Source organism: Gouania willdenowi, chromosome 14 (assembly GCF_900634775.1).
Source record: "Gouania willdenowi chromosome 14, fGouWil2.1, whole genome shotgun sequence".
In the NCBI taxonomy this organism is placed as follows: domain Eukaryota; kingdom Metazoa; phylum Chordata; class Actinopteri; order Blenniiformes; family Gobiesocidae; genus Gouania; species Gouania willdenowi.
Genome location: NC_041057.1, coordinates 25,701,279 through 25,845,457, shown reverse-complemented (window position 1 = coordinate 25,845,457; position 144,179 = coordinate 25,701,279). Strand labels below are relative to the sequence as shown.

The following is a 144,179-nucleotide window of genomic DNA, read 5'->3' as shown; positions in this document are numbered from 1 at the left end:
CTCAGCAGGGGAGGGAAAGCTGTTGTTGACTTACTTGAGTTGGTTGTGGTTTTGATTTGTGGCTGTTGTTCATCAAAGAACCAGATTAACTTTTAGTAACAATGACCTCATTATGATTACCGTAGGGCAGGGACGTTTAGAAAAAAAGGTACATTGTGCAACCAAACCATTTTAGCTTATAGCTAACCTTGCTCTCACGATTTATTGAAATATTGATTGACTTTATCTAACTCTTCTCTATTTTGCTGTGCACAAATAATGCCTAAGCTTCACTTCTCCCTGAAGAATGACAAGAATGGACTTGTAGGGACATTCCCAACACAGTGAAGGACTTCTGTCATCTCACACTCAGAATGGTAGAGCCTACCAACCTTAGGCTATAATCAAAGAAAAGCACACACGCGCCCGCACACACACACACACACACACACACACACACACACACACACACACACACACACACACACACACACACACACAGCATGGCTTGCATTTAAAACAGTTTTATGAGGTTATAGGCACACGGTGTTTGTGATGAAATGATACACAACGTGGATCAATAAAAGGTATTGTTTAATTTTCAAGTTTAGAATCAAAGGGGATGCATTACATCTGTCAAACTCTGAAAATGTGATGCCAAGAATAAATACATAATCTAAAACAATCTGGAACACAAACAATGGGTTTTTTGTGGTTCCAGGAATGGTTGAGCAATGCTTTTTTACAGCACTGTATGACTTATATAACTGCATTCCACTGATGTACAACATCAAATATCTGTTAATTAGTTCATTCTTTCCTTTTGTAATTGTATGATGCAGAACAGTTTGTCATCAGTCAGGTTATTTAGAATCTGATTTTGTTGATTATTTACACGACACATCATTCAAATACAGGTCAGGAAAACATTTATGGGATATAAAAATAACAATAACAATAATAATAAACCTTGTATAATAAATATATAAGAAATATCATTGTTTTATTTATATTTGACAACATTTTGCATCAATTTTGCTTTTTACTGACTGCATTTTGAAATGCACTGTTTCAACATGTTTGTGTACATACAACATTTTGTTCTCTAAAATGCAATTGAAGCTTCAAAGTAAAACAATGGTGGTAATACTGTTTAATGGGTAACATAGCAAAGCATTCACATCAGGAATGGGTCAGCTGTCTGCTCTTTTATATTTTCAGACCGTTAAAGGACATCAGAGCACCGAGGAAGGCTGTGTTCTTGCTCTTGCAGGTAGCTCACCTGCCATGAAAGTCCCAGTGTGGGAGACGGCTCCACAAATGTGTCCATGTATCCCTGAGAGCAGGTGGTCCACAGCCCTGGCTGGAAGCCAAGCCCCTCACTCATCTGCTGGTACCGCATAGGGCTGGGTGGGTGATCATGAGTGCTGCTGCAATGTCCATGTCCATAGAGCTGCCCCTCAACAGGGTAACAAGGGTAGTGGGGTGAAGGGGGGCACGAGGACACTGTGTTGTCCATGTAGACGTGTGATTCTGTTGGCAGCCTTGGCACGTGCGACCCTTGTTGTGTTTGCAGTTGGTGTGAGATGGAGGCGTGCCAGGGGACGTAGCTTGGATGCTCCAGGCGAGGAGCTGTCACTTTGGTGTGCTCCAGTCGAGAGTCACCCACTGCTGCTGGAGCCACAGAGGATTTGTTGCACTCTCTGTGGCTACATTGCTTGCCAGGGTTGGTTGAACTAAGGAATACTGACAGAGCAGAGATGCGGTTGATTGCTCTCTGCAGCGTGGCAATCTTGGAAAGCCGTTTTCCACTGAGGTCATGATTCAGAGCGACTCGCAGGGCATTGAAGGCCTGATTGTAGTCCATAATGCGTTTTCGCTCTCGGACATTTGCAGCCATTCTTCGAGCCTTGGAGCGAATGGGTCGATTGCGCTTCTTGGTCAGGCCTTCCTCTGGATCACCGCTGCTCGAACCTTCGCTGTCTTGGAAAGCTTTGGGGCTTTGCTCTTCTTCACCTTGACCCAGGATGCCCAGCTCCAGCTCTTCTTCTGAGAACTCTGAACCTGCAACACTGCTGCAGCTCATTCTGTCAAAAATATAGATACTCTTCAACTGTCTGTTTTAAAGTTGTATTGAAGAGTCTTTGCTTGTTTGCAAAAAAGCTGCACATTAGGTTCTTCCACTCCTGGTCTTAGTTTGTGGGGCTGTCGGTGTTTGCTGCTGTGCCGACAGCCCAAGTACTCTCTTCCTCTGACTCCTCTGCTGCTTTGTAAATACTTGTACCTCGTGAAGACAAGTTGGCCTGTTTTTAAAACAACTCAGAGTCACATGGTACAGTCACCTGTGAGGAATTGTACACTCCTTCTCCAGGTTTATGGGCGCCCTCCAGGCAAATGGCACTGTCACCTCCTCCTCCTCAGACTCTCCCTGCAATCCCTCGCAGCTTTGTTCAAAAACAGCTTTAACATTTCATGTAAATGGAAAACATAACCAAATCAAATTTGGTATTTGGGAATAATGCAACTCAAGACCTCTTAAAAGAATAGGCTTCATTTGCCAGTTTTCACTGAATTATTTGAAACCATGATTTCTGATAATTTTAGATACTGAATATTCCTCACTCAGGTTTTGTTACTATTGATATTACCACTTTTAATTTCAAATAATTATTGATATTCAAAATAAGTGTTAATCATAGGAAGAAAAAAAAAAACAGAAAAACAATCAGATGGTGCTTTATATGTAAAGTTCTTTCCCATTCACAATGTAACAGATATGAGCTTGGACTTTATGTTGTGACACACTTTGGGACCATAATTATAAGTGAAGTAACATCAGAGATTTAAAAAAAAAACAATAAGCTGACCATAGTAACAAAAGAGCGCAAGAAATAGTTTCAAGCTCGGAAAAATATCTCATTCAAGTAAATGGCTTTTGAATACCTTATCATTTGGGACTTCATTACCTTAAAAATAATGAAGTACCAAATTATTCGGTTCATCTTTGCAAAAGACCTGATCCTAGTCCAGGTGACTCACTGTCTCTAAGTTAAATACATCTGATCCATATCCAAATGCAAAAGGTGGATCAATTATCATGCAACAATATATTGTGATATCAGTACGTACCCAGGCACAACACAATAGACACATCAACAAATAAGAATGATCATCCAAAGCCATATAAACTAAAGCAAAAGTGTTTTCACAGACTAAAAGAGCCTAGCCGAGCTTTTAACAGGGTTGTTCTGAAAGCAAATTATGCTATTTACAGTCTGTTAGCTGACACATACATCTATACATTCGGTTACGAAGCACAGAAGCACAAGTTGGTGTGTGTGTGTGTGCGTGTGCGTGTGTCCGTGCGTGTGTGTGTGTGAATCATTCCTTTCCATCCTTGCTGTGCTACATCTGTCCCAAGCATGTCTTTTCAACTGCAGGAGACATAGTCAATGTTATGCAAAGTTCTTGCACAAATATATATATATATATATATATATATTTTTTTTTTTTTCAAGAATGTCATTGTGATTTATTTCAGTCTGGCAAAATTGTTAGTCTGTTTTTGCATACTTACTTTGCAAACATACTTTTTTGTCATTTTTTATTTATTTATTTAATATTTCCATTGAGTTGAAAGCATCATTCCAAGAGTAAAAAGGTAAGAGTTAAAGTCAAATAAAAGCAAAGTTATTTTTCAAACCACTTTTTTCCTTTCCAAAACAATTGTATGTTTTGATGGGCCCATTATCATCTATTGTATTGTAAAGTGAACACTGAATGCCTAAGAAGATTGGATCTGATTAGAAAGTAGAAAGTGGTGAAACAGGTGTATCTGATGTAGCCAGTGTTTTTGTTGAAGAAAATATATTAGTGTAGTAACAAATCGTTTTCTACAAGGTCTAATTCTGTCCTCCGTTCCCACAAAAAACCCTTAGACTGTGTGTAAACCATGACTGTGATAAGTGCCTGCTGCCTTAGGACAGTCAGTAATTAGTAAAGAAGGGATATTCATCTAAGTAGATGTTCCCTGAATGTGAGTTTCAGGGAGGTTCATGACAAATTGCACATTTTTCCAAGTGATCCAATCTGCTTCCTATTTTGTCAGGTCTGGGAAGATAGGGGCTTCTTATCTACATGGGTTAAATCCATCCTTGCAATCTCCCTCTCTGTCTCTCTGTGCTCAGGTTGAGGGGCCATGTAATTTAGAGTTGTTTCCCTGGAACCTATCCCCATAAATCAGGCCTGGCCAGCACCCGAGGACAAGAGCAGAACAAGCCTTCGACTTCAAAGAGAAGGACAAAACAAGGGCAAATATTTTACAATTAGAACCTACAATTGCTGCTGGCTTGGGTTATCGATCTTTCATGGCCTTTAGCTTGTGAACATTGGCTTCAGTTTGATGACACTGTGGCAAATCTGAAAAGCATTGGTGTCAAGTGATTGTTTTGCTCTTTAGATACAGAATAGGAAAAAAGCTCATTGATTTTTTTTTCAATTTGATGTGACATTGTTTTACAGCTTTAGCCTGGGTTAAAATGGAAACAAGACTTTAAACCAACATATGTTACTGTGGAAGTTGACAAAATATTTTCCACTTCTGGTATTTGCTTATTGTAAGCGTTTTTGTAATATATATTTATATATATATTACATTTACATATTTACATATATATATATATATATATATATATATATATATATATATATTTGTAAATGAAAAAGGCCAATATAGAAAAGAAGTTAATATCTTTGATGCATGAAGTTAAACTATAATAAATGCTTAAAGGTTTTTTTTTACAAGAAAGCAAAATTCTGACTATGATTTGACTTTGTAACGTTATGTCGACTAAAGTAATAAATGAGATGTCTGATAAAGGGCTTTGACTACGATTGAAAACTCTGTGTGGCCAAAAAGAGCAAGGTGTAAGCAGTGAAAGGTGATTACACTGACACTAAGTGCAATAGGTCAGATAAGAGAGTCTGAACTGGGGCGTCGTTGAGACGCATTGCTTCCTTCCTGACCATTAGTGTGTACGGATTAGCTTTGAGACGCCAAAGAGTCAGTTTTAGGAGCTCAATTTAGTAAAAAGAAAGAGAAATCATTCATGATTTTACTTTTTTCGTTTGTTTTTTTTACTGTTACTTAAGTACGTAGACCTCTGTCAATAATGTGTTAAGCAGAACCATACTTAACTATAGTCTATAAAAAAAATTAAATAATTAAAATAATAATAATAATAATAATAATAATAATAATAATAATAATAATAATAATAATAATAATAATAATAATAATGAAAACTACTACTAACTCAAAACTATATGCCACACCTGAACTGTACATTTTGTCGTGAGATTGCAAACATGTTCTCGGCTCTCTTCCACTGAGACATATGAAGCATGTCTCAGGATCACAGCAAGGCAACTCGCTGTGTAAATCATTTAATAGACTGTCTAGACTGGACACACTCGCAAATCCGAATATTTTATTGTGATCCAATCACCACATCTATGCAGAAACAAATGAACCACATTTATCTTTTGGCATTTCACTTTCTTGTCTCTTGTGTTTGGTGACCATTTCTGTGAAGATGTAAAGAATGACCTATAACATTGTATTTACCACACCTTCCAAATAACCCTGCCAATCCACTGCGTGCCTTTATAGCTGCAAGTCTTTTAAATGTGCAGATTGAGCAATGCAACTCCAAGAAGTTATCACAAGCAGTGATTTATGGCTTCACAAACATGTCAGATTTACTGCCGTGGTGTAAAGAGCAGCCCCAAACTCTCCCCGTCCATTCATTTTTGACAGGTGACAAGACACCAGTAATTATCAGCCGCCGTGAATAAATCACAAGATTTTATCATGTAGTTTGCCATGCCCCTGATGGAATAACTATTTTCAAGCAAAGGGGAACTGGCCCGACACTGCTGAACCTACGATTTGCGAATCTCCAGCTCAAACCTTATAATGACTGGTTGTTTCGCTGTTTGTTATTAGAGGTCTGTGTGCCAAATGTTATAGATGTATATTTCCAAAGGGGTAGTTAGGGGTAATAAGTGAGTAAGGTCCAGGTTCGCTAACCTTGGCTTTGCAGCGGTATGTTAATGCATGTTTTTGGTGTCTGCAATGGAATTTTCTCACCTCAATAAAAAAGCCCTCACAAGAAAAAAAGTTTGCTACTATTATCCTCACCTCAATTCTTTAGGGAGAGTTAATGTTTATAATGTGGTTATGTTATCTACTGGATACTGCCAATCCATAGTCACATTGCAGTACTTATTACATCCACTCATTGTCTCATACCCATACTCAGTGTTCACCCATAAATCATGCATATAGATAATAAATGAAGCTACATTTAGTTTAGTTATTTTACTCGTTTCTGCCTTTAGTGGAACATTACTCATTTGAATTACATTGTGTACAACCATTGGTTTATTTTTATGGAAAAAGAATGAAGGATGAAAAGTAAAATCAAATACTAAAAACATATATTTGGTAAACTTTAATGTAATTTAAAACTATGTAAAGTTGGCATTTTTTAGCTGATTAAGGTTTAGTATGTGGCAATTCTAACAAATATGTATTAGCTCAAGCAATATTATCAAAATAAGGATAAATCCTAGATTCATGCTGACTTTAGTTTAGACATAACTACAACATTTTACTTAAAATCTTATTAATCAGAATCAGAAGTACTTTATTTATCCCAGTGGGAAATTACTTGCGTTACAGGCACTCAAGATATATTACAAATAAAAATAATAAACACTAAACAAAGATAGAAAGAGAAAGAAAAATTGCATAATTAAGTAAAAGACTGTTAGTTAAATAAGGATTAAAGTGCACACATTACGGTAGTAAAAAATAAAATAAGATAAATAATAAGAAGAAGAAATAATATACAAATATAATAAAGATATATACAACAATAAAAGCTGTGAGGTTACACTGATGAATTGTAAAGTTTGATCGCCACAGGCAGGAATGATTTCTTGTGGCGTTCTGTGGAGCACCAGTGGGATCAGCCTGGTGCTGAAGGTGGTCCTGTGGCGGATGTGGAGTCGGTGGGACTAATTGACCAAAATGGCCTTCACCTTGGACAGGGTCCTCCTTTCTGTCACCACTGTCAGAGAATCCAGTTTTACCCCCACAACATCACCGGCCTTGCAGATGAGTCTGTTGGCGACCTGCGACCCTCAGTCTGCTCCCCCAGCAAACAGCATAGAGGATTGCGCTTATGGAGTGCCAAAATTAAAAGGAAATGCATGTGGAAATAAAAAGACAATCAATAATACAAATGTGGAAATATATAGAGAATCAATAATAAAAAAAAAATATACAAATGTAGTCATTATATTTTTCCATTTTTGCTTTTTCTGTTTTGTCTTTGTCTTTTCCATTCATGTTTTGACATTGCTTTTACTTCATGACTCAAACTGTCGCTAAAAGCAAAGTCAAAGCAATGACAAGGGTCATTCCGTCCAGGCTCACTAGTCGATACCCGATCACGTTTCCTCGCTATGTATTAGCAGGCTTGGTGAGTAACGGATTACAAGTAACAGTGTTACGTAATCAGTATACAAAAAACATGTAACTGCAATCTGTGACAGTATATTAAAAAATGTGTTTGTTTTTTTTTTTTTTTCATAAAAATGGGGATTACTTCGGTGATTACATTTCAAAAGCAAGCAGAATATGCATCAGTGCATCAAACACACAGTGCACGCACACACGCATTGAGACACTTCACGGCAGTTCACCACAACAAATGAATACATAAAACAAGCTGTAACAATGTTGTGATGACGCGAACAGCGCGATCACTGCTTGTATGTGGAGACGGGCCAGAGTGACTCAGAGTGGTTGGATTTAATACATCTGAGCACTGAAGAGATTTCTAAGCAGAGTTGATGGAGCAGTAAGTGTGTTTTATGTTTCTGTCAGGTCAACAATGTAGTACCGTGGGACTCCTACACAACAATCTGAAGCACGGCATGTATGACGTTATATTTGTGCCACAACTCTGCTGTAGGTGCACGTCTGAACTTTATCGCGACTGTAAATGGTCCGCGTTATAAAGATTATCTCTTGATTGGATTAAAATTAAACCAGCGCGCAAAAGACAAGTAGCAAGAGCTGTGTGTGCGTCTCAAGAATATGCTTGGGTAATAAATAAAACAAAGAAGCTGATTTTCATCAAGAACTTCAATGCACTTTGTGTTTTAATTAGACATACATATTTAATGTTACTCTCTTCCAACAGCTCAGTCAGTTATAGGCATTTCCAACATTATTTAATGTATGAGTTGAGTCAGGTTAAACATTTATTTTGTTTTATATTGTGCATTGTGGGAATGTCCATGCTAAATAACATTTTCATATTTTTAATTGATTTATTCTTTTAAGCATTAATATTAATTTATACAATTGCAATGTTTGAATTTTAGTGATTAGTACACAATCAGAGCCAGAAATGCTATGGGGGACTAATAATTTGCATATTAATTTCTTTCGGTGTTTCAGTTTCAGCCAAAAAATTCATTTGGGTGCATCCCTAATGGAAACTCCTTCATCATGTTTCATTTAAATCCTAAAAAAGAAACAATGTAATATGATCCCTGTTTTTATAAAAAAACAACATGTAATCTGATTACACATTTTTTAATATACTCTCACGGATTACAGTTACATGTTTTTTGTATAATGATTATGTAACACTGTTACTTGTAATCCGTACTCCCCAAGCCTGCTAATACATAGCAAATGCAAGCAGGAATCATGTGATCAGCCATCGACTCGTTAGCCCAGACAGAAAGACCTGTATCTTTGATTTGACATTTCTTTTATCGACAGCTTGAGTCATGATGTAAAAGCAATGTCAAAACGCAAATGGAAAATTCAACTTTATTTGTATAGCGCGATTTACAACAAAGTCATCTCAATGCACTAATAATAAAATAAAATATAAAATTCAGAATAAGAAAGAGAAAACTCAAGCCACTTCAAACTGAAGAAATCTCCAGCAGAACCAGGTATCAGAGGTGGCAGCCATCTGCGTCGACTGGTTTGGGTTAGTGGACAGAAGGACCAACAGAACAGGATAGAGAGATAGAACATCAGAGTGTCCCAGATTAGTTGAGCCGTGAACCACAGATCAGGAACTGCCTTATCCAGCTTCACAACACCTGAAATAGAGAAAAGAGAGAGAAGGGCGAGGAGAAAGCACCGACTGCAGAAAAACATGATATAATATGTAAATGTGACCGTTCACAGATGTCCGCTCTAGTGGTTAGGTTATGTTCTGATTCAGTCCTGTTTATGCTGACTGTAAATCATAACCAGCTACATCAGAATTTGAATCTCTTCTTGTTTATTGAACCAGAAAATGCAACCGTTTACGGACGAGCCCATGTTTGCTCTAGTATTCAGATTGTTATGATTCAGCCCTGTTAATGCGGACTTTAAATAATAACCAGCGTCATCAGAATTTTAATCTCTTCCCATTTATATGAAATCTAATAGCGACTTCAAGGACTCTAAAATGCGACCGTTTATGGACGAGACCATGTCCGCTCTAGCCGTTAAGTTAATGCTATTATACGGTACAAAGCTTGATCATGCAGAGCTTTGTATGTTAACAGGAAGATTTTAAACTCTTTTCTAGATTTTACAGGAAGCCAATATGGAGAAATATGCTCTCTCCTGTTAGTACCTGTTAGTATTCTAACTGCAGCATTATGAATTAACTGGAGACTTTTTAGTAAGTTATTGGGACATCCTGAAAGTAGAGAGTTACAGTGATCTAGTCTAGATGTAACAAATGCAAGGATTAATTTTTCAGCATCACACTGGGTCAAGATATTCCTGATTTTAGAGATATTACGGAGGTGGAAGAAGGCTGTCCTTGAAATTTGTTTATAATGAGAATTAAAGGATAAGTCAGTATCAACGATAACGCCCAAGTTTTTTACTGTGGTATTGGGTGACAGAGTAATGCCATCCAGAGACACTATTTGCTCTGATAATTTCTCTTTGAGGTGTTTTGGACCAAATAAAATCACTTCGGTTTTATCCTGGTTAAGAAGGAGAAAGTTACGGTTCATCCAGGATGTGATGTCTTTAAGACAAGCCTGGAGTTTTAATATCATCTGATTTCATTGAGAGATAAAGCTGTGTGTCATCCAATGGCAATTCATATAACTGGTACAGTGCCCGTCGGAAGTATGCATTCATATAGTGGGCGCTTAAGGTGAGTTGTCAATTACGGGATAATAATAACATATTCTGTAGCATTATTAAGGGGTATATTTGCAGGTGCAAAATAAAATAACGTGTTTCCCTGGTTTAATTCTATGAGACATGCGTAGGATGAATGTGTTGGGTTTTTTTACTCATTTTTATATTTTTTGTTTTAATTATTGTTTGTTGTTGCCATTGTAGTGTTATTCTGGAGTCATTTTGTGTATTTTTTGCATAAATATTTAGTTTTGTGTATATTGAGTCATTTTCATATTTTTGTTGTTGTTTGGTGTATTCCTGTAATATTTCTGTAATATATGTTTTTTGGAGTCATTTTGTGTGTTTTTGGAGCCTTTTGTATATTTTTGTGCATTTCTGTTTGTCCTGTTCTCCTTGTGTGTGTCTAACACAATTCAACAGTGTGCCTAACTCCACTTGAATAGATACGCGGGTCAGGATGTAGCTTCCTTAGCTCCACTTTATTTAGACGAACCACGCAAATGTATCAACATGGAGTAAAACTGCAATACAGAAACAAATAGCTACTATCAGCATAAGCATAACATTACAAGAGAGGGCTAATACACAAAAAATTTAAATGAAAAATTAGCATGTCACATGATGGCATGCCTTTAACATCACTCCCAATCAAATCCACATTTTCAATAATCATTCACCAAAAATAAGGTTTGAATCAAATAACACTTCCAAATATCAATCAAAACTTACAGACGGTGGTTTCGATGGCTTGAACAGGGATGCAGATTGCAGCAGATGATATTTCCCACATGGAACTTACAAAACAACTAAACAAAATGGAAGACTTCCTGTCTAATGCCCAAAACTGACCTTCAAAATAAAAGCATGATCTTCAAAATAAGACCTCCAGAATAAACTAAGAAAAACACAACAGAAAGCACTTATATTACAGGAAAACTAAGGGCAGAACACTCCCCGCCTGGCATCTGAGAAGATGGCACATATCTTAAACAACAATAACTTTTCAGTCCTTGTTCTTTAGAAGCATGACAACTTCCGTTACAGGCCTAAGAAACTTCTTGGCCGCTCTGTCCTTGACAACCTTGATCTCGATTTTCCAGACTTTCCCATCGCTGCTCGGAAAAGTGTTTGATACGAGAGCCATGGGCCACTCATTCCGGCATGTGCGGTCATCCTTCAGCAAGACGACGTCACCCTTTTCGACGTTGGGACTGGAACCTTGCCATTTGTGACGAAGTTGCAGTGTCTGAAGATAATCGCATTTCCAACGATTCCAGAACTGGTCTGCCAATCTTTGCACCTGGCGCCACTGTTGCTTATACAGGTCCTTCTCAGTGAATGTCCCTGGAGGAGGTGGAACACCCTGCTTCTGAGTGAGAAGCATGGTTGGGGTAAGTATCTGAGGGACATCTGGATCAGACGAGACAGAAACTAGAGGCCTGGAGTTGATAATGGCCGTTACTTCTGCCATCAGAGTGCACAGGACTTCATGGGACAACCTGGATGATGGAGTGCGCATCAGCATCGAGTCCAAGATCCTCCGTGCAACTCCTATCATGCGTTCCCAGGTACCGCCCATGTGTGAAGAGTGAGGTGGGTTGAAAGACCACGTACATCCTTGATTGTTGGTGTACCTCTGCACTTCTGATTCTGTCACCACTTTGTAGAACTCCAGCTCTTTGCAATCACCAATAAAATTGGTCCCACAGTCCGAGTGTAGCTGTTCAGAAGGGCCACGGATTGCAAAGAACCTTCTCAAGGAGTTGATGAATGAAGAAGTGTCCAGGGACTCAATGACTTCGATGTGGATTGCTCGTGTGCTCATGCAAGTGAAGAGGACAGCCCAACGCTTACTCTGAGCCATGCCTCCTCTTGTGCGCCTGGCGGTCACGACCCAAGGACCGAAAACATCCACACCAGTGTAGGTGAAGGGTGGTGAAGTGCTCAGTCGTTCTTGTGGAAGGTCTGACATCTTTTGGTTCTCTCTTTTGCCACGAAGCTTCCGACAGATGACACATGTGTGAAGTACGGAACTGATGCATCGCTTGCCACCAATTAGCCATATACCAGCTGCTCGAACGGCACCCTCGGTGAAGGTACGACCTTGATGCTCAACCTGCTCATGGTAGTGTCTAATGAGCAATGTGGACACATGGTGTTTGCCTGGCAGAATGACTGGATGCCTTTCTCTGTCGCTGAGATCAGCTAGCTTCAGCCTACCTCCGATCTTCAGCAGGCTGTCAGAATCTACAGTCGGATTTAGCTTGGTCAGTGAGCTCCTCTTGGAGATCTCAGCTCCCTTGGAGAGGACATTTAACTCTTCTGGAAAGGAGTCTTGTTGTACAGCAAGAAGGATTACTTTAGTCGCCCTGGACAACTCATCAACGGTGTGAGGCTTTGAACACCAGTGCCAACCACTACATCCATTTGCACTTTTGTCTGTTGATTTAAAAGACAGAACGACATGGATCAGTGTTGCAACAGCTCTTTGTAAGGACTTCCAGGAAGAGAATTTTGTGAACCTCTCTGGATTCAGCAGCTTGTCCTTTTGTGTCATAACACAAGTTGTCACTTGAGCTCGGATTTCCTCATCAGAATCTGGACTGATAAGCTCAAAGGTCTCTTGTTGCTCACTGGCTTTCTGTGTCTTGTACAAGAATGCTGGTCCTGTGAGCCAGTTGGTTCTGGTGAGCTGTGAAGCTTGGACTGACCTGAAGCATGGTCCGCTGGGTTATGTTCTGTAGGCACATACTTCCATTGGTTTGGTTCTGTGGACTGGCGGATTCTTTGTACCCTGTTGTGAACGTACACATGGAAACGCTTGGACTGATTATGAATGTAGCCCAGCACCACCTTACTGTCACAGTAGAATGTAGTTGCATCAAGTTGGATGTCAATCTCTTGAACAATAAGCTCAGCCATTTCTACTGCGAGCACTGCGGCACAAAGTTCCAGTCTGGGTATAGTAGGTTCACTTACAGGTGCAAGTCTAGCTTTCCCAAGGATGAAACCTACATGGATCTGGCCATTGTCGTCTGTTGTCTTGAGGTATGCAACAGCACCGATTGCCTTGGTTGAGGCATCTGAGAAGATGCACATCTCTTTCCGACTGGCATTGGAGCAGGAGGTGATAGAATAAACTCGAGGGATGTGAAGATGTTGTAGTTCTTGTAGTGAATCTCTCCATGTCTCCCACACACTTCTTTTGTCTTGAGGGAGTAGGCTGTCCCATTCAGTTCCATCACGGATTAACTCTCTTAGCAATAACTTGCCTTGAATCGTCACAGGAACGACGAAGCCAACTGGGTCGTAAAGACTGTTTATGGTGGAAAGGACACCACGTCGCGTGAACGGCTTGTCATCGGCAGACACTTGGAAGGTGAATGTGTCGTTCTTAACATTCCAGCTTACGCCAAGACTTCGCTGTGTGGGTACCATGTCTCCATCCAAGTCGAGATCTTTCATGTTCTTAGCATGATCCTCTGCTGGAAATGCTTTCAAGACCTCTCTGCTGCTGGACGTGATCTTGTGTAGTCTCAAGTTCGACTCTGAGAGAGATGCTTGGGTCTTCTGAAGCAGAGAAATTGCCTCTTCCTCTGTTGATGTGGAAACAAGACCATCGTCTACATAGAACTCGCGTTCTACAAAGTGTCTGGTGTCCGATCCATACTGTTTTTCCCCTTTCTTTGCAGCTCTCCTGAGACAGTATGTTGCTACAGCTGGAGAAGGGCTGTTGCCGAATACATGAACTCTCATCCTGTACTCAACAATGTCCTTGCTGGGGTTGTTGTCTCGATACCAGAGGAAGCGTAAGTAATCTCGTTGGTCTTCTCTCACGACAAAACAGTAAAACATCTGTTCGATGTCAGCCATAACTGCTACTCGCTCTCTCCTAAAACGAATGAGGACACCCAAAAGACTGTTGTTCAAGTCCGGTCCTGAGAGTAGCACATTGTTCAGTGAGATGCCATTGTACTGCGCACTTGAATCGAAGACAACTCTGAGTTGATCGGGTTTTTTGGGATGATAGACCCCAAACATCGGCAAGTACCAACACTCTTTTCCTTTTGGGAGTGGGGGTGCTAGCTCTGCGTGGTTGTTATCGAATACTTTGCGCATGAAGGCAATGAACTGATCTTTCATCTTAGGCTTACGCTCTAGCGTGCGCTGTAGCGAAGAGAGGCGTGTCATGGCTTGCTCACGATTGTTGGGCAGAGGGGTCCTGGGGGACTTGAAGGGAAGAGGAGCTACCCAGCTATTGGACTCATCCTGAAAAACCTCTTTGTCCATTATTTGCAGAAACTGTTCGTCCTCCATGGAGATGGAGCGCTTGTCATCATCCACAGTTCTTGCAAAGACTGTGAGGCCAAGTAAGTCACTGTCCACTATAGCGTGACTGAGTCTCTTGATGTGGCTGGAGTCGACTGTTTGTTTGAGATGGATGTGGCTTGTACAGGGTCTGAAGAGTGAGGGTCTTCCATCTCCTAGCACGTTTGTTTTATAGCTGTGAACAATGGGCTTATGAACTTTTCCCAGACACACATCACCCACTAACACCCATCCAAGATCAACCTTTTGTGCGAAGGGAGTGTTGCCAGGACCGTTGATCTGCTTCCTCACCTTGTGGACCCGGAGAATGTCTCTGCCGAGCAGAAGAAGGATCTGGGCATTGTTGTCCAAAGGTGGGATTTCACTGGCAAGACTCTTGAGGTGCGGGTGATGGAGAGCAGCTTCAGGTGTCGGTATTTCATCACGATTGTCTGGTAAATCATCACATTCAATCAACGTTGGAAGTGGAAGGCTAACTCCACCACTGACTGCTTCGATTTGGTAGCCATTTGCTCTCCTGCCTGTAGTTACGGTTAAGCCACCACAAGTTTTCAGGGTGTAAGGGTATGAGCTCGCTTTGATTCTGAATAGGTCAAAGAACTCTGACCTGGCTAAAGATTTGTTGCTCTGGTCATCTAGCATTGCATACATTTTTATAACTTGTTGTGGGTGCTCTTTTGGATAGACGTTAACAAGACAAATCTTTGAACAGGATTTTGACTTGAAGCGATCACCACAAACTTCCGTGCACAGAGGATTTACGACTGGTTCTGGGGTAGCATCCTCCTTTTCAGACTCCCCGCCGTCATCTTTTGGGGGATTTGAGGCCTTGGTGGACCATGGTGGTGGACCAGGATGAAGAACCGTGACGTGCTTGTCACTGTCGCACTCATCACATTTCAGGGTCACCTTGCAGTCACGTGCAAGATGAGAGGTAGACGAGCAGCATTTAAAACAGATGCCTTGATCTTTCAAATAAGTTTTGCGTTCCTCAATAGTCTTTAGCCTAAAGCCACGGCACTTCTTTAAGGGGTGGGGTTTGTTATGAATGGGGCAATGCTTAGCTATATCATCTTTAGGTGCGGCTTCATTTTGCCTAACAACAGAAGTGACCTTGGTCTGATGCACTGAGACTGGAGTTCTGAAACTTGTGTGGCGCGCTGTCGGCTTTTCTGTGAAAGAGCTGTTTCCAGAAAAAGCAAAGCTAGGATCGTTTCTTGTTTTTGCTTGGTTGCAGATGAAGGATGTGAAAAATGCGAAAGGGGGATAACCAACCCTGTAGTCCTCTTTGTACTTCGATCCTTGAGTGATCCATTTTTCTTGCAGGTTGTGTGGCAACTTTTCCACGATTGGTTTGATGCCACGGGCAGTATCCAAGTATGCCAAGCCAGGCAAATAGCCGTCATCCTTTGCTGAAAGAAGTTCCATCAAAAGATCTCCTAGTTCTCTTAACTTGTGATTGTCCTTGTTTGTGATTTTTGGAAAGCTGTCCAACTTCTTGAAGAGAGCATTTTCTATGACCTCTGGGGCACCATAGCATTCATCAAGCCTGTCCCACGTCATTCTGAGTGCAGCATTTGGGTTGTCAATATGAACTGCTCTTAAGCGCCTGACATATCCAGATGATTCTTTACCAAGCCATTTTGAGAGCAAGTCCAACTGTTCACTGGCCGTAAGATCCAAATCCCTGATGGTGTTGAAGAAGGCGGACTTCCATGCCCTGTAGGACTCTGGACGATCATCAAAGTGTGATAAGCCAGTGTGCACAAGTTCTTTGCGTGCCAAGTACTTTGCCATGTTCATCATTGCTGAAGACTCTGGATGGTTTGCATGAGAAGTGTCGGGGTACGGAGGAAAAGATAACTTGGGCTTTGAGTGAAGACCCCTGATCTTCGGTTCTTGTAGACGTACCTCATTTTGACCTTGGAGGCGGTCTGTGCTATATGGCTGTGCTGATGGATGAAAGTTATTCTCAATAGGATGCTCTGATATCTGTGACAAATTGCCTGATTGTGTCTGTTGGTTAAGGTGCACAGTTTGGTCTCTGACATAGTCACTTACACGTTCATTCGTGCTCTGCACCGTAATTGGGAGGCTTTTCCAACTACGGTGTTGTTCATCCTCTAGTTCTGCTGCTGCTTCCAAAACTTCGGCTTGGGCAAGAGCAGCTGCTGCTTCTTTTTCCAGATTTAAAGCTTCAAGATTAGCTTCTAGTCTTGCCTTGTCGACTTTAATGCTGATCTCTTTCTGTGCAAATGCAATGCGTGCACGAGCAGCTTCTGCCTTGGCCCTCGTTTAGTTTTTTTGTTTACGTCATTTGTGCATTTTTTTGTATGATTATTGTTTTTTGTTGCATTTGTAGTGTGATTCTGGAGTCATTTTGTATCTTTTTTTAGTGTAGTTTTTTGCATTTCTGTTGTCTTTTGTGTATTTTTTGTTTAAATATTTAGTCATTTTCATATTTTTGTTGTTTGGTGTGTGTTTTGGGGGCGGAGGGAGGGAATCCATTTTAAATTAATGGGCACGTAGACGGTGATTGATAGTGAAGCCCACCTGATTGATGTGTGTGTGTGTGTGTGTGTGTGAGAGAGACTCTCTACCTGAGACTCTAATCTCCTCCGTTGGTTCTCACACACACGCGCCGCGAAAAAATGTGCAGCTTTCAACACAGCAACCATTGCCGTCAATAACTTCCGGGTGAGGTCTGTCCGGTCTAATTAGCGAACGGTCAAACTAACATGAAAATAAACGTTTTGAAACATTATCACCAAATAAGAAACAGTAAAAAGTATGTTTCCTCAAAAGAGAAGTCCACGGGAGCTCACTACCACGCTACGAACGTGTGTCGTGACAAAGACTGTAATCGGACTAAGTGGTGGTCCGTTATACAACTTCTGGGTAAGGTCCGTCCGGTCTAAATAGCGAACGGTCAAACTAACATGAAAATAAACGTTTCAAAATGTCATCACCAAATAAAGAACAGTAAGAAAGTATTTTTCCTCAAAAGAGAAAAGAGAAGTCCACGGGAGCTCGTGCACGCACCGGAAGTGAGCTGTGCAGTGAAATAGATATAGATGGTGCGCTAGCGCCCCCTCACACCCTGAGGTCAAAAGCTGAATAGGTTTCATTTTGGGCCGTCCAGAAGTGAAATAAAATTAAAATAAATGAAATGACCAAATTACTCCAAAATAACAGATACACACACTCGGGGTATTTGGAAACCTTTCGACCGAGTTTCAGGTCAAACTGGAACCACGTCGGGGAGATATTTGCTCCACGCACACACATCCACACATCCCCACAGACGTCCCTTGCTTTTTAGTTAGATGTTCTCTGATAATGTTACCTAATGGAAGCATATATAAGGAGTATTGGTCCCAAAACTGAACCTTGTGGAACTCCATGATTAACTCTGGTGTGAGCTGAGGATAGATTATCAACATGAACAAAGTGGGTTCTGTCTGATATGTAGGATTTAAACCAACCCAGCGCCGTTTTTTTTACACCCAATAACACTTTTCAGTCTCTGCAGCAGTAGATGATGATCCACTGTATCGAAATCTGCACTGAGATCTAAGAGCACCAGAAATGAGATCAACCCTCTGTCTGAGGCTATGAGGCGATCATTGGTTACTTTTACTAAGGCAGTCTCTGTGCTGTGATGGGCTCTAAATCCAGACTGAAAGCCCTCATATAAATTGTTCCTATGTAGGTGGTCACATAGTTGACCTGCTATGACTTTGTAAAGAATTTTGGAAATAAAAGGGAGGTTGGATATTGGACCCCCTCGAAAACGAGATGTTCCATCTCAAGGGGCTTATCCTCCAATAAATAAATAAATCTTAAATCTTAAGTCTATAACTGGACAAGTCACTTGGATGGAGGGTAGGTTTTTATGGAGAGGTTTGATTACAGCGGTTTTAAAGGCCTGTGGTACATAACCTGTTGCTAGAGCTGTTGATCCAGTTCACCATTATAGTGCTAATTAGTGGAAGAACATCTTTAAATAGTGGAGTTGGAATTGTATCTAAAGGACAGGGTTGTTGGTTTAGAAGCACTAACTATTGAGGTCAGTTCAGATAGACCAAGTGGAGTGAAATATGTAAAAAAGTTGCATGTTGGGGATATTTCAGGAGCTGCTTTTTTTAATAAATTATTGAGCACTCCTGCAGGGGGGACATTACCTTTGTTTCTAATTGTTAAAATTTTATCAGTAAAGAAGTTGATGAAGTCATCACTGCTCAGGTTGACAGGAATAGAGGGTTCGACAGAGTTGTGGCTTTTGGTGAGCATGGCTACAGTGTACTGTGTTGAATAGAAACCAATGATTATTTTTGTTTTCTGAGTTGAGTAATAGGAAGTTCTAGCTTTGCGAAGAGCTTTTTTATGAGTTAACAAACTCTTTCTCCAGGCTATGTGAACTTCTACTATGTTTGAAGAGAGCCACTTCCTTTCCAATTTCCATGATGCCTTATTTAAAAGACAAAGACAAAATGGAAAAAGCAAAAACAAAATGGAAAAGGAATATACTACATTTGTATATTTTTTCATTATTGATTCTCTTTATATTTCCACATTTTTATTATTGATTCTCTTTGTATTTACAAATTTGTATTACTGATTCTTTTTATATATCCACATCCTTTTAATTATGGCACTCCTGTGATTCCATATGCACTTGCCACCACAGACCCGTAGAACATCCTCAGCATTTTTTTTGCAGATGTTGAAGGACCTGAGCCGTCTTGGCCATTCCCAGTCCAGTTTATTGTCAATCACTACTTCTAGGTATTTGTTCTCCTCCACAATGTCCACACTGACCACCTGATGGAAACAGGGCTGACAGGCCTCTTGGTCCTCCTCAGGACCACAATCAGCTCCTCAGTCTTTGTCACGTTGAGCTGTAGATGGTTCAGCTCACTCCACAGGGCTGCCAAGTTTCAGAAAATGACAAGAGTGAGACTTTGACATGATGCGTTCCGGTGAAAAAAAATTTGGCCTGTTTTAATGTTGATTTATACCTTAAGACTGATGTCCTCACCTCCATGCCAGTGGCTCTCCTAATGCTAGTTTTAATTACAGACAAGCAAACCCCAACGGCATTAAAAAGGTGACAACAAAACTCATTGTAGGGGGGTCTGGGGGATTCTCCCCCAGATATTTATTTTATATTTTATTTTAAAACAAATTAAGCAATCTGGAACACTCTACACCACTTAAGTTGTGGTTTGTGAAAAATTACAATATAAAAAAACAATTTTGTTGCCATTTTGTGAATTTAAAGTTGGTTGATTCTGTTGTGACATATTCTCCAACTGCACTACATCACTTAATACATTTGACATTAACATTAGTAAACGGTTTAAAACCATTAGATAATTGTAGGGGAGTTTCCTAATTAATACAACATGTACTAGAGCAGACTTAAGCAACTGGCAGCTCGGGGGCAAAATACGGCCTTTGGTCTAAAGTTATGCGGCCCCCATAATAAATGTACAAAATTACAGAAAAATACACAAAGCAAGAGCAAGATAACACAAAAAATTACAAAGAATTACAACATTGCAGGAAAATACAGTAAAAGACGAAAAAAACAGAAGATACTCCAAAAACACTCAAAACTACTACAAAAATTAGCAAAAACTAACAGTAATACACACAATTACTCAGAAAAATATACAACATTACAGAAAATGACAGCAAAAGTACACAAAAAGATAAAAATACACAAAAATTACTCAGAAAATGCGAAATGGCAGCACACATAAACAATATGACTGCAAATAAACATATTTTACAGGAAAAATACACAAAAACACTACAGCAATGCACAAAATGTCTGACAGCGAGTAAGACAACAACAAACATACACAGAATGACAGAAAGACACAAAATTACTATAAAAACTCTTTGTTCTTTCCTGTATTAATGCTCAGATTGCTCATTATTCTAAATGCCGACATGAATGTTGATCATGTGACTCTCCATGCAAACAAACCCATTTTTGTGGCCCCACTATGATAGAAGTTGCCAATATATTTGTACAAGTTATAAATACGTATTCATTACTTATAGTGTTGTTTGGTGCATAAGAGTACATGTACAAAAGCATATAAGCAATAACAAAACAAATTAAAGTTAGAATTTTTATGGTTGATAACTATATAATAATCAACTTAGGATAACAAATCCACTGTCTTTTTAAAAAATCTATTTGACAAAATACAATAAACAGAAACTGATTCCCTGTGAAAACTATAGTTTTATGCATTTTGTAGGTGATTTATACTTTGATATCTTTTAACTAATATTAGCCAATGAGAACATTAACAGGGCATACTAACCTGGTATTAGATATAAATGTGTGTGACGACACGGCAGATGTTTTATGAGGTTAGATGTGTTCCCTCCTTTGGCTCCTATAGCTTGATGGAAGCTCCTCTTTACCATCTCTACCTTGTTTAAAGCCAAAATAGTTCCAAATGTGACTTTTTTTTTACCAAAATGAGTGATTCCACTGACGACAAACTGACGGTAAACTTGCCGCTCGGGTCTGGTGCTTCAGTCATGGTGAGTGTGTTGTCGAGTGTTTGTGATGATGTACGTTTCTGGGTGAGACAGAACTTTAGCTTGTTTGTTTGTTTTGAACCGTAATTCTATCGAATTGGAGCTGTCTTCATTCAGCACGTATTAATGTCTGTGGTTCAGCTGACAGAAACACACTAACAGACGGATGGAACAAGTGTGCAAAATCAGCCTATAATATCCACGGACGTCACCAGTGACGGCAAACAGCCAATCATTCAGCAGCTGAATGGGGAAATATAAACGTGAGAAATGTCAAGTGTGGCGTGTGATGTGAGAGTGGGTCAAATTGCATGACTGTCACACTCAAAGGATGATGCTTGGTAGCTCTGCTTCATGTGACAAAACTGTCCACAGCAGCCCTGTAATCCACCACGTCCCCCTCCCTGATACATGATACATCCAACCACTGCAAAGTCATCCGAGAACTTCTGGAGATGACAGGTGTCAGTGCAGTAACTGAAGTCTGTGGACAGTCCCTTGAAGGGCCCCGGTGTTGCTGACCACTTTGTCAGACACACAGTGTCTCAGGCGTACATAATGTGGTCTGCCAGTTAAGTAATCCACAATCCAGGACACAATATAGGAGTCCACCTGCATCTTTGTCAGCTTCTCACTCAGTTCGGGTGGCCATTTCCATAACACCAAAAAGGAGGACACTTTTCAAAACTCAACAAAGCTCGGATAAAAACTAAAAAATAATATCAAAATGATCACATAGTATAACTTTGTTGTACTCACCAAAGATGTGACGGTCTACTTTTTATATTTCTGGCCTTTCCTGGCTGCTTCCAAGAGTTTTTTGTTTGAGAGAAATTTTCTGTACATGTCTGTGCACTCCAACGTCAAGTTGACACAAATTTGCAGTTCTGCCTTGACACTTTCCACATCGAGACGACTTCTCTCATTTCTCCATGCTGTGGTCATCATTGAAAAGGCACGTTCTGTATGTGCATTGCTGCATGGAATGGAGAAGATGTAGGCGCTGACTTTCCTCAGGTTCACCAGTGGGACATCTGCTTTGGAAAACAGCTTCAGATACCGCTCCTCACTGTGGCAACCTTCCATGTCGATCGAGGGCACCTTTACCTTTGCTGCTTACGTCCACATCACAACGACACAGCGTACAATATGCATGGCAGTCATCCTTCCTACTTTTGGAGATGAATCCATATTCCTTTGTCCATTCAGGATTAAATGTAGTTTTTCTTTTAGGCATTTTTGCAGACTGCAGGTGGACAGGGTGGCTTCACGTTGTCTGGCTGACCTGACGTCAACGACGTCCACATGGCTAATTTGATTACATTCAGCACTGTTAACCAATCAAATGTCCTATATTTATTTTACGCCAATTTCATCCAATGAACTGCCACAAATACCTCTTAAGGGGAAGCATAATTGCATGTAGTGTTTTTTATTATTTATTGTTTGAGTTATTTTTGTTCAGGCACATTTACTTTTTCATTAGAGACCATATGAGATGAGAGAAAAAAAAGATTATGTCAAAAGGAGGACAAATGGGCGTCCGGCTAAAGGCTGCGCCGGAAGACGGACAGACCATTTAAAAACCGGACGGCCCGTCTTAAAGCCGGACATATGGCCACCCTACACTCAGTAGAGCTGGAAAGATGGTGTTAAAAGCACTGTAAAAGTAAAAAAAAACACAGGTGAGAGTAGACGCGGTTGAGCAGGTAGGTGCTGCATCCTCAACTCCAACCTTGGGCTGGTAGGATGAGGACTGGCGGTAGCGCTCTGTCCTGCAGGGTGAAAGTCTCAGTCTGCTGTTGAAGGAGCTGCTCAGAGCCCCACAATCTGGTGTTGTGGGTGAAAGATTGTCATGACAGCACCAAGTTTAGCTAACATCCTCCTCCCACCCACATCCTCCGCTAGTCCAGACGACAGCTCAGAACAGAACACCTGCCACGTGCCGAGATGGGAAAAGCAAACTTTGTGGCCGTGTTAGCGCCAATATATCATTAGAGTAAATTTCTCTGAGGTCATATGTAATAATGTCTCTACAGGCTTAACTTCAAACCAAAGAAAACAAAGCTATCTGTAAAAACTGGTTTTTGGTTTTTTTCTTTTTTTGCACAAGAAAAGATGAATTATAAGGGCGGGGAAAACATATTGATTCATGATATATCATGGTTTTTGGTGACAAATATAAATATTGATATTTCTCCCCTTTTTTTACCATGTCTTCATATGTGGTTTTATTTTATTTTATTTTTTGTGGTTTTAGGTTAACACTACATGTAGTATACTGCTCTTTCATGTGCAGTTCAAATAAATGTCAGAGCAACTGACTGACTTGTGATGTGCATTGTATTTTTTTGTTTTTGTTTTTTGTAACAATGACTCGTATAGTTTTTAGGTTGAGGTATAATTCAACTTTTGCTTTTGGATGAGAAAAATAATCCTATTAAAATTGCAAAATTTCAATTCAATAGTGGAATCACAATAAATCAGAATCATAATATGTATCAACATCTGTTTCTTTTAGAATGTGGTTGATTTATTATTAGTTATATATTATTGTCTTCATTGTCACAGGTTGTAGCAAATGTAAACTACTGAGTGGTTAAATAAATTGTGTATGTATACCCCTTCAAATAAAGTGTTACCAATAAATTCATATTTTTTTAATTAATATATTTTAATATGGTTTGAATATTAACTTGAATACCCTAAATGTCTTTTTTCATATCAGTGGAGCGCATGATTTTTTTCTTCTTGCCACAATCAAAATCATGAATGAGAAATGGATGGATGGATGTAACTGAAATACAGTATTAGCACTTTATTGCATCACGCAAATGTAACAGGTTTTCTGTTGCAGTTTCAGAGGTCAGCGTACATTTGAATATTTCCAGATTAGTGGTTTTAGTTTTTTGCCTGTCTAAGCTGATTGAGACTCACAACCAAGAAGTTGAGCAGACTTTCTTGAGTCACAATTAAATGAAAACTTTAGGAATCATCGACCCTGTGGGTGTAGGAGAAAACAAGCAGTCATGGTGATGTGAGGTGTAGTCGGTGTTCTGCATGAGTTGTTTGTATCATCTGTCAACATGTCCTTCACAGACATAGTTTAGTGAAACCAACCTCTTTTAGTGACACAGTGAGAAAGTCTGCATCATAAAAGCGGGTGAGAATAACCAAACACCAAGGTTTTCAGACCCGCTGACACAGCAATAATGAATCATTGTCTGAACATTACCAGCAGTTACATATAGTTGGCTGCTGTTATCTTTCAGCGGGTCTCCTATAAAATGCCTGTCGTCATGTTGAAACAATGTCTCATATCTGTATTAATCATAGAGGTACGCTTGACATACGGCAGGTTTAAAAAAGATCTCTCTAAAGATCTAATTGCAAATAATAATAATAATAATAATAATGCAAATTTATATAGCGCTTTATCATAGACACTCAAAGAGTTTTAGATTGATGTGATTATTCTTCAGTACACGATGGTGGTGAGCTACTATTGTGGCCACAGCTGCCCTGGGGCACACTGACAGAGGTTGGGCTGCCACAGTGCGTGGTTGGTCCCTCCGACCACCACCAGCACTCAATCACACACCCCATTCATACAATGCAATGTGCGTAAAGTGCCTTGACCAGGGACCCAACGACAATGATTTGGATAGAGAAGGATTCGAACCCCCAACCTTTTGGTTATTGGACAACCCACTCGACCACTGATCCATGGCCGCCCCAAATGGCTGCCTTCTTTGGCATCATATTTTATTCATACGTCTAAGACTAAGTAGCTTTTGTGTGCAAATCTTGCCAAAGTCAAACTGACTCCAAAAAGTCACTGATTGATTTGTTTGTCTCAGGTCATAAAGGCTGGCCAGTTGCTATGTAGAGAAAAACAGCCTGCAATGTGTTTGGGCCCCAGTGAGGCCCGCACTCTCTAATTTAGTCATAAGAAGAGCAATACTATAACCTTTCCTCTTAGTGATTTATACCTTGTAACAAAACCATGCAAATCTGTCAGTACTGATGTCATGACATGTCTAACAGTTTCCTCCACCAAGGAATGTAACTTCCTCTCCAGCCCTAAATACTTGGATAATGTGAATCCTCCGTGGCTAGTGTATACAGTGGGGTCACTGGAGTTGCAAACTATAGCATGCAACAGCATGGGTGTCTGCAATTGTGAAAAAGTTGTGCAGCTTTTTGCATCAAAAAGGCAAATACAGTAAATAAACTATTAAAAATAAACAGCCTGTGGTGTGTGTTCATAGTGAATTCCTTCCAGAAAGAAGTCAGTCATTACTTAAGGTTATCATTACAGGGTCCATTGGGAGTGTTGGAACATGTGGTCAAGGTTAACTATCTCTAGGCTAGTTCCCAGACAACCCACAACAGTTAAAGTGGTTTCTTTTGACCACAGAGGTGCTAACATGAACACCCATTACTGCTAGCTTTCCACATTCTTAAGTAAATGTGAAAGCTCTACTTACAATTGGGATTGATATGTTATTAATATACTTTTCAGATCTTGATGAAATGGTTGGATGGTTTACAGTGAGAAAAAATAAGAAAATTGTAATCAGACTAAGCTCTTTCATTACCTGATAACTGATTATTGTAACATTATTTTTGGGTCACAAGTTTAGCTTCAAGGCGCAAGTTTGGCTTTGACCTCATTCTCTCTAAATGAAGCCAGAAGGGCATTATATAAAACAGAACACCCCTATTATGTCCCAGTGAGAAGGTATAGTTAAAATTTTAGCCTTTGGCTAAAGGGATTTTTTTTTTTTTGTTTTTTCACCACAGCTTGAAGACATGTACATCTGATTGTGCAAGTCAGTGTGATAGCATATTAAATAGTCTAAGTTTGTTCCATAGTAACAATCTATGCTAAACATTTATAGGAAAAAAAAAATTCACATCAACCCTATAAGTAATAATTTAGCAACCAAAGGTCAAGGTCAGGGTTAATAAAAGTTTGGATTTTTTCCAACATCCTATTGTTTTCACCCAGTCCAAGGTGTGAGTTCTGATCAGGAGCTGTGTTTTCTATATTTGTCAGATTCTCCAGTTCCTCTTCACATTAGAAGTACTAGTACAGTGCCCGTGAGAAGTATGTATTCATATAGGGGTCTATTCTCCCGTCTGGACTTAAGCGCTTTTTTGCACGCCTGCAGTTATGCGCTTCTCTCCTACACGTATTCTCCAGTCCAGGATGCTGACACGCCCACCACGCTCAGGAGCCAAAAAGCGCGTATGTGTGAATGAAGGCGGGCTGAAGGATGATGTATTTTTTTGGGCTGTCTAGAAATCACGGCACCTGGAGTTTTCCCAACGCTTCTAAATGTCATTGAAATCTGTGAAAATGATAAAGTTCACATTTAGCTTTAGGATGATTTGTGAATATGGGCACAATAATCTAGGAAAGCTCACCTGCACTGTCCAGTATTCAGATATTTATTTCACAGTCATATTGGTTGAATTCTTATTTTGGTAAAGTTACTGAATCAATTAACTGAATTGTTTCAGATCGAACAAATTGTATCAGCAACAACAAATTGTGATTCCAATCGAATCGTGGTCAAAACTAATCAATACACCCCTAGTGTACACTCGTACACATGAGTCATGACGGGTAACTATTCGTTTTGCTTTGGGGGAGATTTGTTACTTTGAGGGGGGGTGCATTGGTCGGAGCTCAGATAGCAAGTAGGTCTTGCTATCTGAAGTCATGCTAGCTTTATAAACTGCACCTTTATCCTGGCAATTTTTTTTTCCTTGTTCATTGATTTTCAATGAGCATTAAAATGTATATAGCAAGAATTAGTATGTTTACAACACTTTTTGGAGTCAAATATTTTGATGCAATGTAGGCTAAATCTGTGTAGATTGTTTGTGTAAGACAGATGCAGTGTAGCAAGTTTGGAGTCAATTGAGCATAAATTGTGGGAAGAGATAGGTTTAATACATTTTGTCAAAAAAAACTAAGTGATGGACTTAATTTGCATAAGGTTTAAGTGAACTAAAGATCTTTCGGTTTTGGGGGCACATTTTGTTGAAAGTTGCAGATATGGTTGATTTGTTGTGAATTTTCAAAATTTGAACTTTAGAAGCTTTCTCTCGCGCCACTTTTAGGATTATCGGCCTTTAGACCCTTTGATTGTTTGTAAACATTGTGACATACTTTGTTGGGCGGGGCTTAGCCTGGTGGCAAACCACCATAGATATATATAGACACTAGATGACTTACCCGCGCTGTTAGACAACGGGGAGCGAGGTAGCAACATGGCGGCCATCTTACCTCATTACATCAATGTCAATAGTGCATGTACTATTTAATTAACCCTAACTTGCTCAATTTTCAACCAATTTTCAAATGGCAAGTGGCAATTTCAACATGTACAAGCATCCTACGTCATACCTACGTATAATAAGGTTTGTAATAAGGCAAACCGTTTGTAAATCCTTCAATATTTCATCGAGTTAATGTATTTTTGTTTAAGCTGATCACTCACCTTCCAACAGCTACCGTGTAGCGCATCAGAATATATAGATAATGTTGTCTGAGGTAAGATGGCCGCCATTGAGCTCCGCTGGTGAATCCCGCTTGCTTCATCTAGTGTTTTTAAGTATCTATGCTTTATCCAGCGGCGTTTCCTGTTTTTGCTTCCAGTCACGTCGTGGGCCATTAAGGGGTCTATTTTGCAGCTGAGGCAATCTGGCATGGAACTGGAAAGAGAGAAAGTAAGAAAGAAAGTTTTCTTTAAGTTTTCATTACACATTGTGATATCAGCAAGGGTTGGTAATGGTTGCACTGATACATAGAGACACAACTGCATGATATATTCCCCAAAAGTTGACCACAAACTATTTCAAACTAATAGAAAAATGCAGTTGAAAAAGGGGAAAAATCATAGTAAATGCCAAATAAGCCTTTCTACACTCTCAGATATTTCGCTCTTGTTCAGTTCTCGTGCGTGCGGTCAAAGGTCAAGAGATGTAAACTGATGGTGCAGGCAACAGCCTGTCCATCTTGTGCACTTCCTTCAAATTTGTAAACTGAAATCTATTAATAGTTTAATAAAAAATAATCATGGACCTGGATAGTGAATGTACCTCGTAAATTTACCTTTCCAAAAGTCAGAACTCATACTGTAAGAAGCTTTTTTACACTCGGAAATCAATAATAATAATAATAATAATAATAATAATAAACTTTATTTGTAAGCGCTTTTCAAAATCTCAAAGACACTTTACAGTTTTTAAAACAATTACACACAAGTCAAAAGAAGAAACTAACAACAATAAAGGTAAATACAGAAAATACATAACAATCATAAGCTTGAGAGAATGATTGTTGAAGCAAGAGTAGGGGGTACATGGATTCAGATTAAATGTATGAAGGGGTACGGGAGAGTAAAAAGTTTGGGAACCACAGTCGAGCAGAACAAACTATTGCTGATTTTGTTGTGAAAACACAAAAGGACCAACAAACATCAGTGACAATATATCAAACTGTTAAGAAACATTAGGTCTAAAGCTGCACCACAGCATTGCTTTAATTAAAGTCAATACTCACTCTTACCAGTAGATGGTGTGAGTTAGCTTTGTAAGTTTTTGAAACCTCAAATGGACGTTCTAAAAAAACATTCAAATTTCAAAAAGTGAACATTTAGATTGACACGAGCTGCAGACTCAATTTGTAAAAATATTATGTGAAAACAATAATGAATGCACTAACGCTTTATTTGGATTTATATAAACTATATGTAATTAAAAGAACTACTTTAAAGAACTCTAAATAAATACTTTTAATGATTTTGACTTATATGTAGTGCCCTTTGTAAAAGCAAGCATATCCGTCCATGTTCAAAGATATTTGAAGGTAAACTAATTCACAGTTTATCTCTCTGTTGATCTTCAATTGTAGAGCCAAGTTAATTTTATTGGTTGAACACTCCTGCATGTAACTTTTCCCTGTAGCCATTGCATTTGGTATTGTTATGTAAGTTGACCAGAAAATAACAAGATGTGGCAATTGTCTTGCTGCCTATTAATTTTCCCATAATACGGGTCACATCAGTCATCATCAGAACAGTTGCCCCTCCTGAAATATTCAGGAGCCGCCACTGGGTTTTCAGCTCACCTACATGCAGGGCTTTAAATGAACTTTTTAGATCACCAACCAGCATGGCTATTAGATTCTCAAAGTTACTAGCCAACCAGATTTTACACCAGCCAAATTTTTTTCCAGCAAAATTAAACTACATTATGTGTTCCACAGGTAGATGTAAGCGTTCATGTTTCTTTAAATAGCTTTTATTTTAGTTGATTGCAGAAATACATTAAAATGGTAAAAATATAAACATTTAATTTAAAAACAATGTATCGATGCCTAAAAGTTGCAATATGGAACTTTGGGTGTGTTGGAGAAGTGAACCTTTTATAAAGTATATTCTCATAACTTAATAAACAAACTCAACTCAGATGAAAATTGGATCCCTGGAACACTGTTTGAAGTTAGAAAAAAATAGAAGTACTAATAATTACATGGACTGTAGAGAAAAAATGTTTTACTAACATGCATTCTCTTCAAATGTAAACTATAGTATAGTGCACATTTTAAAGGTGAACAAATGGTCGAATACCAGCCACTCACGACCCGACTTCCATTTAATATTAAAACTCCTCAATTTCTTGTCTATGGTCAGAAGTAGGTCGTCAGTTAAAGCAGAACTAAGTAACTTTTTTCACCTTAATAAATCTTTCTCGTAGTCCCTGTTTTCAGTGATAGGTTGCTACCGTCTTGGGAGAGCAAAGTTGCGCATGTAGCTCTCGGGTGGGGCAGGCGGCGGGTGGTGCGGAGTTTGAACGACAGTGACATTACCAAAAGGGACCTTTAGGGGGAGCGCTTAGCACAAGTTACTTAGTTCTGCTTTAATCTGAAACAAAACAAAATCATAGTTCACAAATCAGGCTCCACAGATTGTTTGAAAAATGTTCTTAGAGTAATTTGTGAACCAAAAAAGAATCATGCATGTCGATAGCTTCTCCATGTGTATATTCAGGTAAACATGGTCACAAGTTAACATGGAAAAAGTGCAATTCCCCTGTGATCTCCAGTGAAAACGGTATGTAAAGATTAGAATCGTGATCTGACAGCTGATCAGTAGCCGAGCAGTTAATGCAGTGGACGTAAGGATTTACTTTTTCTCTTTCCCAGTGGAAGCGAATTAAGTGTTTGTTTATTTATTTGTATGACACAGATCATATACGTGTTCATTGTTTTATCATATTATACAGACTGTAGATTTTATAAAAACACAATAAAAAGAAGAAGTGCAAGACACGTTATTTCCTGTTTACAACAGCGTGGTGAGTCCACTTTGCACCGAGAAGTCCGATGTTATACATGTGATGCTTCCGCACACAGAACTGTAAACACAATCACATATTAACACTTGTAGTTGTACAACGTAAATGAAGGCTACCCAGCCTTGACGAGGGCAGCTTTGCACCCTGAGGGGTATTCCATAAAGGAGGATTAACAAACTCTGAGTCAACATACCCCGCGATGGGAAACTCTGGGTATCGGATTCCATTACAACTGGTATGAAGTGGGTCAATCAACCCTGAGTATGTAAACCTTGGGTTACTTACATACACGCGCGCGTGGGATATGGAATACCCCTCTGGTTACCGTGTGGGACTCTCTCCATCTCCTCCGTGGATTCTCTCTCACACACGGACCAGCCGTGTGCATGCACATAGTAAAGAAAAAAAACGGACCCGCGGGAACTATTTGAAACTTCCGGGAACTTCTCTGTTGTTGCAACTCTCTTTCTAGACGGCTCTGTGTGTTCAGCATGTACATCCAAGGTGAGCATTTGGTTATATAGCACGTGCTGAAACTATCAGCGTTTATAATGCCGTATCGGCGGAGAAAGACATTTTTCGCTTTCAACACAACGTTGCCCGCCAATAACGTCCGGGTTGTCACGTGAGTCACGTGACTCTGCTCGACCAAGTAGAAAGTCTATCTTGCGCTACCCGGAAGCGACGGACACACGTTGTTACTTCAGTTAATAATAAAACTGTTGCAACAAATCATGAAAGTGATCTAATTAAGCAATAACTCATAGGAGCTGACTGCCAAACGCCGACCACCACGATCAAGCTGCTCAATATGTGAGACGAAGCAAAGTGGTAAGTCAATGCTTAGAGGGGTATTCCATAAAGCGGGTTATGTTCAAACTCTGAGTATGTTCGGGCTCAAATGAGGGAAACTCTGAGTATCCCATTCCTAAACGTAATGTATGTTCTTCACTGAGTATGTTACCATGGCAACATTGTCCGTGAACTAAACATGGCAGGTTTTATTGAAGAAACCCTGGGTTTCTACCTGGCTCCGCCCACATGAAAACTTAAATGAACCTGGACCTTGACACTTTTCTCTGAAACACATTAGTAACATCACACACCACAGATGTGCTCACATCATTACTAATGTTGTGTTGCTTTACTTTTTTTTTTTGTTTTTTTGTGCAAATGGTAGTTTTCTTTATAACATTGTGGATGCAGAGCATTAAGTGAAAGTCACTGAGAGGCTGATCTGCATTAAAACGCCTACTGACGTCTGTGGTAAAGTTCCCTGAATACAAACCTGTAGATAATATGAAGGAGGAGGTGACAATTTAAATGAATCAGCGTTTGAGGCTCAATTGTTGTTTTATATTGTAATACAGTTTATAGATCACATACCTTCGAAGTTATGATGGCGCAGTGAATATGACACTGCTTTTCAGAATCAGAATCAGAATCAGAAATGTTTTATTTGCCATGTACAGTTTTGAGGACAGTACAAGGAATTTGACTTGGTGGTTGGTGCACAAAACAAGCAACAAAAAGAAATAAAAGAAATAAAAAACAACACAAACAAAGAACAACCCAGCAACAATAGTAATAATAATAATGATAAATATAAAGGATGAGGGATAAATAAAGGATAGATAGAGAATAAAGGATAAATAGGATAAATATAAATATATATATACAGTGCAGCAGGTATCAAGCTGGTGGAGGTGGTGACTGGGTGGGGGGGTTCAGTGGGTGACTTGGGGTGTGTTCATGTGGATGGTGGCAGAGGGAAAGAAGCTGTTTTTGTGTCTGGAGGTTCTGGTCCGAAAGTGATGGCTCGTGGGTTCGCGTCCTGCTTCAGTTTTTTTTTATGACATTTTTTGGACGTTGAGATGACTCTGGTGACAATATTACATTAAAAATCAATATAAATTATGTGATATCAAGCAGCAGTCACTGTCTTTATATCCAGTGTAACGGGAGGGCTCTCTATGCAGCCATCCTATGCTGCTGCCATGTCTCCTCAAACACATTTTATTCATATTATTCCCCACTCGTCACGTCACTGAAACAATAAAGTGATGAAGTGACAAAAAAGCGCGACTAATCACAGGTGATTTAAGCCACTATAGTCACTGAAGTGGAGTTCAGAGTGGACGCACATTGAGAACAGGTTCATATTCCTCAAATGCCGACTTATTTCACCTATCACGGTGAACAAATGACTCTCTTCTGGGTGGTTGCCATGGCAGCTCGAGTAATCTCTGATCCATTGTTACAAAAGTAACCCAAGGTTTACATACTCAGGGTTGATTGACCCACTTCATACCAGCTGTAATGGAATCAGATACCCAGAGTTTCCCATCGCTGGGTATATTGACCCAGAGTTTAAGGATAGACTCAGAGTTTGTTAACCCTCCTTTATGGAATACCCCTCAGGACGACAGGCGCACACGCACACACACACACGCACACGGTATTTATAATAAAAATATACTAAATGAGTAAAATAAAACAAAAAACTAAACACTATTTATACAAAAAGTACACAAAACAACTGCTCCTGCAGCACTTAACTACATCAAATTGGTACATCTCCCCCTGCTCAGCTTTGTCCCTAACAACTAACCAGGTAAGGGCTCAACTGAGGAGGACAAAGACGATCCTACGTGGATCAGCTGTGTGGAATAGTCCAGCACAGATTCAACCTGATCCTGAAGCTGGGTAGAGTCTCTCAGCAGTAGAAAACATCCTGCCTGGTCCCGGTGCCAAAGACCCCCCACCCCAAAGAGCTCAACAGCTACAGGCCAATGGCGCTGACCTCTCATCTGATGAAAACCCTGGAGAGGTTGGTTCTCATCTATCTGCGCCCCCTAGTGAGCTCCTCAATGGACCCACTCCAGTTTGCCTATCAGCGTGGAATTGGAAGATGCTATCATCCACCTCTTCCACACATCACTCCAACACCTGGAGGAGGCAGGGAGCACTGTGAGGATCACTTTCTTTGGTTTCTCCAGTGCTTTCAATGCGATCCAGTCTATAGCCTTCTCCAGAACAAACTGGAGCATGCTGAGGTGGCCCATCACCTCACATCTTGGATTGCAGACTATCTCACCAATCGTCCACCATTTGTGAGCACAGGGCTGTGTGTCTGACATGCTTCTCTGCAGCACCGGGGCACTACAGTAGTGTTGTGTCACTATCCGAGACCAAGAAAAGGACCAAGACTTCCGGGAGCCGAGACCGAGTCAAGACCAAGACCGTTTGACGGGCAAAAAAGGTGCCTGCAAAAAATTAACTAAAATGTTAAAACTACTACTGCTACTGATAAATTCACAATTATTCTACATATTTGAAAACAAGATTTTTATGTCAGCTGAACGTACAGCAAGTGTTTAAAAGCATTTCTGCCAAGAAATACCATAGTGAAAATAAATAAAACAAACTCAAACCCTGGAACAGTCATGTGACAAATCAATCAACAGTTCTTGTTGAGAAAGATTATTATTATTCTGATACAGTGGAAACAAAAACTATAAAAAATAGTTATATTGTGAACCTATTTATATTGTAGGGAAGATATTATATACAAATATGTAATTGGAGTATAAAGCCACAAAAAACACCACTTTTTTTTTTTTTTTTACTTGTCTGCACATGCTGTCAAAGGTCAACACTACAAGAAGTGCAATCTTTTTTTAGACAGCAATGCATTTTATTTTTTTGTTATTGCAATTAAATAAATTGCATTATTTTATTGCATAATTGTGACCATCACCAGCCCTCCCTAAGGAAGGGTAAGAAACACTTTATTAAAGGAAGAATATAAAAAGAGAGGGCAGTGAGGGGGTGGGGGGGAGGTGGTGGGGGAAGAGAGCAGGGAGGAGCGATTCAAGGAAGAAAAATGGAAGGGTGGATAAGAGTTGATTACTGTAAAGTGAGATGTGAAGTTGTAGGCGTGAGGCTTAACTATAATGGTGGTGGCTGTGGGCAGACGGAAGGAGTAAGTGGTAATACCTGAAACAGGTATTTGGGATCAACGTGTCTAAAGTTAAGCCCACTACAAGTTTTATCCCACAGTCCAAGGCATGGCTGTGCATCGTAGACTGATGTATGTGCAAAAACTGCCACTGTAAACCCAAGCGCTGCCCCGGACTCGAGGACGCAGCCAGAATAGCAGAAAGACCGGGGGCCAGTGAGCCCAGGCAACCCCCCCCCGGCCGAGCAGCCCCCTAGACGCCCCCAAGACACCAAGCCGAGAGGCAGCCACCGCACCCCACATACACACCCGAGAAAGCACCTAGAAGCCGAGGAGCCAGCGCACTCTACCACCTCCCCCAACCCCAAGGCTACCCACCGACATCCACCCCACCACCCCCACCCCCGCACCCAATCCCCCGAGGGGAGGGCCCAGAGAGCCCCCCGCCCGAGATCCCAGCAGAGGGGCCAAGGCCCACGCCCAGCAGACGACCAGAGCCGCGACAAACGAGCAGCCAGTGGGCACCCGCCAGTGGGCCCAGAGCCAGCAGGGACTGGACCCCAGGCCAGAAGGACCCGGAATATAAGCAGCACCGGGAGCAGCACGCCCGAGGACAACAACCACACCCCCGGCCGCCCTGGGCAACGAGCTGACGCTGCACGCCGCACCGCCAGCCCCCAAGGCGCACCGACCCAGCCCCCCAGAGCGCCCCAGGTCACCCTTTTTTGACACCGCCAGCACGATGCGCCTCAGTTATTGCTAAAGTCCCCCTGCCGCTCCACCCACCCCCCAGGGGCCCAGCCAGACCGCCACACCGGCATGTGGCGCGCGTAAACCAGAGGCGGTACTTTGGGGACCGCCCAAGCAGGGGCCGCACCCACCCTGGAAGACCCCCGCCAGGACCGGCCAAGCCAGCTGGCCAAGCTCGCCGGCCCCCAAGAGCACCCCCCCGGGACCGGGAACTCCCAAGGGCGAGACCCCGGGTGAAAAAACACCACTTTAAAAAAAAATAGACTAATATAAGACCTCTTTACAGTCATTTGAGTCAGTCTGCGCTTGCGCGACTTGCGGCGATGACGCGCTGGTGACGACATAATCCAAGATGGTGGCGGCCTGGACTACAGCCGACACTATTTAATAAATGCTTTAAAAGACATGGATATATAGAAAAGAGTGGATGGACAGAGGCATAAACATGCAGACTTTCACACGGACTTATTAAACACACACGGACCTCGGTAAATGGAACAGGCTTCACTGGATGGCTGGCACTAGGACCCAGAGGTGGAGTAAGTGCCTCCCCGTCCTGCATGTGCAGACTGTAACATCACCAATTTATCATTTTACCTGTTGTTAGAGCTACTATCTTTACCAGGGAGCTAATATTTATTCATGGTGATTGTTTTCCGGAGTTTTACCGGTGATTAGTTTTTATTTCCCTTCCACTCCGCGGTCCAAACTGAAACCGTAGCCACACACACACACACACACACACACACAGGAAGGTTGTGGTCATTATACGGGGTGGATTAAAGAATGAATAAGTGATTGTTTCATCCCGTAAAAAATAGCAGGAATTAGTGCTGGTCTCGAACGGTCTTGAGGGAAAATCCCGAGTCCGGACATTCCGAGTCCGAGACAAGACCAAGTCAAAATGCTTCCGAGTCCGAGACGAGACTTTTAAAATTTGGTCTCGAGACCAAGACCTGTCTCTACTACTACAACACTACACCACAGGGAACTGTTCTGGGACCTTTCCTGTTCACTCTCTACACAGCGGACTTTGGCTACAGCACCCCTACCCTACCTGTAGAAGTTCTTAAATGACTCAACGATCGTCGGCCTCATCACTGACTGAGGATCAGGTGTACAGAGAACTGACGCAGAAGTTTATGATTTTGTACCAGCAAAACCACCTCCTGATCAAGAGGTTAGAGAAGATTGGATTGATTTCATAGACTATGAATAAAACTAAGGTTTTAAAGTCAAATGAAAAATCATTTATTTATTATTACAGTAGTATTAGGCATATTATTTATGGCCTTTTAACAAAAATCATACTGATAGGTTAACATTAAATAAATAAATACATGAACATTTTATCTAATATTACATATGTTCCCAAGGTTAAAAAATGTTTGTAGAGATTTCTGTATATTCTAGTGGTTCCCAAACAGGCGTACGTGTACCCCTAGGACAGGGGTCTGCAACCTGTGGCTCTGAAGCCTCATGTGGCTCTTTGACTCTTTTGCAATGGCTCCCTATAGCTAAAGGAACATATCACAATAATTAATTGTTATTTCTTACAGATGGTATTATTATTAAAAATTACATTGACATCAAATAAAATCATGATATGACAATTTGTCAACCTACAAATAAATCATCAACCATTAACTTTCTTTGCACCTGTGGTTAACCTTATGTTTTAAATCCCTGGTAAGATAACTAAACCAACAAAAAGACTATTCTGGAAGAAAATACAGATTTTGTTTGTGTGGAGAATTATTTAATTAATTGCCACCTTGCCGGAGATTTTTCTCGATTGTTTACACACATTTTCTGAAAGCATGCGTCATATTCTCAGAACTCTACACACAAATCCAAAAACACACACACAATGGGCAAAACCTCTCAATTCTCCTGCAAAATTAAACTTCACATTCAAAACAATGTTATTTCTTCTCAAAATGGTATATGGTTTTCAAATGACACACACAAACCATCATATCAATAGACATTTATAAGAATCAGTTGAATACTGAATACTCTGGAACGCGCAGACTTAGTTAAAAACCCGATAAACAAAATACTGTGATGTTACAAATAAAATATAAAGGAGAACATCGCAATGGGGTTGTTTAGCGTCCTGCATCAACAAAATCCAATGATTTTGAGTTTGGTGGTCAGTTTTATAATGATGATGTCATACAATATCTGGTTTAAGCAATTCTATTGGTTGACATTTTACGGGAGCAAATCAACTTGTTTGGATGGTTCATATGGGCTGTGGATTATCATGTAAGTGTGAATGAAAAAACTTTATGGAGAAGAAATTAGAGAATAACTCTCATGTTATAACATTCAAAACGAGATGAAAGCAGAGATAATATTTTCCCGGTTATTCTGACACCAAACATGATATCCTCTATTATGATATCCTGTTAATGAAATATATTCATTAAAACGCTTAATGAGCAAATTGCTGTATTCTAAGGATTTTTTTAGTTTCCTGTGCATAATACATATTGACAGTGTAGGAAAATACATTTCAAAGCTGTATTAAACTTTTGTGTCCATTTTTATTCATTGTTTTTGTTAATTTCTTGGAAAGAGACAGAACAAAGAAAAGGGATCTTTGACCATGTGATTATCCACAGGGAGTCTGCTGAGCTTGTGCCAGCTCAAAAAAAATGTTGTACAACTCTTTAAAATACACCAAAAGGTGAAGTTCAAATTCTAAAATGAGCAAAACATCATAAATAAATGAATAATAAAAAAGTATGAGACGAAGGAAAGAGTTTAGACGAGCCTGCAGACAGAAATAAATAATGGAGCCATAACATTTGGGGTACACTCTTCTATGTCAAAATGTTTCTATTTTTGAGGATTGTGTTCACGGTCCTATAGGTGTCCCTTATTTTCTTTTCTGAAAGGTGGCAAAACTATCCATGCTGGACAACCCTGACCACCGCCTCCTCTGACAGCACTGCACAACTCCTTCCACCGCTCCTCCCTGCTTGCAGCTGTCAGAATGTAGAATCAAAACATTGGCAGCCAATCCACAGACAACAGTCTGGAATTCTAGTGTGTATATGTATATATTCTGTTTTTTATATTATTGTTGTTTTTGTACATGTATAAATTCTGTTTTATTGTTTTATTGCGCAATTTCCTTTCTTGCAACATGTCTTCCCTCTTTCTATCTGTACTGTGCACTTTTCACAACTAGGAACAAACTAAATTTGATTATTTCAAATCTTCAATATGTCCATATTTTGTAAACTAGGTCTTAAATTATGTATGTTGATTTACCACTTCTTTTTTCACCTCCATTTTTATTAATTACTTGTTAAACTAACTAAAACTGAAAAACAAATAGGTAAAATCTGAAAAAACCATAATTAAAAAACAAGACAAATGAAATTTCAAGAAGTATAATAATCCTGACACACACTCACTCACTCTATTGTAGTTTCTCAAATTGGGGTACGTGCAATTAATTTATTCTTTGTCTCAAATTTCACGACAGAATCAACATCAAAACAATAAAAAAAAAAAACATGGAATACATATGTTTATTTTTGGGTGCAAATACTATGAACAGCTAATCTGCTTCATTTTTTTGATGTGAAAGAATAGACAGAAAAGGCAGAAGTTTCTGCGCACTCTTACGAGCTCGCTTTGACCCAGAGATGAGAGCTTCTTCGGGTTTCTGTTTCTCTGCCTTGAGTCGTCTCTACTCCAGTAATGGCTCCTCAAGCGGTTAGCAACTGCACCAGAGGCTGTTTGGTGAGGATCAGAAGTTATGCCCTGAACGCAATCAAGGTGATAACATGTTCAGCTGTCCTCCACCCATTCAGACCAAGTCCAGGACTAAACCGATGTGAAAGCACTCATGTTCTTGCCATTAACAACAAAACCCAAAAACGTTAAATAAATTGCTGCTCTTTATGATTGGATTTAAGCGTCTTAACAATTGGTTGCAGTTGTGTGAGTCCCTACTCCTATAGTCAGTCTCACTTCCAATTCTGTGTTTTTTGACAATCACAGCAGGAACCAATTCAAAGCTAGTATAGAGCATCCCGTGAAATACTGGCATCGTTCTCTGGGGTTGAAACAGCTAAATAGCTACTACTGAAATAGATTGCAGGATTACAGTTTCATTTAACAGACACTTTCATCCAAAGTGACATTCAACACAAGCATTTAGGGTTTAGGGACTTGCTTAACATCCTATAGTGATGGCCCAGATTTGATTCAAACAGGTGACCCTCTGATTACAAGCCTGCTTCCTTAAAGGGCTTGTGCACAAAGAGGAGTGAGATGTGATCCACTTCTTGACCCCTTAATTCTGAAAGATAAAATTAAGTGCGCTAACAATGTATCACAAAAAAAAAAGTTAAGGACTAAAAGCTTAAGCCCGATCTGCAAACAGGAACCTTTTGCTTCCAGGAGCCAATGACTGAGGTTACCGGGGCCACGAAACAGAGACAGATAAGAACCAAAAAAGGGGTTCAACTTAACCACATAAATGACTCATTGCACTGCACACCAAATTCGTGAAAGAAACTGCTACCAGGGAGTTGGAAACTGGCTTGTAAGGCAGCCCTCAGTTATAGCCTTTTGACAAAAAGAAAATATTATTAATGGCGGTAATGTATAATAAACTGAAACAAAGAAACAAGAAGATGACAAGAACAGTGATATCAAAATGAATGTCCAGATAAATTAGTTCACGGCAGACACTAAATAAACCCACATAAACATGTACCTAATTAATAATAGTACTTCACATGCAAACACCCTCACACACACAAATAATTACAAAACCACAAATTAGCAGTGAGACAAGACAGAAGCACTGTCCAATATGACATGCAGCCCTAACTGAAGTGCTGTGGCATCCTCAAGCAGGAGGCAGGACGACTCAGAAGGTGAGGCAGGAGCTCTACATAAAAACCTGCAGCGACCCACAGAGGCAAAAACAAAGCAAAAATTGGTCTGCGCTAATATTAAGAACACACTTACCCCCTATGTAATGGCAAACAACAAGAAAGCCTACCCTGTTGGGAGACAGCAACCGCATCAAACCAATTCACACGGAAATGGAGGGAAACTGGGGGTAATGCTTCCACACCTAGCACAAACGCCCAGCTGGAAGCAAACAGCAAGACTAAATGGCCTGTGCAAGCACTTGCCCATGTGTAAAGGCATACAACAGCAAGCCTACCCTGTTTGGAGAGCTACAAGCTAATTCCAAGTAGGTGAAAATTACAAACCACGTGCAGTTGGGAGCATATAAATAGGCCTGCAGCACCTTCAATTATGCTCAGCGCCATCTTGCCTGGGTGTGACATACCATCGTACAGGCTGAATGACGATTGGCTGAGCTGCAGTGTGACGCAGTGCCGACACTAAGCGATCATCGTCCAGCACTGGGTGATATGAACAATGGCGGAGTGTAAAGCTAATCGTTGCTATAACAACAAGAGAAAAACTCTACAGAAACATTTATCTAGCATCCCTAAGCCAACTAACAACATTAAGTCACAGTTAGCCAAACATTGGCTCCATAATATTGGTATTAGATACACACTTAAAACGCTTCCGTTCGGAAGAAATTTTGTGGTATACAAGAACCACTTTAAACCGATCTGCGATGAGAGGGATCTGCGGACTCGGCTAATGGGCACAAAGTCAAAGTTACATCTGAAACCAGATACGGCCCCGACAGAATTGCTTCACAGAACGTTCTTTAATGCAGCTTATAAATGTACTTGTTCAGAGCACTACTATGTTTCTGCTTACAGGGGAAACTATGGGTGGCTGGCATTAACCTTATCCCCACCACATTTTTCCCTCCTGTTTAAATGATGAATTCTATCAGGAAAATGTACCTGTTTGTTAGGGCACCGTCAGGTGCTAGTCCTCTGAGCTAGTGGCGCATCATCCCATCAATTAACAGATATCTGCTTGTAACAACAGCTCTGTCTGTTAGGCAAATTCTCAACTCAACTTTATTTATACTAGTACAGTGCCCGTCAGAAGTATGTATTCATGTGGGAGCATAAGGGGTATATTTGAGGGTGCAAAATGTGGGTGCAATTTTCCTGGTTTAATTCTATGGGACATGTGCATGACTTCATCGTCACTTTTATATTTTTTTGTATGGTGTATTTTTCTGTAACATCAGGTCCAATAAGTGAGACTTAAGAGCTTTGCTAGTATATCAGTGCAATCACAGCTGCTCAGACGCTCCTCTCCCCTCTCCGGTATGAAACAATCTTCCTCTCTCTCGCTTATGTTTACAGTCCATGTCTGCTTGGCTGTGTGCGCAGCGATTGGCTCTGGTTGCACACGTGACTCTTGCTCGTGTGAAGAGCTGTGCAGTGAAATAGATATAGATGGTGCGCTAGCGCCCCCTCACACCCTGAGGTCAAAAATAAATAGGTTTCATTTCGTATGTTTTTGGTCATGTGTATGTGTATATTTCTGTTGTTTTTTTGTAAATTTTTTGTATAAACATTGTTTTTTGTTGCCATTGTAGTGTGATTCAGAAGTCATTTTGTGTATTTTTTGTGTAAATATTTAGTTTTGTGTATTTTGAGCCATTTTCATATTTTTGTTGTATTTTTCTGTAATGTATGTTTTTTGAAGTCATCATTATGTGTATTTTTTATCTTTCAGTTCTCTTTTTGTGCATTTTTTGTATAATTATTGTTTTTTGTTGCCATTGTAGTGTTATTCTGGAGTCATTTTGTGTATTATTTATTTTTGGTATAGTTTCGCGCATTTCTCTTGTCATTTTAGTGTATTTTTTGTATAAGTATTTAGTTTAGTGTATTTTGAGTCATTTTCATGTTTTTGTTGTCGTTTGGTGTCTTTTTCTGTAATATTTGTTTTTGGAGTCATTTTGTGTGTTTTTGGAGCCTTTGTGTATATTTTTCTGCATTTCCGTTGTCATTTTGTGTACTTCCTGTATAAATATTGTTTAGTTTTTTGTTTTACGTCATTTTTTGCATAATTATTTTTTGTTGCCTTAAGTAGTGTGATTCTGGAGTCAATTTTTTAGTGTAGTTTTTTGCATTTCTGTTGTCTTGTGTAATTTTTGTATAAATATTTAGTTTTGTGTATTTTGAGTAATTTTCATATTTTTTGTTGTCGTTTAGTGTGTGTGCCTGTCTAACTTTCACTAAACTTATCTATTTTCAGTAGTTAGGTGTAGTAACAGGTGTGTCATGAGTGAAGTTGCAGTAATCATCAGGCGGGCTTCACTATATAGCACCGTCTATGTAACATGTAAATACTTAGATCTGACTCAGCAGTACCGTCACTACCATGCTATGGACAGATGTCGGGACACAAACTGTAACCGGACTAAATGGTGGTTAGTTACACACACGTAGACGGTGATCGATTGTGAAGCACACCTGATCGGTGTGTGTGTGTGTGTGACTCTCTACCTTGGACACAAATCTCCTCCGTTGGTTCTCTCTCACACACGCGTGCTGCTGAGAAATGTGCAGCTTTCAACACAGCAGCCATTGCCGTCAATAACTTCCGGGTCTGTCCGGTCTAAATAGCGAACGGTCAAACTAACATGAAAATAAACGTTTCGAAATTTCATCACCAAATAAAGAACAGTAAAAAAGTATTTTTCCTCAAAAGAGAAAAGAGAAGTCCACGGGAGCTCGTGCACGCACCGGAGGTGAGCTGTGCTGTGAAATAGATATAGGTGGTGCGCTAACGCCCCCTCACACCCTGAGGTCAAAAGCTGAATAGGTTTCATTTCGGGGCCGTTCAGAAGTGAAATAAAATTAAAATAAACATTTTGAAATGACCAAATTACTCCAAAATAACAGATACACACACTCGGGGTATTTGGAACCCGTTGGCCGAGTTTCAGGTCGAACTCGCACCGCATCGGGGAGATATTTGCTCCACACACATCCACACAGACCTCCCTTGCTTTTATAGGTAGTTAGCGCAAATTACAACAAAGTCATCTCAGCGCACTTAACAAAATATATGGTCCATAGTAAGAAATAAAGAAAGAACCCAACAAGATCGTCATGAACAAGCATTTAGCGACAGTGGCAATAAAAAACTCCCTCTTTTTATAGGAAGGAATCTCCAGCGGAACCAGGTTCAGAGGTAGCAGCCATCCGCTTCGACTGGTTGGGTTATTCTGCACACTGAGTGTGTTCCGGTCGGCCTACAAGAAGCAGGTAGTTGCTGAGAATATTTACTGTATTTTCTGGGCTATTGAACGCAGCACTGTATTAGCCTCATTCCAATAATTTTCCAAGACAAAAAATATGTAAAGGCCACTTAGTCACCTAGGCCGCACTCTATTGGCTGATGAGCGTGCCTTTCAAATGACTCGGCCAATCAGAAGAGGCAGGTAGGCGTGCTGCTATACTCCCGTTAATGGAGATTTCCATGTATTTCCGCGTATTCTGATCAGTTTCAATGGATGAGTTTCCATCTTCACATGAAGTCACCTCCTCACTGCCCCAGGTCTGCATATCAGTTTTTTCTGAATCCAGACTGATACAGTGCTCTCGCCCTCCGTCTGTTCTTCTTACCGTGCACTCTACCCCCTCAGGAGCGATCACGTCTAGTCCGAACCCTGAGTTGGACGCGATCTCTTCTGAACAAACCCACCGTGTTGCAACATTGTGTGTGTCAGTTACATAAGCTGTCAGCCTTAGAGTCCTGTGCTTGATTGCTCCTGAACAAACCTAACACGGTGATTTTTTGTTTATTGTTTTCTACGATTAAAAACTGGTGGAGATATCGTACATTTTAAACCTTATTGTACTTTTTATAAGCTCTTACCACCGTAAATCCATACGTGCGCTATACTCCCCGGTCCAGATACTACAATTAATTATTGGTATTTGCTATTTATTTAACAATCAGCAATCTTATTTTAGGCACAGAAAATAAAAACAAATATTCAACAGATGTACAGTAATACTTTCGCTGTTTTAACCAGGTTGTTTTCTCGGTGCATCACTACACACAACCAACCTATGAGTCTACGAAGCATCCGCGGTGTCCGCCATCTTGTAAACAATGCGGCCATTGAGCTGCTATGGGAAGCGGGAGGGTCAAATACATTGCGCTGTTGTTCTTCTTCAAAACCTTTTACTTGAAATTATTTTATGAACCTTTGAATTTTATGCTTTTTTTTTAATATCGTAGGAATTAGGAAGTTGTGGCACAACACTTTGTTTGTTACATTTTTACTGGACACATGTGTGCCCAGTCTACCGACTGAAAATTCACACATAAAGCGCACTACCGCATTGGCTGCACCCTCAAATTTAAATAAAAAAAATAGCATCCGATACTCTGTAAAATACTGTAATCCTCTGGTAACATACAACTTGGATGCTGCACTTTTATCACTGAGGGTAAAGCTTATGAGAACGCACACAGAACCATAAAAACAAAAACTACAGTTCCCACAATGCATACAGACCTGTGATGCCTCTACCTCCCACAATGCACCATTTCTTTAAAGCGACAGGCAGTGCCGAATAAATAGTGTGTCTCTATGCCCCAAGGTATAAAAATAATCCTAAAAAGTCACTTTAATGTTTTTTTTTTTTCTTTTTAAAAGGTGCACATGTTTTGATTATTGGAAATACATTAAACACATTTTGACTACAGGTACCCTTTAACCATTACGCCAACACTGCCAAAACAGGATCTAACATTCACCCAAGCTAATTAATTTCAAATGAAAGAATATATGTTTACCTATAGACACTCAGCAGGGGAGAGACTACCCTTCGGCAGGTAGTGCGTGTGTAAATCTGACATGCTCATGGATGACAGGACCTGTGTTTTCCCCATCAAGAAAATATTTTTAGGGCTTTCTATGAAGATTTTGTTAGACATCGATGACATGGAGAATAAATTGGTGAGCAAATGCTATTTTTAGGATGAGTAAGAAGATTTAGCAGCCAAATCCAATCACAAACACATACGATGAAGAGTAACAGTTTGTTTTGGTGTGTAGCTTGACATCAGTGATGTGTGTCCTTTTAGCAAAAGACATATATGCTGCACAAAAAAGGCTTGGAGAGCTCTGGGTCTCAGCCAGGACCATGTGTGCATGTGTCCTCACACAATACCTCCCTCCACCACCTCCTTCCTCTTCTTCTTCCCAAATCCTGCTCTCGCTTAGAGTGCAGTCATTTCTAGTGCAGGAAAATGTCCCTGGTGACACTGAGGGATGACGCAGACTCTCTCCACCTTTCTGTTTCACCAGCCCCCTCCCCATTACACCACCAACTCCATCTTTACCCTTTTTTGATTTGCTCTCCACTTCTTCTTTTTCATTTGCTCTGGCATCCCCCTCTACTCCATTTCCTCTACTCCCTTTTCCTTCTCCATCCTCTCTCTCTCTCTCTCTCTCTCTCTCTCCCCCTCTGCCTGCTTCAGCACTGCAGTGCCGATTGTGATTGCACACACAGACTCTCTCACTCACACATACACACACGCACGCGCACACACACGCACATGCAGGAGCATAGCTAAGAGGCAAGGACTGCAGCAGCATGCACCAAGCGCAGCTGAACAGCTCGAAGACCGGAGGCAGAGAAAACTGAGGAGAGAATACAGCGTTGCACCTTTGCCTCTTCTCTTGTGTGCACCTCTGCAGCTGTGGGAGAAGGATGCATTTCAGAGGCGGGTAGCTCATTTTATCCTCTGCACTGCCTCTGCATACCGCTCAACCTGCTCCTCCCACTCTAAGTCTTCCTCCTCCTGTCTACAGCTGCAATAGAAAGAACCAACATTTGGACGGGACTAGCGTGTGGTGGATGGATGATCAGCGTTTTCCATCTTGGCTATGCTACATGATAACCTGCACGAAGGAGCTGGATTGTACCTATACTTATGGAACCAGATGAATAGGCCTGTCTACGTGTAGACTTGGATGTAAATGTCATTCTTTACCACTGTTGTCATTAGCACATTTCCTCCTATTTTTCCCTGAGACTGGCTAGCTGACACTGCAGCATCAGGATCGCAGGACTCGTGGACTCATGAAGGGGTAGGGCATGAGGACCCAGGGGCGACCCTAAAGGAAGGGCTTGAGTGCTTCCATTGCTATCACTGCTGCTGCTGAGGTGCTTACCTTGAATTTTTTCTTCCATCCAATCCCCCCCCTACACCCCAGAGAAGGGTGGCTGGTTGTGGGGTGGTTGTGACAGCACAGGTATAGGCCCCTGCAGAGCAAAGCTGGTGGCTCTTGCGTAGAGAAGGCAAGGCAGGCAGGACGTCCTGAGGGAGAGAGGTGGGGTGAATAAAAGCTGGCTCAAACACTGGGCTCCTGATGGTGGCTATTTTTGTCTTCCATAGCTGAGTGATTGGGACAGCGGTGTAGAGGAGAAGATGCTTATGGCCCGAGACACGGCGCGGGATGAGGCTCAAAAGCTGCACAGAAAGTGGCTGAAGCACCAGGCCTTCATGGCTGAGCTGGCCCGCAATAAGGAATGGCTTGCCAAGATAGAACAGGTGAGTGGAGGTGACCGGTGGGGGTGGGGGACAAATGATGAGCAGTGAATATGTGTGGGTGTAGATTGTTGTGGAGAGCACATGACCTATACAAAGTGGTGGATGTGGTGGTAGAAGAACTGGATAGGTGAAAGTGGGTGAGATGTCATCACTCAGCTTTAATTTCATCATATGGCTCGGGGGACATTCTCAGTCACATCCTCAAGGTTACATTGCTGGAGCAGTCATGCTGTTATCAGGTTTACAGGTAGAGTGATTCCTGTGCTTCCTAGGCGGTGTGTATTTAACACACACTCTGGACCAATGTGATGGGCACAGAATCACACATGCACTATTTACCTCCCTCGTCTTTGTAAAGAGTTTTTTGATGTAGCTTCTTTAATGCTCACCCATTTTATTAAAACCTTTTCAGGTTTATCATCTTGTCCTTCATTCCTACAATGCTTTGCAATTAAGAGTAGTATTCCTTCCACACAGATAATTCTATTTTATCTTTGTCTGAGTGAAGCCCAGGTGGTTTCTTTAAATGAAGTAATGACTTTCCTGTTGAAATGCTACATGTGGACAGTTAGATTCACTATTGTGTTACTGCAGTGAGATGTTGTGGTGACCATCAATGTAAGCTGTTTTTTGGGGGAGAGCTGTGATCAGGCCCAAACTGGTGCAGTTTGCTCAGAAAATTGTGTGTTGGGTCAATGTCCAACTGGTTTTGTTTGACCCCTAAGGTGGACTTGTGACCCGTCAAGGGTATTTCATCCTACAAAGTCTAGCTATAAGGATGGATGGATGAGCCTATATACAAGCAAAGATGCTAGGAAAAAGGGGCAACTGGTTTAATACAATACTGAACTACTTTGTTGCAAAAACCAAATTTAGAAGAAAAGTCAGTGCACAAAATAAATGAAAACCTGGGCCCTCGGGCCTTAAACCAATAATCCCAAACCCTGTTCCTCAAACTCAAACCCTGAGTAGCAAGGCTACTCTTCTGTCCTGTCACAGATATGCACACTGTTTTTCTACAGTTTTCAGTTACATGTGTTTGAAATTAAATTTCTGAAAGTAGAGTGAGCACCTACTTTTTGATGTTCCTCTCTTTATTGTGAGCAAGAAAAGGGAGGAAAAACAGACAATAGACAGCAATGTGCCCATGTGGCTCATAGCAAGAAGGCCCTGGATTTGAGTCCCTTGGGCTGGGTGGAACTGGGAAATTTGAATGGTTTCCTTGTAGTTTTGTTGATTTTCTCGGGTTATGTTGTTTTCTTCCACAGTCCTAAAACATTCGTATGAGGTTATATTGGTGTTCATCAGTTGTAATCACTGGAGAAGTACATGTTGAATGGATGTGATTGTCTGGTTGTGTGCTAGCACTGAGATAGGCTGCATCCTGTCCAGGGTGTCACACAGCTTGCACCTGATGACAGCTGGGATAGCCACCAGCACATCACTGACTCTGTACAGTGGGGGTGTGAAACAATTTATCATCCAGGAGCCACAAACATTGTTTTTTCTTAAGTTGGCCAACAACAATCAACCGTACATAATCATTCTTTTTGAAATTCATATAATAAACTAGGGAGCAAATCATTCACTAGTAACTTCATGATGAAGGTTTTCCTGGGGACCAGATCGGACGCACATAGATGAGTTGGATTTAATAAAACTGGTATCGATGATGAATAAAAGACCGTCCTCCTTTCCAGTTGAAGGACATCCCAGTTGACATGTAGATTTTCCTAAGGTCACATTCTTGATACACAGACTGTTAGATTTTTTTTTTCAAAATATTATAAGCAATATCAAATTATACAGTATAGCATATATGAAAGTCAAAACAATCTCTTGGAAGTTGTCCTCACGAGTAAATATAAGTATTGATTATTTGGGTGAAATTGGGTGAATCTTATATACCATAGGTTTTATAGTGTAGCTGAAACATAATGATATTCACAGTTCATCACTCACCAGTACTTTTGTCTTTGTTGGGACTGTACATGCAGTTCTTTGACTGATTGAAACAGAACTATTTACTGAGATTAAACAAAGTTTGTTTCATTGGTTAATTAGCTTTGTAAGGGTAGTTGTGAATGAAAATTAGCAGACTGGGAGCTAGTTAACGTCACCTATAATTGAAATGTGATATGGATTGATTTCAATATGAATACAATACTAGCGAGCAAAACAAGGGAACCAGGAAGAGCTTGGTAAATTTTACTCTAATCTAGAGATTAATTTAAAGAGATTACTCAACCAAAATGACAAAGACAGCTCAAACAAAAGACTGTATAAATGAGAGGCAATTTAGAAGCTGCATATGCAATAAAAAGCACTTGCACGCTTTTGGAGATCGACACGTTAGATAAACTGCAACATAGTGATTACTCAAGGAAGTGCTCCATTCATGTAACTCCAACTGGTTTGAGTAGGTTAAAAGAATCCAGTGGTTTCCCTGGTATCGTAGACTTCCCCGTTTTGAGGTGTATTCATTTTCAGGTGGTAGGTATGCATGGATTTCTAGTAAGATGGCTGATAGTGGCATCCAAATGGTATGCCCACTGTGATTTTCAAAGTCCTATTACTCCTTCCTTGGTAAGTGCAACGTCAAAATCTATCCACCGTAATGTTCCTGGTCTTCTTAGACATAACATCATTACGTCCAATTAATTGGATGACACATAACTAAGCACTAAAATGTTAGATTGAACCATTGACTCTATGGGAATGGAAATGCAAAGAGTTAGCCAACCCCACATATATATATATATATATATATATATATATATATATATATATATATATATATATATATATATATATATATATATATATATTTATACATATACATGTTTTGAGGATAGTTGATATGAATGACTCAAAAGACATTTCTGACAAAAATTAGTAAACATTTTTTTACAACTATTTTCTCAACAGCATCCAGATATGTTAATACAGCTTTTATTGTAACTTCTAGAACAGTTTTATTTTAGACTTAACATAGAGAAGGATGAGAACATTTTTAAACAGGACAACAGAGCAACAGGCTACTAGTAAAAGTCACTGTATACACGGATGTAGTGTAACTCAAGCCTGTGTGTTATGTTAAAGGCAGTTTGGTTCACCTTCAAAAGGTTGTATTCTAATATAGTATATTATCGTTCCATTATTGGACACAGCTTTTATCTTTGTGCTAAACTTATTTTTTATCTATCAAGGTTCTGCACCCACACTACAATGACTCTACAGGGCTCATTGTACCAGTGCAGGAAAACATAGAAAACACAGCGACCATCACAGATAAATTGTAGTAAACATATTGCAAAGTTAACAAACAGGAGGTTCATATATTAAACCCGCTCCAAAAACTGTTGTTTAAAGACCGGCCTCTATACTGGCTAACTATAGACCAATCAGCAACCTTCTATTTATAGCCAAGATCATTGAGAAGGTGGTCTTCAACCAACTGAATCAATTCTTAACATTCAACAAAATACTTGATACATTTCAGTCAGGCTTTCGTTCTCATCACAGCACAGAAGCTGCTCTTATCAAAGTGATCAATGACATAAGGTTAATCACCGATTCAGGAAAAGTATTTGTTCTCATTCTATTGGCTCTCTGCATTTGACACTGTAGACCATACAATTTTGTTGCACAGATTGCAAACATGGGTTGGACTAAATGGAAAATTAATGCAATAGTTTAAATCCTACTTGGAGGAGTGAAGTTATTTTGTAATCATTGGAAACTTTCAATCTGACAGATTACCAATGTCCTGTGGGGTTCCTCAGGGCTCTGTTCTTGGACCCCTTCTGTTTAGCCTTTATATGCTGCTTAGCACATGGCGCTTTTTGTGAGCTTTCAGAGTAAGGAATCTAAACCAGAAGTGCAGAAGATGGCTGCTTCGTAAAAAGATTGACTTCCTTGTGCTGACTGGCACAATTTTCCTGTGAGTTCTCACAGACTGTTAAAGAGGCAACCATCAACAGGCCTGCTAAAATCACCTAATGCACCCATCAGCCGACTTTATCGTTAAATGAAAGACAGAGAGAAAAGATGACACTGCGTCCTGCCGTGATTGGAGAACTCTGCGTCCTTTTTGGAAGGGTTACGGTCTCGGCCCCTTACCTCTGTTCTCTCACAGCACTTACTCAGCACATGAAGCCTGCCGCGCAGCTCCAGGCTGCAAGTGTGTGTGTGTGTGTGTGTGTGTGTGTGTGTGTGTGTGTGTGTGTGTGTGTGTGTGTGTGTGTGTGTGTGTGTGTGTGTGTGATTTGAGTGAGCTTCTCTGTTACAGCAGGAGGATTCACTGACCTTGTGCCAAGCATCACTATCGGATCAGGGGTCAGTGCTTAGCAAACACATGGGCTAACCATGACACAATAAAGCCAGAGCACAAAGATCAGCAGCAGATGTTATTTCTTACAAGTAACGCGTTACCGCCCAACACTGTTGACCATACATACCGTTGATGTGTTGAAATGCACTGACAAGACTGTGCAGGGTGTTTGCACAAGCTCTTTTCCCTCCATCAGCATTTGTTGCACACAAATAATACATACTGTATCTCTGGTTTAGATTAGTCTTTTTAAAAACACTAAAATGTATTAGTATCGAGGCTCAATCTCATGGCGTCAAATTAAGAGCAGAATTATACGGTAGCAATATTTAGAACATATATTATTTGTAAGCAAAGGCACAACAATACATGTATCGGTATTGAACCGTTCGATACAGTGGTCTCGGTTTGGTTAGCTATGAAATGAAAAATATGCAATTTTATATGTATTTCATCAACTTCTGACTGTGCGCTTTGAGCTTTCAGCACAGATCATTTAATCTGCCTTTACAATTTGGCATTTCTGAAACTGGATTAATTCTACTGACTGAGAAGTTCATGTGCTGTCTGTGTCAGTGAGTGAAGCCTTTTACATACATGAACAAAAACTGTTATTCTAATTGACTATTTATTTTTGATCATAGTTTTCTTTCTGCAACAATTTTATACCTGATTGAAACTTGACTAGAACCAACTCATGCGGGATGACTAAAGCTATTATAAAATAATTTATGTCACTGTCAACTAGAAGACTACCAAAAAACAAGCAATCATTTTCTTTACAATCAGTTTTAAGAACAAACAGCGAGGGAAGTGTAAAAAGGTTTGAATGAGCCAATCAGAGGTTTCACATGGGGCTTAGTGGATCTTCACTGTAGCCTTAATTAAATATATACAGAGTTAATGGAAATATGCGTATTGCGACTAAAGTATCCAATTGTGAGTGCTTGTTTCAGCTATGTTGTCATTTAGGTAGACCATATTGTCGAGAAAATATTTACATCCCCATAAATCACTTGAAGTTTATAGGAATATCCATAATAATTAACCAGTGTAGCTGTACTAATCTAATCGGAAATGGCAACATATGACTAATTTGTATACTCTAGTTTAACTCGTGTTGTGTTCAAGACCAAACTATCCGAGACCAAGACTTGTCCGAGACCAGAATGCAACGAGACTAAGACAAGACCAAGATTTCCACGAGCCGAGACTGAGTCAAGACCAAGACCATAAACATTTTTTTTTTTCAATTAAAAAAACCCTGGAACAGTCATGTGACAAATTAATCAATAGTTGTTGTTGAGAATTATTATTATTATTCTGGAAACAGTGTAAACAGAAACTATAAAAAATAGTTATATTGTGAACCTGTTTATATTGTAGGGAACATATATACATAAATGTAATTGGAGTCTAAAGCCACAAAAAAAACACCACTTTAAAAAGAAAATAGACTAGATTCTGCGCTTGTGCGACTTGCGGTGATGACGCGCTGGTGACGACATAATCCAAGATGGCGGCGGCCGGGACTACATCCGACACTATGTAATAATAGCCTTAAAAGACGTGGATATAATGAAAAGAGTGGATGGACGGAGGCATAAACATGCGGACTTTCACACGGACACACATGGACTTATTAAACACACACGGACCTCAGTAAACATGGTAAACGGAACAGGCTTCACCGGACGGCAGGCATTAGGCGGAGTAAATGCGTCTTCATACTGCATTCACAGGCTGTAATATCACAAGTTTATCATTTTACCAGTTGTTGGAGCAACTGTCTTTACCAGGGAGCAACTATTTATTCCAGCTGATTGTGTCTGGAGTTTTACTGGGATTTTTACTGGTGATTAGTTTCTATTTCCCTCGCGTTCCGCGGTCCAAACTAAAACCGTAGCCAGACACAGACACATGAGTGTGTCATACACGTCACTCAGTCACATTAAGGAAGGTTGTGGTCATTATATGGGGTGGATTAAAGAATGAATAAAGAATTGTTTTATCCCGTTCTTCTCCGTGTTATTATCACATTATAAAAAAGTTTAAAAATAGCAGGAATTAGTGCTGGTCTCGAACGGTCTTGAGAGAAAATCCCGAGTCCGGGCAGCCCGAGTCCAAGACAAAACCAAGTCAAAATGCTTCAGAGTCCGAGACGAGACCGAGACCTTTAAAATTTGGTCTCGAGACCAAGACCGGTCTCGACTACCACAACACTAAGTTTAACTATGTCAACATGCATTTGTAGGGTGAGCAGCAGAGCTAAGGATGTGTGTTTAGCCCATGAAACATTTGCTAAACTTTCTCTGCTAAGGCCAAACAGCCTTTTATAAGACTCTTGTTTGGTGTTTGGTGGTTTAGCAAAAGTGTGTGACACAATAGTGGTTTGGGGATTCTGTTTCCATCATTAACCAGTTTTCTAAAACAGTGATATTGTGTTGTTTTGACAGATTGAAATTCACACCCCTTACCACGTAGTGGGGAGTGAACATACTTAAGTTCTCATGCCACCATTTTTCATGCTGATGCTCAATACAACAAGTAGTAAATAGTGTGTCTATGAAATATTTTACATTATTGTTTCCATCTTAATGTTACATTTTGTATTCAAATGTTGCTTTTCGTGCATTGTCAGTCTACTTTTTGGAGAATTACTTTATATGGGTTGTAACTCACTAAGAGGTTTTGGCACAGCCTCCTAGAGATGTATGATACTGGAAAATTTTGTGTCGATCCGATTCAGAGCCAATATTGCAGATTCCGATCCGATACTTTTTAAAAACTATTTAATAAGTACAATCAAACTGCTGCCCTTTAGGTGTTTTTGTGATTTTTTTCTTTTTTTTGTTAAAATTTAAGGACACAATATGGGCAAAGTTTATTGATGACTTCACCATCATTGATGCCAGGCTCCTTGTGATCTCTACTGCTCTTGGGAAATTGGCTAAGTTAAATAAAAAATAGTAACTTGTATGTAATCATTCAATATTGATTTTATAGTTAAAATAAGGATAATTATAATCAATCGGTTTGCGCCATGTTATATTCAGTATATGTGTTTAAATTTCAGTAAATATTAGTATTTTTTTATCTGTATGTTTTTTTCTTTTAAAACCTCTTATTTTATCAGCACACATTTCATACCTGGTTATGTGCATCTTTATTTGAGTTAAATTGTTCTGTGCATAACTTTTTTTCTAATTACACTTATATATATATATATTTCTAATTGCACTTATATATATTGCTTGTTTGCTATTGTAAATGTAAATTTTCCCAGTTGTGGAAAGAATAAAGATTTATCTTAACTTCAAATACTGGGATAAAACATGACAAATTATGTTCAGTAACATATGGCCAGTTGCACTTTGAAAGTTAATATTAACTGATGGCAAAGATGACCATTATTATCAACCTGGATATTCTAGGTTTGGGTCTGTCAAGACAGGGAATGGGCGCCGTGCATCTCCCCCACTCTCAGTTTCTCAGCGTTGATTTTTTGTATGCTTGTAGTGTTACTTAATGCTGTATCTTACAGCCTTTTATGCAGGTTACAGTTGAGCAGCAGCACTGACAAGACACAGACAGGTTGCCTCTTTGTTTGCAGTAAGTGCGCACAGGAGATCTAATGAATGATCGATCATTATTTTACACTGATATCGTTCAATAACGATCCCACCGTTGGTATCGATACTATCAATATTTTTGATCGATTCGCACACCTCTCGCCTATGGAGTTAGATAGATAGCTTTAGATAGCATCATTATTATCACACTAACTACTCTCATGCTGAAATGCAGGAGGCAATGTCCAGGTTATGTTGTTCTGAGAATGAGGACAGCTTCAAACATACCCATGCTGAATAGACAGACTCCAGTTACGTGTATTTGACAACAGTTCTGAAACATAATCAAAGTGCATGAAATAAGTTGTTTAAAAAAGCATTTTCTTTTAGATTTCCCATTGGATAGTTTTCAATAGCCAGTTTGATAGCCAACAGTCAATCAATCAGCATGCATATTGTACACTCTATACTACGGTGTATGACTGGGTTATTTATTAAAATGTATTAACATTCAATGAGTGAAACTTTCTTGAATCAAAGTTCCGGAAATCAGAATGTCTAATCATTTTATGTAATGTATATATAAGTAGTTTTGTCGTTATATCAATTTCTACACGTTATCAATAACTGAAAAATGGTACAAACCCAGGCAATCAGGAGTGTATCTGTCAAGCATGCAACATAGCGCACATACATTAATGCAGTACGTGCAGTCACATTTGGCAAACCTGGAGCTGTTTGCCGTGCCTGTTTTTGCTCATAAATATAGTACCTCCCAAAAGCAAGTGGTAATTCTCACAGCTTTACACAAAGAATAAAGATTGCACTGAATATGGCCAGAAGAGGCAGCGGAAACAAAAATAATGGATGTTTAATGCTCCAGTTAACATTTTGATATCACCAATAATCAATAAAATATTTATATAATATTTAAATCAAACAGAGGGCTTTCACTAACATCACTTTCTGGGCAGTAACCCGGATGCGCGGCCAGGTTGGAGGTAAGCAGATATTGACACTACATGTTGGAGGCTCACAGAGGTGTACTCTGAAATGGATAAATAACAGAAAAGCTCCTCAAACTGCATTACAGGTGCAAAGGTATACAGGGAAAGACTTGGTCCGCAGGAAAAAATACGGTTTATTGGTGGTGCAGATCCATACGAGTCGGCTTCCTCGTCTTGAATCAATGACGACCCGGAGAGTCCTTCTTCTATTATATATCCTGATATCATCAATACCTGGATTTCACCAAGCCATTCACAGCGGAAGACCTTAAATCTTATAGAAGTTTGGAGGTCGGCTGCGGCTGTAGGGGCTCACGTTAGCTACAGATATATATTGACTCTAAAATAGTACACGACCGCCAAACAATCTTAGATTTAGGCAAATCAAACAGGTATAGTCCGTTAGATGGAACTACTCTGGACCTCGAGCCTCGAATTGCTACGCTGACTACATCCAGTGACCTGCGAAGCAGTGGATCCTCGAACCAGCGGTGTCCGCCAGCGGAGGACACGTAAGCGGTGTGATCAGAAGCAGGAGTAAGGAGGGCAACCAAGCTAAATGCTAATCCTCAGAGAACGCCACTTCCTTCCATCCTGCGTTCCAATGTCAGTCTGAACATACTGGACTACCTGAAGCTGGATTAAAATGCAAGACGGGAGATGAGGGCGGCGGTGTTTGCATATACACCATTAACAACTGGTGCAACAACGGTGGTTAGTTATTACGTTTAGTACAGCCAAAAACACAGCAAAAGTTCACCATTTCCTCTCAAAATTTGGGATTTGCTCGTGTGTGTGTTGTTTGCAAACCTGCTGCTTATCTCCAAAATGGGGACGTCTGGGTTGATGATGCACCGTGAAAACCCTCTATAGTCGATATCAGGGGCCATCAACACAAGGCCCACGGGCACCAGGTAGCCCACATAGACCATGTGAGGTGCCCTCAGGAGCTCTAGTTATCAATGAGCTCCATCTAAAATAAGAATTACTTTCCAGTATTCAAACTCACAAAGATAAATACATATGAGAGATGTAGTTAGTACTTTGTTAAATACTGCTGCACCTTAAATTACCATCTTTAAATGTTCATTTTCACTAAAACATTATGACAAATGTTTGCAGATATACGTTATCTGGTATATGTTATATATTATATGATAAAAGATATATTTTTAAAAAACGCAAGGTGGATTTTTGTAAAATATGACATAATTGCGCGGTGATGTGATTTTTGGTGCGCACACCTCGCGACGTCCCGCGTCCGTCAAGCATAAACCAGGCTTTGCAAAACACATCCATTATTACAAACCTGTACGTCTACTTGCCTTATGTCAGCACATGTAAGCACCTATCACATCCAACCTCCACACATGCATCCAAACTCAATCAAATCTAAATCAAAACCATGTCAGCCTGTCTACAAGGGATCAAGTCTGCATCAACATGCGCAAAATAACCTCAGAAATACTATAAAGCAAATTAACAAACCAATCAATGACAAAACACACACGACCATCATAATAAAAAAATGTTTTTAAAAATTGGCCAGGCTGTGTATCTCCCACCAATGTATTAATGTCTGCATTTATGATGAAAATCTGTAGCATTTAATGCAATAACCCACAACATAGTGCTAACAATTAATAATACAGTTTATAGCGCTTACCTTAAAACAGAAGCGACCACACAGGCCTGGGATCAACTACCTTTGCTGTTGGTCCAGAAGCCCATGATGTGGACAGGCGATGACCTGATTTAATCCAGGAGTGTTGGGTTGAATTTCTCTAATAAGGGTCAATTAAGATCCCCAAAAAGGAGCGACGAGAGGCTGTTTTCGCGCAGTCTATTGCAGGTTTTGCTGTCAGTGTCATTGACAGCAGAAAACCCTCTCTGATGAGGTGGGGAGATATGTTCTGCTTGCTGCACAAAGCGTTTCCAATGTTTTGCCTAGTGGTTTATTTTGCAACTTCTAGTCGTGGAACTCATTCACTGCCTCTCTAGCTGGCTTACCAAGTTTTTTATTAAGTGTCCGTACTTGGCCAGGCCTGATTCCGGAATCCACCTTTTCAGGCCGTCAATGCACACACTCTTGTTTTTGTTTTCATCCAAAAAACTGCACATTACTGTAAAACACATGGCTATTTAAGCAGCTATTGTGATCTTGAGTCAAAAAAGTGTGCTGCAGAACCAGAGCAGCAGTAGCAGCTACTCCTTTCCTCACACACACACAGCCAGAGTCTCTCCTGTCCGCTTACTACTCTTCGTCGTTCCTCACCGCGTAAAAGTTGGAAGCCATCAAATTCCACAACCGAGTCCGTTGTTTGTGCTGTGAGCCACGAATCCGTAAACATCCCCATCGTTTCCTTCAATTCACAAGCGATGTCGGGTCTCGCTGCATAGGCTGGTGTAGCATTAGCACGTAGTGCTAACAGCTGATGTGTGTGAACAATGGCCGTGGCTCCAAGCAGTGACTCTCAACACGACAGCAGCAGCAGGAAAAGTAGTTCAATTTGGGGTCCAGTAGTGCAGATAGGTCACCTGCCAGGCAAGAAGGGTTAGAAGGGAGGAAACAGAACTTTTTCAACTTTGGCCCTCTGAATGAGGCTAAAAGGATGTACAGTATATCACCGTAGCAAAACCATTAGAAAGTGATTTTTTCATCAAACCTCCCCTTTAAAGTGACGTTTAAGGCATGGGACCCCACACTTCAATGGTGACGACAAGAACTGCATGCAGGCTGGCTTCTTTATTAAAGTGAAATAATGATTCGCAAATCATACATAAAATGCTACACATGATCCATGATTATGATAATTCAAAAAATAATAAAATAAAGGAAATACATGGGAAAACAGCAGTTTGCCAATATTTAAGTGACCCCCCAAAATTTCACAAATCATGTTTCCAGGGGAGCTCATTTAAGGGGGCTGAGACCCCCCTGGCTCCCCCGTAGTTTGCACCCTGGTTACATGTTATGAGATTAGTTTAAAGTGTTTGTTAGATGATCATTTTATTTTTCTATGAAATGTAATGGAAATGAAATAATTGCATGAATCAGGAGAGTTAAAATGTTGCATACTGACACTTAAACATGGGGGCGGGGATGCGCTGGGTGCTCGGCTCCTTGGGGCTTTCTCGGATGTGTGTGTTGGGGGCGGTGGCTGCTTCTCGGACTGAGATCTTGGGGGCATCTGAGGGGCTGCTCTGCTGTGGGGGGGTGGCCTGGGGCTCCTCCCTCCCCTCTCTTTCTGATGGCCTGGCTGCATCTGTTTTTTTTTAGAAAAAGCCTTTTTTCTCAGTTTTTTTGTCAGAAACTGGCTTTTTGTGTAAAACTTACCTATATTCAACTGCTGATTACGGAAGAATGAAAGAAGTCAGAAACTATTTTTTTTTTTCTGATGGAAGTAGAGAGTCTATTGTTTCAGATTTTACATGGTCATAGTACATAATATTCTGTGGGTCTTTAAAAATCAGTCAAAATATGGAAAAATGGGTTAGGGTGGTAGTTGTTCTGTAAATGGCTGGCAGCCAATGAGTTCAAGATCACTTTGGCTTTGATATTTCTGATTATTATGTTTTTTTTTTATTAATGCATTGTCTGTGTTAAATGCAAAAGTGAAACAATAAAAAAGCTGCTAAATGCTAAACTTTTGAAACAGGCTCATTAAAAACTGCTTTGTATTAGATCGGCTCGTGTTTGCTGTCCCGTTTCATTTTTTTTTTTTTTTTTTTTTTTTAATTAAAAAATAAAACATATATTTTTCCTAGACCTCCTAAATTAGTTTTAGGCAAGTGAAATCTAAACTCTGAATTATTAAAATTATCTAATATATCTCCAGGTTGCAGTATTTGCCGCAATTCACGTATCAATAAGCCTCTTCCAATAACACCTTCAACATTTTATATGCACTTGTAATGCCTCCCCTCAGCCACGCTGCATTTCTGCACAAGCTTGAGCTACTCCCAATTTTAAACAAGGAGGTCTTTTCCAATTTTTGCACCAGTTATTAACTGCATTGGCATTCTTAGTTAATCACACACAACAGGCAAAAATACAGCATTTGCAACCAGTTAGTTCTCTTTATTTGGGACTTCAGTAAATCAAGCCCACATAAACATATGACATAATGTGAATGAAACGTCCTCATCATGAAGAGGCCATTCATTAATTCCCCCCGAACTGCATCCAATCCAGAGCTAAAAATCGAATCAGCCACCCACAACACTGACTAAACTGCCAAAAAAACTATGCAACTTATCACGCACTCCTAAATACAGAGCAGAGCAGTTCCTGCTTGACTTTTGTGTCTGTGAAGCTCCATCCGTTTCTGGTGAAGCTCTACAAACAGGGAGGGAGGGGCAGAGCTTCACCTGCTCAGAATGTTTAAAACAATCCACATCTAATCAGTGATACAGAAGATATGTGGAAGCAAGTTGTGTTGTGGATGAGACTGATGCCAGGGATGGTAGAGTCTGAAACATCATAGGTTCATGATCACTTAATAGCTTCTAATATTCTGGCCCCTAGTGGTGAAATAACTAATGCATTTTGTGTCTATATTTGTCTGATCATTTGGAATAATATCATCAGGAGAATTTAAATTAGGTTATTTTAAATTAAGTTGATCAAAACATAGTAAACCATTGATCCCTGCGGGGATTTGACTAATATTAATGCTGCTCTGATTCATACATCTTTTTATGAGATATTATAAATAATTAAAAAGGAGTAGTAAGAATAATCCATGTCAGTACAATCTATAGCTACCTTTCAGTTGGAGTTTACACATGGTTTTCAATTACACTTTTATTTTGACATACATTTTAGTTTAATTATGGTTTTCTTTTTTTATGAATTTATCATTTTGTTTACTCACAGGAGTTGAAAACCAATTGTTTCAGAATTTTATTTAAATATATATATATATATATATATATGCTCATATATCATTTTTTGCAATTACGATAATAAATAAAGCATCTTAGTTGTAACACACTTTTATATATATATATATATATATAAAATGTGGAAAACAGAATTTGAAAAGAAATAAAAATATTTTATAGTACCCTATGTAAGTCCTGTTAATGTTTGCCAGTTTTTTCACCCTATGATGAAAGTACAGTGAATACATGTTGTTTTTTGCTTGAAGAAAAGTGTATTTAGCCTTATTGTACTCTTCAGAGTGTTCGAGATTGCTTAATTTATGTGTTAAATTCAAAATATTTATCTGAGGAAGAATCCCCCCAAACCTTCCACCGTTGGATTTTTTTTTTTTTGTCACCTTTTTCATCCCTTTGTTGTTTGCATGTCTGGCTTTAAATATTGTTCTATAGTTACTCTTGTTAAGTTTCTGTTGATCCTCATACAGGTTGTCCCATTTCTACCAAACCTTTAATACATCAGGCTTGTCAATGCAAGTACAAATCAGAGAGAGGCAGGCCACATCTAATAGTGTTGTTATTTGGAAATCGCTTTGGCAGAGATTGACCCTGAGAGGATGAAAATACTCTACCTGAGCATCCATGGATGTATTTTAGAACCACATTCAAGGTTTTTGATATTGAAAGCAACAATTTAATGCTAACAATATAAAGTCTGGTTAGCAAAACAAAGGATGCACTTAAATGGCGTTATGTTAGTTATTATATACATATATCAATTTTTGCAATTATGATTATAAATAAAGCATCTTCGTTGTAACACACTTTTGAAGAAAATCTCTTTGCCACAATTTTTAGCAGATAGAGAACAGGTACAAGTGTGAGCCAGCAGAATGCTGATAACGAGGAAATGTATGTTTGTGATTTTTATTTACTTTCAATACTTAGGTTTTTACTTAGCTACTTTTACTTGTATTGGTGAATTTGGAGTCGTTTTTGACAGGGAATATCTGTACTTTCATTTAAGTAAAATAATTGAGTACTTTGCCCACCTCTGTCTATGTGTGAATCTGCGTGACTGATTTAAGCAATCAAGGCATTTCTGTGAATGTCACAACTTTCGTAACCCAAACTAACAAATGGTGAATTGTCCTTGCTCTCCCAGTATTTTACTGGCAAAATAAAGCACACTACCTTTAGATGGCGAGAAACAGCCATTCTCTGGGCATACAACCCCTCATTCCTCAATCTGTACAGTATGAAATGGTTAAGTAAGTAATTTATAAAGCGCTTTTTGCAGATAAAATCACAAAGTGCTGTACAGAGCTGTGGTGAAGATACAAGTACAACATCATAATAGAATAATAAATCATGGGTGCATATACATCATAAGAGCAGCAACATAAATGGATAATAAAAATTTAAAATCCAGTTAACTAAAAGCTTTTCTGAAAAGCGAAGTCTTCAACAGTTTTTTAAAAGTGTTCACACATTTAAGCTCCCAGAGAGACTGATGCAGGTTATTCCAGAGTCTGGGGGCCATAGCCTGGAATGCCAGGTCTCCTCGGGTTTTAAATTTAGTTTTTGGGATCTTTTGGAGACCCTGGTGTGAGGACCGAAGGCTTCGCCCTGAAGTGTAGGGGCTCAACCAGTCCATGATATATTGAGGGGCCTGACCATGTAACGCTCGGAACGTAAGAACTGAGATTTTGTATTCTATTTTTTGGAGCAATATTAGTGGCTGTGATGACAGGAACTCTTTCTTAATCGTGTTTCCCAGCGGGCCAGGCCACTGCTGTAAGGGTTATCCTACTCGACTCCTCCCACCATGTCCTCTCTCTGGTGTTCGTATATCACCCATTCCTTTTACACTCCACCTGTGTGTGTACCATCCACTCACTCCGATCTGTTAGGTGACGTTCCTCCTGCCTGCATGGCAAAAATGGCCGGGAATATCACTTGGTCCCCTCCCACTGCTACATCCACCTGCGTGGGGCACATATCAGCCACTGCCTTGTTGGGTTAGGTGACATTCCTTCTGTGGGATCTTCAGCTGTTATCTTTGGTACATACTTTAGCAAATAATATTATTAATAATAATAATAATAATACATACGTTTTATATAGCACTTTTCAGGGAACTCAAAGATACTTTACAAATTGAAGCAGTTAAATAACGAATTGGAGTGCTATTGTAGGTTGTCGGCGAGCTGAAACAGATGAAGTTTGAGCAGTTTTTTATAGGTGGTCAGTGAGTCCAAGTTTCTGATGTGAATGGTGAGTGAGTTCCAGAGGGTCGGGGCAGCGATGGCAAATCATTTGCTTTCTTTAAATATTTTTGAAAAAATTTGTGAAAACACTGCTCAAGAAGTATATATTTTGGAGTGAAATATGTCAACACTTTTGATTATGGGAACAATATAAGTGCTTTCTTGTTTATATGTGACGCAGAAGAAAAGTAAGACACATAAAGGCGGGCATACACTATGTGGATTTTTCAATCGTTGTACTCCGTTCCAGCTCAAACTGTGCAGAGTCCGAATTTGCGCAGCTCACGATTCATATTCTCACACTGTACGGACCGACACTCTCACACCACGATAGCAACTATGATGAGCAGATTATCGTCACCTGCTGTGAACTTCACGACTTCACGGTATGGAAGGAAATGCCTCAGCAGAAGAAACACTGCTGAGAGACCCAAGTAATTGATGCAGGAGCACTGGAGGCTCACGTCCCAGTAACCTCTCACAGATCGCCCCCCATCAGGTTGGCGTCCATAATGACCACCTTCCTAGATTCTATGATGCCCATAGGCCACTCCTTGTGTCAGGAAACAATAGCGCTTGGTTTCTCCGACTTATTATAACATTTATAGTTAATTCTTAAAGGGGACATATCATGGTTTTAAATCCTTCCTTTTTACATATAAATCATACAGTTATGGTCTATATAAAGCAGAACTGCAATGCTTGGGTCTGAATTCCTCATTATTTTAGCTCCACCCCTTTTCTACCCCTTTTCTGATGTGCTTCTGAGAGCAACTCATTTTGGTGCGGTCTCTTTAAATGCAAATGAGACACTCCATACCCCGCCCCCTCTTCAGGTGACACTCGGTTCAACTCCACCCTGCTCGGCCATTTTTGTAGTTTGACAGAAGAGATATGGCTATGTAGCAGCGCATAAACTTTTTATTCAGAGGTTATTTACAAAATGTCAACAACAGAAGACTTGTCCATCCAGCCTTACATGTTTGAGCCAGAGTCTGACCCGGCAGAGCGAGATGAAAATGAAGATGATGAACCTGCAGAACCCTAACAAGTGAGCTAACACAAGCACCGAGCTAACGCTAGCGCCAAACTAACATCACGAAATGCATTTTAATACAGTCTTTTCAAAGACAAAAACGGCAAAATGAAATGACTAATGAAAACTTTAGACTTAAATTAAACCACGTAGGCCATATCATCAAGGATCTAAAACGAGCACACAGCGCTAACATATGAAGACGGTGCAACTGCTAATGCTAACAAAACAATGACAGGGACGTCTTATCATCACACTTTTTAGCGTTATTTACAGCTTATCGAAGTGCTCTGTTCGTCGTCTCCAAAGATAGAAGGAATTGAACCCTCAATCAGACAAAGTCTTTCGGCAAATCCTTCTTTACACTGGTGGAGGTTGCTGAAGCAGTCATCCTTGAAGTGCTGCGCGCACACAAAAATGACCTTACCCACAGATGTGGGTACATTTCCTTGAAAAATAAAACTCAACCAGGCACTTTGAAAAGGTTCTGATGCTGGGAGACGGTGTAATGAAGTGTGTGGGTTACTACATCCAACAACCAAACATTTTGACTTATCCTCTCGTAACTTCTGCATCCTGGAGCTTGGACTACAAAATAAAAGCGAGAAATAAAAATGGCGGATTCCTCAAAGTGTTGGACCTGGAGTCGATGTCCTAATTTGTCAGTTCCGCTGCAAATACTGTGATGTAATAGTTCAAAAAATTTAATAGAGTATAGAAAAATCGAAACAGATTGAAAAATATGAGCAAAACAGAATATAAAGATATCTACAGAGCACCTGAAGAGACTAATTTGATTTTTTCAGTACTTCTAAGCACTCTAAATATACAACAAAATGCATTTAAGGGCTAAAAAAGTGGATTTAGCATGATATGTCCCCTTTAAGTATAAAAATAAAGTTCTCCTCAAGTCATTAGTTGTCAAAGTATTTAGTTGTTTATGCCTCTGTCCATTCACTCTTTTCATTATATCCATGTTTTTAAGGCTTTTATTACATAGTGTCGGCTGTAGTCCGGGCCGCCGCCATCTTGGATTATGTCGTCACCAGTGCGTCATCACCACAAGTTGCACTAGCACAGAATGAGTCAAATAACTGTAAAGAGGTCTTATATTAGTCTATTTTCTTTTTAAAGTGGTGTTTTTTTTGTGGCTTTAGACTCCAATTACATTTATGTTTATAATATGTTCCCTACATTATAAACAGGTTCACAATATAACTATTTTTATAGTTTCTGTTTCCACTGTATCCAGAAGAATAATAATCTTTCTCAACAAGAACTATTGATTAATTTGTCACATGACTTTTCCAGGGTTTGAGTTTGTTTTATTTAGTTTCACATCTACCTGTAGCTCTTTGTTTTTTACACTGATGACAACTTGTTTGTAGTTTTATTTCAGAAAGTTTCACTTTTACAGTTACAGTTGGAAACCTTTGTTAATTGAATATCCTAGTTACATTACAGCAACCAAATTAAACTATATCAACTAAGTGAATTAATAAAAATAACCTGTGTAAAGGCGTTTTCAAACTAAAAAATTATCTTGTGAAATCTGTGACCTGTTGATCTGCACAACTCAAAGAATCAGAATCAAGAATCATTATTTATTGGCAGAAATACTTTTAAACACTTGCTGTACAATCAGCTGACATAAAAATCTTGTTTTCAAATATGTAGAATAATTATGTATTTATCAGTAGCAGTAGTCGTTTTAATAATTTAGTTAATTTTTGCAGGCACCTTTTTTGTCCGTCAAATGTATTTAAAATAAACTAAAATTAAAGAGAGAATGTTATTTAACTGTCGAACCTTGTCATAATTTTAATTATTTATATATTTTTTTAAATTGAAAAAAAAATGTTTATGGTCTTGGTCTTGGTCTCGGCTTGTCTCGGTCTTGGTCTTGACTCGATCTCGGCTCCCGAAAGTCTTGGTCTTGTCTTGGTGCATTCTGGTCTCGGATAGTGTGGTCTTGAACACAACACTAGTAAGCACTATTAAAAAAAAGACCACAGAGAGGCACTTTTTTTTTTTTTGAAGAGAGGATCTGGAACTGGTCATACACGCATTTATATCATCTCGTATTGACTATTGTAATTCTGTTTTTACTTGTTTTAATAAGTCGACCCTAAACAGACTCCAGATCTTTCAGAACGCTGCTGCTAGACTTTTAACTGGTGCTTCTAGAACATCCCACATCACCCCCATTCTTGCTACTCTGCAATGGCTTCCAGTTAAGTTTTGCATAGAATATAAAATATTAGTTCTCACGTTCCGAGCATTACATGGTGAGGCCCCTAAATATATCTCGGACTTGTTGTGCCCCTACTCATCAGGGCGATGCCTTCGGTCTTCAGGTCAGGGTCTCCTAAAGACCCCAAAAACTAAATTTAAAACCAGAGGAGACCTGGCGTTCCAGGCTGTAGCTCCCAGACTCTGGAATAACCTGCACCAGTCTCTCAGGGAGCTCAACTGTGTGGACTCTTTTAAAAAACTGCTGAAGACTTCATTTTACAGAAAAGCTTTTAGTTAACTGGATTTTAATTTTTATTTATCCTTTAATGTTGCTGGTCTTATGATGTTTATGCACTCTTGTTTTATTATTCTATTGTGTTGCACTTGTACTTTTACCACAACTCTGCACAGCACTTTGTGATTTTATCTGCAAAAAGTGCTTTATAAATAAAACTTACTTATTTACTTACTTACTTACTTCGGAAGAGGGAGGGTGCAAATAAGAGTGTGAGGAAGACTGAGAGGTATGGGGTAGAGCAGGTAGCACAGCCATGCATGCTGATGAATAGTTGACTTAACTGGTGTAATGTAGTTTTGTAAACATTGACATTAATTAGAGATATTATATTTGCAAATGTTTTAATGTTTGTGTCGATGTGTCGATAGCATTAAGCAGTAGCTGATGCATTTGTAACTCGGGTTATTCTGTCACTCTAGTTTTGCTTGAACGCACCCCACATGCGCACTTCACCCTGAGGCCATGCTGCAAGCTACATACTGCACACACACACACACACACACACACACACACACACACACACACACACGAAAAGGATTGTGCCTCTCTGAGCTACTTCATCCGCCACGGACAGGTCTGTAATCAAAGTAAAATTTATGTGCACGGTTCAAAATGATGAGTAGTTGATTTATATTTTTTTGTCAGAGAGGGAGTGTTAAAACCAGAAATAACTGCAAGCGAGCTTGAGGAGCTGATGTGTTTTTTTTCATTGGAAGATGCTGGGGTGAGTTAGCACCTGAAGTTAGTGTTAAGTTGTATAATATGTTTATGAAATGATAATGTTGTGTGTTATGTTGTTTTGTGTTGTCGTTGTATAATGAAAGTAGTTAACAGTCAGGATATGACGTGTGAACTGAAGATATGGATGATGCTGAGTTTTGCTAAGCTAAAAGCAAGATATTAATAATTTGTGCATGTTCATTGAAGGTCAAAGTAAATATTTAGATTTTGTGTTTAATTTAAATTTAATATGTCAAAAAGATATTATTTAGTTGTTTTTTATTTAGTTTTTTGGTTTTCAACATGATCAAACTTCATTATTTAGTTAACAAATGGACTATGGATCAGAAAAGTTGAAAATGAACGATAATTTTCCGCACACTCATGTCGTGTGTAGGGTTTTTTGTTGAGAGACAATTCACTGGCAACAGAGGATTTGTTCCCACCACAACCAGATCATCTCCACTGCTCAGAGGAATCCTTCTTCAGGACGCAGAAGTGGGGATGTGGTGCCAGGAGCAGTAAGGAATCGAATCAAAGGAGCCATCTAAGGAGCCATCTAAGGAGTTTCATATTTTATTTTGATACTTTTTCCTTTCCACTGAGAGCTCAGTTATTTTTCTTTCACCCTTGGGACCAAGGTAACAAAAAAAAAAAAAAAAAAGAAAACTGACACATGATGTCATAATAAACTCTGGATTGAATAATTAACAGAGGAACATTCCAAGCAAAGCAGCTCGAAGTCAATGACTTTATTTTATTTTATTGTGTTATTTTAACATTCTATAAGGATGAGAGTCTGATAAGAACTGATATTTGGTTTGTTGAATTTGGGGCCCGGAAGGGATACATTTATTTTCATTATACATTGAGACAATTTGGGTTGTACATTGTTTAATTTGAGTTAAGGGTGGCTCAGAGAGATATGAATATATCTTGTTTTATAGAAATTGAGATACAACATACAGGACGCAACATGATTGTTGAATACATTTGTGTTACATTGTTTTTCAAACTAAGAAACAAATCTGTGTTCATGTAGGTTGGAGGTCATATTTTATTTTTATTTTTTCTTACCCAGCATTGTTACTACCAATCTCCCTTTAGCTGAACCTGCTGGAGTTTAGAACTGAATGAACCTGTGATTTATCAAACTGTAGGATCTCGGTGTAGAATAATTTTTTTTATAGAACCATAGATTCAGCTATTATACGCCAAGGTCAACAGTATAGCTCACCCATTACTGGGGAACACAGGACACAGCGAATACATTTGTTTTATTTTTTTGTCCACATGTGGCTAAGTTTTGGGTCAGTGACAGTTATGGTTAAGGTCTGTGGATATGTTTTGTGTTTTTTAAGGTAAATGTACACACTTTTTGATTATGATTATCCTGCTGCAATGGGTTGCTGGAATCCTGTTTTGTTTTTTTATTCTGTAAATATATACATTTTTAAAAAAAACACAAGCAGTGGCTGAAATAACAGGTCATTTCTTTTTTTATAATTTTAAAAGACGTGATGCTGATTCTGATGAGGTTCTCCACAGTATCAGGTCCTCATATTTGACTTTATCCGATTTTGTGTTGAGAAGCCTTTCACGCAGACTGCAGCTGATATTGGGTGGAATCGTGTATGCGCTGCGTGTGTTCTTCCCCGCCCCCTGTCCCCTGTCCCAGGTCTGATAAGCGCGCCCCACATGCGCTCCGTCACTCCACTCAGCATGCTCTAACCCTCACTATGTAAGAAATGCTTAACATGAAACTAGTAGTTTGTGTGAAAAAACATTGAGCCCCCCCTGCTGCTCCTGCAGCCTTTGGCAGATTGCCAGAATGCACAGTAACCAAGCAAAAACAACCAATCAGAGCCAGGATTGTGTTTGATGGGCTGTCTGACCGCTGTTGCTCACAGTCCCCGCCCCTTTCCCAGGGCTGTAGCACCGTCTTTTTTACAGTGTATGGTCTGGAGAAGTAGAAGATGGAATTAGCGACTTTTCTGCTTGCAATTACTGCTGCTTGATTTACATTATGTTTGATTTGTAATTGTTACACTAGAAGTCTGTAGTGCATGTGTTGTTCATGTGTGCGCATCAGCCTCCGTGTGGCTGCTGTAAGTGACACTGTGTTGTTGCTGCTTCAGCTGAGGTGTGTGCACATTGAGAGAGAGAGAAGCCCTGCAGTAATATGCTTTTAACAGAGCATGTTATATTATTGTGATGTTGCTTTTGGGCTAACGTTAGCTTGTTAGCTCCTCTGAGGGAGGGACTTTGGAAAGTTTGGAGGCAGGGCAAGAGAGCAGCGGGGAGGGAGAAGGAGAGAGGCATCTGAGAGCCACGGACTGCACCTTTAAGGGGTCTATTGGCTCGCATTCTCTTTTTTTTCCTTCTGTGAGTGAGTGGTTATACCTAAAACTGGTATTTGGGATCAAAGTGTCTAAGGTTAAGCCCAGTACAAGTGTATCCCAAGGCACCCCAACACTGCCCCAACCTCCCATCCCGAGGCACCCCACCAGCGTACAATCCCCCACCCCCACCCATGGGCCCAGTGTCAGCAGCAGACGAAGCCCAGGCCAGAAGGAATCAGAGCAGAGGCCCCCCAATGGAGAAGCACTTCCCTAACCCCTGTGTGAATGTGTGTGTTTAGTGAATGTATGAGGTGCAATTAAAATAAAGGCCAGAAGAGGGGAAAGAAACAACATTGGAAACAGAGCCATTATAGATGTTCCTGGCCATCGTTGCGGGAAAATCACAATGGCCCTCATTTATCAACCTGTGCTGCAGCACAAATCCACACACCCAGATGTGTGTATATGAGGTCAGACCTGAAGTGAAATCTGATCATACTCTCACGTCAGAATTGATATTTATCAATTATCAATTCTGACTTGCGTAAATTTGGTCAAACCCACATCGTACTCTAAGATCTAAAAGTACGATCGGTTAATAAATAGAGGCCAATGTGTGTTGCCATTTCCAGTACATGTGGTGTCCTCCAACGTCATGCGGAACTTACAACATACAACACAGCCCATATTCTCACATTTCTGGCCAGACTCCCCAACATTCTCATACCACCAGAGCATATACTGTAAATAATTCATAACATCAAAGAAATCGGTATGTTTATTGTTTTATGTGAGCTTTCGTCATGCAGCACCAGTCCAAAACTGGTTTGCTTACCAAACACCATTTCTCTTTCAGTGCCTCCCATCATACTCACCATTTTTGAACTGCACTGGAAATTTTTTCCGGCATTTGGCGGTGGAAGCTATATGACCGGCACCCCTTTGTGTGCATGCCTCTTCTGCCGACTACAGAAGAGGCATGTGATGAAATTGCTGTGGGTGTGACTCAGGGATTGTGTGTATGTGTGATTCCTGTAAATAAGTGAAGGTTCCCTGTCAGGTCGACAGAACTGTCTTCACTGTAAAAATGTGGAAGTTAAAAGAGCTCCATCTTTTGTTAGGTGAACAAAACACCCGTGTGATACAACAGTATTTGTGTGTAACTGAAGTTATTTAGTTACATCCACTGTTTTATATTTGCTGTCTCAGCAAACCTTTATTTTTTTTTTACTACACATGCCATGATACTTATTGGGGCTGATGAGACACTTGGAAGCCATGCTGATCACAGTATATTGCATGTCCTTTGGATTCTAGCCCTCGCTGTAACAGCTCAGCAAAGCTGCAGCCTCCTTCCTGTTCCATGCACCTTTGATTCTCTCTTCTTTTTGCTTCCCTGTTTCCCTTTAGTGTGCCACCATTCTCTCTTTTTCTCCACCCCCTCTCTGTTTTCCTCACCCTCTTCCTCCCTCAGCGTATCAATGAAGCAGAGTCAGAGTGTGAGGGAGGGAGAGATAGCATGAGAGAGAGAGATGCTTTCTGCTGGCTCTGCATTATGAGAAAGGCACAGCAAGGCTGGGGGAAGACATGAGAGAGGGGGATGCGAGAGAGTGAGCGCTAGCAGCAGTTGAGCAGGGAGCCTGTGCCAAGAGAAAGAATGCAGCACTGCATTATGAAAGCCAAAGGATATAGGTCCAACACTGGGAGAAGGAGAATGGACAGAGGCAGGATTTAGGAGATGAAACCTACAGACCTTTTTACACACCTGAATCCTAAATTCATTTAGGTGGTTCATGATCATCTGATGCTGCAAGAGTTCTCTAAAGGAAAATGCCTCCCTCATTAGTCACTATAACAAACTGGTTACCGTTTTATTCAGGGTTAAGCTAAACTGACACAAAGAGAGCAGGAAGAATGCCACAAGCTTTGGTCTTACTGCATCTCCTCGATCTGTTAACGTCACCAACAAAACCAGAGATTTAAGAGGCATTGGGCGAGGACTATTGGACTGAACATGGTTTCATTAAACTTAATACAGGATTTTTAGGTTAGCCTATATGACATTTGATAGTCCATCAATGGTTTGCTTGTAAAAATGACTGAGTAAGGAGGGCAGCTCTGTGCATCAGTTGGCAACAATTATTTCAGCACATGATGAAAACCCTCCCTTCAAGCAAAACCTGACATATAAGAATGATGCAATTGACACTTAACCATCAAATGACAGTCTAGCACATGATGTAATTATAAAATCAGCTCATCCTAAGACCAGCAGTAAATGGTGACCTAAATTAAATGTATGTTAGGTGGGTTTTTTTTCTTTTTCAATTGGAATGTCTTTCATTTTCTTGTTTCAGGAAGGTCAGGAGTTGATCCAAGAGAAGCCAGAGCTGCGCCCCGTCGTGCAGCAAAAACTGGAGGAGATCAGGGAGTGCTGGTCTGACCTGGAGATCACCACAAAGGCCAAGGCCCGTCAGCTCTTTGAAAATAATAAACCTGAGCCAGCGATGAAGAGCTATTCAGATCTGGACAACCAGCTCTCTCACCTGGAGCAGCAGCCCCCTCAGCTGGAGCAGGCACACCATCTGCCCACCTTTAATGAACAGCTCCAGAAATTCCAGGCAAGTCTAAAGATTGATCTGAAGCACTGCCTGACAACGACATGGAGGCTTTTGAAGTGATATATTATAATCTATTAGGGCAGGGAAAGTTAATGCATTAATGATATATTATTCATTATTTGATTACCACTATAAATGAATGAATGCACATTGCAAATCTGCTGACACTATTCACACACAAGCAACTTATGCTCACAATGATTGAAACAGATAACTAATCATATCATCAACCTAACAGACTCAAATGTATGTGTGTTGCATGTCCTCGCTCTCACATCAACAGATGGCCTCACACATACAGTATACGCCAGGCTGAGATCACTTGTGTTTGCCTATGGTCACTCACACATCCTTCCACAAGAACACATTAAGCACACACACTCTAAGATTATGAAATCAATAACATTTTAAAGGTAAGTAAATCTGGGATGTGATAGTATAATATGTGAATTTATTGTGGCATCATGACCAAAACCAATTCCTGTAAAGAAAGTCTAAGTTTGACCCAGAAACAGCCCCAGGAGAACACAGACAAAGCAAGGCAGCTTTATTTGTATAGATCATTTCATACACGAGGCATGATACATAAAGGAGTTTATTTAAAGTTGTTTGAACGAATCAGTAACAAGAAGATGTGCTGAAAAGAATGGCTGTAGATTCCAATATATGTTTAGAAAACAAGATGAAACCAGGTTGAAAGAAAGTTTAGATTCAAAAGGATAATGCAGCCAAAAAAATTCCCATCATATTTAAAAACAATGATCTGGTGATGAATTGAATGCAGAGCAAGCTTTTAAAGCTGTCTACTTCAATTAGCTCATAAGCTTAAGGTGGGCTGCACTTCTGCTGCTCAGGCCACGCCCATAAAGAACATCACAGGAGGATGGCGAGAGAGAGAACCTGGAAAAATATTGGATTATAGCTGTAAAAAATGGGAATCCTGCTTGTTGGGCTCACACAAATTTGAAGTACTAAGAATTCATTGCTTTCATTACAGTAATAGTTTGTAAAAGTTATTTTTTTTCTTTATTCAGACTAATTATTTTGTGGCATTATATTTACTGAACCTTTTTGTGGTCCACTTGATTGTATACAAAGAAATAATAGTGTTTCAGTGTGAATGAATGGCAACTTTAGCATTTGCCTACCAATGCTGAGTGAAAGTACACATATATAAGTAAATGTGTGTTTTAAACTGCTGAGATGCTCATTTTAGTTTTTAGAATAATGACCATTTTGAAGAAATGTACAGGGAGAAATAGAGGGTCAGTTTTTGTTGTTGTTGTTGTTGTTTTGTATATTTTTGTTGTTTTATTCTCATTTTGCATATGTTTCTCTCATTTTGTTTGTTTTTTGTGTTATTGGAGTTATTGTGAGCCTTTTTTGGTCATTTGTCTGCTTTTGGAGTCATTTTGTGTAATCTTGTTGTCACTTTTAACATTTTTGTCATTCTGTACATTTTTGTTGTTTCATATGTTATAAGTCATTTTGGGCCTGCACTACAAAGCTGGATAAGCATATCCAAGGTATCTCTCCGTTAGCTGGTCGGGGAGCCCCTATACTACGAAGCAGGTTATAAACCCTTTCACTGAACTCAGGTGATTTCAGCTTGGCGAGTGACTGGGGTGGAGATTGCAGCATCAGATCAATCACAAACACATAGAAACTGTGCAGACTTACATCACAATTGAGGAATAATTCTTTAAAAATATGAAAAATTGAAATAAATAATTTAGACCAAAAACGACACTGATGCTGCAGCATAAGCAGGAAGGATGAATGCAGGAATTGATGGCTGTTAATGCTTAATTTTAAATTAGTGAAATTATACATTATTCATCAGAGAAAATGAAAACTGATCAGTTTCACTTTACTAAGGCACAGCCCTTTTCTGTTGCTGCATTGATATAGTTCAGCCTACATCATAAGGTGGACAATATTTGTATTTTATACAACCTATATTGTCTTACAGGACTGAGGCTCTTTGCGGCGTCACAGAAAACGCGAATGAATGAATGAATGAATTTATTTATTTTTCCGTCTGAAAGCACCCAACGCACGCAAGCTTTATCAGCTGACGAATGTAGGTCTGTCCATCAGATGAAAATCTATATGTTTCCTATAGGATGTCATTGCATAAATGAAAGGATTGCTTTGATGCCTAAATATTCTCTCTTCTGTCAGCTGTCACATCAGATCCACGCAGTGACGTGTCCACAGAAAGATCCTCATTTATTGGAGAGGTCATTTTCCAAGAGAACTGATTGGTCAGGAGTCGGGACTTTCATACAAGCTCATATCCTAGCCAGAACAAATCCTACTCCCGACCAGTTTAGCTGTTCAGCCTAAGTTACCATGGTGATATAACCAGCATTGTAGTACTGGACACACAGTATAAATCCTGGAAGTTAGAAAAATTCTAATAATTCAGTTAAAAAACAACACTGTTGCTGCAGCATAATCAGGAAGGAAGGAATGCAGGCAGAGAAATAATGACTGTTAATGCTTTTTAAAATGTGTTTAAAAAGACGTTGCAGTAACTCACAGTTAAATATTGTCATTTATGAGACTTGTGAGTGTTTTGATGAATGGTTTTATGCACTAAACATTAAATTCAAATGAACGGAGGAAGCAGCTGTGCTGTGTGCACTGTTGAAAGGGATGATGCCGAATGCGTAACTGCTCTGTACCTGCTGCGGAACCACAACGGAGCTGATAGGTTTCCATCAAAGGAGACATATCATGCTTTTAAATCCTTCCTTTTACATATAAATCATACAGTTATGGTCTATATAAAGCGGAACTGCAATGCTTGGGTCTGAATTCCTCATTATTATAGCTCCACAGGCCCCTTTTCTCCCCCTTTTCTGATGTGCTTCTGAGAGCAACTCGTTTTGGTGTGGTCTCTTTAAATGCAAATGAGACACTTCATACCCCGCCCCCTCTTCAGGTTGCAGAGGTGACACTCGGTTCAACTCCACCCTGTTCGGCCATTTTTGTAGTTTGATAGAAGAGATACGAATATGTAGCGGCGCAGAAACTTTTTATATTTTCAAAATGTCAACAACGAAAGACTTGTCCATCCAGCCTTACATGTTCGAGCCAGAGTCGGATCACGCGGAGCGAGACGAAAATGAAGATGAACCTGCAGAACAACGTCTTCATATAGATGTTAACAAGTGAGCTAACACAAGCGCCGAGCTAAAGCTAGCGCCAAGCTAGCGTCACAAAATGCATTTGAATGCAGTCTTTTCGGAGACAAAAACGGCAAAATGAAATAACTAATGAAAACTTTAGACTTAAATTAAATCACGTAGGCCATATCATCAAGGATCTAAAACGAGCACACAGCGCTAACATATGAAGACGGTGCAACTGCTAATGCTAACAAAACAATGACAGGGACGTCTTATCATCACACTTTTAGCGTTATTTACAGCTTACCGAAGTGCTCTGTTCGTCGTCTCCAAAGATAGAAGGAATTTAACCCTCAATCAGACAAAGTCTTTCGGCAAATCCTTCTTTATACTGGTGGAGGTTGCTGAAGCAGTCATCCTTGAAGTGCTGCGAGCACACAAAAATGACCTTACCCACAGATGTGGGTACATTTCCATGAAAAATAAAACTCAACTAGGCACTTTGAAAAGGTTCTGATGCTGGGAGACGGTGTAATGAAGCGTGTGGGTTACTACATCACACAACCGAACATTTTGACTTATCCTCTCGTAACTGCGGCATCCTTGAGCTTGGACTACAAAATAAAAGCGAGAAATAAAAATGGCGGATTGCTCGAAGTGTTGGGCGTGGAGTCGATGTCCTAATTTGGCAGTTCCGCTGCAAATACTGTGACGTAATAGTTCAAAAAATGTAATAGAGAATCGAAAAATCGAAACAGATTGAAAAATATGACCAAAACAGAATTTAAAGATATCAACGGAGCACCTGAAGAGACTAATTTGAACTTTTCTGTATTTCTAAAGACTCTAAATATACAACAAAATGCATTTAAGGGCTAAAAAAGTGGATTTAGCATGATATGTTCCCTTTAAAGTCAATGTGCCAGTTTTTACCTCATGCGTATCTGTTGCATCGTGCCGGAGCTCTCTGCAGCAGATACGCAGCCCTTCTGTTTTTTCCGGACGCCAAAGCTGTGCTGCATACATTCAACAAAGATAACCAGTGTGGGACAGACATAATAAAATATCCTGTTTATTTTCAAAATAAAATACTCAATCCATTTACTGACCCGCTTGCTCCTTTTCAGGGTGGCAGGGGTCTGCTGGTACCTATCTCCAGCTCTCTTCATGCGCAAGATAGGGGTACACCCTGGAAGGTATGGCAGTGAATTGTATTTCACTTATAATTATTGACCTTATTCATGGCTGAATCACAATAATCTCCAAAAAAGCGAAAGGGCAGAACTGAGTCAGTTTTATTCTACTCCTCTCGAAGGAAACAACAAATTGTATGGTTTTGTGATTCTCGTTGTATTGACCATAACTCACTATATTGCGCGATTACGCATGAATTTGCGGGATGTCCTGAGTCCTTGCTTGCCCTTGGTGGGAATTGCCATATTGCATATTGTGCTACAATTACGCAACGAAGCAGTTTGGGAACAGTTACGCTCATCCAGTGGAAATCCAGTGTAGCTCTGTAGCCGCGTGCTCCGTGCGCGCAACTCCCAAGTGCACTCCTTACTTTTCTGAAAAGTGAACGTGATCGTGGAGTTTGTCATCAGGGAGTCTTAGTTCTCTGCCCTGTGACTATCCCTGAAAAGCCTCTCTTCTCATTATCAATCTCATTATCAATCTTTGGATCCTAAATGAATGGACCTGCCGTTCCGGAAAGGGAGACGTTGGATACGTACGTATCCTTGTATAGGTATATGTACTGCATTGAAGCCATAGACTGTGAGATAATGTAGAACAGAAGTCTTTTTGACTCCCTTTGCTATTGGTAGATCTTTGTTTAGTGTTTGAAAGCACCACAAAAAAACATCTTTCAACTCAATGACGCCTGCTTCTTAAACCTGGTCGGGAGTGGGATTTGCGCCACACAGACTGTTTCCAAAGTAACTTAGGTGTTTTCTCTTTGATTAAGGTTAAACCTGAAAATAAATCTGAGCTGGGTTTGATGAAATTACCCCTTGTCTGTGGTTTTGATGCTGCATTCTTACAGCTCAGTCTACATCATAGCCTGTGCTATCTTACAGGACTGAGGCTCTCTGCATTGCCACAGAATACATGAATGAATTACTTTTTTGGTCAGAAAGCGCCCAACGCATGCAGGCTTTATCTGCTGACTAATGTAGGTCAGTCCATCTGATGAAAATCTACATATTTCCTATAGGATGTCATCGAATAAATGAGAGGATTGCATCAATGCCTAAATATTCTCTGTCCTGTGAGCAGTCAGATCAGATCCACACAGCAACGTCACCACAAAAAGACCCACCTATTATTTTTCCAAGATAACTGATTGGTCAGATCGCTCAGAGCCGTTAGCCGTTCAACCTAAGTAACCATGGTGATTTACCTCAGTGAGACGTTAGCCAGAGGAAATCCAGCTTCGTAGTATAGGCTCTTTATGTCTTTTTGTGTTTTAAAGTCATTTTAATTTTTGTTATTTCTGTGTATATTTCTATATGTTTTTTGATTAATTTTAGGTGTTTTTGCTGTAATTTGTATTTTGGGGTCATGTTGTGCCTTTCGTTTTTTAGCTTTTTTGCCACGTGTGGTCCCCAGGCCGTCAGATGGAAATGTCTAGTGTCAGCTTTGGCTTGTGTTCATGATGTTTTGAATTAGCTTCAGTAGTTTAAAAAAAATGTTAAAGCTTTTTTTTTTATTTTGGTTTTTATTTCTTAAAGAAAGGCAACTCATTACACTGAGTGAGAGAAAATTGTGTAGATAGAAACACCACTAATGTGCCATGTACATGTTTTAAACAGCTCTAAGATGAATTGCCTCTGATCTGGTACAGGCGATGGAGTCTCAGATTGGGGACTTTTACAAGGATGTGGGAGAGCTAGGAAGCCTGCAAGGGCTCTATCACCCCCAACGAGGGTTGATTGCAGGTGAAAGTGAAGGTGGCGAGCAGTCAAGCATGGTGGAGACCCGCATTGTTCGCCTCATTGAGCCTCTGAAGGAGAGACGCCGCATCCTGCTAGCCTCAAAAGAAATGCATCAAGTTGCCCAAGACCTAGAGGATGAGATTGTGAGTAGCACTGGTCCTCTCACTAACATTTGCATTGTGTTGATCATTTTCTCAATTAATTGGCTCGCATTAAAGTTTCAACAATTGTACCACCTTTAATACGAATCACTGTGTTTTGGCTAAAACACTCAGAGGCTCTGCTAAGTGTTGTAAAATATAGTGACATAGTGTTTATTTTATTCATTAGATTTAAACAGTTTTAAATACATTTCATGTTCACTTAATTCTGTACACTTTGCTAGCTTTGAGTTGAATTCCACCAAACATTCACGGTTAAAAATAATAAATATCATAAACTTGTTTTGAACTTAGCCATATTAATATGACAATTATATCCATTGCTGGCATGTAAATTTCATTATCAACCAGCTAGAGCTTTAAAAAAATTTGACCTGTCAGTGCATTTGCCCTTTATTATATCAACTCCGTCACTTACTTTAATGTTGACATTTGCAATCTTTACTGTCAATCATTTTCACATGATGGCCCAGAAACACACAATGTTGGTAGACATATATATATATATATATATATATAGTTCCAAAGCCCTTTTTTGGCCCAATACCAATACCCAGTTGCATGGCATCAGCCGATACGATACATGCCGAAACAGCGGTGTGATGACCTGTTTTCCTGTTTTTTTCCAGTTCTTAAGAGCTGCATAATCACAGGAAAAAAACATTTTTATTGCCTACCTAATATGACTGACAAATGAATAAACTCTTTTCTGCAACCTGAATTTTGGCGTAACTGCCTAGTTACTCTGTAATGCAAACACTTTTGGTGTGTTTTTCTTTGTCGGTGTTCGGCGGATTCTTCTGCGGACTGGATATTGAAAGTAGCTTAAAAAAGACTTTGATGGTGTAAATGGTATTGGTGTGTTAATATTTAGTACTTGCCGATACCGATCCATCCTTTTAGTGCCGACCTCCCGATACTAGTATTAGTATCGGCACAACATTAATATACACTACTGGTCAATAGTTTTAGAACACCCTAATTGGTGGTAGAGGGGTCGTCCTCTGACCAAGAGGTTGGGGGTTTGATCCCAGTCTATACCGGTCTATGTGTTGAAGTGTCCTTGGGAAAGACACTGAACCCCAAGTTGCTCCCAGTGGTTGACTCGTGCCTTGCATGGCAGCTCTGTTCCAATGGTGTGTGAATGTGAGTGTGAATGAGTCACTTTGTGACCTCTGTCTATGAAAGGTGCTATATAAATGAACATTACTTACTTACCTACAATAAATTAGCTTTGAAAGCTGGTGCTGCTAATTCCCCCCAGATGTTCCATCTTTTCCTGATTACTTACAACCCTCTCTGTTTGCATACATACACACTGTGGTACCAGACCCTCATGAAAAGTATTGTTCATGGATTCCATGATTTCTTTTCCAACTCGAATTGCTTATTTGTTCTATGCTTTCTTTTCAAAGTGCAATGACACAATAAAAAAACTAGAAAAAGTGTGGTATTCTATATATATATATATATATATATATATATATATATATATATATATATATATATAGACCGTCATGAGACAGGTTAATTTTACCCTACTGATGATGTGTAGGTGATGTACGTTATTTATTTGTATGTATAAATATAAAACGTTTTTTAAAAAACGGGTTTCCCTTCAACTCCTTTTCACTGACACTGTTCAAGGCAATTCTGAACTCAGTTGAAAATTCAGAGAAATTACATGAAAGGCATTATTGTTTGTGTGATTAAAGCTTTAATTATTCTGAATGGCAATTTTTTACTGGCCAAACAAAGCAAGGGAATATTATATATCATATTTTATTAACAAGACATTCAAAATGATTCATGTAAGGCTTTAAAAACATAGAGCACAAGTAAAAAAAAAACATTTTCAATTATTTATAGAAACAGCTCATTTAAAAACTAAAGGTAAATAAAACTAAAATAATATAGGCTTAAAAGCGATTATTAATTTGTGAATGTAGTGACTATCATATATATATATATATATATTCAGAAGGTTTTTGGCATTAAAATGCATTTAATCACAGTTTTACCACCATTATGTGGTTATGCACTGATGCCTTTTTTGTTGTGGGACACAAGACAAATTATTTTAGAGTAAGGCCAACTTTCCCATGTAGGAACTTCGACTCCTCCCGGAGTTGCATTGAACGCAGTATGAGGACAGTGGCAGCCAATAGGCTTAAGAGTCCACATGTGAGGTGCTAGTCGTTGACTGGCTGAAACACTTTTGCTCAAAGCTTTCCTTGGGCTGGTTATTGGATGAACACCTGTGGCACCATGGGTAACTCCCAGTGGAGCTTACAAAAAATAACAATTGTATATAAATTACCTGCATTGCTTTTGCCAGTCTTTGTAACATCACAACATGTTTCTCCACCTTATTTCTGATGATGTTACTGAAGATATGATTATGGGCACCAGATCCTGTGTGATAGCAGAAGTAGCAGTTTACAAGTGACAAATTAAAGAACCACAGTCATTCTATCTTAATAAATAATTTATGATATGAAGAAGTATTACGGTTGGATTTGATTAGATTTTTTTTTTTTTTTCCAAACATTTTTAACCGTCAACAGAAGCTGATGTTTTCGGCTTACAAGTCTCTATCCAAAGTGTGTTGCTGTCCAGTGTTTGACCTTCATTTGGCTGTGTTTTTAACAATAAAACCCATTTCAGCCTGTTTAAGCTATACCATACCCTTGTATTTTATCAACCATCACTCAAAAAGCTGAAGCTATAATCAAGACGTAGTAGCCCTCGTGCTAAGGAGGATTTATTTATGTATAGTAACTGATTAATCTACTGTACTTAATGTACATAATTACAAAAAGAAAGTTCTGATCTGACTGTTTTCTTCACAGTTGTGGATTCAGGAAAGGCTCCCTTTGGCCTCATGTAGGGATTATGGGAACAACCTCCAAAGTGCACAGCAGCATGTGAAGAAGAACCAGGTCAGTGTTAAGGACGATAAGTGACATGATGTGAACCTGTCTTTGTAACGTCCTCCTGCTTTGGTCCTACAGACTCTGCAAAGGGAGCTAACAGGAAGGAGGGCTCGCATTGAGGAGGTGCTGGACCGAGCAGCAATCATAGCTTCACTTAGAACCCCTGAGGTGGAGTTTGTCCGTGAGGGGGCAGGGCATGTACGTCAGCTGTGGGAAGTTTTGCAGCTAGAGACGGAGAGAAGGGCTGTGCTCCTGGATGCTACGCTACAGTCCCAGCAGTACTACAATGAGGCAGCCAAGGTGGAATCTTGGCTTTCAGAGCAGAAGCTTAGCGTAGCCAGTGAAGAAAAAGGCACAGTATGTACAGCTCTAGCTTGCATGGGAACCATTTTGTCATTCATATTCTCTTGAATAGAATCAGTGTTTCAAATGTTTATACATTTTAGGATGAAGCAAGTACTCTTCAGCTGCTGAAGACCCACCTGGTTCTGGAGCAAACGGTGGAAACATATGCAGAGACAGTCGGCATGCTGTCGCAGCAATGCCAGCGCCTACTAGAAGTGGGACACCCACAGAGGTGTGGCATGACCCCAACAGTTTAATCTATATTTTAATATTTTGTTTAAAATACCTAATGGTAAAAATGAATAAATAGATGAATAAAAAAAAAAAAAGATAAAATACCTAATAGAATGTTTGCCTTTCTTGGTTTTGACCAGTGAGCAGATAATGAAGCAGCAGTCGCACATAGACCGCCTCTATGTGTCTCTGAAGGACATGGTGGAGCACAGAAAAACCAAGCTGGAGCAGCAGTATTGGCTCTATCAGCTCAACAAGGAGGTGGAGGAGTTGGAGAAGTGGATTACTGAGCGAGAGGCAGTGGCTAGCTCCACTGAGCTGGGCACTGACCTCGAAGATGTCACGGTCAGTGTACAATTGGGATTTTCCTTTTCCTCTCTCAACACATTCAGAGCCTCAGACGAACAGATAAAAAGGAATTCACTTCTAGTGAAGGAAAGGGGAATATTCATATTTTATTGTTTTTCATTGTTATTAATTTTTTTAAACAAAATCATGCGGAAACTGCAATATGACACTGAATATAGCCCCACATGCATGTTTTGGGAAAATACATCATGCTGTACATGAAATTTTTCTTGATAAAAGGTGGTCATAGTGAGAAATATTCTCACACAAATTCTCAAACAAAATGTGACGTAATACGTATACCAAACCTTACTTTCTGAATGATCAATAGCTGTATGACACACTAAACCCTTAACGACATGTTTCATGACATTACATAATTTGACAATGTTGAGAACAAGAAAAAATCAGAAGCTCTACATATTTTAATCTCACTATGGGCCTGGTTGAGATATCAATACAGGGATATATGTTAAGGTTTTCCTATACAAGATTCAGAATAAGACATTAGCCTTAATACAGTGGCGGCCCGAGCATTTCACACCTGGGCCTTCAGCAAGATCCTACACCAGTCAACCCAGCGGCCCCCAGGCCAGATCCGGCTCGCTGGATCCGTCTGGTCCGCAATGACTCTAACACTACTTCATTATACGGAAACAAGTTTGATTGATCGATTGAGTTTGTTGTGTCACTGCAGTCTTTCTCAGAGCTATCAGCGCTGTCACCCTGCTTCCAAGTGTGACACGTTAAAAACAGCTGATTGGGCTGGGACCCTGTGGGTTCTCTGTCCTTGCGCCGCCGGTGGGGGGTGTTGTCCCATCACTTCAGACTCTACCGCCATGAGAATGAGCTCTGAATGTGAAGTTAGCGTGCCAGAACCAGGCAGCTGAAGTAGAGTCCACCCTATGATGTGTCAATACGGAAAAAGCCAAAGCCGATTCCACTGACTGATGGTATCCAGTCAAAACGTACTGCACCCAATAGCTGGCTCTAGTGTTACACTGGTGCTACAGTAGGTCAGCCGTACAATAGCTGACTCGAAAACTGATTGGTTAATGCCAGACTTTCATTTCCATTAATTTAAGCTACAGGTACCTGCACTGTTGATTCTGTAGGCCTGATGGCACATTTTAGACCCTGGCAACACTTTATGGCTGAATATGATTGAATAAAAGCTCTAACGCAGGGGTGCCCAATCCTGGTCCTCAAGAGCCATTAGCCAGCATGTTTTAGATGTTTCCCTCTTCCAACACACCTGATTGAAATGACCAGGATTGTTATCAGGCTTCTGCAGAGCTTGATGATGAGTTAATCATTTGAATCAGGTGTGATGGAAGAGGGAAACATCTAAAACATGCAGGATAGTGGCTCTTGAGGAACAGGATTGGGCACCCCTGCACTAACATAAAGGCCAGCCCTCCAAATATCAACCCGAGACTGGAAGCAGTGCAACCAAGAGGAAAGCTATGAAACAAAGAGTATAACTATGAGGAATAATTTATTACATATTTGTGGAAAAATATATAAAATCTAAATGTACAGTATTTTCTGATGATGTTTAGGCCAGCAGAGAAGGCCTTGCTGGCCCTCATGCCCCATTTTTTTAAAAGCGTATCTTTCAATAATGTTGACCTCGTATAATCTTTTTAGTAAATCTCAGATAAAATATGTATCGATATACTGTATGCACATACACATACATATACCGCCTTTTTGAGAAAAATATTGGGATGTGATTTCTAGTTTATTTTGCCTAGCCCTTTTTCACACGTACAAATTAGAGGGAAAACTTGGCGAAAAAAAGTGATGACAGAGTTCAGAATCATAAATTGGCACATTAGGATGCAGAAAGACAATCAGTGGTGCATGGACCTTGAAAAACTGTTTCACTTTAAATATTGCAAATAATGCAATTTACCAACTCCTCCAAGCCAATCATTTTGGATAGGTAGTAGAGCAAGACTAATAAGACGAAAATAGTTTGTCTTATAATTTACCATGTTTTACATACATACACAAATTATATTAAGTGGATGGCATGGGGTCAATAACAATAAAATGTGATACATTTCATACCTTCGAGAAATGGGAAATGTGAACATATTTGAAATGATGATGTCAATCCTTTGGCGTCCTTGTGTTACCTGCTCTGCCACCTCTGTGCCAGTGTCAGTTTGAAAAGATTCTTTTTGGGAGTCTCTTTTGCAATATAACGAGTGTGTGGGGCTTACAATGTAAGTCCAAACTTCTAGTGCAATATAATATTTCACTTTCCCAGAGCGCTGCACTTATTCAAGGTTCAGAAGCGCATAAGAGAAAAATAACTAAAGCCACCGGGAGAATGCGCGTGAAGCCAGATTTGTATGGGAACACCCACATTTCGGGGTCGCTCCACCCAGAGTGTGTAACTCAGATGAAGGCGTAGCAGCCAAAAACAGCACCGCTGCGTGGCTTTTCTGACATACATGCTTTGGAGAATAGAGTCCAATGTAAGCTAGGATTAGCTCCAGTACTCCCTGCTATCTTACATAACAGTTTTTTCCAAAATGTTTTGTCTCATGTACCCCTAAATACTTCACAAGTACCCACTTTATTATTACTCCTTCTCTTTGATACATGTGGCCTACTAAATGGAAAGCTCCTCTAAACTCTCTTCAGTTTGTAAAGCAACAAACAGTGAGGCCTTTAACAATTTTAATGAATGTATTCCTGATGTTCAGTATTTTGGCTTTGACTTTAAAACTTCACGTGTACCAATGCTGCATTATTGCTTATTCTATGAACGCCATTTATTGTCAATGAGTGGAAAAAATATCTGTTGGATGTGTAAAGTGGAATAAGCTTCTAAAATGATTTATCCTGGAAATAATATCTAAATGTTGTACCTCTGCAAAGCCTCAAATCCCCGTCTGGGGGTGCACACACTCATGGTTGGGAAACACTGCTATACTGGATAAGTAGCTACATAAGACACATTCTGTAATGTGCTTTGTGTAAATCACAGGTGCTTCAGGAGAAGTTCACCAACTTTGCCTCAGAGACAAACAATATTGGAATTCAGCGTATGGAACAAGTGAACAAGATGGTGAATGAAATGATTGATTGCGGCCACTCGGACGCCGCCACCATCGCTGAGTGGAAAGATGGGCTGAACGAATCATGGGCCGACCTCCTGGAGCTGATGGAGACCCGCAGACAGATGCTGACTGCGTCACACCAGCTGCACAAATTCTTTACCGACTGCAAAGAGGTACAGTCAAAAACTGTCTGCCTGTGACTCAGGTGTTCGCCTTTTTCCTCACCAATGCAGGTAGACAGTCCGTTCATGACATACTGCTGCTATTTTTGGAGTGCTCATGATGGAAATAATTTGCCGTGTTGTAGGTCTTGGCTCAAATCACAGGGAAAATGAAGCAGCTGCCAGAAGTAAGGGCATGCCAAGCCAACATCACCAATCCAGCCACCCTGCAGAGACTCATGCACTCATTTGAACATGCCCTTCAACTGTTAGTTGCACAAGTGAGTTATCTAACTTCTGTTTGTGTTCAGTCACACCATGCTTTTAGGGTTCACAAGGAAGAAGAAGCATGTATTTAGATTTCAGAAAAGCCAATTGACTTTAGAGTTGTGGATAGCTAATATTGGTTCTCCCCCTGGGTGTGATTGTCAATGATAACAGTGATTCCAATGTTAAAAAAAAATAAAAGACTACGTGGTCAGTTAAAAGTTTACTCTTTTCCCAGCCCTCCACACTAACCTACCAGCAGCATGTTGTTACCATTTTTTTTTTATTTCAATTCTTTTTTGTAAATTACTTGACGCTTTTATTTTCGTCTCAACCCGTTTCTGTATTACTGTTATCATATTTTACTGTGCTTTTATTTGTTTATCAGTTCCACTTTATTCGGATGTGAACAGAAACATGTTATGTAGCAATGCTCTATTTTCCATATTATTTTTAGTGTATACTCATCTGCATCTGCATGGATCTGGATGACCCGATTATTTAAAAAGTATATTTGTAAGTCATAAAAGTCTGGGGATCCTTGACCTAGAGATATGTCTGTAAAAGTTAGTGTTATTTCAGTCATCAGGATCTTTTGTGTTTATCCTGGTTGTTAAGATAAAATGTGCACTCGATTGCCTTGATATCATGAACCAGTGATTGATGTGTATGCATCTGGTCTAATGTGAAGATGTCAATGCCTTGCGCCTTGTTTCAACCCTTTACACATTACCATACCAGTATATTTTGTATCTGATACTGAAATGAGAGACCAATGAGAATACAGACACAGAGCTCAACATTAATCACTTACCGGTAATTGTCACATGTATGGATAAATACAGAAAATTCATTCTTCATCCATTTAACCCATCTTCTTTAGCCATTAGGACACCACTGTCCAAGTAAATACTGTAAATAATCAACCAAGCAAGTGTGAGGTTGTTGGTTCAAAGCTTTTCCACTTCTGTACCAACATGTTACAGCTGTACTTACACCTACAAGTGGGAAATCCAGTGCAATAGAAACATTTTTTCTCCCACTCTGACTGAACAAACACTGACCCTTCCTGTGTTACTACAGGTGAGGCAGCTGCAGGAGAATGCTGCCCAGCTAAGGACCATTTATGCAGGTGAAAAGGCTGAAGCCATAATGGTCAAAGAGCAGGAGGTGATGGAGGCCTGGAAGGAGCTCCTGGGTTCCTGTGAAGCCAGTCGCATCCAGGTGACCTCAGTGACCGACAAGGTGCAGTTCTTCTCGGTGGTGCGTGAAAATCTCATGTGGATGGAAGGCATTATGGGCCAGATAGGATGGGAAGAGCCAAGGTAAGGGATCATAGCCATTGTTGAGCTAAGACTGTTTTTTTTATTTGTGTCTGTGTGCGTGTGTACGCATAAGCCTGCTGTGCTGAGTGTGTGTGAGGTCATTTAGAAACAGTTTTGTTTTTTGTTTTTTTTACCACAACTGTGTCACTGCTGAAGGTCTCAGTGGTCTTGCATGGTCTCTGTAGGATGAACATCATTATGCAGGCTTTGGAATGAGGCTACTGTTCCACCTTGACTTAAAATTAAATGACATCAGTTTTTCATGTGATGTCACAACAGAGTGTAATCATGCACAGCTACGTCATCAGATTTCCTGACGAGTTTCACTGACTCATTTCTCCAGCAGATGTCGATAAACACATGCAATAAAACCAGAGTTCTGACAAAGATGGCATGACATGTGCTGGCATGACATGCATGTCACATGACATATGCTGTTCTTGCTGATTTATGTTTAGTCCACTCACCGCCATGAAAAAAAAAACAAGTATGCATTCTGTGCCATTCTCCTACTAAGATTTATCTGATAGTCTAGAGTGACATTTTTTGTTTGTCTGTGAATTACTTACTTCTCTAATATGCCCCTTTTTAAAGTGGTAAAGTAAGTATATTTGTTTTGAAGTACATATGCCTTTACTACTAGTTTAGTCTAACTTAGAGTATTTCCATACCTGCTACAGCTGTCCCAAGCAAGCATGCCTTTTAGGGATGAGACGATATTTGCTGGGACAAGATATTACGATACTAAAATGTCACAAGATATCATTGATGGCACAATTGGTATTGTGATATAGTGATTATTGCGATATTCACATCTGTCCCAAGCGATCGTGTCTTTTTAAGTCCAGGTAACATTGTCAATTCCCAAAGGTCTCAAGTGCAGCCTGAAAATGTAGACATGCTAATAAAAATGTTCAAATCTTAAATCTGGGGTGTGTAGACTGCTCTAGTTTGATGTTTTTAAAAAACTTGCAAAATTAATAATTGAACACTTTTTGCACTTTAAATAGGCTTGTACCACACTTCTGAGTGTGGTATAGTTATTTAATTTCAACATGGATTAAAAAAGATAAATCACATGGAGAAAAGAGTAATGCTCAATAAATCTTCTTGTAACTATGAGTTATTATATTTTTGTGTGGTCTGTTGGCGAACGTCAGCCAAGAAGGTCAGCTGAACTGTTCTCCCCTGACCCCCTTGGGGTTGTGAATGTATATTATTATTATTATTATTATTATTATTATTATTATTATTATTAATAATAATAATAATAATTAAAAAAACTGTTATTATTTGTATGTTTGTGGTTTCCAGGGATTTGACTTCTTTAGAATTAATGCTGAAACAACACCAAGAGCTGAAAACCAAAATTGACGGCCGAAGCAAAACAATTCAGCAGTGTGCAGATCTTGGCAAAATCCTGATTGCTGCAGGCAACCCTGCATCTGAAGAGGTATGACACTCAATCACTGTCTTATCTGCATATACAGAGTTAATCATGGCTGAAATCTGTGTGTCACAACAGATAAAAGAGAAGCTGGACAGTCTGCTAACTAAACAGCAGGATCTTATTGAAAAGTGGGACAAAAATCAGGAGCGTTTACAGCGCAGTAAGTGCTGGAATTACTTTGAGTGTGTAGCAATCATTCATAATGGCATCATACAAAATAAACTAATTGGTTTTTTATCACTTTATCCTGCAATATGCAACCAATGTGGCATGATTAATAAATGAAGCTTGTTTATTTGTTATCATTGTTTGTTGATAATAATACTGTTGGCTTCCTGTCACCTACAGAGCAGGACAAGTTCAGGTTTGTACAGGAGACGGTGAAGGCAGAAGCCTGGCTGAATGCCAAGGAGCCACTGATTGCCTCCAAACAGCAGGAAGGAGGAGAAGCCCGAGCCCAAACAGACGAGGTTGAACAACTCATCCTTCGCCACGAAGCGTTCCGCAAGGCTGCTGTAACCTGGAAAGAACGCTTCAGCTCCCTTCGCCAGCTTTCTGCAGTAAGCTCAACTGTCGATAAATGTTTAATCAGTCCGAGGGAGTCACAATCTGACGCTACAAGAAGAAAAGCGTGACCTTGCAATGCTGTTGGTTAGCTGGCATGCGCGTGAATCAACATTCTGCAATAAGAATGCATCCTGCAGCCTTTGATGTTACATTTAATGCATGTAAACTTTCACCCACTACTACAATGAATGTTTATTGGCAGTTAAAAAAAATGTAAAGACTAGAGCTGGGACTTTAATGCCTTCATTGTGATCAATTGATTACAGAAAAATAACACTACAAAAAATAACATAGGTAATCTCTTTTTTGCGCTCCAAACAGCCCAAAACCTTTCTGATGTTAGTAGGAGTTGTTGGTATACCCATACTGATGCACTGTAATACAAGAGACGGGAGAGTTTATAATAACACCGGATGGAAATAAAAGCCCACTTGTGTGGAAGAAAGAGTTTTCCAATCACCGGTGCTTTGCAGCCTCTGCTACCACCTCAATGCTAAACATGTAGTAGTTAACATGGACACAGTGTTAGCTGTAACATGCTCCGAGCAGGCAGTTGCCAATGCACACCCGACAAGATGACAGGGTTCAGAGCTAAAATGAATAAGTCCATGACTAACAAATGAACAATCTCACTGGATAAATGATTGTAATGGACAGTCGACCACTCTCTGTGGTAGAGGATGTCGGGCTAGAAGTGGTCCCACAGATAGCGTCGTCTGACCCAAGTTACCAATTTATGAACTGCTATGTAGGAATACAATTTCAAACACAATTCATCAGCTTCATCATTTGGTCTCTGGAATGTTCTGTACGAAGTAATGTTTTTTTTTATTTTAATACACAAAAACAAATTTGTTTTAGAAAGTTTACAGTTAATCTGGAAAAAGCATGAGTAGAGCTTCCTTACATTTAAGTTTGTGTTTTGTAAATAATCTAGTCATAATTAGGGCTGTCACTTTAACGTGATAGAAAAAAATAATGCGCCCACAAAAATAACGCTGTTAATCCCTTTTTTTAGCACTCCAAACAGAACCTTTCTGATGTCAAGAGTTTAAAGACTACAATAACAAAACAGTAGACTGCCGAGTTTTTCAGCTTTGTACGCGTTAATTTGCAAACAAATTATAAAACACCGCATGGAAAACAAAAGGCCAGTTGTGTGCAAATTGTGCAAGACAGGCTTTGCCCACTGCAGCTTTTGTAGCCTCCGCTACCACCTCAAGCAACAAGTTTGGTGTCAGAAAAGTGTTCTTACTGTTTATGGTGTGCTAACTTATAGCATTACCTATGGAAACACATCACTCTGAAGGATTACATCACTCATTTCCTTTTAAAAATTCAATCCCAAAATAATCCCACCCCCCAACCCACACCAAAAATATAAAATAAAAATAACGAATCCCAAAATATTTGAAAGCTGTGCAGTTCAGATTTTAAGAAGCCACTGTTTTATGAACACAAATGGACTGCTTGGTTGACCGCTGTATTTAAAAATGCAGGTTCATGTGTAGGAAAAAAAAAAAAAAAACCAGTTAATATGAACACTATTCTTGGACCTACAATACTAGCTATGATTATTAGGACAACTCCCTGCTTACTAGAAAAGATAGTATTTAGTAGAGAATCAATCACACAAATTATTTAAAAAATATTTTAGTATGTTCTTCGATTTGTTTTATTTATTCAATATTCATACAAGCCAGTTTATAACACAAAAAGAAGTTCAGTTTATCACTTAATTAGAAGCATATATGCAGGGCTGTCGTTGGCCTACATGGTGACAATATCAGTTCTCTCAAGTGGCTGTTTGTGTGTGTGTAGAGAATTTGCACCGGTAACTATCATCATGATGTTTACGCTACTGCCTAAAGTAGTGTGTTGTACTGAATAACATGAATAAAATTCAAAATCATAATTTACAAGCAACTTTAAAGACTCTTAAAGTGTGTTCACACTGAACGTGACTTCAGCGACTATAGTCACTAAATAGCATATGATGAGTCCCTTGAACATATTTGCACTTTTTGGTGACTTCATCGCTCCAGTGACGTGACAGCCGGGGAATAGTATGTGTTCACAGAGTGGAGGCCTCACTAAGAGGCTGCAGCCTCCATTTTGACAAACAGTGACGGCCAGGGGAGTGATGTGGGGAGAAACTCATTGCTGATAGGATGTCGTGACACAGCATCACTCTAAATTGCTTGAAAAGTTTAAATTTCTCAACTTTAAGTGGCTTCCAGCGACTCACAATAATTTAAAATGTTATCTAGTTACCAGAATCGTTGAAGTTGCGTTCGGGTCACTTTAAAATCAAACACAAAGCAATGATTATGTTAATAAACAGGATCAAAATGAAGCAACACATTAAAATGTAAGTCTGTTCCAAGCTTCTTCTCATTATACAGTGTGACTACTGCAATTACAGACAATCGCTCCCAGTATTTGCTTTGGGAAATCCCATTCTTTAAAAAGTCTGGTTTGCATTGCTCCTATTGCTGATCAAGCTTGGATTTACACCAGTTTGAATATTTTTCCAGGCTGAGAAGAAAAAAGAAGAAGAGAAAAAGACAACCCCCCTCTCGAGTCGAAGGATGTTTCCCCTATCTTGTTTGACTCCCAGTGTTTCATCAACCAGTAGCACCTCTTCTTTCTTGAGGCAGACGGTACAAGCGCATATAGAACCCAAAACCTTACAGAGTAGTTTGGATCTGGGTGCCACCAATGTCACCCAGAGATTGCCGTCAACTCTTGGCAGTTATAACCCAGTCCTAAATGGATCAGGCTACCACGGACTGGACCAACAGGGCAGTGGCAAACTGACAAGCTCTCCTTATCTTGGGATGAACCACCAGGCAATCGGTGGAAGTAACTCTGCTTTCTCCGCGCTGACTTCCAATAGTGGTGGAGCTGATACATCAACATACCTTGGGTTAAATCATCAGACTATCGGCAGTGGGGAGAGCTCTGGATACTTTGGACTGACTGCTTGCAGTGGCAGGTTAGGAAGTTCTGGTAATCTCGCTCCTCAGCAGCCAAATAGTGGAGGTATAGGAAGTCCAGGCTATCTGCCTCAGCAGAACTTGGGTAGTTCTGGGTATTTAGCACAACCACAAATTATGGGAAGTTCTGGCTATTTGGGACAGCAGCCTAATTTAGGTAGTTCAGGATATTTGGCACAACAGCCTAATATGGGCAGTTCTGGATTCCTGGCGCAAAATTATCAAAGCTCTAGTGGAATGGGAAGCTCCAGCTATCTGGCACAAAATCATTACAGCAGTGGAAGTCTTGGCAGTTCTGGTTACCTTCCACAGAGTGGTGGGATCTTGGATCCTAAAATGGCATATGCATGGCAGCATCTCAAAGCGGATTTCATGCAGCCAAGGATCAACCACATTCACAAGGCAGTGAACCCCCTTCTTGAAGCCAGCAGAATGCAGCGGGAACAGTACGGGGATATACCGATGGCGGACATGATGGGGCCGGAGTCTGGGCTGGAACTCTTACATGGCCGTCTCCAGAGGGATCCCCGTGGAAGCCGCTCCGACCCACAGATGGATCATCTGAGAAGGGAGAGGGAGTACAAGCTAGGGAGACAGACCTCCAGTGAACAAGAAATCCAGGCCAGGTTGAACGAACTGCCACTCATTGTGCGGCAGGAGCGTTACAGGAGGCGTCTGGAGAGGCAGTCATCCAGCGAACAGGAAGGCAATGGGAAGCAGAGACTGCAGAGACAAGACTCAAGTGACCTCGAGGGTTCTGTAAAGGAGGGATCTGACAAACGCTCAGGGTGTGTATAAAAGTGGCATCTCTTTTTGACAGTTATGGCTGTTTAAAAAATTTAAAAAAACTCCGATTTTTGGGGTTGCATCTCAGTAACATTCGCTGACATACATCTGTTTATCCTGCAGTGAAAAGAGATCCACCATGGCAGACATTGTAGAGCAAGTCCAGGAGAGAGAGGCAGCACATGTAAGCTTATCAACAACCACAGTGGCTACAATTCACGTAATATACAAGTTTAAAGGGTACCTGTATTGAAAATGTATGTAACAAGTAATGTGTTCAATGTATTACCAATTGTTTAAGCCCAGAACTCCTCATAGAGTTTCCTCCAACTGTAATACTGTTGTTGGGAATATTACTAAACATAATCCCCCCAACAGTTTAAACTGTAATTGTTACTATATTATAAAATATTATTGTGTTTTTAGTTATGACTTTGGTTGTGTCTAACCATTGTATTAGTCTTGCAATATCAAAATGGGGAGAATGGACTATTTATGCTCCCTACATGCTGTACAGCTTTTTGTGAGCATCAGCGTAGCTTGTGGTGAAAAATTGATTTGTTCTATTCATGTATGACTTTAGTATCTTACAAAGTTTGAAATATTTTTACTATGACATCACAGCGGTTTCATGTTTGTTTTCTTTTCCTAGGCACGAGGAGACCCCTACCGACCTCCTAGCAGCCTCTCAGCTCCTGTGACTCGCTTTGACGGACGTCCTCGTGCCAGAGACCGTCCCAAACCAAGACGAAGACCTCGCCCCAAAGAGCCCGAAGAAACTCGACGTTCACGCTCAGCTCCTGCAACCGGTGCGCCAACAACACCCCAGCCTCCGTCTCACACTGCCCAAAACGAAGGCTTCCTCTACCGCAAAAAAGCCTCCAGCTCTGACCTGGAAGCTCAGCAGAGGAGCCCTAACAGGTACAGCTGTCAGTGGCACAACAGGTGTTTTTTGGAATAGTGGTTAGCATGTCCACCTCACAGCAAGAAGGTCATGGTTCAAGCTCTGGGGTAGACACTTGGGTCATTTCTGTGTGGAGTTTGCATGTTCTCCCTGTGCTTATGTGCGCTTTGTCCATGTACTCTGGCTTCCTCCCACAATCCTAAAACATCACTGTTAGTTTGATTGGAGATTCAAGTTGCCATCAAAGTGAATGTGAGTGTGGTTGTCTGTGTGTGTTGCCCTGCACTGGACTGGCACCCTGTCCAGGGTGTACCCCTGCCTAACGCCAATTAGAGCTGGAGATGGGCATCAGCAGACCCCCACAACCCTGGATAGATAGATGGATAGATGGATAGATGGATAGATGGATGGATAGATGGATGGATAGATGGGTGGATTGATGGATGGATAGATGGATGGATCGATGAATGGATAGATGGAAAGATATTTTAGTTAATCTGTACTGAGATTACATTGGGTGGGAGGGTATAAAAACGAAAATGAATTTCTCTACGTTAGTGCCCAACGAGTCAATCGAGATCTACCAGTCGATCGCTGCGAGACTTCATAAATGAATGAGAACGGCACAGTCACATTCACCAGAAATGAAACCTAACAATTCAGCTTCTGACCTCAATATGAGGGGGCGCTAGGGCATTCATTTATTTATTTACAACCTCCAAGCCCAAAGACGCTCACAGTCACACTGACCCAAACCAGTACATTTATTAGCAGCATCGTCAGACAACCATTGACGTTATTCTAAAGATCAACGTGAGCTACACATACTAAAATGCTCTGTGTGCGACTGACTGGCATCGTTAAATGTGCTTTTTATTGTGGTTTTATTCCCCGCACCCTCACCTACTCTTTAACCCTGTAATAAGCCATAGTAGCCTGTCAACATCACTCTGTTTCCTCCTTACTGGATTGTTTGATTCCTAGGTGTTTTCCTTTGTTTAGTGAGTTTTCCTGTTTTACTTCGTTGTATGAAGAGCAGCCTTTCAGAGATTTGGGTTATTGTTGATGAGGCACGTGTGTGCTCTGCTTCAGTGCAAAGATTCAATTTTTTAACCTGGGTCACTGTTTTAATATACAATATTCTTTATTGTCATATATGTAAAGCTACATGCACAAAATTTGTTTGCTGCATTTAACCCCTCCCTGAGGAGCAGTGGGCAGTCACTTTGTAGCACCCGTGTGCAGTTAGCAGCCTAGTGGTTACATGCCCGCTTCCTTTACCATGAGGCCACCACTGCCCTTAATACACAGTTAATATATTTACAGTATATAGATAATCCAGTATAGATAATCCAAAGCGCAGCTTGAGCTCTCACAATCAGTTTAATTTTTAGCAGCCTCATATCACCTTTGACATGATCTGACGTGTTTGTGACCTATTGCGATGCACTGCTAGGACAAAACAAAAGACTATCATTTTAAATGGACTATTCCTGTGATTAGAAGAGGTGAGGATGACAAGAAAGTGATTTAGCAGCTTAACATTCTGATGAGTGTTTAAAACAGCTGACTCAGATGCCAGATCACTCCGCTGCTGCTGCTGCTGCACATACACCCTGAAGCAGTGTTTGTCGGACTCACAATCACAATAGCTGCTTACATAGCCATATGTGTTACTGTAATGTGCAGTGTTTAAATAGCAAAAGACAACCGCTATGGTAATCAACTGCTGGAATCCCACACACCAAACATAGAGAAGTATAATATTAGTGCAAGCCAAGCACTCTTAAAGAGCGAGGCATAGAGTTTACAGACACTCCTACTCATGCATATGCATGAAGTCCCCAAAACAGCATATTTTTAGAAGCGGTCTGAAAGTGACTTTTCAGAGGGCTAGAACTCTAGAAAACAGGCGAGTTTGGGAAAATAATACTCAAATACTATGTTGTTGGGATTCTTAGAACAATTGGAGATGGGTGAAAAACAGCATAATACTGGACCTTTAAGGTGTGTTCTTCCTAAGGCAGAGGTTTGTACTCAGGATTGTGCCCATTTTATTCTGCTGGATCCAATACCCTCATTATTTAGGTTGAGGAAAACGTGCCCGACAGACAGTGGCCCACAGTAAGAACTCATTCAGCCATTAAGGACAACCTTAATGGTTTAATATGAGGACCACATCATGGTTAAACTTAAGTACATTATATTATTTTGAATTTTTGAACTGCTGACACTTGATGCCGAGCCACAGTTGGATTTACTGTAAAGCTGCCATGTGTGGTAAAAATGCAGATGTTCAAAAAATGCAGGTGGAAACCAGCATTGCGTCTGCGATCTGCCTCAGACCCGGCCTGCGATGTAAGACACCTTCTTTCTGGAGTAAAGTTTGTTTTCCATGGGTCCCCCAACTGGGCTGTGCCATAACCACACTCAAATTTTTGGGATACGTCTGCAACAGTGCATCGAAAAATTAGCTAATTTGAGCAAGGCATCAAAATAGCCCCCAACATATTTACAGTTTCAATTTTAACCCTGTCAATATTTGTGTTATTTTTGCTTCCACAGCAAGTCCTGGGTGAATGTGTATTGTGTGCTGAAAGAAGGGAAGTTGACCTTCTATAAGGATGCAAGAAACCACACCACAACATACAACAGTGAGCCCTCTGTCGACCTCGGTGACTGCTCATTTGACCCGTCAATGGGGTACAAGAAGAAAAAGAATGTCTTCGTTCTACAGTAATTTATGCATTGTTTTTTTTATTCGGCATTTGATATGATAGCATAATCACGTGGAATACTGAATGTGTTCTTTTTCTTCACTAACAGAACCAGTGATGGAAACAACTTAGTATTTCATGCTAAAGATGAGGTAAGAATATTTACTGTACACTGATTCAAATCATTAGAGGGCTCAGGCGCTCACATAAACAACCCCCCCCATTTCACAACCACTGTTTTACGCAACTTTTAAATCTAGATTTTTGTAACTCAAAGAGTAAGGCTGTATCATACTGACACAAACAAATTAATAAATTAATATGGGTTTTTTAATGACTTAATAAAATGACTTCCTGTCAACGATGAATTACAAAAGACATAAAACAAAATTAATCCATAATGCATTAATGCACATTGAACATGCAGGTGCTTACCTCTAAGAAGGAGAACTGCACTGAATGAAGTTTCCACATCTGAAATCCTATCCTTCACATCTTTCACAATTTTTTTTAAAGATTCATCTGTAATTTTTTGTGGTGGCTTTTTAGGCGACAGATAAGGCAATGCAAGATATTTTCCCTCCTTTCTGAATCTAGTGATAAATGTATACATGCATATAGAGTGACAAGTCCCTTTAACTCCGCACCATGACTTGATATGAGAAAAGATTGCAACCGTTAGTTGCATAAATTGCATAATGCTAGTGTATATCCAATTGTAAAAGTTGTCTTTTAACAGAATTGTTATCGCTTGGGAAATATTCACCAGTTGAGATCTGCCTTTCCCACTACTAAGCACATGTGACTAGAGGAACAGAAAGCACGGAAACTTGCTGGGATTCGTCCTTGCCAAAAATAGCCAGGAGCACCTGAATTTCATTGAGTCCCTGGGTCAATGAAGCTTCTATTATGACATAAATATAATTGTCTCTCAGTAGTCAACTTTAAACATGGTGGACCGTAAATTCTTCTGCTTTGTAAACCCAGCCCCCAAAGTCTCTGGTCTTTTTAAAAGTCTGCCTGATTAGTAACAATCCTTAATCCTGATCGATAGGGGCAACAACATTTTTACCGAGCTGTTCCAGCGGTCGTAACACAGATAAAGTTCTTAGTTTTGTGGGAAATGTGTCAATCTCTCTTCTGCAGGAGGACTTGAAGGCTTGGACGTCAAACATCACCACCTGCATCTCTGAGCATGAAGCCATGGTTAAGTGGGACATGCCCGGCACGTCCTCCATGGACCCTGATCGCTCGGAGAGAAAGGAGAAGTCTGAGGGAGACGCAGACGCACGGTCAGTAAGGTCTGAGCTGGCCGAGGGAGAGGAGCGGTCTGAGAAGGAACGGTCAGAGAAGGGAGACGGCTCCGAGAAGTTAGACACATCTGAAATTGCTGACAAGTTGGAGGGTGGAGCAGGAGGCTCGAGCACTTCTGGAAAGAGCAAATGAGTTTTGTTTGGACATTAACAAGTACTGAATTACTGAAGGTGCAGCAGGGAGTGGGTGGGAGGTGGGGGGGGTGCAAAGAGCACGTGCGGTCTTCAGTCACAGAGCCACTGACTGCTATAACTCTGACTAATCTCTCAGCACCCCCTCTCCCCCTTCACCAATGCTTGGATTGCGCCCCCTGCTAGTAGGAGTTCTGCCGAGGCGGCTGACAAAACAAAGACTCCAATACCTTGTCCTAGGATTTAGTCACATTCACCTTCCATTGTCGATCGTTTAGCCTCTTGGATTCACAGCATCATCCTGTATATGTAACTCTGATTGATAATGTATTTATCTATCTATGAAGAGAACAACCCAAGAGGTAATGAATGAAATGTTTCACAATATTATAAAATATTTTTTTTTAAGCAATATACTTTTTTATTTTTCTCTTTACAGTGAGAGAAAGTTGAAAGCAAAATATAAAACTAATGTAACAATAATTTGTGACATCAATGTAAGCTTACTCCAGGCAGCCATGCACCTTAGCCACTCGACACATGTGTATACTAATCATACTGACATGTAATCCTGTCACACAGCTAGCTTTGAATCATGTTAATAGAATGGAATGCTGGTGTTAGCACCTGACTTCATTGGTGTTAACAAATACACATTTCTACAGACTTGTTTTGGTTATTAATGCTATTATTATAAATTATTCTTTTACACATTTGTCCACAATGATCAATGTTGAAGAAAAGAGATGTCCATCAAATTCCAATTCATCAACAGGAGTTGTGTTCACAGTGACACAAAGCCTTTGTAAACATGACTGAAGAAGTCCAAACATTGCATGAAGTAGTCTATTAGTGCACCTGTTAAACCTGCCTTTATTTTTATGTTCTTGACATAAGTCGGGTGGGGATGGAATTGCAATAACTTATGCGAGTTGGGGAGGGGTGGGGGGAGTGTATTTTGCTACCATGGTCTGCTTCTCCAAACCCAGGGTGGTCTTCACTCCACACGTCGCATGGGGAGAAGGTGTTTATGCTGGAGATTGTTCTTCACCTGTAACACCAGTTATGACACCAAGTGGCCCCTCTTGCTGTTTGTACTGCATTACTGCGACTCTGTTTTCCACAGAATGTAACAAACCTCAGCTGTGAAATGTTCCTGCTGCACCGAGCGCTGCAGCCCAATTTTGAAAAGAGGAGTGGAACACTCTCTTTGTCGTTCATTTGACTGATTGGGATCCCTCTATCTAAAGTTTAATGTAAACCTGTCATGATTCAAGTCATGCACTGTATATACATATCTTTGTATGTATACCAATAAATCATGTGCTCTAATAAAACAATACTCTGAACTGAAATGAGTAAAACTAAAATATTTCTATTAATTCTCCAATAAATACACAGATGTCAGATAACAATATGCAAATATGTTGTATATTTCAAGCAGTATTTAGATGTATTACCAAAGAGCAAAAGGATATAAGAAGTATTGCATTTTTGTATGTCTACTACTATTCCTGTGTGAGTGAGGAGAACTGTTTACTTACAGCTGGCGGTGAGAGGTTAACAAATCAACATCATTAGCCTCAACAATGAGAAACAAACCTAGAACATATTTTAGCTGTTTACAGGGATACACCAGGAGCAGCTTTCATGTAATCTTTGCCATAATAGCATTGTTGCCATGGCAGAGTAAGATATTTTCAATATAATGTTAGAAAAAAGCAACAAAACACAGGGTTTTATTTCACCCTATAACAGAGACAAAGTTTATATTGTTTTTTTTACATCATTAAATAGCCCAAAGACTGCTTTCCCACTGTATACTGTGAAATACTTTTATTTAGATAGTTTTTTAATAATACAGCTCATGAATGTATAGCCTTGATTGAAAAAAAAATATGACATTTAATAATAAACTTTTAGAACACAATAGGAGGGGTTTAATAAAGAGCACTACGTTCATTCATTGCCAGTAATTTATCAACATTCCTAGTTTAGGAATTTGACTATTGTTTAATGATCATTTGATGTGATACAGGAACTGCTTATTGTTAGCATGCTTAATACTGCTGCAGATGAGTTTAAGCTGGTGCTTCACTTATGTTGATTCTGGACTGGCTCCAGCAACATTGACCGGATAAGGAAGTGTAAAAAATAAATGAATGAAGTAACCTAGCGCACGTGTCACACTCATGGCTTGACAACATATTCACATAGTCTGGGTAATCATTTTTCAAATTAAAGTTTAATGTCAGACCATTAGAATCAATTGTTTGTATTAAATACTGTAGTCTATTTGTACTGTCTATAATTAAAGGCACGAACCGAAGCACATGAGGCTTTTGTGTAAGCTGCTCCTACCTTTCATAATGATGGCTGCCTGCCTGGCTGGTCTTGTGGGTCCGATGCAGCACAATGGCTTCCAGTCGCAGCTCTTACACTCACATCTGTTGTGGACACAGGCTTCTCAGTGGCTTCAGGAGAGATCTCGTTAACTTTTGCATCCAACAAATAGCACTCTCACACTTGTAAGAACACATTCGCTCCCTCTCTTCACTCTTTTCTTTATAGTAGCTGAGCATTGGGATGTTTTTCCCTAATAATTTCTCTATATGTCATTACACTGGCAACTTGCACAATAGTAAGGAACAGAATTCTCAAAATGGCTTTGCTCTCACCCTTACTTTCAATGTCCCCATATCCTTTCTCTCTCTCTGTCTTTTTCTCAAATAAAGTATACCCTTCATTAGGGAGGATTGGTAACATTTACAATCATACATTGTTGTTCCGAGTAGACTGTGCTACATGTATTGTTAACCTATGATAACAGATATAGACATGGTCTAAATAAATACATAAAAAGCAGTAAAAATAAGTTTAGTTATTCTCCAGTCCAGGCTGCTGACACGTCCACTGCGCGTAAAGAGCCAAAATAGAGTATGTGTGAATGAAGGCGGGCTGAAGGAAAGGAGGCGGTCTAGAAATCACGGAACATGGAGTTTTCCCAACGCTTGCAAATGTAATTGAAATCCGTGAAAATGATAAAGTTCGCTTTTAATTTGAAACGCCTTCATTGATAAACAATATAACAGGTTGATGTGATTCTGATTTGATCAGAAATAACGCGGCCGCAGAGTGTCCTGCTTTAATAGAGAGGGATGTTTGCAGTGAAACAGAACTATTGGCTTCCATAATACGCAGTTTTATATATAAATAGTTTAAAGCAACATGAGCTGAGCCTCATTAAAATATGTGTGGGAACAGTTTGTGTTCCATCCTGATCCTCATATGACAGCTTGTTTCACTCTGTAGTGGGTAAAACTGTGACTTTACGTTGAACATAGTATGAAAATAGTTGAATCACTGTGACCAACGTGGACAGAAGTCTGCATCTGTCAGAGTTTTAATTCATCGCGCAGCAGCAGCTGAGCATTCACAGCTGCTGCTGCGCGAAGCACGAGTCTGTGTGGCTTCAAATGAAGCAAAGTCCATATTTCTAGTGCAATATAATGTTTCACCTTAATGTGGCACTGCACTTATTCCAGGGTTAGAAGCTCGTAACAGGAAATGGAATTACACACACCGGAGAATGTGCGTAAAGCCAGATTTGAATGGGAACACCCACATATTAGGGCTGCTCCACCCACAGTGCGTAACTGGGATGAAGGCATGCAGCGACTGACTTAAGTACAGGGGGAGAAAAGCACACAGCCAAAAACAGTGCCGCTGCAAGGTACTTTTTTTTTTAAAGTCCAATTGTTAAGGCACAAAATACATTTTCAGTTGCACTTTTAAAAAGAAAAATAAGAATTATGCAGTTTTGCATTTACTATAGAACCAGAATTTAAATTAATAGGCTTCTTCTTCATTTGTATTATTCCTTTATTTATTTCATTCAAAAAGTATTTTTAGTTAAATTGCATTGTTTTGAATAGTTTATCAAGGGATTCTTTTGACAATGAAAAATAAAAGGAAAATAGTACAGTATTTTCTAGTTTTTTTCCCCAAAAAAATAGAGGCATATTTTTCAGTCATCATTTGACTACAGTTCCATTTTGTAAAATAAATCATGAGAGAATCGTATTGTGAACCCAGTATCGTGAATCATATCGGAAGTTGAGTGAGTCGTTACATCCCTACTTATAACTGTCATGAATGGGCAGGGAGACGGCATGCTGTACTCCTGTTAACAAAGGTTTCTGTGTATTTCCGCGTATTCTGATCAGTTTCAATGGATGAGTTTCCATCTCTACATTAAGTCTCCTTCTCACTGTCCCACATCTGCATATCGGTCCTTTTACAGCTTTTCATGGTCACTTTTTACTGGATCCAGATTCCAGACTGAGAAAGTGCTCCGTCCGCTCCCATGCACCGTCTCAGCAGTTCTTTGGTTGTTTTGCACCGAGCCTGCTTGCGCATGCATCTAATTTAGTATGCACACATCACAAAAAATGTGTGATGATCATTTGATGATCATCACACATCATAAATCTGCATGATGGGTGACTGCTCTGTGCGCTTCTGGGCACAAGTCATGGATGGCCCACCTTCTCCAGCTCCCCCGAGCTGTGGGATCCCTTAGGTCCTACATCCTATCCGGGCCCCAGCAAGGGGCGTGCCGCCCTCCCAGCCCCCCTGAAGCCCCGCCCATGATCTTAACTCAATTACATCTTAATTATGATTACACAACAGCAAAAGGTTTTTTTTCCAAATACAATTGCAAATATAATAATTTAATAATTGTAATGAATTATCAATTATGTGATTACAATTTTATTTTACCCCAACCATGGTATCAACCATCCACCAAAAAACTAAACACCACTGCTAGGGTCTGTCATAGAAACCAAACTGGGTGATATACCAATGCCTCATAAGGACTGGATAAAAAGATCTAAAGAAATCCATTAAAAACTGTGCTTAACAACAACAGTCATAGAAGCATGAGGAAGGGCTTGTCTATTCTCAATGATGAACTAATGTATGCTGTGATGTTGCCCAGATTGGCTCCATGTGTTTCAGTGATTCTTACTTGGAGCTCAGTTAATGGTGGAGGAGGACATCTACAAAGAGATGGAGCAGGAGATGACATCACAGGGTAAGTAGCCCAGAGCACCACATCTGCAACCTCTGGAAGAAGCTGCTTCCACTCCTCCTCCTGGACCAAAGGATCCATCAGGATGGTTTTTGGTCAACTATGACACAAAGAAATAAACAAGGAGACAAAGCCAACATGTTGATCTACTGCTGAGAAATCCAGCCCAAGCCTGAGGGCACACAGGCACCCTCTTGTAATTTTACAAAACCAAAAACACACACGCAAAGTGTTAAACTGAATGTTCTGCTCAATAGAGAAGAGACTGAGCAGCAGAAAAAGATCCACCTCACCTTCACTCAGAGCCTCAGGTCATACTTACAGTCTGAAACCATCTCCACATTCAAGGCAGCATTAAAAAGGGTTATATTCTTAGATTATCAGATTAAACACACACACACACAGGCACACACACACACAGACACACACACACAGCCACACACACACACACACACACACACACAGACACACACACACAGCCACACACACACACACACACACACACACACACACACACACACACACACACACACACACACACACACACAGACACACACACACACACACACACACACACACACAGACACACACACACACACACACACACACACACACACACACACACAGACACACACACACACACAGACACACACACACACACACTCAACTACTAAGCATTTCAGGTGATCCCACTTGAATTCCAGGGTGACCCCACGGTTGAAAAACTCTGGAATAAAGCAATCAGTGTTTGAAACCGTATTTATGAATGTGTGTAACATGTTTTTTTTTTTAACTCAACTTCTTTGTGCACATGTATTGAGCTTGATGTTCAGACTAAACATTAAGGTCACAGCTGCAGCTTTGAGATTCTTAGCTCCTTGGACTGAAGCTTCTCTCTAGACACAAACTGGGTGGATTCTGTTAAAAAAATATTCCAAAACTACCTACCTAACGACAAAAAATCTGCTAGTTTGCCTTCTTGGCTTTGTTCTATTAAAAAAAATTACATTCATTTTGATCTTGGTATGAATATTTTTAGAGAAATAATTGCAATTTCACAATTATTTTTGCTTTAATTAATTTCACACTACCATGATTTTTAGGATGGACTCCTGAGTCTGAAATAAAGGATGATAATGATGATGAATGAATAAAATTACATTAATAATCTAATTTGGAGTCAAACACAAATCACATCTGCTGTGTAAATAATCAATACAAGCACCGAAATGAACATTCTTAGATCATTTAAGAAAGCAGTTTACTGTAATGATAATTTTTGACTACTTCCTTTTGGAGGTCAGATGATAAACAATTGGGCCTAGAATGTAAAACATATATAAAACATCCCTTTAATTCACCCCAAAAGACATTTATTTGGGTTGAGGTCAAGATTCTGTAAAGAGGAAGGAGTCGCCCTCAAACACAAAGTTGGGGATGTCAAATTGTCCACATTGTTTAATGCTCAAGCATAAAATAACTCAGCGACAGAGCAAAACAAAAAAGCTGTTATATGTTTGGGTGTTCTGCGTGTCTACGTAATAGATTTTATGTTTCTTGTCATGAAAGTGATTGGAACACCTGTATTCAATCAATTCATCTGAGTGAATCAATACTTTAGGTCTTTTTCAACTTTATTCAATCACATTTCATGATTAAAGTGACATTCAAATAACAGTCATTTGCTTTTCTTGGATTTTTATTGACATTTAATAACAAATGAGAGTTTATTCTGAAATGTAAAAGAACTTTAAACAAGCTAAATGCTTGTGGACTTATTATATGGAAATGGAAAATGAAAATTAAATGAATAAATAAACACAAAAAATAAATAAAGGAAAATTGAAAATTAAATACAAATAAATCAATACTTTTATGGATTTATTCATTTATTTCATACATGTAAAACATGTTTATTTTAGTTTTGTTTGTATTTTTAACTTTTTTTCCTTTTACTTTTATCTTTCACTTATTTGGCAGGTTTGGTCTTCCATGAAGTTAAACATATTTAGTTTCTTACTTTATACTATATTGTGAATTGTTGGAATGTCAGTGATAAATAAACATTTTCACTTCTTGAAAAATGGATTGCCCAGCTGGGCAGCTAAGTTACTTCATTTATTCATTCAACCTTATTAGTATTATTATTATTATCATTATTATTATTATTATTATTATTATTATTATTATTATTATTATTATTATTATTATTATTATTATTATTATTAGTAGTAGTAGTAGTAGTAAATGGACTTGATTTATATAGCGCTTTATCACCACACTGAAGCAGTCTCAAAGCGCTTTACATATCAAGTATTATTATTATTATTATTATTATTATTATTAGTAGTAGTAGTAGTAGTAGTAGTAGTAGTAGTAGTAGTAGTAGTAGTAGTAGTATTTCATTTACATAATTTTTTTAATTTAAGTATATTTTTTTAATGTTGTTATTTAAATGCATTTATTTTAAGTCAAATTTATTTCTAACTCTTTATTTTTCTCATTTTTTTGCACATGTGCATGTACACCAAACAGCTAAATGTCCTATGAGAACAAAATTGAATGATAAAAATGTGTTATTAATAATAATAATAATAATAATAATAATAATAGTATTTTTTTGTTTTACTATTATTATAATCATTATTATTATTATATTTAATATAATGAAGTGTAATTATTGTTCTAATCATATTTGATGTTTAGTTTTATATTTGTATTCAAGACACTTTTATAAGAAAGACTGCATATTGTAAATTACAATTTTTATTTGAAAAATAAATATATCCATCCATCTTCTGCTGGATAAATACATTTGTTTTTGTTGTTTATTTGATTCATATTAAAAACACGCATGCGGATTGTTAAATGCACTTTTTATTTGAAAGTAGAAAAATGAAACATCATAAAAACGTTTTTCTTTATGTTTATTTGATTCCTATTCAAGACACTTTGATAAGAATGACTGTATAGTGTTAATATAGGATATAAAGTTTACATTTTTAACATTTTCGGTTGATGATGTGTCTTCATTTTTTTTTTGATGAAACCTTGGCTCAAAAAAGGTTGAAAAACACAGATGTTGACCACATTACATTTTCTTTTGAGCTGATACTCTGGATCAGAACGATATTGTATCGCCGACATGAGTAAATATCACTTTATCCTGCGTTTGTTTGTGGCGCATTCAGTGGATCAGAGTGTGTGCGCTGTGAATTTCACAACAGGGATGCATTCTACGGCACTACACCGGTGTTACGGACTGAGTTTACCTCGTACCGAGTTAGATTATGAGCATATATGCGCATGCGCGGTTTTTAGTGTCTCCCGTTTCGGTATTCATGTCAATGCATTAAAGTTGCTGCTACGGAAGCCGTGTGGCAAATTGGAAGCTACTTCCTGAAAAATGGCCAGCTGGGGAAAGGTCGCAGTTATGCTGCGGAATGCTTTGCGGAGTTCTCGGTGGGAAAAAAGTTTAACTTTGCGCAGAGCACTTGGCCCGGGCATTGTGGGTGCCGTAGTTGGAAGCGGTGTCGTCTGTTTTTGCCATTACCAAGCTAACAAGAGGACTATCTTTCCATTCGCAGTTCATGCTGAACAGCAAAAAGTCAGTATACAGTTTGTGTCGTCTAGTTTTTACTGTTAACACATGTGTTGAGTTAACATTCTGTTAGAAACCGTGTAAATAGTTACCACGTAAGCTTCATGTGAAAAGTTTTTTTTTTCTAAAAGGGCCCGAATACTCTGACACCTCACAGCGGCCATACGACCACGTTACAACAGTCACTGCTGTGTATTAATAGTGTAGTGCAGTCATTTCACTGTGATGTGGGGGCCACAATGATTGTCTGACTCGTGGGCCACATTAACAAAATTAATGTCAGCATTTAGAATAACAAGCACTCTGAGCATTAATACAGGAAGGAACAAAGAGTTTTGTGTGCTTTGTTGTGTCCAGTTTCCTATCGTTTTGTTTTTTTTCTGTGTATTTTCGTTTTGTGCATATTTGAATGAAATTTGTGTATTTTTGTTGTTTTGTATGTTTTTCTGTTTTATAGTCGTATGTTTTTGCTGTCTTTTTGTATATTCTTTAATATTTGTTCAATAATGAGGGCTGCCTCTGGCCTTATCTGCTGTAGTGTCACTAAGAAGCAAACCTTTACTTTACTTTGAGCATCTTTGTCAGGGGGAATGTGTTCTCTGTGGTTCACCTGACTTCATCCCGTTGTAGGAACCTGCAGTTCCACGGCTGTCTGCCAGAAGGATGCGCTTCATCCAGTTTGCCTCAGTGGTCTACGAACAGGAGTCCTACATGACTCCGAGGGACTTCCTATTCTCTGTGATGCTGGAGAGTGTCGACCGTAAGTTAGATCAGCAGTTTCTGCCTTTTTGTGGAGTCTTGTCTTCCAACATAGATTTACTGATATCATAGCCCAGGTGAGAGGAATCATTTATTCTAGCTCTTCATAGAGTCTGTACAATGATGAGGCCATTCTTTGGTATCATATGTAAAGGTAATCAAGATCATTAGAAAAATCATACAATGTAGTTATGAATTGGGAGCAAAAATAAAGCTAGTGGAAGTCACAGGTTTAAAGCAGTTTTCAATAGTGAGAGCATTCATGGAGGCTTTGAAGGGTTCAGGCTTTCGCACTCAGATGTTTTCAGAGATGGAGCTTAATAGATAAGTGGAGGTTATGGTTTGTCACCATAGGCCAGCAGGTCAGTGTGATGATCCATACTAGTCATGTGTTGTCTGACTGGGGTTTACTCAATGTTTTGACAGTTTTGTGATTTTCTTTATTTCAACTTCTGTAGTTTCTGCAGAGTTGTGGCTTTGTATAATGTCTGCAATATGGAATACATTGCATGGTGGCTTATGTGTTAAGGCTAACACTTCATGTAATGTAGTGCACGCTCATGGACTCAAATAAACCTACTGTTGTGTATTTTTATTGAAAAAAATGAGTATTGAAAATGAGAGCAGAAAAGTTTAACTTCCTGTTAATTTAAACAAAAGTGTTGGTTGCACTTTATTCAAATGAAATGTGAATGCATTTGTCAATAATTGTTTCCATGTTTGTTTGTCCATAATTAGTTTATACCCAATACCCTTACAAGAAACAGGAATCTAGGAAACCTTGCCTGCACTGTACAGTATCTAGTGTTTTGTTTTTTAGCAGCAGAATGTGTAGTTACAGAAATGAAAAATGTAATATTTGTGCAGAAGGTGTGTTGGTGTATAGCCATTGTCCAGTAAACAGGTTCGTGACGTGAGCTGATGTTGACTTTTTGAGGAGAAGCTCATTAGACAAATGAATGTATTTGTACTCTGTTACAGCTGGATGTGGGTCCTATTTAGTAAGCATCAAAAGGACATTACATTTATTTCTATATTTTCTCTCATGTCCTGTGTAGGGAAGCTGGAGAAGAGAGAATTAACCCCTCGGGTATGCTCTTCTGACTTATCTTGTATAAACTTCCTACAGGGAACAGCCATTACTTTGGACTAACCTTGTTTTTATTGTCAGGATTTGAACAACATGTTGGTGGCTGCATCCAGCGCTCAGCCCGGTAATGATCTGTTCAGAACATTAGGAGACAATGGTAAGTAATTGCTTTCACCTTGTTTGGAATCTGTGACAATAGCAGTGAGTATGTTTAGTTTCTGATGCAAGGATAATATAATAATAATAATAATAATTTCCTACGTGTCTTAGGTGTAGTCGTATTTCAGTGTATTTGGAGACTAAAGCATCTTCTAAGCAAAGTTTGAGATGAAGCACAAAGTGAAAACATTGAAACATAGTGAGAGTTATGTTTCTGTGTCACGTTGACATCACAGCAATGCGCAGCCCTCTGCGTCGACTAAAAATCCTAACCATACATTAGAACCATTAATGTGGATTTAGAGTCTGCCATCTCACGTTTCACCAAGAGCCTCTGCACTTCATTGTGATTATCATTTCTTGGATGTGATAATAAAGCAACGTGCACAAGAAATGATTCACGCTGCACTGGATGAGCACCTTGCTTGGAGACGTGCAGAGCAGGAAATGAGAGCAACTGCTGACATTGAAAGAGACTGTCAGGCACAAACTTCACTGTAATAAAGTAGAGAAGCTACTGTTCTTCAATAACTTAAACACACTTTGTGTTTTGGTGAGAGAACATATTCAGGGTGTCTGCAGGGTCTTAAAAAGTATTAAAAGTTGATAAATCAATTGTGGGAAAATTAAGTCCCTTAAAAAGTATTAACGTCTTAATCGCGATTTTATGAGGTATTACATTTTATTGGTATTCAAGCTTTGACTCTGTTGCATACTCTGAGCTAGATTGCCTCAGGACCGTGCGTGTACAGGTGCAACGTCACGGGACAGCGAATATTCTGGTAATAAAACAGACGAGAAGAAAACAAAAATGGGAGGAAGACTGCTGTTGGCCGCAGACAGCAGCAGCTGTCGATAATATCTGTCTGTGGTCCACCAGCAACGCAACCACCTGGTAACGTGACAAGTGAGCTCGCCAACACAGCTCCATCCGCAACCTCTGCTTCATTGTCTGCCGACATAAGGGTTGCGTGCAGAGGTTATCTGGTGTTTTAACACAGAATCACCACTCATTGAACTCAAACAAAGGCATTTCTGATATTTTTAAGCCGATGTTTCCGTTCCAGAATTTGGACATTGCTGACGTTCACCTGTGGCAAGGTGAAAACTGGATACGTCATAGATTCAGGTTAGCACCGTACTTTAAGCAGGAAACACCAGCAGCGCAGGACTGAGGCTCCTTTAACAGGGAAAGACAGAACACCTCCAGACCCTGGGACATGTTAAAGCAGCTAATGCTAAAAGAGCTAAGTATGCACAGAAAACACTGCTGCTTCACCGTGCGTGCATGCGTGTGTGTGAGGGAGTGTTGGTTTTCAAATTTAACAAGCATTTATGGTGCAATTTTATGTTTGAAATGTGCTACATAGATACATTTGATTTGAATGCCTGTGTATTTCAGTAACAAACAAAAGAAATTCAAGGCATAATGTCGTAAATGAACAGACTGCCAGGGTAATTCACGGGAGTGTGTTGCAAAACTGAATGTGAGGCAGCTTGTCTCTGTCACTATGGATAGTCCCAATGTTATTTTGCCGAATTTGTCAAAGAGCTGATGGACACAGAGAAGCTGATGGACAGCAAATCACACAATATCAGGCACATGTCCTACATTTTTATCATGTTGTAATAACTTTTTGTTTACTGCCAGTTGGCCTGAATAACTGTTGTTGCTTGTAACCTGTCTAAAAAATTGCCTTTAGTTTAATTTATTCTTTCAAGTTTTATTCCTTCTCTGTTTACATAATTTCTGTTAAATTGCAAACTACAACTGTTAAAGATGTGTTGCTAACAACAGCTTAAAGTGGCGATGTGGTCTTAACTTTTTTTGAAAAGTTTTTTAAAAAGGTATTGAAATTAACCTCAGGATTCCCACATATACCCTGATTGAATTTGACTGATTTTCAACTGTCCAGTTTTATTTTATATTGTACATTGTTGGAATGTCTATGCTAAATAAATATTTCAATATGTTTTATTGCATTTATTATTAATTAATGCAATTGCAATGTTTTCATTTTAGTAAGGTTAGGACACATTGATAGCCATAAAGGCAATGATAATAAAAATTGCATAATTTATTTCGGTTTTCAGACTTAGTTTTCACCGTTTGTGGCCATACCAGCCTGTCATTGCCCGATCTCGTCAGATCTTGGAAGCTAAGCATGCTGGGCCTGGTTAGTACTTAATACTCCAGTGGTATCTGTCATTGTGTCCTTGGGCAAGACACATCACCAAGTATGAATGTAGTGTGTGAGTGAGTGTTAGTAGTGGTGGTCCGAGGGACCGATGGTGCACTATGGCAGCCTCGCTTCTGTCAGTCTGCCCCAAGGCAGCTGTGGCTACAATAGTAGCTTACCACCACAGTGTTTGGCGTGAAATATTAATGCACTTCAACGTAAAGCACTTTGAGTGTCTATGAAAATGCGTTATATAAAATCCAATGCATTACATGTGTCACTGCCTGTCTCTGTGCCTCACAGGTCTGATATCCTACACCGAATATCTGTTCCTGCTCACCATCTTGACCAGTAAGAACTTATTAATGCATGGTTTTAAACAATCCTATTGTCACCACCCTAAATGCTTCCTCTATGTTAATATGGATGTTACATTATATGTCCACTGGATGGCACTTGTTGCTTTAATTGTAAATAACAAAATTAGTTTGAGAAAAAAAACCACTGCCATTAATATTTAACTACATGCTAACCGCTAGATGTCATGGCAAGCACAGCAGAAGGTTCCATCCATAACCTTCTCCATCATAGTTCTACCAAGAATAAAGGCAAACATACAGTGTTAAGAGAGCTAAGTTGAAAAATCTAAAAATGACTGTGGGTGTTTTGTAAATTATAGACTTGAGCTGTGATTAACATTTACTACCTGGCCTACAATCGGCCATACAGGTCTCCCCTGTTGGATGACTGTAACAAAGGTTGCTTTGTTGATCATAATATCAGATACTAAAATGTCAGTTGACTCGCATCTACTGTAATGCAGCTGACTGAGAATGCGTTGCTGTTGCAGAGCCGCACACAGGATTTCACATAGCTTTCAAAATGCTTGATGTTGATGGGAATGAGCATGTGGACAAAAAGGAGTTTCTCAAGGTAAGACTTGCCAAGGCCAAAGATTACCTGAAGGCTCTTTTTGGCCTAAAGCTGAAAACAATAGTTCATGTTAAAGTGGAAGCCTGTGTAAAACTGAAAATCAACAGCTTATATTTATCCTGTACTGCCAAACAAACCAACAAATGCTAGCATTACTGATTCAAAGGTAACAAAACACACACATTCTATGTTCTTTGTACGTTACCACATAGCAATCTACTTGAGGTCAACGTCCCAAATTTGCATTGTGCATGTGATTTTAAAATAAGAGCAAATCCTATATGTATGAATCTAAATATGATAAGAGTATAAGGCCTGTTGATTCATTTAACATTTAAAACAAGAGTGGATACTTAAAATTAAGTGTGTGTGTGTGTGTGTGTTTTTTAATCTAAGAATATAACCCTTTTTTAATGCTGCCTTGAATGTGGAGATGGTTTCAGACTGTAAGTATGATCTGAGGCTCTGAGTGAAGGTGAGGTGGATATTTTTCTGCTGATCAGTCTCTCCTCTATTGAGCAGAACATTCAGTTTAACACTTTGTGTGTGTTTTTTTTTTTTGTAAAATGACGAGAGGGTGCCTGTGTGCCCTCAGGCTTGGGCTGGATTTCTCAGCAGTAGATCAACATGTTGGCACGTCCTGCATCATGTGTCATTTGTTCATGTCAGGACTGGTGCACAAGCTGAAAGCATTGAGAAGTAGACGTGCATGGTTTCTCACCGACTCCACCCTTAGTTTATGTATGTACATAGTAGAGAGGGTTAGGGTCAAGAACAACCAGACATTTTAAATTCTGTGTTTCAGATGATGGAATAAAAAGCTATTGCATCAGAATTATTGTTCTTTTTGAGAGCACTTTTACCCTTGGTGATCATTTTTCTTTCTCTTTCGAAGCTCAAGAAAATAATCAGGAAAAGCAAGAAAAGAGTGGCTAAGGACGGAGCAGAGGTGGGATTTCTGTCCCTGACAGAAACACTTGAGTCTGATTTTGTGTCTGTGACCAACATTGTCGCGATATAATAATGTTCTTGATTTCAATGCAGAAAGCAGCAGTGGATGGGGAGGGTGTAAACACCACACTGCAGGCCTACTTTTTTGGGAATAATGGACAGGACAAGCTACAGTACCAGAACTTCCTCAGGTATGGAAACACACAGGCTATGCTCACACTGGAAAGGAAAGTGAAGGGTGACTTAGTGACCACTTCTGATTTTTGGTAAATGAGTTTAATTAAGCTACGTTTTGTGACAATTAAACCACTCCACTGATGTCTCTGTGGATTACCAGGAGACAATCCAGGAAGAATATGCATACTCCCAGGGGGATTTAAATCCACCTTGTTCTGGCAGTAGGGCTATGCTGCTTCTGCACATATTCATAATTTATTTATTAGTGTTGAGTGCAATATATATAATAGCTCATGCACAGGGCTCTGGTCCCCCTGCGTGATGACTGTCTGCTCCTCAGGTTCATGGAGGACCTGCAGGCAGAGGTGCAGGAAATGGAGTTCCGACAGTTCTCTAGAGGTATGGACACCATGCGGAGAGAGGACTTTGCAGAGTGGCTGCTGCACTACACCAGTGAAGAAGACAACGACATGTACTGGGAGAATATGAGGAAGAAGATCCCTGCTGGCCAGGTGGGAGTGCTCTCACGTTATTTTCTGTTGCTTTCAGGGTGACATCCACCTTAAAGCTTTCCTTCTGTGCAGAGCATCACCTTTGAAGAGTTTAAGGTCTTCTGCCTTTTTACCAACAACCTGGAAGACTTTGCTTTTTCAATGAAGATGGTGTCTGAGGCCAGCCGCCCTGTCGGAATGGGTACTGCACAACTAAATAAACTCACTCCAGCTGCAGAATGCATTCACCTTTTAAAATAAACACTATCACTTTTTATACTCATTCTCATAGAGTAGATTTTTTTTAAATTGATTAAAACATTTTTCATTCATTTTAACAAAAGCAAAGAAAAACATCTACACATGGCTGAAGGGTTTGTATTTACTTTGATTGCAGCTCAGTTCAAGCGCGCAGTGAGGATTGCTACGGGCCATGACCTTTCAGAGAACGTTCTGGACACAGTGTTCAAGCTCTTTGATCTAGACGGAGACAACTGCTTGAGCCACAAGGAGTTTATTGGAGTGATGAAAGACAGAGTGCTGCGTGGTCTGAAGGTGAGTCCAGCTGTTTTTAGCAAGTAGCCAGGCTGCTACCTGAACTATCTGCTCCCCAAAAGTCCCGATGTGCTCTGCTGTATTCTCAGGTGAAACACCAAAACGGTATTGCTGACTATTGGAAGTGTGTGAAGAGAGAGACACTGAAAGGCGCGCAGGAGGCATTGGGAGAGACGGGATGTCCAATTTAATCCCTCTGTTCTAAACAAGGGAGTACATGTTTGTATTCTAGACCAATATTTAATCTATTAATGTTTACATAATGTAACCTGTGTGGGTGTGCTGTTTACAATGTTTGTTTGACCTAATCAGATGTATTATGCATTCACATGTATAAATTACTTCTGTCACTTGATTTGTCCCAACACGATAACAAACCAGTAATCAAAGCCTGGTTTATGCAGCAAGATTATTAATAAAAAAAACATGTCAATATGTAGTTTAATCTGTGATAAATTCTGGTTATTCAAAGACATTGTCTTCGACTATAGCAAATGTAATATCTGCATAAAGCACCTCGAGGCCTATGAAAAACAGCAAGGCTTAGAGCAAGAGTTTGGATTGTTTGATACTGTTTATATCATTGTTTAAAAATGGGATAGTCGTGTGAAGACTTTCATTTGTAACTAATGTTGGGTTTACCCTGTGTTTATTTACCTAATAAAGGTTAAAAAAGTCATTTTGCAGTTATTAACCAAAGACAAGTTTGAAAGAACTATTTGTACTTTATTGTAGAACTGACCTGTGAAGATCACATCAGTATGCGGGTATCCAACAACTGTGGGGCTAATCATCTTACCATACATAGATCTAAAGTAAATACACAGGAAGCTTTCTTCAGTGATAGATGCCAAGGTTATCAGTGAATACAGCAAAGACCTACAATACGGTAAAATTACATGAAGCCATCTTTGGTCTTCTCACTATAAACAAATACATAAAAATTTGTGTTGTATCAAAAATAGAAATTAGAGAGCCATGTTGAAAGTAAGTTCACATTTTTGACACAAAAGGAGAATACCTAAGAAATAAATTGCAATGTTACTTGTTTCCCTCCTTGGCTTTAAGGACTTAATGGTTTTTCCACATTGAACATTCAGAAAATTGCAATTTAGTGTGAGACTGTTACCCAACATATGCTTGTGACACTGTGTGACTTGAAAACAAAACAGTGGATTGTCATTCTCAGAAAACGTGTGCTTTCAGTCCCAGGCTGGTGGACTTGACTTTGTCTGATGGTGATGTAGCTGCTGTGCCGACGCTTCCCCCACCAGTGCACTACAAGTCCCTTGACAGGCTGAGCGTGGTTGTCTTGAGTGCATGTCCTCTGTAGTTCAGAGCAGATTTTTCTAGGAGCCAGGCATGATGAGCTGCAGCCAAAATGGACTTCTGCTGGAAATTATGAAGTGCTTTTAATTTTGATCCACTGTGGAGAGAAAAAATAAACGAAGTTTGAGAAATGAGCACAAACAACTCTGACATCAGGATATGAAACCAATACATCACACAAACGTGATGTTAATCAATACGTTTCTCTGCAACAGAGCAATGAAAAGTGAATAGAAAACCTGAAATGACCACAAAGCCCAGTTTGGGAGAGTACTCCACAGCTGGACACCCATGAGCTGTGAGCATGTCTGCACCTGTTCAGAGTACATTCTGCTGCAGCGGAGACTTGAGACCAGCGTCACTTCATGTGAAGCAGTGTCATCGCAGTGATTGCTTACAGACATTACAACTTGTCTAAACTACACCATCAATGTTCAGCGCGTATAAATGAATAAATATCTGAATTGAAAAATATTGGAAAGTGGCATTTCTTTTAAACTTAAAAAGTTCTCAACTAAATAGAGATTGGATGTGCTGTAAACTTTGTTGTAATGATATATAGAGATACATGACATCTACATTCAGTGCTGATACCAACAGTAGCAAAAGTTGAAGGTCAGAGTAAAATTCACACATTTTTTTTGCTCCATTTCTGATAGGTGAGTGAGTGATGAATTCTGAAATGACTAAGTGCATATTCTCTTGTTCTTACCGTTCATCACATTGGGTGGAGATGTCAAGGATCGCTCTCCTTCTTTACTGTCACATCTCCGTCTCCTGCCAGGATGGTGGAGATCTCTCCCTGCATGAAGGCCCAAGGCACAGTGGATCCAGCTAGGGGGCAGCGCTCTCCACTGGGGCAATACACCTCCCCACCCTGACCCTGGCTGCGAATAAACCCTCGGGTGCAGGGGAAGCAGAACTTATGATGCGGCACGGATGGACACTGGACAAAGTGTGTGTCCTCCAGGCGTTCTCTACACAAGGTGCAGCACAGCAGAGTGGCTTGGGTGCCACTTGTTGATTCCCCTGTACTAGTGTTACCACTTAGCCCCCCTGTGCTCAAGCCCTGCCCCACAGCTGCCTGGGAAACTGACGTGGAGGCAGTGGAGGGACTGCTGCTGGTGGGACGCCCAGATGAGGAGTGGGCTGCAGACATGCTAGGGCTGTCTCTCGCCATCTGACTGGAGCTCAGGCTGTCTGCAACTCCCATTAGTGCAGAGATGGGTGAAGGCTGGCTGTGCAGACGGGGTGGGCCCTCCTGAGGAGTGGCCATTCCGGGAAGAGGCTCCATACCTGGGTAAGCACCTCTGGACCAAGGTTCTCTCCCTGGAAGATCCGACCGCCCTTCATTCTCTCCATTTTCTGAGCCCGGAGAAGCCTTTCGGCGCCTGACTGTGCCTTTTCCTGGTCCAGAGCGTCCAGCAGCTGCCAGGGGCAGCCCTTGATCTGGTTGGGGAAGGACCTCTGGGATTGGGGGCTCTTTAAACATCCGTACACCTTCATTGAGCAGCTCAGACAGCCCACGCCAGTCCCCTGTGCCTTGTCGCTTTTCATACTCCACATAACGCAGCCCAGAGTTCACCGCTTTACCAGCATCTTTGGCGGAGTCTCGGAACATCTGCCTCACCAGGTCTGGCACTCCTGAAAAGATTACTCCGGAACCAGCTGGGTACTCCACAAACAACTTCAGCTCAAACTCTGGATTTGAGCTGGCATCAAAGGCCAAGACTCGACCCATCAGGCTGTGGTCTTTCCTAAAGCGGACGTTAAAGGGGACACAGCTGCTGAGGGCCATTAGCACATCTCGCACTGCCTTGGGTCTGTTCGACCATCCATCCACTCTGCTTCGAGCCACTTCATTCAGTTCAGCCATCACATCGTGGCTCCTCCACACTGCAGGGTCTATGCCCACTAGGGCTGAGCTGCTAGTCCCTACACCAAGAGCCACAGCCTGCCTTCTGCTAGCATCAGCCATGACGGGCCCGGCGGACACAGCGATTGGGGCAGCCCCAGCTCTGGACCCCGACAGCGGCGCCAGTAAGCCATGTGGTCCGGCTACCAGCCCCTGAGCTATCAGGGCATGGGATATGGTATTGTGCAGCCCCGGGACCGCCCCGGGTATACCCCGCCGAGTGTTGGGGCTCTGCCTGCTGCTCTCCGACATAGACACATCTTCTACCCGGTGTAGCCCGTTAGGAAGTCGCGACGACGCCCCGTAGTCACCCCTGCTCCGCTCCGCTCGCTCTACGTGCTGCCGTCCGGTGTCCAGCGGCCCCGCAGAGCCGGGTTTTCCCTGCTGAGGACCGGGGGAGCGGCCGTCCAACACTCCGTGCGTGCTCTTCAGCTGTCGGGCGGTCTCAATGAGCAGTTCTATACGGTCCGCCCCGTCATAGTTAACACAGCCGCGACACACAGCCTCGCTGAACTCCCAAAGCATGGCCCAGGGCATCTTGGGCAAGTCACAGAGGTAACACCACTGCCGTCTGGAGGAGGACTGCGAGGCGGACGACATGTTGTTTACAGGCCCGCGACCAAACTTTCTTCGGAGGCCTCACCCGTAACCGTCTGCGCTTTTCTTCTATTATTCACTCCTTAGACGACGCTAGACACATGCTGCGTTTTGTACGACTAAAAATGAACTCACACTGACCTCAAAACACGACTGTGGGTGGCGACATTTAAAACTTCGCGACGTCTTTTTTCTCGATTTGTGCGTGTCGGGTGTATGGAAGGAAGTAAAATGTTATTAGACACCGGATATACCTACGTTACATGGCGCGGGGGACCATGGGAAGTGTAGTTTACATGCAGTTTCACTTGGAATCTTTTCCTCGGAGAACCGATATTTCAAAGCGTTAAATATGTTCGATTTTGATAATGATCGAAAAGCTTTAATTGTATGTTTTGCTACTTAATGAAGGCATCTGAACGTATATTAATTAAAAACTTATTTTTCTTCTGGCTGCTCCTTTCGAAGGTCGTCACAGCGAATCTTGTCTTTAGCCCTTTTTCCTACTTCATGTCCTGTCACCTCCATTCATAAATCTCTTTGGTCTGCCTGACCTCCTGATATATTTACTGTCCCTCCTATGTGCATGTCCAAACCATCCCATTCTGGCCTCTCTGACTATCTTCAAAACACATAACGTGCTGTGTATCTGATTTACTCAATCCTGATCCATATCCTTGTCACTCCCAAAGAAAACCTCGACATTTTGTTCCAGCTGTGCCTCCTATCTTTTCCTCCATGGAACTGTCTGTAACCTGTACAACATGGTTGCTCTCACTACAGTTTTGTATACCTTTCCTTTCATTCTTGCTGATTTTTTTTATTTTTTTTTATTACACACATGCCACTTAATCTGTCAGTCTGCTTGCACACACTTCTACTCAACATGTTGCAGAAAATGTAAACTTTATTATTTCTCCCATGCACAACGTCAGCTGTTCATAAGATGAGAGCCACCTTGAATAGGTTGTTCCTACACAAGACTATAGCCATCCACACATTCATTTTAATGGGTAGATTCTCAACTTCATGTGAGCATTTTTATTTTGTTTTAAATGCACTGGTCAATAGGAGAAACTCCCAAGTACAAAGAGAATAAGCACTTCCCAACCTTAAAGGCCAGGGGAGTCGAGAAGGGAGTTGAGACTGTGGCAAAAGGTCCCATGATGGATCGTCATATGAATTTGTGATAAACACATTAACTTACCTGAATATCCACTGTTATCCTGTATATACACACCATAGTATTTAGTCATCTTAAAGATGTATATCTGTTTTAATCAAAAATGGGTTAAAAGCGACTAAAAATGGTGCGTCATACTTTCAATGTGCAAACAATCACCAAATTTTGCACAAATGTCGAGTCCCTTGCCAAAAACAGGCTTACAGTCCTAAAGGTGGCGCTACAGCAAAGCACTGAAGTTCAAAATTTAGAAAATTCACAACAAATCAACCATGTGCTAGATTTGCTACTTCCACCAAAATGTAGCCTTGATACGACAAAAACATTTGTATACAATACTTTCGAAAATTAGAAAGCCCATCAGTTTTTTTTAAAACTGTAAAACCATCTCCCACAATTTTTGCTGTTGACATCAAACTTACCAAAGCGCATCTTCAGACTGTCCTACATAAATTTATTATTTCTTTTAAATGAGCCTACAGTGCATCAAAAAATTTTTTACCATAAACTGTTATGTAATGACCAATTTTGCAGTCATTGTAAGGAAAATATTAAAATGTTCTCAAACTTTTCTTTAACCTCATTTTGATTTCCTGTGAACAACTGGTGTCGATGCAAACATGGCATTATTAAACATCAGTTTTTTCACTTATGGATCCAATAAATCATTGTGAAAAATAAATTGCCAACATCTCCATGTTTTATATTTTCAGATTTTTTTTCTAAATAACCATTTACGACAGCGGTTTGAAATCTGCCTTTAAATGCTAACAGCTGCAGCCTTGCACACAGGTGACTGGCTTTACCCTTAATGTATTTTATAAAACTCTTCCTCCTGTGTCTGAGAAATTGCTGACACCCATTGGCCTCACAAAAAAATAAACATGTGGAATAACTGATGACACATTACAAACACCCCACTAATAAGCATTTGCCAGTCAGCATCACAGATATGCACACTGTTCACTTTATTTAAAAACAAAAAAACTTTAGGACAGTGGACCGTTTCCAAATCTGGTATTGTGAACATACATTTTCTACCAAAAAAAAAAAAAAAAAAATGTTATAACCCAGCATTAAAAATTGTACAAGTCAAGCAACATTTACTAAAGCACGTCACTCAGATTTTGTCAATACTTTTTCAATGGTACATGACATTGGAGCTTCTGTTTACTCTGTTCCATGAACAAAACATCACATTTGGAGATTGTTTAGTTGTTGTGTGTGGTCGCAAAACACAGCTTCAGTGTGTACGGACAGGGCCCACCTACAAGAGAGAAAAAAGCTATAATGATCCCTGAGAATTAAAATGTCCAACACAAATTACACACTGTTACTGTGTGTTAGTTTGACAGGAAAAAGACTTACTGGGGTTTTCCATTTGATGATGGTTCATTAGAGCAAGAGCTTCCATAGCATCATTGATAGATTCCCACTCCAGGAGTCCAGATATGCTTCTCTCACCTGTTGTATAACACAATAAATAATTGCACTACAGAGGGCTGTGTAACTGTTTTCATTTGCAATGAAAACAAAAAAAAGATCAATTAAACTCTATCTCAACTGCAGTTAACGCTACACAATATATCATTTAAGCATCGTCATCGCAATAGTCATATTGCCGGACCTGCAATGTTTTTGCACACATTTGTCCAGTGAAAGTGGCTGTGAGGCAAAACTGTGGGAGGACAGAACTGGCACAGCTACTGGACATCTCCATGAACCAAACGTTTAAAAACAAATGTCACAAGTTGTGGGAAGAATGATTCACTCAAAGGTTTACAAACAGGATGGATGCAGAGATCAGTGCAGGTTCATTGTTCCAGAAGATGGCAGCAGGGCAGTATAACAAAGAGCAATTTGAGTCATATAGTGACAATTTCTGTTTCATATGGCAATATAGATCACAGGGTTAAAGCAATCACAATGTCAGTTTTTCAACTATCGTGCAGTCCTAACTCCAGGCAAACAATGAAGCCAGTACTCACTCTTTACAGGAAAGAACTTCACTTTGGTAGGTGTCTTGAGCTCCAGTTCTGCACAGAGCTAGGTAAGAGAAAGGTGTTTCAGTCAATCTATGAGTTGTGCTGTGTCAAAGATCTTTGTCGAGGTGTGACTGTAGCGTATCTTACCTCACCAAAGATCTCTTCAGTCATGTCTGGCTTTGCATTGAAGAAGTGTAGAACGTTACTTGGGTGCTGAATTCGATTTTTGGCTGCCTGTTCTGGGGAGGAGAAGCGATTGTTGCGATAGCCATGGAAATCTTTGTAGCTGCTAGTGTTGTCATCCAACTGGTAACACTGCCCTGGCACAATTGCCTGCTGCTTGGAAACGCTAGAGAACAAAAGAAAGAGTTAGTGCTTGGAGTCATTGATAAATGTTCTATCATGCATTTAGAGTGTGTTTTAAGTGTTCAGAAAATACCCTACCCTCAAAGCCACTGGCTGAAATGTTGAAAAAATTAAAATATATCTTCGAGCATCTTTTCAACCAAGAAGAAAAACTTTATATTATTCTTATTACTGTTTTAATAATATCAAAATCAACACTGATTGACAGTATTTGTTTCAACCGTTGCACAGTAGTTAGAAAAGCACGAGTTAAACTGATGCATCCAACTGCTCTTTAAGTGCTTTTTCACTTCTCTTAGTCATCACACCCGAGGACAAAAATTATCCCCCCTCAACAGCTACAAACTGCTTATCCTTTGAGTGGAAAACTTCCTCTGTTGTTGCCTCTTCCCCTTATAGCTTTAGTAGTGCACAAGTCTGTGTAAAAAGCTTAATGGAGTGGATTTTTTAGACACAAAAACTAACTTCTGGAATACATTTGAACAATATCAGTCTTCTGGAGCTGTCCACTTACCAAACATTGAGTTTCTGTCCAAACAAAAAGTTGCTGTTAAGGTGAGAAATGGCTCTGTCAACAGAGTAACAGTCGGCCATCTCTACCATTGCTGCTCCGGGCTTGCTCTTCATGAACTTGATCTGAAGAAGAGATTTACACAACAGTATTTAGCCATTATGAACCATCTGGGATCCAGGGTATGACTGGCCATTTGACAATTTTTAATTTTTTACCGCTATATCTAACTATAAAAACTGTTAACCTTGCTTTGTTTGGTATTATTTTTTCCACAAAAAACATCAAATTCAAACAGAATTGTTTTTGCTTTTTTACTGTGAAAATCTATTTGTTCAAGGAATCATTTTGATCATGTAGAATGGATATATACATTGTCATTTTCAAACACACAAGTACAAATTTATAGAACAAGGCAGTTATATACACAACAACTTACATAATAATAGAGGAAATGCCTCAGGCCACATTTTTCACAAATCATCTAAAACAACTGTTTACAAAACATCACAATCACATGGCACAAATTATTTGTGCCACTGCAAGAAACAGTTCATGACTATCACAAGACCGAGGGACACATCACATGCCTGGCACTCCCAGGGTATGTCAACACCTGTTGTCCACCAGGAGGCAGCCTTTGGTGGCTTTTTGACCATAATCTGTGGCTCTGTACCAGTGGGTGTTGTTGCAGATTGTTCTCACTGTGTCGGTACCAAAAACACTAGAAAAAAGTCATTTGGACTGCAGTAGGACAGGGTCTTTATCTGGATCCCTGCTGTTCAACAGCCTTCTCTGTTTGTAGGGTTTAGCTCAGGGACAGGGCTCTGCTGCCTGAGCCGCTGAAATCAGAACCTGTTACAGAGATCGCTACACGGACGGGGGGACAGAGAGCATGCAAGAGTAGGATGCTCCTCTTCCGCTACTTGTTCTTGTAAAACAAGAAGGATTACCCACTTCCTTGTCGACCTCACACTCGGAGTGACACCAGTGTTTCCACGCGCACACACGACTCTTTCCACAGCAACCAAATATTAAGCGTTGCCTTTGAAATTTTCACTGGTTAATGTTGTACATTTTTCCACCAATAGGAAAGAGGTGTATTTTTTGTGCTTGGAAACATTCCTTTGGCGAGAGAAAGAACGGCCCATTTACTATTTGTCTGCACCAAACATGACAAAAATAATCAGGAAAAGTGTAATTTTTTTTTTTTTTTTTTATAACTTAGCTTATCAAGATAATTCAAAAAATTGTATATAGTTTTGAGTCAAACACTACAACTCATTTGTATAAAAAAATTAGGAGAGGTCGTAAAAACTCACTCGGTCATTTTTAGTCTGTATGGGACTGCAAGTGCTGTGAAAATTATGTCTAAGGAGAGGGAACATTTACCAGCATCAGATATCAGCTTACCAGTTACTTCAGCCACATTACCAAAAAAAAAAGTTTTACAAATTTGAACAATATTTTGGCAGAACCACAAACTATGGTTGTAAGATAGAACAGTGTTCTGTACTAGAAATGGTGCTTTACTCTGGGGAGTTGTTGATATTGGCATTGTTTCAGGCAATTTTATTTTACATGCCTGGTATAAAATCAATTGTTGTCACATGTCTTTTGTATTCTGTTGGACTGTCCCATTCTGATATTAGCCTGAAAATGAATATCTGATTTAAATTTCCGGATTTTCCAGTTTTTTGGGTTTTTTTCCAATTCATTTTTTTATTTATTTTATTCAATTGCAGAATACTGTAGATACAGGACTCGAGACTGCAACCAAAACACGACAGTTGTAACGGGACATCCCTTGAGATTTGTTTGGACGCCCCACCCCCATGCCCCACCTCTTGAGTCGAAGGACTCAATGATGTTATCAGTCTACCTCTACAGTGATGATGTCATTAGTTAGAACGTTGGAACATCAGTCCCATCTCTACAGTGACGACGTCCCACCTTCAAACACAAACTCATTTGGCCATCCATGAAAAAGCAACTTACCCTCCCTCTTTTCTATAGCAGTACACACTTCATACAGACAATGCATTAGTATTAAAAAATAAATAAAGTAATAAAGAAACCATCCATTTGAGCACTTACCCTCTCAACATTGCCATAGAGACAGAAGATGTTGAAGACCTTATCAGCGTTGATCTTGGAGGGGTCCAGACCATACACCATGAGAACTGGGGAGTCAGAATGGGCACCATACTCAGGAGGTGGGAGGCCATATCCTGAGCCATATCGCTGGCCACCTCGACCACGTGCACCTATACCTGACCCCATGCGGTGGGGAGGAGGGGGAGTGTAACCGTCATCATTGTAGCCATGGTAACCTCCATGTGGACCACCTGCATTGAAAATAAAAACAGATCAAGTCCTGTAAACTGAAATCATCAGTTAACAAAGTTACGTTGACTGCAGGGCTCGACATTAATACAGTCAAGTGAAAACTAGTGTGGCAAACACTTTTTGCCAAAATGGCAAGTTCAAAGGAATCTATTCATAACTCGTCAGAGCGGAGCCGCTCTCAGCTCTGAAAGCGAGTTTTTGGACCGACGAGTCCGCAGCTGCCGTAAAATGTGTGTGGAGGTGCTTGTTTGGCCCATCAGTGAAGCTGGGTGGTAACCTGGAGTGCACTTTCAACATATGGGGAGTTATTCCACGTAGGAGTCAGGCCAGGGCCGGCCTTCCCGACAGGCAACACAGGCACCATCTGCTTGAGGGGTGCCAAATTACACCAACCCAAATTTATTTATTATTTTTTAAATAATTTAAAAAGGTATAATAAATGTGATACATACCATTTACAATCACTATGTTTTCTCCTAATTTAACAAAAAATCTGTAACTATACAGTACCTGCTAATCTTCTGCCCATATTCTATGTAGTTTTACAGCGGTTTGCAACCAAGAAAAGGACCATTACCGCCCATTCTGCCCATATTTATATTTATTTTATTTTCATTTTTGTTCTATTCTATATAATTCTACTGTGTTGTTTGCACATTATGTTCTTTGGTTTTAAGATTTGTGTTACTGACTACTAAACGCAAACAGGAAAGTAGAAATGTCCTTGTACTGAAACGTTTACATTTTATTCTTACTGTTGATTGCACTGTTTTGCATTTCTTTAGGGTTTTGCACCATTTTTGCTATTGTTCCCTCAAGACATTTGCACTTTACCTGTAGGTGTGATATTGTATTATTGTGCATTATTCTAAATTTCAAATTAGGTTGTATTTTTTGTTGTGTTGCAAAATTGCACTGTTTTGTATATTTAAACTAAGTAATGTGTACACACTGTGTATAGACGTGTTAAAAAAAACAACTTTTATTCATTTATTGGGAATGGGGAGGGGCTAAGTCCACTCTTGCCTTGGGCATCGAATTACCTAAAGACGGCTCTGAATAGGGCCATAAACCTTCCCACCATAATGCACCTTCTTATTACCGTATTTTTCGGACTATAAGGCGCACTTAAAATCCTTTAATTTTCTCAAAAATCGACAGTGCGCCTTATAATCAGGTGTGCCTTATGTATGAAATTAATATGTCAAAATGTTTTAATACAACTTTGGTAAACTATGAAGCTGCACTGCTTGATGGATTTTTGGCACTTTAAGGCTACCGTAGTCAGGCGCCTCGTGGACTGATGTACCTGTACTGTGCTTCAACATACTGAACTGAAAAAGTGAGTGTAATGTTCTGTATTTTATGTATTAAACGTGAACAATGTTGAGAATTATCGTTAATGAGTTGTATAAAGTTTGACTTACCAGACTAATTTGTTTCACTTAATGTGTCTTAATAATAGTAACAAACCGGTGCGCCTTATGTATGAAAATAGACCCAGTCAGACCCATTCATTGATAGTGCGCCTTATAGTCCGAAAAATACGGTACTCATTTTCATGCAAAATGTTAATTTTTGTAATCATTTTGTTGTTAACTTTTTTAAATTGGGGGAAAATATATCTGTTTTTATTGGTTTTAGAAGTACAAATTTGTTGATTATGTAGCTTAGGAACAAAACTTTTGTTGGCTCCAAGTTATTTTCTCATCACTTCTCATTTCAAAACACTAATAAATGGATTAAATTTTTAGTTGCTGCAGACAGTTGAGGTGAGTGTGCCAACTCGCATAAACTGGAAAAAAAAACACAAAATATTGATATACTTTGATAGTTTTTGATAGCAAAACAAACATTGTCTTGTTAGCTTCCAAGGCAAAATGAATAATAACATATACACACGTTATACAATTACTGAACGATAAACCATTTTCCATAAGTAATATATTTTAGTTTTCTAAACAAAATCTTAACATGACATGAGGTAGATTGATGCCCTAGTTGCTCTACATGACAAGAGACCTTTGAAAGCCCTTTAGTTGTACGACTGGTCGTTTACCATAATCTGGTGGGTGGTCTCCCAGAAGAGCTGGCTGCCTCGGGCGTTTGTTGGGATTGCCATTGGGATCTTCAAAGATTTTTTTTTTTAAAAAAAAAAAAAGAGGAAAGAATTTTACAGTAAATATTTTGTTTCCCATGTTTTTACAGACACCTGACAGGGGATATAGCATGCTTAAAGACAGACCTGTGACTGACATGCCAAAATAATGGTGGGTGGGGTCTAACAGACAACATAATGGAGATTTTTAAATAAGAGTAAAATATGACTTTTACAAGATTTCATCAATTTCTACCGCACTCTGCTTACACACACCTTGTGATTTGTTCCAATTGCCATCGCCATCAGCATCTGTGCAGGTACACATATACAAATGTCAAAACCTTTACCAGCATTAACTAACCATCACTGTACATAATTAAAAAATGGAGAAAAGCATCAATGCTGTCAGCAGCATTTGCAGTTTTATTGAATTTCACAGCCTTTACAACCGAGAGTGAAACTCAAGTAAATGTGCATAAACCACGTCAAAAGGAACAGTTCAGGAGTATCCCATTGAGTTTAATTCTACTTGAAGCTTACGCTTGTCTTTTAAAACTATATGAAAATATTTTCTAGTTAGAAAAAACTGTTAACCCTACAGTTTTATGTGCACAAGGATAATTTTCTTTGAGTTTAAAATTAGCAGTTTTTTTGCTTATAATGGTCAGAACTGACCATTCCTGATGACCGTGATCCAAAATTCAAATAACTGCAGTACAGGTAGAGCATCAAGAAAGATCAACTGTTGACAACTACATAAAATACTGCAGTACCATTAAGTGTGAGTAATATCATTTTCAAAAACATTGGCTGCAAGTCAGGTGGAACACAAGTGTTTTAGTTCATGGACTAATTACTTGCTAATAATCAAACAAACTCTCCAAAGGAATGAATGAAACAAGCTACTAAAAAAATATGGGATCTGGACAACTACACAAATATCTCCCAGTGTACTAATGTTAAACTAGTTTTGGAAAACATTCACATTTGTGTTTCAGTTAAGACCTTTAACTTTTACCCACAACGGCAGATGTTTCATTGGTGTCAGACTGTCAGTACTTACAGCACCACATATGGAGCAAGGGACACAGGGGACAGGTAGGGGGGCAGTCCTCATGAAGGGTGCTACCCGCCAAACTCTGACATCAGCCTCAACTCATGTTCCCTCCTCAGTCTTTCCACTCTTCTTTCTTTCCTTGCATTTCCACAACCAGAGACAGAAGGTCATCCACACGCCCATGCTCGACTTTGTCTTGCTGCTGGTTGCTTTTCAAGGTTGCTGTAAGACGTTTGTTTTGCAGCTTACCGTGTTTTGACCAAAAAGCAGGGCATTTGAGAATGGGCTGTCAGTCCACAGACACAGTGAGCCATACCTGCATCACACAGGAGGTGTTAAAGGCATCACTAAGGGCCAGTGTAAAAAAATAAAAATAAAAAATAGAAAGAAAGTCTAAGAAAATGGGAAGCTGAAACAAAGTAGAAAACATTACAAAAACAGCACAGAGAAGGAATACAGGGAAGAGGAAAGACGGTAACAGCACCAGAGCCCATGAATGTAGAGAGCTTTGTGGAAGGATTTGGGATCTGTTCGCCTCTGTGCTTGTATGCTTGAGTGGTATCTCATGCTCATGTCTTCACTGGCCCCCCTGTGGATGTTCCTTCTGCTGCAAAAGTGTCCGTTTAAATGATGCTTGTTAGATTGCTTAATGGCTGTCAGACGCTTGGAAAGGGATTCATCTGCGTGACGATGTGCTGTCGTGGCAGCTCAGCTTGTGTGTTGCCCCAGGTTTTGAGCTTGCTGTGTTATGGGCAGAGATGAGAGAGAGTGGACGGTATGTGGTGTCATCTGTTTCCTGGTCAGGCTGTGTGTCTGACATGTCCTCTGCAGTTTCCTGTGGTAGTGTTATGGCAGGACGCATCATGAGAGCTGGGAGGTGGCTGCAGTGGCCACACAACAAACACCTGCCCTCAACATCAATGTGTTGTGTCAAGACTGAGGATTCCTCTGGGCTCTGAAGATGATGTGCTGGTGAAGAGGTGGAGGCTGATGCTTTTCAATGTATCACATCAGACTGTAATGGATAAACGAGCGTGTCTGTTCGCATGGCATCAGCAATGATTTTTTTCCCCCCTCAAAATGCAAAGTGGATTCCCATGTCGGGTGGACAAGATGTAGTGACGAGCTTGGAATAAAAGAGAAGTGAGTTGAGGTTGTGTTCCGGTTTTGGATGCCGCGCTGTGTCCGATGTACGCCACAAAGCAGATTAACATGAGGCGTGGCTGTGGTTGCTGTTAAGCCATGGTAGCCGCTGTGTCTGCGTTGGGGTGGAAGTAAGACTGTGTAAACTCTATACAGTGAGGACACAAGGAGTACCTCTGGGCCAAAAGACAACACGACCTCAGAAAATGGGAATTAAAAAAAAAAAAAACCTTATCCAATCTGGTCCTGATGTTGCACATTAACAAACATGAATACAAGGTCTGAAGTATAGTGTTTTTCAATTGATTAAGTCAATCAAATCATTGTTGCATTTGATACTAGTCTTAGTTAGGTGAGGAAAAAAATAAAATGAAAACTTCATAAAGTTCTATGGATAAGGGGTTAGGAAGACGTTAGATTCCTTCTTTGCCTTATTACTATGTTGTGGAAACATTTTCTTCTTTATTACAAAGAGGTAGAAACTCACAATGCCAACAAATAAGCCATATTTAAAAGAAAGCAGATTGATTATGACACTTAACATTGGAAAGTCACAGACAACCAGAACCCAGAACAAAGGGCTGTCTTGGATGCACAAAACGAGTCCACAACACAGTGAAAAAAAGGTTAAAAACCGTAAACAGCATGGATTTCAGGATAGCTGGATTTCTTTTATTGTTATATTTGTGCAAATTATTTTTCTAGGTTAAGTGTGGATGCAGTTACTGAAGCTTTAATATTTTCACAAAGGACATTCACTGCAACATTATTTAAAGCCAACCATTCTCATCAACCACCAAAGCTGTAAAAAAACAAAAAAAAAAAGGTGCGCGTTGTTGGCTGCTTAGAGGTGTTGACATTAGACAAAAAAGATATTTCATTTTGCACTGGTCCAATTTTTAACACAAAGGAGGAAAATTATTTGATTTGAAAAAGATGGAGCACAACCTTTTTAACGGAACACTTTGGTTGTGATATAATTGCATGTAAATAGGGTGAATAAATGTGTTGTTGAACTTGAGTGTCAATACTTTTACAGTGATACAATGAAGACATTTAATGATGCAGTTAAAACAGTGAATCCCTACAATCTGATTTAGGAAAACAAAGCCAATCTGAAGAATAAAAGATTTGACTGCATCACTATAATGGCTAAATTCCCAAACTTGGATGCATCTATAATAAAGGTCCCAGGATCTGCTATATTTTGTGATTTAGTGTTTTCTTTAACTGACCCACTTTAACTATTGCACAAATTTTAAATTAAACTGTTGTTGAAAACTACACACCCTAGCAATAATTCTTCTTGATAATAAACAGGTTCCAATTAAACTACATACAAAAACAGTATTAAATGTTTACAGTTTACATCCTCAGAGTGGAAGAAACACTTAAAAAAAAAATATGGGCCAATTCCTGAGACCCTTAAATACAGCTAAATCTAGACAAATTAATGAATCCACGGTGTGAAAAAAATCTCCACTATGGTTGAATGAAAGGTAAGAGAACTGTGTTCACTGCATTAGAGTTTGCAGGAATGTGACTGTGTGACATGCTCTACTAACAGTGTGAGCTTCAGAAAGTAGTGAACCCGTGTGTGCTACAGTGATGGGCGCAAATGGTAAATCCACATGCAAGATTTCTCGACTGAGACCGGCTGCCCTTTAGGTTGCTCCTTATGTCCTTACACTGTATCTGCTCTGTGGTGAGGGAATGCATGAATGCTGTGATGGCGTCACAGAAGTATTGCCTGAGAACACCAAGTTTGACCTGCAAACTTTCCTTCATGATCAAAGGCAATACCCCTGGAAGCACTGAATCTGAACATCCAATACAATTTTTTGAGAAGAAAAAGAAGGAAAAGGGGGAGGGAGTGGGTGCCAGGACATGTGCATTACCGTGGCCACCAGGAGTCGGGTTGGAGTAGTCCCATGTGTCCTGGTCATTTTTGAAGACATTAAGGCGAGATGGCTGGAAAAAAGAATTTGCATTTCAATGATCAAACCTCCATTTCTATAATGTGAGGGCAAGTTTTATGATATGAAAAATAATTTGTTGCAGGTAGAGATCCACTCACCTTGGCGTACTCAATTTTCAGAGTGCAGCAGCCAGAATAGATGTCTGCCCCATTCAGAGAGGCCTTTGCCCTCTGGGCACTTTGGACCGAATCAAACGTGGGGGCACTGAGTTAAGGTGTAGTCTGGTTTAAAGCTTGTACAAGCACAGTGAACATGTTTAGCAATCACATACATTAGCATAATTCGCAGATAATAAAAAGGGAATCATGAAAAGGATATTCCACCATGGCCTGAACACCATTCTTCCTGAAGATGACAATCCTTTGGACTGGACCACAGTTGTTACAAACAGTGTAGAGAATATCCTGTAGAAGGACAAAAGCATTGTTAAATGCAATGTGCATTTTGTGTATTATCGTGAAGGAGGGATCTAAGTCAACTCAATATGTGGTGCTACAAAGCCTTGCCTATTACCCTTGCACAGGAAATGGAGAACATAATTTGCTTTGGAGGGTTTACAAAAACTAATTACGTAAATCAATTGAAGCTCTCAGTAAATTTTTAACACCATCTTATTCTATATAAAATAATGAAAAATTAAAAATCATGTTTATATCCAGTAATAAAAGTGCCAAACAATACTCGGTTTGTGCTTAATCTTTATTACTATCATATATTTCACTATCGCCAAGAGGAGCCAAAAACTCTCAGCTTGCAAGCGATACACCCAGAGCAAAGGAAAGTTTGATTTCTGGCTCAGATTCTGTCACTCTGATGCCAGACAATCTGAGATTGCAGTTAGACATTGCACCTATGGCAGCCCTTCTCAAATAGTAGGGTGCCCCTTTTTTTTGCTGTACTATAGTTAAGTGTTTCGTTTCCGAGCGACGGACAGCAAACCGACACGTCCCCCACAAGCACACCCGTGTCAAGCTCGTTGCTTTACAGGGGAGGCCGAGGGGCACGGAGCGACCCAAGCCGTCTGCGGGGGAGAGAGAGTGAGAGACCCGGACCTCAACGGAGGAATCTAGGCGTCAATTACAGACATTACACCCCAATCACGCTGATAAGCTGCTAAAGCACTGTTAGCATCATATAAGGTAGCATACTAGATTGCTCAGTTTAAAAAAAGACCACACCATAGCAGAGGAGCTGATAATGCCTGCAGCATTAGACATGGTCTCCATCCTGCACAAATTGTTTTATTCTTTTTTGTTTTGTAGGTTGAAGTGTTTTATAAACTGCGCTCCAGTGTTAATGTTGCTGGGTAATTTTAATTTATTATCATTATCTATTGAATTAATTTTATTTTTCAGTATCAAATGGTTCAAGTAGGTCCAAATTACCTGCAGCACTTATATATATGTAAATAACCATCCTTTATTATTATTATAGTCTTTCGGGTTTGTTTGTTTTTTGTTCTTCGTACCAAACTGTGAACTGTATATGGTGAAAAAAACTGATTTTGAAAATATTTAGTGTAAATAAGGATTTCATTTTTTCAAATTGATGCGCTTTAAAACTTTTCTGTTCCAGACTAAAAAATTATGTTTTAAAAGTTATTCTTTCATGCAGGTTGATCCATATTTCTATCTTTATTGTTTTCTTTAATGTTAGGATACATTGTTATGCAGAAGTGTACATATAACAATTTTATAGACAAATTAGACTATAGAGAGTGGGGGGGCAGCGCAAAATATTTTGTTCTTCCTGGGGGGAAGTAACAGAAAATAATTGAGAAGCACTGACCTAAGGGTGTGCAATCTGTTGATATTAGATCGTGAAGGATTAAACGACAATCTGCTAAATAATGGTGATTGTAAAACCGTCTGCAGTACACATTTTTATCCTCGCGGTGCCGTGTCTGGGTGTGCTGTGTATGGGCCACTGCGATATGGCACAAAGGTTTTTAAAAAATGTTTGAAAAGTACCCTGACTTAAAAAAGCTTTTTTAACCCTTTTTTCCCCATTTAAGGTGATGATTTTAAGTGAATTTGTTTGTTTTACTGGTAAATAACTTGAAAATAGTCTAAATTATTGGAATTGAAAAATTGTGATCATTATTTTACAAAGAAAAATTGTGATAGGACTTGTTTTCCATATCGCCCACCCCTAATTGCACTTGAAGGATTAATTAAATGTGTAATGCTATATAACTCCATAGTAGAGCTGAGGCAAAAAATACGTACACGCAAAATATGCGCGCCGATGCGTCGTCTGACCAAAACAAAAATGGCAGCGCTGGAAAATAACGCGAGTGGCCCCTCCGAGTTTTAAAAGTGCAAGGCAGTGAAGGCACGCACACCTTCGTCGAAGGCAGCTGTTCCCCGTAACCCTCGTCCTTTATCCCGGGTGTGACCAGATGGCAGCGGGTTGACGGGAAAAAAAGGAAACACCCGCCGTCACATCAGCGTCAGCAGCACACGCACACCAAGCCAAGCGTAAAAAGACACATTCTCCTTACAACTGAGTGCATAACATCAAATGGCTTTAACCATTAAAATATGAACCAAAAAAGCTTTGCTCTTTTCCTGAGTCAGGGTGGGAAGTTGCTCTACACCAGTGGTATAGATATAATATATAGAGCATAATGATAGAATGAATGAGTGATAACACATTTTAAAGAATTGGATTTTGTAAATAAGTGGAATAAAACGGTATTTAGTGGCTCCTGAATAGATTTATTTTTATAGTTATCATTTCGTGTCACCCCCCCCTAGTGTGGGACTAAAACAGACCCTTGTATTTTCAGTTAATGTTCTAATCAAGATCATTTACGTTGTCTTTATTATAATTATAATTTTTTTTAACTAAAAATGAACATTCAAAAACCCCATATTTGTTCATTTTCCAATTTCTCCCTCTTATTGTTTGTTGGAAAAGCACTTTCTGTATTAGCATTTGGAATTTTGAAATTAGGAAAAATGTGAGTAGCAGAGTATTACTTAAAGTTGCTATTTTCATGTGAAAGAAGCACTTTTTTCAGTAAGCTAGGCCTGTATGTTTTCAACATTTATCTTAAATTCTGTTGGTTCAGGAAGGACACCATGACAGGCTACCGGCTCCCACTGCCGTTTTATTTTTTATTGATTGCTACCTCTGACTCTGAATGCATTATTTTGTACTTGAACTTTATTTTGGAATTTTGAGTTCAAGAGCAATAAACATATTGCAACATCTATAAATTACTTTTAGTCAAAGGGGAAATAATCGACAATCAAATCAAACTGGAAAAATTAATCGTTAAATAATTGCTAGATTAATCGTTCAAAAAAATAATCGTTTATCCCAGCCCTACTCCATCATCTACCATAGATACTATCAGCAATGCAGTGAATGTAAAAAAACCTCAGACAATCCTACAATATGTGTCACAACTAGGTGTGTGAAAAAAAAATCAATTTCACAATATATCACGATTTTTTGGGTGCCGATTTTAAATTGATTTTTTTATTTAAACAATCAATTTATTTTTATTTTTTTTAATATTTGGCAGTGTGTAATGCGTGCAATATTTATGTATGCACAGATTTATGTATGAACTGATCTGATATTTTCATATAATCTGTTCAGATCAGTGCTTAAACTGATACAATAGGATAAATAATTTTCTCTTATTTTTGTGCATTATCAGTAATTCAGGGTGATTTATCCTTAATGTTTTCACTTACAGTTGTTACAATGTCATCATTATGTTGTAATGGTTACTTTGAGACTTCTACGCAGTAGTTTCAGTGAAAATAAACTTGTTCCACTTTATTTTATGATGGCAGTGTGTAACACTGCTTTTTCTTTTTTTCAGTGATAATGTGCAAAAACACTAAAAATAAATAATAAATAGGATGTTTTGAAGCCAACAGTTTTGACTCAATTTGTCCCGTGAATGATCAATATCTTCTGATGAACATATACAGAAACTTGATTTTTCATCTCTACGTTCAATTTTGATATTAACTGGGTAGAATATCACGATATATCGCGATATCGTCTCGTGACCCACGAATCGCCATACGCATCGTATTGCAACATCCTTGCCAATACTCACCTCTAGTCACAACCCCTATGGTAATTCTGTGAAAAGCAGACTGAAAATGCGTGAAAAGCAACAATAAATGCTAAATTGAACATTGAGGAGGACATAATGTAATGTGGAGCTGTTAATCTTTGCACGACTCGGCCTGCCTCTTTTTAACACAAGCTCAGGTCGGGCACTACTCGGTAAATGAATGGTCAGGTGATGTGTTTTGATTAGCATGAGAAAAGATGCACAAATGGATGCTTAGGAGGTGAATCAAAGGCTGGCCTCTGACACATTATGAATTTTGTAAAAAAAATGAATTAACTTCTTCTGGAGCCGCTTGTCGTCACATATGCAGAGAGCAGGTCGCCAAGTTGTTTGTGTTACAGCAGTGTTACCACATGCTTTACAGTAGAAGTTAATCAGTACTTACCGAGAAGCAGCACTTTGAAGCTGCTGGTTATGTTTATAATTTTATGCAGAATAAGTGACTAGTAAATAAAGCTGTTGATAGTGAAATAAAGCTAAGCGAGTTATTAAAGAAACTGGACTCGGGTCATTCTACATGTGCGTGCACGGATGTCAATAGTGTAGGGCTTAAAGAGAGATCGGCTTCAATTGGGTTTGGATGGGTTCAGGGCGTATTCTGTCGGGCTCGGACCGGGTCTAATTTTTAGGCCCAATTACTGCTCTATTGTGATGCAATTCTTCGTGTATAAAAGGTGTGTTATTTTATTTAGCATCAACATAAAAAATTGTGTCATGTGGCCTTTAAAACTGAACATTTGTAATCATCTCAATATTTCAAAGGAATTTGACATCGTTACATTTACTGCCAGCATTACCGTGGTAATTGGGTAGATAGGGTTGATGATGGTCAGCAGAAGCACAACATTGACACGGCTTTCATCTAAGTCTCCCGGCCGAGAGATTTTTTGACTGGTGGAGTAGTTGATGAAGGCAGGATGGCCAGCGATGTACACCTGGTTCTCTGCGGCATAGGTAATGGCCGTGCTGGAGCCGTTCATGTCCTCATACTCTACCAGGGCCTGGCGCTTCTTGGGCATCATCACCACATAACTGTAAGCACAGAGTTAACAGTGTAGTTGATAGTAGAGCAGAAACATGGTTAATATTCACCAAGACCAATAGTTAGCCACATTGCTTTGTTGTCATGGCTAAGATCAGAATGGGAGGCACAATGGGTTTGGAAAGGAAAATACTTCAGTATTAATACAGACAAATTATTAAAAAATATTTGGAGAATATCACATACACACCGTCTTGTTTATAAACTCAACCAGTTTTAAAAACAAAATTCAGTGTTCAATGCAACTGCATTAAAAACTCAAAAAGGGTTAATGCCATCGGTTTTTTTAAACTGTCTGGTGGGTATAGATGGAGCAAACAACAAATCTAACGAATTGTGCAAACATTTTTTATATTTATCTTTACAGTTATAGAACAGATTTAAAGAGAAATATACAATAAACTAACATTAGGAACTCTTGAATCGACTAACAACACTATTGTATTGTAGGGCTCGACTGCGAGTAAGAATTCCATCTGGTTGGTGTGAGTAAATACATTTTAATTCCAACTCCAACACAGACACTGTATTGGACATTGTGGGTAAAGGTTGCCCCCTTTAACAGGCTTACGCTGGCTTTCCACTAAATGCGTAACAGTTCAGTACTAACTGGCTGCATCTGTGATGCTCACTGCGACAGTGGGTATAGCCAGATCCCACAAATTCATGTGCTATTGCTGTATTCTCTAAAAAGAGAACCACAAACCATATAGAGTTTACTTTTAATTATCAGTGAACAACGTGCTTCACCTGTGGTTTCTTCAGGTTTGCCGAGCATAATCAAACAGGCATACACAGGTGTGTAAAATACACATGGTCACGTGACCAGTAATCCAATCAGTCAGTTTAATGACACCATTTCTGTCTGTTTTAGCAGGTTGGTGGACACTAGGGGTGGTTAATAGCCCATTCTCACAATTTGATTTAGATTGAGGTCTGGATTAAATTACAAATTCATTATCAATTTATTAATGGTTATCAATTTGTTTTTTGATTGTCACTAATTATCTTCTATTTAACATCAGTCAGCTGTTGAATTATCTGACTTCTCTTAAGTAACAACTCAAAGCTTATTTAGTACTGTATCATGTTGATGAAATATCCCTTTTTCTTCTGACAGTCCAAGGTTCAGAGGGTCACACACCCACCTCTCTCCTTCAAAGCAGTCTCTCTAGCCTTGGGTAATCTGAACGCCCCAACCTCCAGACAGCCCCAGCCTTGGGTTGCATCAGACTCATTTTACCCTGGTATTTTGGCCTCCCCAGCTAAGCACCGCATCTCGCAGCCTGCTCCGAGGGCTCAACAAACTTGCTGTGGGGGCGCTTGTGGCGGATGTGCCAGAGTCCGGGGTGACCTCTCCTTATCGATTAATAACAGTCAATAAAATTGCGATTTTCAACTTTTTTCATTACCACTACCGGACACAAGAGGGGGCGTGTGAGCTGCTCTCCTTTGCTGTACACCTGTGAATAGGGACTTCAAAGATTAACTAAACCCCAAAACCTTAATCCTGTGCAAACACCCACAGTCTTGAATTCATTACAGTGCGTGGTTCAGGGGACTAAATTAAATGGTTATAGTGGTTATCAAGTGGCGGCGAGACACTCACACTTAACTCATTGACTGCCAAAGACGTCTAAAGACGTCAATTGTGTTTTTGGCTGGGGTTGCTAGGAGACAGTGTGACCAAGGCCTCCTGTGAATATCGAGATTGTACCATGATGTAGTGACCAACTGGTGACATGTAGGTGGCAGGAGCACACTTTTGGATGAGAAAACACCTGTGCTGGGCCGAGCTCAGAGGAAGTCAACTTCCCAGCAACTCACACTCAACCAGAGCACGCGTGGAACTAAGTGGACTATTGAGTGTCGCGATGGTGAGAGAAAACGATAAAAAAAAACGGGGCAAGCGGTGAGACTCAGCATGTCCGGGAGAAGGAGGAAGTTGCGTGTGGGGAGAATGACAGGGGAGAGATTTGGAGGAATGCCAAAATACAGTAAGAAAACCATTCAATTCTGACCCAAATAGCAAAAAATAAACATTTGCCATCAAAAGCACGGTCTCAATGTTTTTGTAGTTTTATACAAGGAAACCAATGTTGAGGTGTCATTAAAGCAAAAATAAAATTGCTTCAAAGTCAAAGACAACTTTTTTTTTTAGAAAAAAACTCTCTCAGCTTTTTGTCACAAACTGGCAATTTGTATGAAACTTGCCTCTATTCAACTGCTGATTATGAAAAAACTAAACAAGCTATTATGGTCTTGAAAGATCAGTGAACATCATCTAAAAGGCATGGCAATATGAGGTTGGCTGTTACGAAAATGGCTGGCAGTGAATGAGTTAAGTGTAAGTAGACCCTAAAATTACTTTTTTCTGCCAAATACATATATGATTAGGTATGAAATAGTGTAGTTTATTGAGTCTAGTCCCACTCTTCACATTTTTGTCTAAGTATTTAAATTTTGCATTTTTAGTTGTAAAATGTCAGAGTGACTGCCCTCTATGGGTTGAACGCCAGCAACTGAATTTTGCTATAGGTGAGATTAGATCAGTGACATCTTTTTGGATTAATACTGTCACTAACCACCACTGTTGGCTGCGACCCTCTTATAAAAGAGGGGGGGGACTGGTTTCCTCTCACAGCCATAAGTGAACATTGATTGACATCCCCATGAGGAATTTTGGAACGCTATGGGGGCTGGCCTGCTGTGACTGGGTGTGTCTTAAGTACTCTAGGAACAACTCCCATAAACACATTTTTTTAGATTTCATCCTAGTGGCAGGTCAGCAAAAACCTGGGGGTAAACTTGCACTTTAATACTGGTCTCTTTTTTTTGGACGGGGGTTTTGGCTTGTGCACGGCCTGGTGGTGGTGGACGCCTGAACTGACTTTGATCAATAGGTTTAAGGATTTTTTGCCCACGCTGAATAATTTGTGTGACGCTTAAGTAGTAAATACAAATATATATTAGAAGGGTAAAATATAATTTATATATTTATTAGGATATAATCACTAGGGTTGCCAACTTTGGTCGTTTAGTCGACCAAAGAAAATGTGACTCTACAGGGCCACTGGTGTGTGGAAACAAATCAGGGCAGATACCCCAGGCTCCTTCTGGCTGCGAAGAGACTCCTCCACGCCCGCAGAGCGCATCTTCTCCAAAGCGGCCTTAATGCTTATTTCCAATCTTATTGTTCACCCATTTATATTACCATTTAAAATGTGACCTGTATCAGACTCCAGTGTGGATGGTTTGTGGCTCCAATCTGATCTGTGTGCGCATCGTTGCGTTTGTCTCAATGTTTGTGTGCAGTGGACATGGAGAATGAATGAGCAGGTGCAGGGGACAATGTGGGAAAAGAAAAAGCGAAAGAGGGAATTCTGACCCTCTGTTCCGATCAGAGGACAGTGCACGGACAGCTGCAGCACGGCACTTTTTTTCCTTCTCATTTCTACGCATGTCAGTGTTGGTCGACCAACCATTTTTTTGGTTGACTTCAGCCTTAATAAATCACTGCTTTCATTTATTATACAAATATATTTTAGTAAGGTTAGTGTAGAGCCCTGTATTGTACCAATTTATACAGTTGCAAGGCAAAGAAATATATTAACCTTGTCCCTAATAGCTCCAAATGTATTTCTGATGATGTGGTGGGTAGTGTTGAAGATATACAGTATATTCAAGATATGAGTTTTCGATTTTGGACATATGGAAAATTACAATATCACCAAAATCGATATTATATATATATATACGAGTATTTTGACACAAAATAATTGTGTATTTTGTGTCAAAATACTCGTTTTAGCAGACTGCTTTTGCTGATTCTCGGATTGCTGAGTGCTTCTTAACCCAGACCATCCCCTAAACAAGCCACACTACAGAACTCACTCACACGTGCTGTTCCTCATAGGAAGAAAGTGGAAAATATTGTGCATCTATCTGTTAATAATGTGTCTGTGTGGTATTTTTAGTCAGCAAATTTAACCCAAAATTGTAATTCTGATAAGACTATTTAAAATAAAATTATTGAGATTCATATCATACTAGTGCAGTGCCTATAGAAAGTGTGTCCTGCTATAGAAAAGTGGGAGGTTAAAGGCGCAGTATGCAACTCTCAGATCCCTCTCTCCCCGCCGCCCTCTTGCCCTGCCTTTAAAATGTCCAAAGTCCCTCCCTTAGAGGAGCTAACGTAGCCCGACAGCAACATCACAGTAATATAACATGCACTGTTAACAGCATATTACTGTAGCGCTTCTCTCGCTCTATGTGAAGCCGCAACAACACAGTGTCACTTACAGCAGCCACACGGAGGCTGCTGCGCACACATGAACAACACATGCACTACAGAACTCTAGTGTAACAATTAAAAATCAAACAATGTAAATCAAGCAGCAGTAATTGCCTTTCAAGCAGAAAAGTTGCTAATTCCATCTTCTTCTCCTCCAGACCATACACTGTAAAAAAGACGACGCTACAGCCCCAGGAAAGAGGCCGGGACTGTGAGCAACAGCTGTCAGACAGCCCATCAAACACAATCCTGGCTCTGATTGGTTCTTTTTGCTCGGTCGCGTTGCATTCTGGCAATCTGCCAAAGGCTGCAAGAGCAGCAGGGGGGGCTCAATGAGTCTGTTTTGGTTTTTTTCACACAAACTACTAGTTTCATGTAAAGATGTCCTTACATAGTGACAGCATTAGCAAATATGACAAAGGTGCAGACTGTACCTTCAAGGAGCTTTTTCAAGGATGGTTTACAAGGGAGCTTTAATTCTTCTTTAATTCAGAATAAAAATGTTAATTATTTTTAAACTGACCTTGTAAACACTAAATTCCTATTGCAAATATAATTTTGAATTACACACACAATTTACTATTATTATTATTCACCTTAGTTACAAACATTGCCCACTGAGGACACCTGCTGGTCAATATTTACAGGGTGTATTTTTTTGTATATTAGACCCAATTTAGTTGTTTTTAAAAGCCTTTTGTGACTACCTGTCAACATTGAGCTGTTCTGCAAAGCTGCATGCAAGACAATTTCATGAAATAATTTATGAATAGTATCATGGCAGTCCAAATAAATCCAACTGCACACCCTTGAACCAAGCAGCAGCCATGTTAAAAGATCAGTCTGATCCTGATGCGCTGACATATTTGAGGAACACACACACTGAGACGTTCTATATTTTATAGATAGATGTCACCATTCTGAGAAAAAATATTGAGATATGAGTTTTGGTCCATATTTGCGCGCACGCACACGCACACGCACACACACACACACACACACACACAGAGAGAGAGAGAGAGAAAATGTAATGATAAAAATGTAACATCTTCATCTTGGCATGTTTGAATAATGAAATAAAATACACATTGCTAACATCCAGATACCTGTGTGAATAAATGTGTTGAGCATTTGTAAATCCACTGGGATCTGCAAGTTGTTATGCATATGAGCACGTATTCTAAAGTTAAAGGGGACATATCATGCTAAATCCACTTTTTTAGCCTTTAAATGCATTTTGATGTATATTTAGATTGTTTAGAAGCACAGAAAAGTTCAAATTAATCTCTTCAGGTGCTCCGTTGATATCTTTATATTCTGTTTTGGTCATATTTTTCAATCTGTTTCGATTTTTCAATTCTCTATTTTTTGAACAATAACGTCAGCGGAACTGCCAAATTAGGACACCGACTCCAGGCCCAACACTTCGAGCAATCCGCCATTTTTGTTTCTCGCTTTTATTTTGTAGTCCAAGCTCCAGGATGCAGAAGTTACGAGAGGATAAGTCAAAATGTTTGGTTGTTGGATGTAGTAACCCACACGCTTCATTACACCGTCTCCCAGCATCAGAACCTTTTCAAAGTGCCTGGTTGAGTTTTATTTTTCACGGAAATGTACCCACATCTGTGGGTAAGGTCATTTTTGTGTGCGCAGCACTTCAATGATGACTGCTTCTGCAACCTCTGCCAGTATAAAGAAGGATTTGCGGAAAGACTTTGTCTGATTGAGGGTTCAATTCCTTCTATCTTTGGAGACGACGAACAGAGCACTTCGGTAAGCTGTAAATAACGCTAAAAGTGTGATGATAAGACATCCCTGTCATTGTTTTGTTAGCATTAGCACCGTCTTCATATGTTAGCGCTGTGTGCTCGTTTTAGATCCTTGATGATATGGCCTACGTGGTTTAATTTAAGTCTAAAGTTTTCATTAGTCATTTCATTTTGCCGTTTTTGTCTTTGAAAAGACTGTATTAAAATGCATTTGGTGACGTTAGCTTGGCGCTAGCATTAGCTCGGTGCTTGTGTTAGCTCACTTGTTAGGGTTCTGCAGGTTCATCATCATTTTCATCTCGCTCCGCCGGGTCTGATTCTGGCTCGAACATGTAAAGCTGGATGGACAAGTATTCCGTTGTTGACATTGTGTAAATAACGTATGAATAAACTTTTTCTGCGCCGCTACATAGCCATATCTCTTCTATCAAACTACAAAAATGGCCGAGCAGGGTGGAGTTGAACCTGGAGAGGGGGCGGGGTATGAAGTGTCTCATTTGCATTTAAAGAGACCGCACCAAAACGAGTTGCTCTTAGAAGCACATCAGAAAAGGGGTCTGTGGAGCTATAATAATGAGGAATTCAGACCCAAGCATTGCAGTTCCGCTTTATATAGACCACAACTGTATGATTTATATCTAAAAAGGAAGGATTTAAAACCATGATATGTCCCCTTTAAATCATATTGTTCAAATATCACTTTTACTTATTTGCATTAAAACAAAAAGGAAAAGTTTATATTGCCATTCTCTATAATGTATTGTGTCATAATTGTTATGGTTCGGCCCGCATGAGGTCAAATTGCGGAGTATGTGGCCCTGAACTATGACGTTTATGACCATATGAGATCGACATGGAACTTCGATCAAATATTATATGTGAATGAGACTATTAGACTAGGGAACTTTATTAATCCATTAGTGTTGTTAAATTCTACCTGACGGTTCCAAACTCCTGCAGGGCCTCCACCAGGTCAGACTCCAGGACTCCGTCCACCAAGCCCCTGATGTGGACCACCAGGGAGGGAATCGGCTTATGAGGGTCCTCGTAGCTCTCCTGGAAAGCAAGCAGCACTGCAACTGATGAATAGGCTGGAGCTGACGTGAATACCGTGTTAAAAAAAAAACAGACATGAAGCGAAGACACGTTGGTTTACTTTATTAGCTTGCGGTAGTTAGCATTCCATGCAGGCTAGCTTAGCAATAGGGAGTGCCCTCCTTTATCCATTGACCCCTCGTTTCTCGCATGTTAAAGCTCTACCAAATAATCCGTTTTTTAAATTTACATTCAATTAAGCAGAGACGACAAAACCCCTCACCGTCGTCATTCCTCCTTCTTCCGTTTTCTGTCTCTTCGTTGCCCTACCGCCGTCTCCGTAGTATCGGCCTGCTGCAGTAGCCATGTTGTTCCGTCCTCTGCCGGGTTGCTGCTGCGTTCACGGGTGTGTGGGAAATAAGGATACCTTAAGTGACGCGAACAGCAACACTTTCTAAACAATTATTTGCAAAACGTTGTTTAATGGACTGTGGGGTATATCGAATGAAAGACTGTGTATATATATATCAAGCATTAAACTAAGCACAAAGGAGAGAAACAAGAATTAAAGGGTTTGTTGGAAAAAGAAAAACTATAGAAAGAGTCACATACATTAAAAAAATACTGACATTATTGTTTTCTTTTTACATTATTTTTGACATGAAAGGAAGATGTACAGAGTAAATTAGTTACTAGGGATGCAACAATTCACTCAGCTCCCAATACGATTCGATTCACGATACTGGGTTCACGATACGATTCCCTCGCGATTTATTTTACAAAATGGGACTGTAGACAAATGATGACTGAAAAATATTCCTTTATTTTTTGGGGGGAAAAAAATTAGAAAATACTGTATTATTTTCCTTTTATTTGTCATTGTCAAAAGAATCCCTTGATAAACTATTCAAAACAATGCAATTTAACTAAAAAATAAATCTTGAATGAAATAAATAAAGGAATAGTACAAATGAAGAAGAAGCCTATTAATTTAAATTCTGGTTCTATAATAAACAATGCAAAAATGCATAATAGTTCTTTTTCTTTTTAAAAGTGCAAATGAAAAAGTAATTTGTGCCTTAACAATTGGACTTTTTAAAAAAAAAAAAAAAAAACCGTCATTGCCCTGTATTTACGTCAGATATTTGTTTGGACCAGCAGAGGGCGCTGGTAACCCAGTGGTCGGTTGGCATGTAGTTATTCTAGCAGTGAAGAAGAGATGCTATGCTAGCAGACAGAGCTAATAGAAAAATGTGACTTTTACGGATATTCACGTAATATTACAGATATTCTTTTAGTGCTAAAGGGGTAAGGAATCATTTATGAACATATTTTAGAGTAGAAGGCGGCCAGAAAGAAAGAAGTAGCAGTTTCCACCTGCCGCGTACACTGTTAAACAAGAGAGGGATAAATATATATCGATATCAACCGTGATACCTATGAATCGATTTTTAACTGCCTTACGATTAATCGTTACATCCCTATTAGTTACTATATGTGTTGTTCCTGTCAGGTATTGTTTTCCTGCTGGGGATGGGACTAAGACCATTACTTTTTAGTACTGGAAGAATACAAATTGTTTTTATGGATCTGT

At 39.7% G+C, this 144,179-nt stretch overlaps 5 protein-coding genes across 7 annotated transcripts; 2 read left to right on the top strand and 3 right to left on the bottom strand.

The window, feature by feature from the left end:
- Window positions 1-1,175: 1,175 nt before the first annotated feature.
- On the bottom strand, window positions 1,176-2,233 carry bhlha9 (basic helix-loop-helix family, member a9). The gene has a single exon (XM_028465899.1). The coding sequence runs from the start codon at window positions 2,063-2,065 to the stop codon at window positions 1,205-1,207; it is 861 nt and encodes a 286-aa protein (XP_028321700.1). The 5' UTR covers window positions 2,066-2,233; the 3' UTR covers window positions 1,176-1,204.
- A 43,336-nt stretch (window positions 2,234-45,569) lies between these two features.
- sptbn4a (spectrin, beta, non-erythrocytic 4a) lies at window positions 45,570-99,023 on the top strand. 2 transcript variants are annotated; one of them, XM_028465879.1, is made up of 20 exons: window positions 45,570-46,333; window positions 46,566-46,721; window positions 71,776-72,039; window positions 78,022-78,255; window positions 81,126-81,215; window positions 81,288-81,566; window positions 81,656-81,786; window positions 81,929-82,133; window positions 85,141-85,386; window positions 85,521-85,655; window positions 86,725-86,966; window positions 88,281-88,419; window positions 88,492-88,576; window positions 88,765-88,976; window positions 91,521-92,770; window positions 92,892-92,952; window positions 93,421-93,689; window positions 96,238-96,408; window positions 96,499-96,541; window positions 97,536-99,023. In XM_028465879.1, the coding sequence occupies exons 2-20, from the start codon at window positions 46,599-46,601 to the stop codon at window positions 97,833-97,835; spliced, it is 4,479 nt and encodes a 1,492-aa protein (XP_028321680.1). In that variant the 5' UTR covers window positions 45,570-46,333; window positions 46,566-46,598; the 3' UTR covers window positions 97,836-99,023. The 2 variants fall into 2 exon arrangements, with proteins under 2 accessions (XP_028321680.1, XP_028321679.1); XM_028465878.1 differs by having other exon boundaries at window positions 45,570-46,721.
- A 7,243-nt stretch (window positions 99,024-106,266) lies between these two features.
- On the top strand, window positions 106,267-114,504 carry micu2 (mitochondrial calcium uptake 2). The gene is made up of 12 exons (XM_028465897.1): window positions 106,267-106,536; window positions 107,161-107,290; window positions 108,348-108,379; window positions 108,461-108,536; window positions 111,022-111,069; window positions 111,569-111,651; window positions 112,547-112,600; window positions 112,696-112,793; window positions 113,120-113,291; window positions 113,364-113,472; window positions 113,668-113,825; window positions 113,915-114,504. Exons 1-12 carry the CDS (start codon window positions 106,336-106,338, stop codon window positions 114,014-114,016), a joined length of 1,263 nt encoding a protein of 420 aa, XP_028321698.1. The 5' UTR covers window positions 106,267-106,335; the 3' UTR covers window positions 114,017-114,504.
- Window positions 114,505-114,530: 26 nt separating this feature from the next.
- On the bottom strand, window positions 114,531-117,905 carry LOC114475225 (interferon regulatory factor 2-binding protein 1-like). Its single transcript, XM_028465891.1, has 2 exons — window positions 115,867-117,905; window positions 114,531-115,251 (listed from the first exon to the last, which is right to left on the bottom strand). The coding sequence occupies exon 1, from the start codon at window positions 117,667-117,669 to the stop codon at window positions 115,891-115,893; it is 1,779 nt and encodes a 592-aa protein (XP_028321692.1). The 5' UTR covers window positions 117,670-117,905; the 3' UTR covers window positions 114,531-115,251; window positions 115,867-115,890.
- A 1,888-nt stretch (window positions 117,906-119,793) lies between these two features.
- Window positions 119,794-143,007, bottom strand: LOC114475226 (heterogeneous nuclear ribonucleoprotein L-like). 2 transcript variants are annotated; one of them, XM_028465893.1, is made up of 15 exons: window positions 142,869-143,007; window positions 142,488-142,606; window positions 135,243-135,477; window positions 130,659-130,744; window positions 130,439-130,535; window positions 130,260-130,332; window positions 126,435-126,470; window positions 126,120-126,188; window positions 123,985-124,059; window positions 123,809-123,894; window positions 121,715-121,836; window positions 120,982-121,183; window positions 120,838-120,895; window positions 120,218-120,313; window positions 119,794-120,116 (listed from the first exon to the last, which is right to left on the bottom strand). In XM_028465893.1, the coding sequence occupies exons 1-15, from the start codon at window positions 142,950-142,952 to the stop codon at window positions 120,061-120,063; spliced, it is 1,494 nt and encodes a 497-aa protein (XP_028321694.1). In that variant the 5' UTR covers window positions 142,953-143,007; the 3' UTR covers window positions 119,794-120,060. The 2 variants fall into 2 exon arrangements, with proteins under 2 accessions (XP_028321694.1, XP_028321693.1); XM_028465892.1 differs by having other exon boundaries at window positions 123,809-124,059.
- Window positions 143,008-144,179: the final 1,172 nt, after the last annotated feature.

What these genes read in the sequence shown, in the direction of transcription:
- bhlha9 (XM_028465899.1), bottom strand. Translation starts at nt 2,065, where the DNA reads ATGAGCTGCAGCAGTGTTGCAGGTTCAGAGTTCTCAGAAGAAGAGCTG.
- sptbn4a (XM_028465879.1), top strand. Translation starts at nt 46,599, where the DNA reads ATGCTTATGGCCCGAGACACGGCGCGGGATGAGGCTCAAAAGCTGCAC. An exon ending in CTGACCTCGAAGATGTCACG is followed by an intron (nt 82,134 to 85,140) that starts GTCAGTGTACAA and finishes TGTAAATCACAG; the next exon opens with GTGCTTCAGGAGAAGTTCAC. An exon ending in CAGCAGAGGAGCCCTAACAG is followed by an intron (nt 93,690 to 96,237) that starts GTACAGCTGTCA and finishes TTGCTTCCACAG; the next exon opens with CAAGTCCTGGGTGAATGTGT.
- micu2 (XM_028465897.1), top strand. Translation starts at nt 106,336, where the DNA reads ATGGCCAGCTGGGGAAAGGTCGCAGTTATGCTGCGGAATGCTTTGCGG. An exon ending in AGAGAGAATTAACCCCTCGG is followed by an intron (nt 108,380 to 108,460) that starts GTATGCTCTTCT and finishes TTTTATTGTCAG; the next exon opens with GATTTGAACAACATGTTGGT. An exon ending in ACAAAAAGGAGTTTCTCAAG is followed by an intron (nt 111,652 to 112,546) that starts GTAAGACTTGCC and finishes TCTCTTTCGAAG; the next exon opens with CTCAAGAAAATAATCAGGAA.
- LOC114475225 (XM_028465891.1), bottom strand. Translation starts at nt 117,669, where the DNA reads ATGTCGTCCGCCTCGCAGTCCTCCTCCAGACGGCAGTGGTGTTACCTC.
- LOC114475226 (XM_028465892.1), bottom strand. Translation starts at nt 142,952, where the DNA reads ATGGCTACTGCAGCAGGCCGATACTACGGAGACGGCGGTAGGGCAACG. An exon ending in TGAAAATTGAGTACGCCAAG is followed by an intron (nt 130,333 to 130,438) that starts GTGAGTGGATCT and finishes TCTTTTTTCCAG; the next exon opens with CCATCTCGCCTTAATGTCTT. An exon ending in TCATCAAATGGAAAACCCCA is followed by an intron (nt 120,117 to 120,217) that starts GTAAGTCTTTTT and finishes TCTCTCTTGTAG; the next exon opens with GTGGGCCCTGTCCGTACACA.